General features: G+C 39.1%; 1 protein-coding gene across 3 annotated transcripts; it reads right to left on the reverse strand.

The window, feature by feature from the left end:
• Positions 1–1,539: 1,539 nt before the first annotated feature.
• Positions 1,540–62,155, reverse strand: LOC149775116 (beta-1,3-galactosyl-O-glycosyl-glycoprotein beta-1,6-N-acetylglucosaminyltransferase-like). 3 transcript variants are annotated; one of them, XM_089944513.1, is made up of 3 exons: positions 61,999–62,155; positions 6,487–7,725; positions 1,540–2,198 (listed from the first exon to the last, which is right to left on the reverse strand). In XM_089944513.1, exons 2-3 carry the CDS (start codon positions 7,643–7,645, stop codon positions 1,906–1,908), a joined length of 1,452 nt encoding a protein of 483 aa, XP_089800639.1. In that variant the 5' UTR covers positions 7,646–7,725; positions 61,999–62,155; the 3' UTR covers positions 1,540–1,905. The 3 variants fall into 3 exon arrangements, with proteins under 3 accessions (XP_089800639.1, XP_089800638.1, XP_089800640.1); XM_089944512.1 differs by lacking the exon at positions 61,999–62,155 and adding an exon at positions 51,121–51,496; XM_089944514.1 differs by lacking the exon at positions 61,999–62,155 and adding an exon at positions 24,611–24,734.
• Positions 62,156–143,762: the final 81,607 nt, after the last annotated feature.

Below are 143,762 nucleotides of genomic sequence, written 5' to 3' on the forward strand. Positions count from 1 at the left end.
CAGTATTCCGTCCAATTAGGTTCATAACTATTTTAAGTTACTACCAGTCTGATAAATATTTAAAAAATGCACTGGTGATACATCTTTGTACCTTGTTATGTATATTTGATTTAATTTATATATGATTTAATTGTAAGTTTTAAAATCTTTTTATTTTTAATTTCATTATATGTACAAATTATGTAGTTCTGTTTACTACGAACTCGATACTTTTTCCAGAAATAGTTTGACCTTGACTGTTCAATTTTGTAAACAAATAAAGCTGACCGGGTTCTCGACCTTAATTCAAAATTAGTAACAGTCGCGTGAACAAGTTTTTTTTTTTTTTTTTTTAAATTTATTTTTATTGTGGGAATAATAAGGCTGAGATCGAGGCTGTGTTGGTTACGTGACCCTCGACTTGTAAATAGTTTTTAGTGAAGTAAACAATTTTTTTCCTTGGAGTAAAATGATTGGTTTTTAACAAGGTCATAATGAGGCTACGTGATTTTTTATATGTAAACATGATCACGTGATCCTCTATTTCGCAATTAGGCATTTCCGAAATTGCGCATTACTTAGTTTTAATAGTGATGCTTAGAGAGAGATCAATCATTCGGGCTTCTAAACACTAGGACGTAAAGGTGTTTCTTTTGTTGTGTTATTTTGGTAATTACATTTTAATGTTTATTCAGATTATTTGGATTCTAAAAGATTAATTCGTTTCTCTGGAAATATTTTGAGTGCTCATACAGAATTCTTGAACAAATAAATTTAATTAATTCAAACACCGGATTATTTCTTGTGTTTGTACAAAGAACTTTAGACAACACAATTGAACAGGATACAGCATACGTCATCGCCTTCCATCTTGGATTCTTCGTCGGGACACGAACTTAAATTCATTAAAACATTTTATTATTAGGACTTCAACAATTTTATTCGTGGATTATTCTTGGATTATTTTTGGATTTGATTCTTAAAACAGTAAGTTCTTATTTTTTTCACTTTTTTAAAAGTATTTTTCCAGGGAAATAAATTATTTAAATTTTTCAATGCTCGATGTTTTCACTCTTTCTTGTGTTGCTGTTTATTCGAGCCTAAACACGTAACATAAGATTCGAATTATTTAACTGGTTATTAATCAGTACAGTATACTATATAAGTTTCTTCGATTACTTAACAGATGATTTACTCTTTTTTCATGCTTAAAAATGTTAATTTAAGCCTCTGCACATGCATAATGTGTGCCTTATTTTGCTGGTAAGATAATCACACTAGACTAAGTTACGTCTTTGACATGTGCCTGGTTAAATTCTATCCGAATATTGGATTTAGCAATCCTTTCTCTCAAAACAGAAATAATAAATCTTGTATTCCATTTCACATTTGTGAATAAAAGACTGAGGACCTGTTAAGTGACTTAAATACCAAAAATTTCACGAATGATGGTGAATGCACTGAGAGACATGGTATATAGGTGTAAATGATATACATAGGGCCAGTTTAACCCAAAAGGCGAACTAGGCAGCCACCTAGGACGTCAAGAACGAAGTACACTCTCAGGCCATTCATTTATTATCATATGTAGACTAAATAATGAAATTAATAAATTATCAAGCCGAACTTGCATTAATACTAAAAACAAAACAATTTATAATAAGCGATGCCCCCCCCCCCCGCTTGGGGGACAGGCAAGGTAGAAGGTTTGCCTAGGGCGCCAAATACCCTTGCATCGGTCCTGGATTTACTAGTAATTTGTGTTTGAGAACAGAATGTTGCACATTCAAAACATTTTACTATGGCTTGCATGACACGTGTCCCATCTTAATACTTTTACTTTTTGGTAAACATGAGGATAATTAGCACGGCAATTGTCTTGTCGTACAATGTATTTAATAAATCAACAACCTCGCGAAGAAAATATCACGTCTTGCCCCCAATAAATAGCAGCTTTTTGTACTTATGAATATTAGTAATTTTGGCACGACTTCGAGTCCTGTTGACAATCAGTTCTTCCATACACCTGTACGCAAGCGGGTCATAGGTGATATCGAACTTATTAGCAATGACTTCCATGCGACCTTGAAGAACAGGAAGGTCGGCAATGCTGAAAACGCAAATATTATGAACGTATTTCTGGGCTTTACAACGATCCTTTAGCTTGTCCGTCTTCCAGCCGATGTAACGTGCAATATATGGTTTCTTGTCAGGGTCTCCTGCAAACAAACAGAGAATATTCAGTCAGATATATTATCAGTCTTATGTAAAACTATCTTTATATCTTCATCCAACTACTACTACTGCTACTGTTGATGCTCCCACGACTAATACTACAAACTACTATCCGTCCAGCAGAACTCGATCTACGACTGTAAAACAACTACGAATGCCCTCAACCCCAATCTGATTAAATCAGATCTCAACTGTCCTACGTAAAGAGCTGACAGCGACCGCTTAGGGTCACGTGACCTATAATCACTATTTTTATCAGCCTTGAGATGAAGTATTGTATCTTCTCGTATGGTAGACTTAGTAGTGTGGCTGATGGAATCAGATCACAATTATTAGTTCCGGACGAATGTAGTCCCAGTCTATTTTTAGAGCACTTTATCCTGTCTCCTTTTGGTGATGATACACGAATTAGATTTAGGCATTCTTTTTATGGATTTAAAGGTAATTGTTTATTCTTTAGAATATAAGCTTACGGTGTAGTTGTCTGTGTGTGTTTCGGCGAAGTGCACAGTGAGTAATAAGGTCCAGGTGATGATCCGGAAGTGAAATCTGTGTTCCAATGTACATTGCTTAGTTTAAAGCCTAGCCTCTCAAAGAAATGCCGGTGAACCTATGACAAGAACTTCACCTTGAAGTCATCTTTGAAAGTACTTTAGATTAACATATGATTTGTATTGTTTGGACACAGTGGAAAGTTCCGTACTGATAAACAATTGTAGAAACTATATCGGACAATTAATTGTCCTGATGAGAACCAGTGTATGCCGAAGGATTTGAATCATTTCCGATTGTTGAAAGCTGCATTTCTATTGGCCAGCTCAAAGACAGGCGCGTAGCTTGACCATTTGTTTTTTGTCATACGCAAGTATAGAACGACAAAGGCATTCCCCTTGTCGCGGTGACCAACAAGTAGATATCAGCTTTCTTTTTTTTCCCCTGACATTACTGGTAACGGAGACTAACCGTTCGGGCCGTATTTCATAATTAAGCTTTCACCCTCCAATCAGTTCTGACTATCGGACGCTCGCTAGCAAGTAATAAATTTATTTGGACAGACTTTTGTATTGTATGGGAATGATAAATAAAATCCTTCTTCTTTTGATCCATATTATTAAATCTTTCGGAACACTCACATTTTTTAGTATTAATCCCCAACAGAACACCTGTGTATCTATCATTTACTGACCTTTTTAAATTGCTGACGCATGCGTGGAAAGCAGTATCACCCCAAAGCAAGAGTAACGCCTGAAAACTTTCTGCTGGACATCTGCGATTCACCACTTTATTTACGACCATAAAGACATTGCGATGAATGCGTCTTCAAAGTTTGGTAGTTTATGAGTAGCGATAGCAAACACGTGATAACGGACGCCAGACGAAAGACCACAGCATTAAGTTTTCTGGTCTATGACCAGTCGAGCTCTGCGTGTGTGTGTGTGTGTGTGTTATTTAAAAAACCTGCCTCGCTAATTTTAAAACCAGTGCAATAGGAAACACGCACATAATTCTTTTTACCTTAACATAACATTAACAAATAATGTCTTATTCCTGCAACTGATATTTTTAAATATCATTTTATTGCTTGGATTGGAACTTGGAGTTTGTTTTCATGAACACAAAACAGCCATAAAGGATTAAAATACAGTCATAACATCCTGCGACTTTCTGACATTCGTGCTGCTTTGTCTCTGAGAAAAAACCTTAAATTTCAGGAATTCTTCAACATGTTTTTAAGAATAAAATAACTTCCTGGTGTCCGTTATTAAAAACCATCGAGGTAATATCTCCACTACTCACAAAATTCCAACACAGTCTGAAATGTTTTAAGCATGATAAAACAAAATCTTACTTTCGATAATTAGAATTGAAAGTTTTATGAAACTGGGACCAGAGCAATTTCATAAACAGTGCCCCCCCCCCCCTCGAAAACTCTCACTATGAATATACCCTTCCATTTATCTTTCTGTGTATACAAGCTAAAATGAACTTCCATAACCACAAACCAACGAATGAAAATGCGGTCCTGCATTTCTTTTTCTAAACGTCTTAGTTGTTTTGTTTTTGTTTGGGCTGTAATTTTTTAATATTTCAGCCTCCATTTTTAATCTTCTTCTGTATTAGATATACGTGGCCTTACTTCCTGTGCATCCCTCAAAAGACTGCTAGTTCCGCATGATCAATTTTACCTCCTCAACTTCAAAGGTAAATTAGGGATTTAAAAAAAAAAACAAAAAAAAAAAAAAACGAGCTCTCTGCTTTAGATAGTACATCGTGACCACATGTAAAGAAATTACAGTTACAATGCAATAAAACAGCATTTTTAGAGGTGTGCCAACTTTATCTCCATTATGCTTGTTGCCAAGGCAAACACCTTATACCGGCCCCACTTTCTCAAGTTCATACTAACCGTAGAGCGCTACTTAAAACCGCAAAACACAAAGGTGGCACTCTACATTTGCGTATTTCGCAAAGGGTTACATTTTTAAAGTAAAATAATTTCCCTGGTTCCCCCGCTAGTTATCTTGTCTATTTAAAAAGCCATTGTACATCTTAAACATTGTAATAAGAATTTTTAACTCCCTTTCATTTGGTGTATGATTAACAGGTGTAGTTTGGATTATAGAGTCATACAGTTGGGTCTTATTTCTGATGTGAGTCTATACCCTCCCCCCACCCCCGAAAAAACAAAACACTGCAAGCACAGCCTGGTCACTTTCACTTCCAAGACTTAAGAGGTAAAATTGTACAAAAAAAAGAGTCCATAACTTTTTGACATTTTATGTATTTGGTAATTCATTCATTGCACTTTCACAAGCTAGTATTGTCTGGTCTAGCAACGTTCCTTTTTCCCTATTTTAATGACTGCAGAAAATAGCATACTTTACACTAATGCAGTCTCATTTTTGATCATACGGGAGCAGCCATTTTGGTCAGTCGTGTCCTAAGGTCATGTACTATTTCCAAAAGCACAATGTCCAAAGAAATTTCAGCCACGGTTCATTATAGCAACATAGAATTATGCCATCATTTTCTCTACAAACAACTTCACCTGACACCTGTCACTCTCTTAGAAGTAAGTACCGTCTGTAGAGCGCCCCCCCCCCCATGACGCTTTTTTAGCACTAATACGAGTACCCTTACTTCGTGGACGGGGTACTAATACAAACCTATATGTATCAATGGAGCAGCCGAGTGTGATTTACAAGATTTTCAGGATGGCCACATAGTTGATGTCGCATCAGAACCATTTTAAGTTAGCTCGAACAAAACATTGGAAAAAGTCTTTTAGTGAAAACCCTGGGCTGGTATGACTATTCAGTGAAGAAAAGTAGTGATAAGATTTTGAAGCTGGACAAAGAGGCAGCCGTATCAGACACCAGGCAGATACCATTTTCATAACAGACTAACTAGACATCACAGTCTTAATTTGAAAACTCCTTATCAGTATGACTTTCTATTTACATCAGACATCAGATTGGCACCATTTTCATAACAGACTAACTAGACGTCACAGTCTTAATTTGAAAACTCCTTATCAGTATGACTTTCTATTTACATCAGACATCAGATTGGCACCATTTTCAAAACAGACTAACTAGACGTCACAGTCTTAATTTGAAAACTCCTTATCAGTATGACTTTCTATTTACATCAGACATCAGATTGGCACCATTTCCATAACAGACTAACTAGACATCACAGTCTTAATTTGAAAACTCCTTATCAGTATGACTTTCTATTTACATCAGACATCAGACTGGCACCATTTCCATAACAGACTAACTAGACGTCACAGTCTTAATTTGAAAACTCCTTTATCAGTATGACTTTCTATTTACATCAGACATCAGCTTGGCACCATTTCCATAACAGGCTAACTAGACATAATATAAGTGCCATGTCAACATTACTGTCACTTCTGGAGGAGAAACGATAGCAAGATCTTCAAGAGGGCTGCTGCGGCGGCCATACTGGATGTCCGAGACCAGAGGATCAATGTGTAAGTAAGTAGAAGCAGCCATACAAACTTTTACTAACGGACAGCAGACGCCCGATGACGGACGAAATATCATCGAATCTGGTTTATGACCAGTATAACTAAAGGTCTGGTCTATACAGACTGGAGGGAAGATATCAAAAAGCTTGTACAATTTATCATATGGAGGTAGAAGTATTAGAAATAATTCACAAAACAATATTAATGAAACTTCTGAAAGTTTTAACCGGTGATTTGAAAACGAAACGTGTGTGTGTGTGTGTGTGTTTGTGTACCTTTGTAGCCACCGGGAGTGTCCAGGAAATCATTGCTGTAAAGGTTATTCAAAGTTGCCCAGTAATGTTCATCAGGAGTAAGGGTATCAGCTGACCACCCCAAAAGATCAATTGCGATTTCATCTGTCAGTGCAAACTCCACAAAAGCTCTGCTGAATATGTTGTAGGCGTTACCCTTTGTAATTACAAGGTCAAACGGTGGATCCTCTTTTTTCTTTTCGGTGTGAATCATGTAACCCGTTCTAGTTCTCTCGTTTATAAATGTAAAATGTTTCTTCTCGAATCTTTCGAAAATCCTCAAATTGAGAACTTCGTGTATATCATTCGACCCATTAAAAACTTTTAAAATCTGAACTAATTCGGAATTAGTTTTAAGTGGAAGTTCACTAGAAGCCATATTTAAAAGATATTCCCACGGCTTTCCGTTGTTCACGAGGTCCTTCATACAGTTAATGTCCGCCAAAAGCCGGGTATAACTGGCGTAAATTACTATCTCCAACTTTGAGGCAACGAATACATTTTCAAAGCAGTCTGCCAGCGATCTTACAGCGTTTATGAGACTATCGGGACTTTTTCTATCCACGTGTATGCAATACTGATTTTGTGGTCTGTATATAACCCTCATAAGTCTTTCCAACTGCTCCAAGTTTTCGTGGAATAAAATACTGTAAGCTATTGGAAAATCGACCTCTTCTTGCTGCTGAGAACCTGTTATGTAACCGCGCCGCTGCTTAAATTTCTCGCAATCCTGAAACTCCCTTGCTACTTTTTCATCTTTTCTGTGCGGGAATGTAAAATTTTTCATCCGCAAAAAGTTCATCCCTCTTTGCATCTCGTAAGTGTCCCCGTTTATCAGTTTGGAACAGGACAATTTTTTCAGATAGTTTTCTAAATCATTATCCTCGAATTCTTTGGAATTAACGTTTCCAAAGAAAACAGGATAATCTAGTCCATTTTCAGATAGTTCACGATGTTCGTAACCTAAAGCTTGCCTGGCAAGTTTCCTTTGAAGCTGCAGAGGATGGGGAATATGTGTGCGTTCTATCCACATGAGGAATATGAAAATTGATAAGGTAACGGCAAAAATTACATACACAAAATACCGAATTGCACGTGCCATTTTGGGATCCAGATTTTGCACTAGTACCTTACAAACCATCTATGATGGTGAATCAGGAAATTGAGAGAAAAGTCGACGGACTGAGTCTGAGAAATCCTTGCATGTACGATTCAGGACATCTGCAAGAAGAGACAAGAAGAAATGTAGAAAACAAAGACAGAAACTCATTAGCATGCATTCTGTTGGTCAAGCTGTAAGGAAAAAAACATGCACACAAACATGTTTGAAAAAGATACTAAATAATCGACAATGATTAGACTGCGAAATCTAACGTCGTGTAGAACAACTGTTGTGTATATTTAAGTAAATGCTTTATAGAAATAAAAAAGTAAAAACCACATTTTATTCATCTATAAGCACACGCATCTGACCACAACATATAGACAAAAAAGGAAAGAGCCCACTATGTCGAGTACATCTGTTTTTGCCCATGCGTTCAATGGATCAAAGATAGGCTAGGAGGAAAAATAATGTGAATACATCAAATCATCCGATAAACTCTTACGTATAACGCTTGGCCTCGTCACCAAATCGTGTTTGAATAGAACCAGTAACCAAATTTTTAATGCTGCTGTTATAGATTTAACGACTTTTTTCATCACAAGATAGGCTAGAGATGGCGGCCAGTATATTTGGTTGAAGAACCACCAGGGAAAACTCCGGGAACCACCGACCTAAAGAACGATACTGGCAAGTTTTGTCATATAACCACGTTGACCGAGCTCGAGACTCGAAAGTACGCGGACATTGGTGGATGCCTGTGATCTGTAAAGGCGAGTGCCTTAGACCACCAAGGGTCCCGCAAAATCTTGAACCTGTTTATAATAGTCAGAGCGACGTGTGCTTCTTGAAACTGTAACATATCTCTGCTTCCTTATAAAGCGTCCTAATAACTTAAACATATAATGTTGGGTGGTGTGGGTGCGGACCGAGTATTTTATTGGGGGTGGGGTGAGGGCCGACCTAGTATTTTATTTTTATATTTCTGGCCCCCAGAAAGCTTGAAAAAATTTCTTGTTTTGATTTGTTGACAACAGAATTTGTTGTGTCCATATATCAATTAAAGCATATTTTATCTTGATGTAAAAAAAAATGTTCAATTTCTCGAGGTATTAAAAAATCCCCTTCTCCTTGCCACTCAGCCAATGACTGATCAGTGTCAGTGACAGTTTTGTTTCACTGCATACAACATCCATATTGATTCATCTGTCGAGGAAACGCAATGGGATGGTTTTTTGTTTGTAAGTTATTATTTTACAAACTCTCTGCAAAGTGCGAGAGGATACTTTATAAATAAAATAAGGGATGTATCGAATAAGAAAATTTGTGTCCAAATATACAGACTGAATAATGTATTCACTCGAAACTTGTTGACTAGCTAGATGAATACAAGTGGTGACAACGCTGTTTTAAAACGTTGCCTAACGGTGACAACGTTGTTTTTAAACGTTGCCTAATGGTGACAACGCTGTTTTAAAACGTTGCCTAATGGTGACAACGTTGTTTTAAAACGTTGCCTAATGGTGACAACGATGTTTTAAAACGTTGCCTAATGGTGACAACGTTGTTTTAAATCGTTGCCTAATGGTGATCCTTTATAGAGACTAGATATTTTTTGATCATTTCGCTTCTAGATTCATGATCTGATTCAGACTGATTTCACATCGAAGAAAGTAGGTGACATTTTCCATCATCACTATCTGTATGCGCTCTCATGTCTAATTTTGTTTTAATGTATTACATTCCGCATTCCTTTCGCATTTCCTGTATAGTATAGTGTAGTGTCGCATAATGAAATGCAGTATAGTGTACTGCAGTATAGTAATTGACTCATCGATTGAAGAAAAAAAAAAGAAAATAAGACAACAACAAATGTTTTACGACTTTGTGAACCTACCATCCTTCAAAAGAAGTTTTGTTCTGGCCGGCACTTGATTGTTGGCACAATGTAATTACTATCACGAACGCTAACAAAATCAACAACCTGGTGTTGGGCTTTGGCGTCACAAGAAATTAATAATGAAGTCCGTAGCAGTGAGGGAGTGATTTCATGCACTGATGAATAAGATTGGAAGTACGTGATCCGCCGAGTGTAACAAACTAGAAAATGATAAACTTTTATGTTAGCATTCGAATTACGTTCGTCGCTGGTTATGTCACTGAGGATGGAAAGAAGATCATACAACTTTTAAGAAATACGATCTCGGCTCGATGCTCGAAAAAGGAGCTGGCGTATCGAAATTCTCCGTCAAGATAAATGGTAAATAAAGCTTAACTTGCTTAAGGTACATACATGGTATTAAGGTAATGGTTATATATATATATATATATATATATAGACGAATGCACCGTCATATCAATTCTTACTAAAAAATACTATAAATGTAAAGACTGAAAAACTAAATTAGTTCGGAAGGTAAGCATTCTAAATAAAGGGCAAACATACAGTTCCAAAAGATAAACTGTAAAGATATAAAACTCCCTTTAAATGGTATATAGACAAATATAAACCTAAAAACTAATTTAAGAGGAAAACAACTCCCAAATATTGGGTCAACATTTGTTATATAAACCGCACCGTCTCAAAACGTCCAGATTTTTATTACAGTGGAACAAATCTATAAAGCTTCTTAACTGTGTTCACACACACACACACACACACACACACACACACACACACACCTGCCCCTCTGAGAATGGAAGTTTATACATTCAACAATGTGTTCTACTGTCAGTGGATACTGGCAAAGTACTCACACAGGTTGAGTTTCGCTTTCAAGGAGGCTTGCCTAGTTTAGTTATGCGTGTCCGATACCACGTAATCTCTGCCATGTATTCTGTGTGAGGACTGACATTCTCTAATGATGGGTTTGATGTTCCAAACTTGTTTACTTTGCCAAATGAATCGGGTACGCCAGCTTATATAACGTTTGAATCAGCAAATATGTTAATGCGTTTTTCAGTTAGCTTTAGATCCAGATATTTTTTTTAGAACATTCTCGAATCGTATCAAATCTAAAAGAAAATATAAATATCCCGGTATGTTAGAGCCTGCCTATCCTAAATTTTCTTCCTGTTGGCCTTTTTTTGCAATATTTATTTTCCGTCTTCTTCCCGACGGTTTCTGTCTACTCCCGGATGTTTCCGTCAGAGACTTAAAACTACCGAAAACTTCTAAAAGGACACATACCTTTGTTTCAATGTTCAGGAGAAATTACATAGCTTATAAACAGCGTTCAATTTAATTATTTAAAATAGCATTCAATTAAATTCTCAAAATCTACCTAAACTGACCGTGGAAGGTGTAAAACCTCCACATCTGCCTAAATGCTATATACGTTTGTATATGCGATATCATGATCAAAGAACAGCTCACATTTCCTCTGGCTAAACTCCATACAAAACCGAAAAACTGACCAAACACAACGAAACTTCTTTAGTCTGATGCAAAAATGGATTTTTAAGAAAGCGAATGAAGACTTGAATGATCGAGTTTTCCACCACACAATCAGTTGAGCGGTTCGTAAATTTAAATTCACCAAAGTTTCAAATGAACTTACCTTCTGTATAAGATGGATTCGATAGCTGACTACGATTATTTCATAGATTTTATATAACTGTTCAAGCACTGAGACATCGCTCCCGAGGTGGTATGTATGTCTCAACGCGATTTATTAATAAAGTTGTTGCTGTTTTGCGTTTAACGCCATTTTCAGCGCATGATATGCTGTACATGGCGGCCGGTATATCTGGTGGATGAATAACCCGGGAAAATCCCGGCGATAATCACCGACTCACTGGAAGCTACTAGAGTGGTCATACATGTGTTAGCATGCCTGTCCAGTAATCGCTGCTGATGCGTAACAAGCAAGTTCAAGCACATTACGCCCGTGCACATGCCTTGCAAAAGGTCACCTTTTCTCAGGTGAATTTCTCAGATTATTTCAGTTTATTGGCGCTATGTGTTTTCAGCTTGAGTGTGAAGGCATTGTTTCAGTAGTTCTGCAGGGATTACGGTGTACAAGTCATATATATGTATTCGTCTTACTTTTAAAGAGTCCTCTTCATGACCGAAAAACACCCCCAATCCTCGGCTTTCCCTCGGCTGTTCGGATAAGCAAACTGTACTTCTTACGATTGTAAGAGAACGCTCTGGAAGCAGGACGGGTACCGTATCTATTCCAGGAGTAGAAAAATCTAATTTGGACAACTAACAATGAATGCCAGGCAACCATTTCTATAGCAACGAAAGCAAGGTCCGGCAATATTGTCAAATATTATAATTACTCTTAATGTATTTTCCTGCGGAAAAAAACATTTCGTTGCTAAAATGGTTCCCGGGGTATCCGATTCATCTCCAGATATTTCGAACAACGCTCGAGAATGTTTGCCTATTAACAGCAGAGTAACACACTAGCATTTCTTTTATCTTCGACTTGACACAGATTGTCTATGACCTTAATCGCATACTCTTTATCAGAAAGCCAATGATAAGTGTTGCTGCATACTATATTGACTTGTGGACCAATGATGATTCTTCTTGCATACTATATTGACTTGTGGACCAATGATAATTGTTGTTGCATACTATATTGACCAATGATGGTTGTTGTTGCATACTATATTGACTTGTGGACCAATGATAATTGTTGTTGCATACTATATTGACTCAGATACCGTCACTATATTTTCAAACGAGGCTGGAACTATATTCGCTTCATTCATAAAAACTGAAGTATTTCGTGCTTATAACAGCTGGTGAGAATGTTTTTCCGTTTGTGATTTATGACAAAATTTGTTTTAAAATAGTTTAAATATTTGTTGATTTTAGATACGTATACGGACTTTTTTTAGTTATCTGAAAATTGATAGCTATATAACAAAATATTATTGTCACAGTAACTGGATCTTGACTGCTAGATCAGGTCTTGTTGCCAGCATATGAAAATCTGGATCATGACGGACGCTTGGCGCTTTGGAATGACCCTGATTTTCTCATTCTGGCAACAGTACGTGTTCCAACAACGAGTATCGAATTACTATATATATCTTGTTACAAGCCAGGGGTCTTTACTTGATCGAGCGGTGTCAAACCCTGGCGCGATTCCCGCTAGAAGTAATAAGTTTACCCAAAATTTCTAAAGACTTCCATACAACTTCTGTTGTAAATTAGAAAGCCAGACGTGTCCCTACTGAACATAAATTTTACTCTAATCAATGCAAGACCACAGATCTCACAACCTGCCAAATATATATCAACCGCACATCTGCATGGTTTCTGTTCATCAGGTTTCCGCACCGCCAGCAGTTCTCGCTGTAGAAACTATACAATTATCCACTAACAAAGGGAACTATTTTAACTACGACATCTTAGACCAGTCAATCCACGGTTTCCAGGCACATTTGGCCAGTAAAACTGCATCACATTTGCCACCATGGCCACATAAACTGTATCTGCCGAGTCCCTTCTTATTTATTCCTTTGTGTAATTTACCGGTTTCCTACCGTAAATACTGACACTACAGTCACACCACCAATGTACACCACTAGATTTTAATAGGGACTATGGTATTCCAGGGACTCATTCGGTTTTGATCTGAAATCACTACTACTGAATCATGGCATCATGGAAACTCACTAACACTTCACTCCTTGACGTTTGCTCCTAGTAATTGGCTAATTATTTCGGGCTAAGGAACATTTCCATTGCACCGAATTCCAATAATGAGACAAGTAATCACAAAAATCTAAGAATTCCTTAAAACGGGGCGCTATAACCAAATGCATATACTCCAAATTTATTACATTATATATATATATATATATATATATATATATATATATATATATATATATATATATATATATATATAAATTTATTACATTATATATATATATAAATTTATTAGACGTGTTATTCCTGTTTATTATGATTACACTGAAGCTCTAAAATAAATTACTGCGTAAATTTGCAACACATTTTTCATTTACAAAACTGATGATCGTTTTATAATATACGAAGTTACAATTTTTACTTGTGTTATTCTGAGGTTTTTGTTGACAAGCTGTTGTTGGCCGTTTAAATACGAGTTTTTGACAAGTTGTTAGCCGTTTAAATACGAGTTGTTGACAAGTTGTTGTTGGCCGTTTAAATACGAAATCGGTTTTTATGTATTAGTTATTTTATTTCGTTTACAAAACAAAACTTGAACAGAAATTACGAATGATCGAACTTTTTGTTAATTTCATAACTTCTCTATCAGTCTAACAGTCAATCCAATCTTATAAATAACCGACGTGATCTAAGCGGACTGTATCTTTTGCGGAGAAATCTCTGGCGAATAGAACATATAATTTTTCTGAAAATTTTCAGATACATCTGTGGCATATTTTTGTCTCGCAGAAATAGCCGAGGTCGTTATGTTACAGACGTGATAAACTTAGTCTTACAAACTTTATTCTAAACTACCTAGGCTATTTCTGCGAGACAAAATTCTGCCTCGGATGATTGCCGGCACAGTAATGAACCTAAAAATCATATATCGAAGAGTTTGACAAGATACAAAACTACGCACCGCCGAAACTTATGATTTGACAACGAAGGTACTTCAACTATCACGGACAATCTTACGTTTTGCAAAACCACATATTGACACATTCTGTTTTACTAAGACTCTGACTTTTTATATGAATTAAACTCAAGGCACATATTCGACTGACATTAGCAAGCCATGGGACAAGTGTTTGGAACTATTTTGTTATTCTTCACATACAGGCATTTCCTCCGAGCTGATCGGCTTAGGGACTTTTTCCAAAATTTGATAGTAAATCGCCCAATAGCAGAGCGGCTTGCTTACGGGCGATGGAGCCGAGAGCTGGTCTTGCAGTAAGGGCAGTACATAGACTGTGTCTGTGGTGTGCGAAAATCATTACAACTACCTATACCTTTGCAGTGGTATCCTAATATCGTTGAAATGCTAATTTTTGCTGTTATAACGGTAATTTGTGCCGTTACAACGGTATTTTTTATAACAATGGCGTAGCAACGGTATCCATGTACCGTTAAAAAGTTACTCACCTACCGTTACAATGATATTCAAATACTGGTGCTATGGTATTGTTTGTAATTTATAACAGTTCATTTTATCGCTGCAACGGTATATTTATGGTTGCAACAATTTATTGTACCTTTGTAAGGGTATTTTTGTTGTTGCACCGATTTATTATATTGTTGCAACGATAATATTAACATAGCAACGATAAAATATGATTTACGCGTTGTAACCATATAAATACCGTAAAAAAGTAATATTACCATATCACCGATAAAAAATGCCGTAATTGAACATCTTTGCAAGATTAAACGGATACCTTCGCAATAGTTAGAAATACCGTTTTAAAAACTATCGGTGCAACAGTATATTTTATCGTTGCAAAATTTACAATTACATCAAGACAATCTAGCACTGTAGCATTCATTATATACCGCTGCAGTTATATTTGGATATCTTTCAACGATACTGGTAGTTTTAACCCTTTTCATACACCATATGTTGTCAACAGCAAAGATAATCTCGACGGAAACTTTCACACAAAAATTATGCCTTCTCTATCTTTCATGGTCATTATTTATTGTACTTATGTACATCAATTTATTACAAGATGCTTAGTTCTCTTGTGACCTTTTAATTTAAAACATTTTTTCTATGATAACTATCCTTTCTGTGTTTTTTTTTTAAAAAAAAAAAAACCTAAACGAAATGCAACGTGGCTTTACGTAACATACTGACCCTGGCACAAAGTCACGTGCCTGAAAATATTACGTCATAATTGGCTCCTGAGAGAAGTGAATATGTGAATCTGACCTACTTAAATCGATAATACAAACTACACAGTAAAATAGAGATAAAAAACAAATTAACTTAAAGTTTGTAAATTTACAGTAATAACTTTTAAGATTTGCTAAACATCAGTAGATTTTGATAAAACCTGATATAAAATATTCGCAATCACTGGAATCGAATGGACTATATTTTATTCAGCTCACGACATATATTTATGTCCAGCTCTGCAAAATATACCCATCAGCACAACATAACAACATCGTAGGATTCGGGAACAAGCGCAATGGGCACGTCTAGAAGGCAAGTTAACAAAACAGCGTTACATGAGGCCAGAATAAGAAAATACGTGATTCTGGATACGATGAAAAGAAACGTTAGAGTCGTTAGGTAGGTACAAACCTTTGTAGGTTTTTTTCTGTGTGGGTCCAGACGGATTTAAATGAAGCATAAACTAGAAAATAAGCATCGTTCGCATCTTGAATATAACTTTGTTGTCAGATTCCTTTGTTAATGATTTTTTTCTCCCGAATTTACTTTTTGTTTTCATATTTTACCCCAAATATGTAGGATCGGCAGAAGAAAAAAAAATAGGACGAGTCGAGTAGCCAGAACGACAGACCTTCTTATTTGGCCTTAACAAAGTAGCAGTGTAAAATAATCAAATGCATCGAGCGAAATCCAAATTAACATTAATTTTGAAAACTGGATTGGTGGAAACGTGTAGGTAAGAACAGCTGCCATTAATTTTTTTTTTCAAATATGAAGACACAAAGATGATGTAACAGAAAGAAGTGTGCATACATGTAAATTAGTCTACTGCAGCTGTCCAAAGACAAAGACCAAGAACAAATGTGTACAATAAATAGTTACTGTTATCAACAAGAACAATTGTCACAACTTTCACATGGAATTAAGTTATACACTTTAGAGAAAAAATAGGAAAATTACGATCTTATTCTGAATAAAAAGATAGTAATAAATTATGTTATTATATCATAAAAACATCATAAAAATCACGGACGAGTCATACCAAAGACATAAAAATGGTACTGTCACGTTTGCTAAGCCCCAGCTATAAAGTCATGCATAAACTATAATCTACCGTCTTGGAAATATTACTGCGGCCATGTGTTTGATGTCTAATGATTGCCACAGGGTAGTATTAAACTCTTACGCAACGTTACCGTGAAACGCCAGAGACCGGAAACTTGAGTTGGCGAAGGCGACCGCTCCCATCATTCGACAAAGGCTTGCCGTAGCACACCTATGAGTTACACTTTAGTTCTAACGTCAGAATGAAGCCTGCGGAGTGAACGAGGCGTGTTCTTATCCTTGACAGATAGCGAGAAGGACATTGTCCATTACGTTTGATTGGATTGGTTCATAGCGTTATCCAATTGGAATTGAGATAGAGGGTGTGATTACAATTCCGATCCGAGGAATAACTTTCCGAACTTGTAAAGGAAAAGTTAGTTTCGCATAGGAAGACTGTTAAGCAATAGGGTTACTCCGAGAGAGCCACTCGTAATTTGGTGGCAAAACCTAGAGGTAGATTCTCAGGAAAGGAAAGCTTCGAAAAGGTCAGTAAATTATTTGCTCAGTTTTTGCAGAATATTACGGCATCATAATTGTAATTATTTATAGTATGTATAATTAATTACTAGCATCGTTTACTATGTAGAATTACCTTTGTGGTTTTCATTTACATGCGTATTTGAGAAATGGGCTTGATCCTTCGTAGATAATTATTAAATGCGAGGCGGATTTATGTAGATTGTTAGCTTGTGGTCATAATTAATTTTGTAATTCGCTATTAGGTTACTTCGTATTAAACTAGTGTGTTTATTAATGCGTTATGTTAGAATTTACACATGCTTGAACTGTGAATTTGGAAAATGGATGAAGTATGAAAGATTCGTTACTATGGATGTATGCATATATCAGAGCATGGATATTTGAATATTTGTGTACTTTGTATGAGTTGTAATGTAACGAAATGCATCTGATTATTGTGATATTGTTTCGTATAACAGAATTAAGAACATGTATTGATGTGGCAGAATTTATTGATGTGTGTAATTGATAACGTGCTGTATTATGTTTGTTTTACCGTAAAAGAACATATGGGTATCACGATGTGAATGAATGTGTGACCGAATACATTTAATAGCCGTTATCTGATGATAGGCCGTGTGTAGTGTCAGATGATAGGCCTAAGGAAAAATATTGTACCTTCGTTGTGTTATCACGGGAAGCTTTTTAGGGGACACAGAACTTCAGGTTCGATTGAGTCCCGAGTCTTCAAGAGTTGAAGACGGAAGTGAGACTAGCTGACACAGTCGAAGTCGACGGAAGTCAAATCGGTGGAGAGAAGGTGGATGAGGAGGAAAATGAGTCTGGAGAAGAAAGTGGAGGAGGAGGAGAAGTATAGAGAAGTCGAGGAGGAGGAGAAGGAATCTGGAGAAAGTCGGGGAGGAAGAGGAGAAGGAATTGGGAGAAATCGGAGAGATAATAATACCACAGATGAGTAAAATACAAGGACAGGTGGAAATCGATCCCATATTGCTAATCAAGTGATGCAATAGGCTATTAAAGGGTCGAGCGGAATTAGTGTAATTGGAAATTTGAATCAACTGATTATTGAACTGTTATTAAATTGCTATTCACTGAATTTCAACCCTTTTTGTATATTTAACCATCTAACCGTCTGCATTGCTGACTAGGGACTCGGAGCTTTACGTCTATCTTTCACTAATTTAACTTCCAACCAAATCGAACCTGGGTGGGACCTCTATACAATATTGAGAGCACCCCACCCCAACCATAACAACCCTCACAGAAACGAACAGCTACTTTGCCAGGCGCTCAGCCTTAAAAAGTTAATGTTAGGACTGTTCGGCCTAGTATCAGGATAATGTGACTGGATGGGACATTATGCTACATTCCTGCGGCACGATGTCCCAGTGCTAGATATCTAAACTGCCGCACTGCAGACATCTTAGCGATATGGCTGGCAATTTTTTGTTGTTAAAGCTGTTAGAATCTGAATCACACACACACATCATCATCATCATCATCATCATCATCCAGATAAGGCCTTGCTTGATATATTTTCAAGAGTAATTATGTCAAATTATTTTCTTTGAGAATTAAAACTATAAATTGGAAAAAAATTAGAGGAAAAAACCCCCACAGCATCCTTTCTGAATCGCACCGACCCTAGGTCGCTTGATATCAACAGTTAACACGAGGGGCTCGTACGATTTGTCATTCCGTCCTTTCAAATCAAACGTCATTCCGACAAACTCTGTGCTTCCGGATACATACACTTATGTTATTCTATACACCTGTACACATATGCATGTGCAGCCTTATCCGGGCCAGGGCTAAATTCTCAAAGGATATCCTTGTCTCGGCAAAATGATACATTATTATATGGACCTACAACACTCTAGGTAACAAATGCTAACCTATATGTAATGTTATGACACACACACACACATAATATATATATATATATATATATATATATATATATATATATATATATATATATATATATATATATATATATAGAGTTATTAATAAACCTTAAAGGTATTAAAAATTGTATAAACTGAAATTAGTCAATATTAGTAAGTAGTCATATACAAAATGGTTACAACATCCAGCCAATGTACTTCGATTTTGGATAGGTACTTAAGACTTATAAACAGATAAATTCATGTAAAGAAAATAACTCTTTAGACATAATATATTTATCTGCAGGCAATAATATCCTCTAATCGTGTTATATAATTATTGTATCTAATCATGTTATATAATTATTGTATTAAATTTCTGGTGCGCCTTCACTTAGTTCTGTAATGTTATCCTGACCGTTGCTGTACCGCATATTTCGTATGATTTTTGTTTTTTCCCAATACCCCTGTACACACAATCTCCACCCCACCCCTATCTTTTCCTCCCAGTGAGTACTAATGATCAACTAGTACAGATGACGTGAAATTAATTAAGTATAACATCCATTTGTCTGTATATGAAAACTAAAGTTCAAAATGTTGTTTGAGAAAAGATGGTATTGCCTGTGTCCGGACAAGACAGCTTGTGACATGTTGTCCGGGAAGGATACCTACGACTGTGACCAGATAGGACAGCCAGTGATATGTTGTATGGGGATGATCTCATTGGCTGTGACCGGACAAGACAGCCAATTATATGTTGTCTGGGGAGGATACCAATGGGTGTGACCGGACAAGACAGCCAATTATATGTTGCCTGGGGAGGATACCAATGAATGTGACCGGACAAGACAACCAGTGCTATGTTGTCCGTGGAGGATACCTATGGCTGTGACCGGACAAGGCAGCCAATGCCACGTCGCCCGGGGAGGATACATATACCTAAGTAAAACTATTTTACCGGACTACTTAGCGGCCGGTACTAGCTCAGCGACCAAAGAAAATCTATGAAAACATCACGATATTAAGATTTCAATAACTTTACATTTCTGAGTGCTTGTGATTAAATCAGTAAAGACAAATCTTTGATGCAAGCTTCTTTATAGGGATAACAATATGAGCCACGGTACTGTTTCGATGTATGTATGTTTGAAACGTGTTTTCATTTCCGCATCAAAGAGTCAACTGTTAAATTTCAGTTATGAGTTTCCCAAATCCAAGTCTGAAAAAGGACCGCAAGTCCATCAATAAAACATTGTCCATATTGTGTCACCTTAGGATAAGCCCTCAAAAGATTTTTTTAAAATTAAAATTTTACTTTCATTATCAACCAATCATGGTCAGCCAAATCCATTTTATTTTCACCCATTGCCAGACTGGTTCACATCTCCCCCATATCATTAGTACTGTGAGTTTGAAAGTGGACAAATCAGTGGTTTCGACACACAAAAAATCTGCCCCCCCTCCCACGAAGGCAAGTATCATATATAATGATATCCCAGATAGCTGCTCTCTCTCTCTCTCTCTCCGTCTGATACACACAACAAATCTGCCCCCCCCCCCCCCCGCCCACGAAGGCAAGTATCATATATAATGATATCCCAGATAGTTGCTCTCTCTCTCTCCGTCTGATAACACAAGAGTAAATTTTCATCCAAATATACAACCATTTACTCAAAACACTCCATGAAGCTAGACAGATGCAAGTGAAGAGGGTAATGTGTAAAAGAGTCTCTACGAATGAACCTTGAAACAATCTTGAGATGTTTTTGACTTGTTTTGTTAGCTACAACTTTGCCTTCCGGCGGGATGTGTGACATGATTTATCATATTTATCTATAATATCGCTCTAATTTCCAAGGTTTATTTCAATGTACAGCCTTTTGTGTCATTCCATTCTTATTTCTATAACGTAGTACAATAGTATGCAGTACAGGGCAGTGCACTGACAGCTTGATAAAACGATGACGGACTGCAGCTGCGGTAGTGGAAAAAAAAAATAGCAAGGAGAACATAGGCGCTGAGGCAATGTTGAAACTGAGACTCTGGAAAAATACCCCTAAATGCTGAATACATTAGAAAAACAACAAGAAAAACGTAATTATTATTAAACTTTAAAAATTACCAAAGAATAATCTCTTTTTGCCATAATTACCCACAGCTTTTTTAAACCATCGTCAGCGGAAATGGTACTGTTCTTGATGATTTATTTACAGAAAATGTTCTTGCAAAGAATGCAATAAAAAAAAAAAACAAACTGCTTTTTTCACTTAGTTCTTTCAGTCGTATCAGAGGACTTCCAAACATTAGATTCTGCTATATATTTAGATTGCATAAACATGTATTTCGAGTAGTGTGTCATATCCGACAAGAATACAACAATTTTCTCCTTTTCTCATGGTTAACTCAAATTACCAAGAACGGAAAATCGATGTTCATTTGTGCTGAATTACGTCTGAAGCTGGTTTCTGCAAAGGCTGCATATATGTTTTATAATTAGTCCCGCTGAGAGAAATGGGGATAATTTTATATGCAGCTGTGTATGCAACGTCAATAAAAGGACCATGAACTGAAAATGTGCAATATTCCTAGCTTCCATTTTATAACTGACAACAAAATCCCTTCGTTATGTAGAATTGCCAAGTTGTTCCTCCAACATGTCGTAAATGTATCCCCTCGTGATGTAGAATAGACGCGATGTTCCTCCAGAATGTCGAAAAAGGCAACAAAGCCCCCTTCCCTCCCAAGTGGTTCTGGCTCTACCAGTCGTACCTGTTTTTTGTTCCCGACTTTGCACTTTTTTACCCCGGGATAAAATAAAATCCCCAACTGATTTGTGTATCTAATTGTGCTGGTTTAGTCCAGTATTTGAAGTGCTTATTACATTATATATATATATATATATATATATATATATATATATATATATATATATATATATATATATATATATATATATATATATATATATATATATATACTATTAATTATAATCTATATGATGTTTTAATAAACTACCTACCATAATTTTAAGACCAGTGCAATAGAAAACACATATCTTTTGGACTAATGGAGACAACCTGGTTCCGGTAAGATGCATCCCAGGATGTTTTTCCAGCGGAAAAGTTATTGAACTCATTGGAAAAAAAGTTTGGTTTGTACATACAATTCTGACCTTGTACTTGTTCAGATTTTCCCTTTTGTTTGGCTTTAACTCTTAAATAGCATTACGGCCAGCATTTAGCGCTCATCCTGCATGTCGGAGAGGTTACGGCGGTGGATAACAGGTTAACATGCCTGATTCACGACTGAAATGAAGCGGATTCCAATCCTACCATCGGATCAAACTGGACTAGCTCCCAGTGTTGTGTACATGGCCAAGGAAGTCGGATCAGCCCGGGTCGGATACTGTCGTGTGCCATCGGGCAAGACATTTTACTCCGACTTACAACCCAACCCAACCCAACCTTTAATTTTACTGACAAATGTTTGCTTCTGATGGCATTCTGATTAAAATCAGGTCTCCACTGTCATACATGAAGATCTGACAGCGACCGCTTTGGGTGTGTGTATGTTATGTTCTGGTAAACTATATTATCACCATAATCGCTAATTTCATCAGCCAATCAGATGAAGTCATAGTTTCGCGTTTGGAGACTGAGCAGTGTGGACGAAGAGCCTGAATGTGTACAGAACAATCTGACTCACTTCTAGATTTTTAAAGCTACATTTTCATTGGCTAATTTAAAGGACACCAGAACATAACCCCTTGTCACAAGGATGAAGCCGGGTAAGGATTGGATTAGGGAAGACACCAAAAGCAACTGCGTTTACAAGATGTTTATTTATAAACGCAATTTAAATATAAACAAATCTGACACCATTATAAACAAAAAGATAAGGAAAATTATAAAGTTCCTAACATGGAACTATCAATAACAATTAACTCAACGAGAAAAAAAACTCCAAATTAATTTAACAAATGGAATTTCAAAACAAAACGTAAATTCCTATCACCGACCAACAAAATAAAAGTGACCTAAACCCCAATATGAAGAGTCTTGAATGTATCGTTCAGATAACGATTTATAAAAGAATGTAATTATGAATGTATCGTTCAAATAACGATTTATAAAAGAATGTAATTATGAATGTATCGTTCAAATAACGATTTAGAAAAGCAGGTAAATTTTAACGTATCGTTCATAAAACGATACTGAAAAGCAGTGTAAATTACGAACCTATCGTTCATATAACGATAGGAACGAATGAAATTACGAACCTATCGATCGTTCATATAACGATAGGAATGAATGAAACCACGAACCTATCGATCGTTCACATAACAATATAGCAATAGAGATGAATGAAATTATGAACCTATCGATCGTTCATATAACGACATAACAATAGGAATGAATGACATTATGAACCTATGGATCGTTCATATAACGACATGATAGGAATGAATGAAATGATGAAACTATCGATCGTTCATATAGCGACATAAAAATAGGAATGAATGACATTATGAACCTATCGATCGTTCATATAACGACATAATAGGAATGAATGAAATGATGAACCTATCGATCGTTCATATAACGATATAATAGGAATGAATGAAATGATGAATCTATCGATCGTTCATATAACGACATAACAATAGGAATGAATGAAATTATGAAATGCAGTTGTGGAAATAACATGGAACACTAACTATCGTGAAGCCCAAATGACGACCAAGATGTTAACTCCGGTTCCACGCGCTCTAGTAAATGACCAGAGAAGCACCCACGCATGGTCCGCTCTTCTCAGTTTGCTGATGGATCCCTCACATCACAGACCCGTTGGTCGCGAAGCCCTGGTCCCTCGCACCGAGAAAACCAGTCCACTCTTCCGATCCAACGTCACCAAAACACAGCGTATACGTCACACGAAACCCCACAGAGTTCTGTGACTCCACATCAAACGATGTACAAGGCATGGCAGGCATGTATAAAGCAGTACTACAGCTGATGACTCCACATCAAACTATATACAAGGCATGGCATTTAGGCAGCTCTACAGCTGGAGATTTGCTTCCGTAAAGGGGTAAGCTTTCTGACAAGACTTGGCGTAATGTGATTTGGTTACAGAGAATTTGCTCTATATGTACACTAGCTGTGACAGACATGCGCAGCTAGGTACTTAGTTTCCCCGCTGCAGGCAATTTGTTCGTGCAGCATGGTCTGAGTTTCGCTCAGGATTTCGAAATAACTAAGCCGAAAAAGTATACCACCCTCGGTTGACGCTGTACGCGGCAACGAAACCCGAGTACATTTTTGACAACATATACATATTGATATAACTCCTACACAATTCCGTGACACCCCTAAGCGGTCGTCGTCAGATCTTCACGTGGGACAGCGGAGATCTGATTTTAATCTGATTGCTTCTGAGGGATACATCGTACTGCATTGTATCGCATGTGCGAAATTCCAAGTGACCTCTGATCTGTCGCTAAATGACACCCTGTCATGGTAAGATACTAATTACCGTCAGCAAAAGTTGGTCATAGTAATCGCCTCTGTGTGTGTGTGTGTGTGTGTGTTTGTCTGTGTGTGTGTGTGTGTCATTGACATATAGCACATTTTCGAGACACTGTAGTGTGAATTGCTATGAAACTTGATGTGTGCATTCGCCTTTTATCTACTTACCTTGGCATCCATTTCGAACAAAACATGTGGCTGCAATGACCTATTTGTTTGACTGAAGTGGTATTTGGATTATGTACTGTCGAAGCGACGACACAAAGCACTGAACATAATTTCCTGTTGGTTCATTCTTAGCATAGACTTCAGGTCTGTTATCAAATAAAAGTGAAAGAAGAGAAACATCTGTATTGATTTTAGGACGGGAAATACATTAATAATTATGTTTCATGCAATTTCATTCTTGTCTTTTCGTGCTACTTGTCTAAAGAACCAGTGTTATTCGTGTTTAATAAGAAAAGTCCGCCTTAATACAACGATGTTTTTTTTCTCCGTGTTTTTGGTTGTTAATTGATAGCGGTAATTTTGTGTGTAACAACGTCAGTGACGAAGCAAGCGGATAAATCGTTATCAATTTAGTAAATTATTACTATTATTATTATTATTATTACTCGAGATAGCTCATATCTTTGAGAAAGATGAATTGCTGTTGTTTTGTTGTTGCTTTGGATATCTAAGTTGAGTTTAAATATAGGCCAAGAAAAAAATAATCTTTGCCATGAAGACGACTAGAGTCTCCGCCATGTAGACGACTAGAGTCCAGGACGGTTTGCTACAGACTTGATCTGTCCCGAGCAACGTTCTATTTCACTATGCCATCGGTTACATCAGCAATTTGATATATGCTGCATACGATCTGTATAACTGTGTTTAAATCTCTACAAATCCCACGGTGAATGTCTGCTCTAATTGTATATCTAAAATGTATGTAATGCTATTTATCAACATGTGGCACACACAGACTGTGTATTTTATACTGATTTTCATATCTACCAAATTCATGGTAAACTTCTAGATTCTTCGACAGCTGTTTTCGTGACAGTTAATCAAGGTTGTAACACAGATAGGAAGGGAATAAAATGTCTTATTAAACATTACTGACATAACTCAGATTTTACGCTGCCTTTTATTTTTCGTAAGAAAAAAATGGCAAAATTCCGGGTTGGTCATAGCTAAAACTGCTGGCCGAACATGCCGTCGTTTTATTAAAAAGTAGATGCTGCAGTGTTTTTTGGAAGTTTTCAAAAATCATTTATTCTTACTCCAACACGGTATATGTTACACACACACACACACACACACACACACACACACACACATATATATATATATATATATATATATATGTATATATATATATATATATATATATATATATATATATATATATATATACAAACACACACACACACATCATCATCATCATCGAGAATTACTGGTCCATCGTGGAATCGTCGGACGTACTAAAGTGAATCCTCCGGTACAAACTTATAGTAGCCTACCCAAGACAAAAAAAAAAAAACCTCAAGGACATTCCTGTCAGGGCGAAGATAACGTCAATCACTAATCAAGACCACCCTAGTCAATCTGGCCCTTGTAACGATAAAAGGTGCAAAGCCTGTCAATGTATGATAGAGACCAGGACAATTTCAAGCACAGTGACTAGAGGAAAAGCTAAACATACAACAAAACATGCAAAACAGAATGTAATTTGTCTCATGACATGTAAGATCTGTAGCCTTCAGTATGTCGGAGAAACTGAAAAGCTACACAAAAGGATCAACATTCTTATATCTGACTGAATGACAAACAAACAAAAAATGTACAGAAGCCCGGTCGCAGAACACTAATGATAATAATAATAATAATAATAATAATAATAATAATAAACTATCTTTAACGAGGATAACACATTTGGTCATGACTGACCCATTTGCCATGTGGTCCTCAGTTTTTGTAATAAAATAATAAAAATAGAAGTTCATGCACATAACCATATATCGTCGCACACTCATTTGTACATAATTGACATGAATGACTATGTGTGACTATACTGGGAAACATACAAATATATATAAATTATGGATATGATTTTAAAGTTTTCTAGTCAGAGCTTTTAATATATCATTCCAGCTGGTCTAGAAAGAATTTCTTTAATGATAATTTAAAAGAAGCAAGGGATGTTGAATTACGTATCTTCATTGGTAAGGAATTCCATACAGTAGGTGCTGATACAGAAAATGAGCTTTTGTAATGATTGGTTTTCGACCAAGGAATCTGGAGATCGTTGTTTGTCGTCGATCGGAGATTACGCTCAGCATTTGATGATCTTAGTTCAATTATGTTAGAGATATAATCTGGAGAAAGACCGTTTAAAGACTTGTATGTCGTGATTCCTTTAAAATAAAGAATACGTTTTTGTATAGGTAGACATTTCAGACGTGAAAACAAAACATTTGAGGGAGGCATAACAGGAAGTTTCAGTATTATTCGGGCTGCCCTTTTCTGGAGTCTGTCAATTCTGGACAGATTATAATTTGATGTGTTTCCCCATATGGTACAACCGTAATCTATCAGTGGTAGTATATAACCCGAAAAATAAATTTCAAGTGATTGTGGAGGTAGAAATTTTGAAAGCAATTTTAATAGAGTTATTCTTTTGACTACCATTGCACATAAGTGATCGATATGCGCATTCCAGCTGAGGTGTTGATCAATGTAGATACCAAGAAGTTTTTGATTTTTGACAATAGATACGTCTAAGCCATTTTGAGTTATAAGTAAATCCATGTTAGTGGATAGACGCTGCCTTGTTCCAGTTGTCATACATTTCGTTTTAGAGCTGTTAATATGCATTTTGTTTTGATGACACCAAACTGATATATTGTTGAGGTCAGTTTGAAGTTTATTTTTAATGGTCCTCACCTGGTCACACTTTCAGTGATATAACACTTATTGCAATTGCTCACAACCCCAACTGGAGTTCCGAAACCAGGAAAGAAAAGGAATCTTACTGGATACGCAGCCTTCTTAGAACATTGAAACCAAGCGGTTTAAACCAAGAAGACTAGAAAAAGACAGCCATGCACAAATAAAATTATCTTTTGCAGCCGACACATTTTCTTTTAAATAATTATGTAAATTTGCTTAATAGCTTATAATTACTACTATAACAATGAAATATCTGGGATATAAGTAGTGAATAGGGGCACTTTACGTACAATGGAAATTAACATTACAGAGACCCCTGGGTCAGATTACGTACAATGGAAATTTAACATGGCGAAAAATCGTGGGTCAGAATACGTACAATGGGAATTAACATGGGAATAAATCGTGGGTCACTTTACGTACAAGGGGAATTTAACATGGGATTTTTTTTAATATGGGATTTTTTTTCTTTAAATTTTTTTAAATTTAAATTTAAATTTAAATTTAAAAAAAGGGGTAGGCAATTGAAAAGTCATTCTCTTTTCGAGAAATATGCGTGGCCCTGAAAAGGGCCTTTGGGTTTATGTTAATGTATCCATTAACATAAAGGGCACCGCATTGGTCTTCTTCTTGTCCTTAGGCTGCGTCTCACTGTTGGCCCGTAAATCAGCACTCTTTTGAGGCATCCTTGTCTTTCTACGTAGATCCTACGTATCCACAGACTGGTGTTTGTCCTGTGGACAACGGTCCACTTGGATCGGACATACATGAGCATGTCCGTTCTGAACATCATTGAAGACACAAGGGTGGATGATTCGACTGTGGTCCACATCTTGAAGCGACGAGAACAGGTGAATCAATGCAGTGAACTGCGCTTATTTATAGGTAGAGGAAGGATTGAAACGGATTGAGTTCATTCACCAATCCGAACACGCGTTACAAAATTCAGTCAGCTCGCATCCAATCCGAAGAGAGCAGTCTGTGACGTCACGTGGTCTATATAGATTCGTTAGCGCTTGTGTGCAGTCAATCTATGCGACAGTGATTCAACATGACGGAAACTCAGAAAACGATCCATTGGGGTGCACCAGCAGGGGAGACCGCCCAAGGGAACCCGGACTTACTTTCAGAAGAGGTGAATTGGGATTTTGTGGATTTTCTTACCTCGCAAGAATTTGTTCCGGAACCTTCATTACCGCAAGTGGAGAATTTTAGACAGAGACAGAAAGAAGAATTGGAGAAATTTATGCAACGACAAAAGGAAGCGGAACAAGCTTTTCTCCTACAGCAACAGCAGCAAGAAGAAGAGGTAAGAAAAAAACAACAGCAACAACAGCAAGAATTAGTAGCAGCAAAGAAACAAGAGGGTGAAAATCAAACGGTCACGGTACTGTTGGACATTTTAGCGGAGTTAAGAAGTCTGAAACAAATGTATCAGACTTCTTTATTACGACCGAAGAGAATACGACCTTCCCGAGCTAAACACGTTAACCCTGTGACTAAGCCTACCGTACCACCCTTAGTGATTTCAACCCAATCATCATCATCAACGTTACGCAGTCCAGAAGTAGGCCTTGGCCGTGGCAAAGGCTTAAGGCAGTTAAAGTTGATTGCTTAAACTCACCCCTACACCAAAATAAAAAGGCCCTTTTCAGGGCCAAGCACATTTCTCGAAAAGAGATAGCCTTTCAATTTGCCAATAACTCAGAAAAAAACCACCCATTTTACCCTTATAGTACGTGTCTGTGTGTGAGTGCGTGAGTGTAGCTTCTTATTTTAAAATCAAAACTCAAAGACACTTACCTTATATCATTAATTTATTCTTTTCTCCATTGTTACAATCCAATTCACAATTCACAACATAACACTTTAATTAAAAGTTCATTGACTTCTTCTTTCTCCTTGTTTAGGCTCTCTGTTTTTTGAATTTCTTCACCGTCACACTCTTTTCCTCTTCTTCTTCTTCCTCCTCGCTTTCTTCCCTTCTTCTTTTCTTCTCCTGTTTCTTTTTCTTCACCTGTCTTCTTTCTTCCTCTGAAAAATCCCTCTCTTCTTCCGAAGAATCACTCTCTTCTTCTGAAGAATCCTTCTTTTCTTCTGACTCCTCTTGTTTCTATTTTGGGCAATCTGGAGACCAATGTCCTTTTTCTTTACAATAATAACAGGTATCTTGACTTTTGTCTTTTTTAGTCCGTTTTTTTTTTCTTTTTTGACGGTCTGGACACTCTGAAGACCAATGCCCTTTCTTCTGACAGATATAGCAAGTATCTTGACTTTTATCTCGAAAGGAAGGAGAGTAGTCCGTGGGGTGGTCTGAAGAGAATTTTCTAATGACCCCTCGCAAAGCTCTGACGAAACGTTCGATTTGGTTAGTCTCTTCCATCGTTGTGCTCGGCTTGAGAGTGAAATGAATAGTGAAAGGACAAGATACACACCCTTTTATATACGCTGGTCTGCCATGACTATAAATTAGTCTATGGTGATTAAACTTGAGTCATTTGACGTTTTTCACTCAAGATGAAACGATCCTATTCATTTGAGAAGAAAGAAGAAAGTAAGAGGCAGAAACGTGATCTATCGCCTCGTACCAGAGCTGAAATCTTGGCACAAATTCATGCCAGTGATTTTGAAGAGGACATGAGTGAACCAGAATTTGAAACCTCTAAACCAAGTTCACTGCCATTAGTCAACCCTGAAAAATACTATTCCATTCGAGAGACGGAAAAGCGCTCCTCTAGAAAATTTAGAACCACGGCTTACACCTACACAGTGAAGTTTAAAGATTTCAAGTCCGACGTACCGTTGGAGAAAGCAGAAGGGTTTATCACCGAGATGTGGGATTCTTTGCTCACCACACTTAAGCGACAATGTCAACCCAAAGAAGACGATCGCTTGACACTATCCATAGATCACGACACCTTGAAATCCCCTGTTTGGATCGAGTTTAGCAGACCCGCAGAACTAACCCCTTCCAAAGTCATGGACAAGATTCAACACGTACAACAATCTAATGACCAGTTTGACATCACCGATGGTAAAGCCACACTGAAAATGGCCCACGTCTCTCCTCCTCAAGGGACCGGACGCAAAAAGATGTTATTGGTGGACGACCTTCTCAACACCAAAATGAGTCTCGTCCGAATTAACAACCCTCATGACCAGATGTGTTTAGCCCGTGCCATCGTGGTGGGACGAACCTATGCCAACAAGAACGACACGGTAGAATGGAAAAGAACCTGGAACACTATTCAACGTTCCTATCGAGCCAAACAACGAAACGAAGCAGAACTCCTGTTGCAACAAGCTGGCCTGTCCAAAGACACACCCTGTGGCATTCTTGAGATGCAAAAATTGCAAGATGTCCTAGCTCCACGATACACCTTGAAAGTGCACCCTCAAGAAATGCGCGGACCTCTGTTGTTTCGAGGCCAAGATTTTAAGAACGGAAAATACATTCATGTTTATTATCACGATGACCATTTCGATACCATTACCACCATCACCGGATTCCTGGGATATGCTTATTATTGTGAGAAATGTGATTATGGTTATAACAATCGAGAGCAACACAAGCATTGTGGATTGAAATGCTCAGGATGTTTGGCCTCTCCACCCTGTCTGAGCGAAGAACCAGTGCCTTGTTCAACTTGTCTGCGCACGTTTGTCAGCCCTACCTGTTACCAACAACATTTGAAGACGCAAGGTTCACAGAAGAAATGTGCTTGTCAACTCCTGAGATTGTGCCCTACGTGTGGACAAGGCATATTTATCAATACTGCCAAGGCACACGTATGTCGAGGAAAGAAAAAATGTCACATTTGTCACCACATCGTGGACTTGGAACACCAATGCTACGTGCAAAAATACCAACCCCCACCAGAGAAAAAGGACGGTCACAAGAAGAAAGGCAATTTCATCTTTTTCGATTTCGAATGCATGCAAGAGACCGGCATTCACATTCCTAATTTCTGCGTTGCTCATCGAGCGTGCGAGAAGTGCATTCAAGAACCTATTTTCAGTCATTGCCCTCACTGCAGCAAGATTCCTGGAGGGTGTGAAAAAATCTTTCGGGGACCGAACACGTTAGCCGATTTTGCCCAATGGGTGTTAGACCCCATCGACAAGACGTGGAGCCAAGAGGACATCGAACTTTACGGAGATTGTCATCGTCATGCCACGGTGATGGCTCACAATTTCTCCGGATGCGATGGACAGTTTCTTTTGAGATACTATACGGAACAAGGCACCGAGCGTCCTAAAGTGACTCTGAACGGAGCCAAAATCATTTTCATGCAAGTGGGACAAGTGCAGTTTAAAGATTCGATGAGTTACTTGGCCATGCCTTTGAGTCGAATGCCTAAAACGTTTGGAATGACAGAAATGGCTAAAGGTTATTTTCCTCACTTTTTCAATACGGAAGCCAATCAACACGCCGTTCTACCCCCTTTGCCTGAGGCTCACTATTACGACCCCGACAACATGCGTACCGAACAACGAGAAGCTTTCTACGCTTGGTACCAGGCTCACGCCTCGGACCCTTTCGACTTTCAGGAAGAAATGTTAAAGTATTGTCGTTCCGACGTGGACAGTTTGCGACGTTGCTGTGGAAAATTTTGAGAACTGTTCATGGAACACGGAGGGGTCGATCCTTTGAAAGAAGCTTGCACCATTGCCAAAGCGTGTTCCTTAGTGTATCGACAACGATTCATGCCTGAAAACACCGTGGCTGTCATCAGCCCTCAAACAACCCACTTTGTCAAACGTCAATACTCGGTCAAAGCCCTACGTTGGTTACATTACTTGTGCGACAAGGAAGACAAGTGGATTCAGCATGCCCGCAACGGAGGGGGTGAAAAGACCATCGAAACGTATTCGGTCGATGGCTGGGACTTAGAAAACCCCAAGATCGTGTACGAGTTTAACGGTTGCTTATTTCACGGATGTCCCGTCTGTTACCCTGACCGTAGCACTAAAAATCAGTTTTTACAACGAACCATGGAAGACTTGTACCAGGACACATGTCAGCGGCGTCTAAAGTTGGAACAGGAAGGATACCAAGTGGTGGAAATGTGGGAACACGAGTACGATCACCGTTTGAAAACCGACCCCGAGTTTAAACGCCTCGTGGAAAGTTACCAGTTCATGGACCCGCTGAACGCGAGGGATAGTTTGTACGGAGGAAGGACCAATGCCACCTGTTTGCTGTACCAAGCCGACGAAGAGAAAGGAGAAGAAATCAAATACTTGGACGTGTGTTCGCTGTATCCCTACGTGTGCAAATATTGTCGCTTTCCTGTAGGGCACCCGCAATTGTTAACGGAACACATCGACCTGAAAAACATTCGACAATACGAAGGCTTGATCAAGTGTAAAGTTTTGCCTCCCACGAACCTATACCATCCTTACCTCACCATTGTCAAGGCAAACTGATGTTTCCATTATGTCGTACTTGTGCCGAAACGTGCAACCAAGACCAACCTTGTCAGCACACCCAAGAAGAACGGGCCTTGACGGGAACCTGGGTCAGCGTAGAATTGTTCAAAGCTCTGGACATGGGATACCAACTGTTAGAAGTGTACGAAATTTGCCACTTTCCCAAGACACAACAATACCACAAGGGTGACCCCACTCAGAAAGGCATTTTCGCCGACTACGTGGATGCCTTTTTGAAACTGAAGCAAGAAGCCAGCGGCTATCCGTCCTGGTGTCACACTCCCGAAGACCAAATACAATGCAAAGAGAAATACTATGAACAAGAAGGCATCACTTTAGACCACATCGAGAAAAACGAAGGCAGGCGATCGTTTGCCAAAGTGATGTTAAATTGCTTGTGGGGTAAAATGGCACGACGACCGTGTTTACCCAAGACGGAATATTTGACAGAACCTTCCCGCTACTTCCAGATGATTCACGACAAAACCAAATACATAAAACACGTGGACGTCGTTCGAGAGAATTTGATCTTGGTCAATTACGAAGAAGATTTGGACTTTGTACAAGACGACCCTTTTGGAAATGTCATCATTGCGGTTTACGTGACAGCTCATGCTCGCTTAAAATTGTACGAAGCTTTAGAACTGTTAGGAGAACGCGTCCTGTACTTTGACACGGACAGTTGCATTTACATCCATCACCCGAGTCAACAGCACCCTGACATCGAAGGAGACCGTTTAGGAGCCTGGACAGACGAGCATCCCGACGACAAGATTCTAAGTTTCGTCAGTGGTGGTCCCAAAAATTACGGCTACGAATACCGTGACAAACAAGGAGAAGTGCACACGACGTGCAAAGTGAAAGGACTGACTCTGAATTATCGTACCAGTCGAGTGGTCAACTTTGGGGTATTGAAAGAAGCCTTGCAATCGGGAGAGGATGAACACTTTAAAGTGACCACCTATCAACCGAACAAGATTGTACGTTTACCCACTCACCACATCGTCAGTCGGCCCTTGGAAAAAGTCTATCAAATCGTGTACCAGAAGCGAGTTCGACTTCCCAATCATTTCACCTTACCGTATGGACAAGTCGGTATTGGTCTGTATATAAAAAGGAACCATAAGCAAGACCGATAGTTCATTGTGACTACCAAGACCGAGCGAACAAGATGAATACTTTCAGAGAAACATAAAACAAGTTGTTTAGAAAGGCACAATTCAAGTGTGAGGCTTCTGAAGTGGAATGCGATTGTGAGCCTTGCGATGGGTACGATGCTGTACGTTGTGACCTTAGCGATGCCGTAAAGCATCATGGGAACTTTGTTCTTACGACCCCTATCATGGAAAGTGATGCTGTGCGTGTCAAACCTGAGGGATGCGAAAGTGATGCCGCTCGTCCTCTTGGACATTTTACTGGGTTTCGTTTTAAAGGGGAATGTTCACCTTCACGTCTACCCCCCTACGGATGTCATCCAGCCCTGAGCAAACTCCTGCCCATGTCACTCAACCCTCATCGAAACGAACCTGTGAAAGACGAATATTCGTTTCCTGTGCGTTTGTCGGAATACTGCGACTTTGAAAATCGTCTTCAATCGTTCAAATGAAAATGGCCTAAGTATCTGGGAGGACCGACCCCCGAAGAATTAGCCAGAGCCGGATTTTTCTACTTGGGCGAAGGAGATAAAGTCAAGTGCTTCAGTTGCGGTGTGTCACTTCACCACTGGGAACCGCAAGATTCGGCCTACGTAGAACATGCTCGATGGTCACCGAATTGTCATTACTTACCCTTAGTGGGACCGAGACATTGAAGTAACTTACCATAATCTGTTCATGGATACTTTACAAGAGAACATTCGTGCTTTGCCTGTAGAGTTGAGAGAACGCATTTACCGAGAGCTGGTCAAAATACAAGTGAAACGTAAAGAACAATTGCATCCGTTACGTCACCGGTGTTTGAACCACTGGTACCTGAAGGCTATACAAGGACTGATTGAGTTGAAAGTGTTCCATTGGACAGACATTGATCAACGACCCCTGGTTTTAAAAAGGAATGGTTTGGTATGGACGATTCTATCTACTACATGGTAAATGTACTGCATCGAATTCCAGAGGAAGAGTTAACGAATTACCAACATCTTGTACGCAATGTCAACTTGGTGAAAGAGGAAACTTCTGAACGAATTGTAACGTGTAAATTAGTAACTAAACGATTTAGATTCGACAATGAATTAAAACTATGTCTGTGCAAACAGTACATGTCTTGTGTCAGACCAAAGAGGATTTAGTATGACCTATTCATGGATACTTTGCTAGAGAACATTCGTGCTTTGCCTGTGGAGTTGAGAACTGATCAAAATACAAGTGAAACGCAAACGCAAAGTTATTCAACCGTTTTTAAATTATGCTCTGTTCCAAAGTACAAGAAGACTGATTATGAGTGGATATTACATTAGGCACAAAGTTAAACGAGGCTATTGGCCACCACCCAACGATTCCAAAAACAGTGTATATACTTATGGATACTTTACAAGAGAACATTTTGGGCTTGCCTGACGAGTTGAGAGAAAGGATTTACCGAGAGCTGGTGAAAATACAAGTCAAACGTAAAGAACAATTGCATCCGTTACGTCACCAGATCTTTAACCACTGGTACCTGAATGGTATAAGAAAACTGATTCGTCAGAAATTGTTTCAGTGGTCAGACATTGTTCAAAACGTTGAGGTCGCCAATGATGTACATGTTCATAATTTTGGTTACTTCGACATTCACTTACTGCAACGTATTCAGGAAGACGGGTTAAAGGATTACCAACATTTGCTACGTGGAATCTGCTTAGCGGAAGAGAAACTTCTAAACGAACTCTGACGTTTCGGTTAGAGTATGTAACATTTAAATTCCCTACTGGAGAACGAAGATCTCTGGCTAAAAATGTACGTGTATTGCATCCGAAAAAAAGAGAATATAAAAACAGGCTGCCATGCCACGACTTATGTCACATGTCATTGAACAGATTCCGTGGAAGGAACTCAATGACCATATTCAAACCGTGGATCATTACCATCGATTATTACAAGAACTGTATCCATTCAATTTGGGTCGACAAGTGGTGTGTGTCTTAGTGACTTGTTTTCTGGGATTTCGTTTACCAGCCGATTCTTTGTGGACTCTTTACGATCAGTACTTACCACCTCAATGGCCTTAAATGGTCACGAAAAACTCCTTTTGCTCAAAGCCTTGCGGTTTCATCTGGATACTTCTCGACCTCAACAGGAAAAAAAGATTCGTCAACTTTTAGCTACCCAAGACGTGTATGACGATGTGTGTGTAGCTTGTGACTTACATCCCCATTGGACAGATGTCCGTGCCTGGAAAGAATGGGGTTTTAAGGCTTGGACCCAAGAAGTGGCCCAGTATGCACGAGAGTTGTTCAAGGAAAAAAGTTACTTTTCAATCCGTGTTAGTGACGGTGACAGAAGAACCCGTCACCCAGGACAGGACTGTCGTGGACAGGCCTGAAAGACCCTTTCGGGAGGACACTTGTGTGACCTTACCCCCTACTGTAGAACTGGTTAGAACATTACCCAAAACATGTTGTTGTACCGACACTTGTGTTTATTCCACGTTAATGGTTATCATGTGCCTTTTATTCTTGTACTGAAGCCTTTGGCTTTTATGTATTTTTGTCTTTCGTATTCATGTTTGAAAACATTCAATAAACGTGTTCTGAAAAAGTATATAAACTCTTGTCTTGTTTGGTTTCGTGTCACAAGTGACATTTCTCACACTATGGCTACCTCTACTGTCTCTGCTTCCTCTTCCTCTACTGTCAAAGTCATCGACGAACACTTAGATCGTGCCAGTTGGGAGGCTTTGTATCTTCGCCATCCCTTTAACATGCTCATTGCTGGACCTAGAGGTTCTGGCAAAACCGAATTCGTCAAACGTTTGATCGAACATAAACATCATTTCATCGATCGACCACCTCAGCGGATCGTGTGGTGTTAAAAAGAGTGGCAATCGGCGTACAGCCTCTTGCGAGAAAGTCAAGGCGATTCCATCGTGTTTGTGGAAGGCATTCCTAAAGAAGACGACAGCATCGTCTCTGACTCCCGTCAAACCCATTTGGTCATTTTCGACGACATGTTAGGAGAAGACGAAGAAGAAATTAAACTGTGGTTCACGCGCAAAGAGCATCATCGTAATGCCAGTGTCGTTTACATCACCCAAAATTTGTTTCAACAAAGTAAAGCCCATCGCACCATCAGTCTCAATGCGCATTACGTGGTCTTGTTTAAAAGCCCTCGAGATAAATCGCAAGTGCAAGTCTTAGCCAAACAGTTAGGAACGCCTTGGCTGACTCAGGCGTACGACGATGCCACTCAAACGCCACACGCCTATTTACTCGTCGATTTCAAACCTACGACCCCCGAGGATTTGCGATTTCGTACCCACTTGTTTCACCACTGGTGCCAAGACGGAGGGCCTGTCCTGTACACGTCTCCGTCCTCGACTTAATTTCACTCACCATAAAAAAATCTATAAAAACCTCAGACCCTTTTTAGTCTGTCTCACACAGTTTGAACATGACGTCCCTTCAGTCGCATCTTCCCGTCAAATTGATTCGTGCCTTGTATGGTATCAGTTGAGAAAAAAATCCACAAACACGAGCTCGTGTCTTAGAAGCTAGTCTCAGAGAAGTCTTACGATGGTTCACGGTGACGGCACGTCAATTACTCCAAGGAATCATTCAGATTCCTCATCAAACCAAACGCTTTTTCGATCGAAACAAAGTCGCTTTGGTCCAACTGGCCGATCCCCGCATCGACACTCAAACCAAAAAACAAATCATTTTGAAACCTGGAGGGAGCGGTACTCTAGGAGGGGTCATCATTCGCTCTCTCTTAAGATGGGATCCTAATGCCCCCAAACTTCTCCCCAAGAAAAAAGTCCAACGAAGCCCCAAGAAGAAGAAAAAGACCAGGTCCCAAAGAAGAACTTCTCCAGTGGCGGGACCCTCCTCTGACCAGACACCACCCCGGAAAAAGAAAAGAAGCCCCCAGAAAAAGAAACAGAGAAAAAGTCCCCAGAAAAAGAAAAGTCCACAGAAGAAAACTAGTCGCAAGAGAGGCACTTCGGCCAGGACGCAACCTTACACTCGCAAACCACGACCTGCCACGGCAGTGACTGTGTCTCCGGCAGCCTCACGTTCATCCACTTCTCCGTTGATGACACCAAGAACTGAAGAGTACTTGGAGACGTTGATCACACCAAGAACTTCTCCGTTGATGACCCCCAAAAGAACTTCCCCAGTGGCAGGACCCTCCAATTTAGTGGCAGTGGCTGCTGCTCACAAAGTACCTTCTCCCAAAATCAAAGTTCAAGAAAGATCGGGCATGTTACAAAGTTTACTGGATTTGTCCAAGCAAGAACTGGCTCGACTTAGTCCGTTGCGTACATCTACACGACGTGTCATGCCTGTCCTCAAATTGATACGACGTAAAGACAATCAGTGGCGACGCGTTCCAGTATAAAAAAGGCCTGTGACCAAGTCGGGGGTATCAGTGTTTTTTGGTGCTCCTGAAGACTCAAAGATGTCACCCTCCAGAAAACCCCAAGGAAAGAAAAGGAAAGGACTACCACCACGTTTAGTCAAACATGGGGACATGTTATCTGTCCTGTCCAAAGCTTCTCCACCTCTACGAAAAAAACTCATTCAATCGGCCTCTAAGGAGGTCATCGATACCGTGTGCGAATGTTGTTTGAACGTCTTGAAAGGCACGATCCCTTTGTCCAAACACCAGAAACAATGCTTAGGCAAACATCGTCACGTTCTTCGCCAAATGGTTCAAAAGAAAATTCCAATTCATCAAAAAAAGAAGATGTTGGTCCAACGTGGAGGCATTTTACCTCTCTTGTTAGGCCCCTTACTGAAAGGAGTCTTGGGAACCATGTTGGGAGGACTGGTGGGAGCAAGATAAAAAGGCCCTCGGAAGTCCCAAGATTTCAGAATCGACCCTTGACAACCCCATGGAAGGACGAAAACTAGCTTTAGTGCCTTACAAACAATGGATGGAATACCATCGGTGGCAAGAACAACGCACCCCGCATTAACCTCCCAATCCCCATTTGAGCGAGATGTCCCAGTTACAACACGAATTGCAGTCCTTGATGGATCGCCAAGATTTGTCCGAAACAGAAAAATCGCAAAAGTACGTTCAACTCTTGCAACGACTGCAACTCTTTCACCAGAAAGCTTTAGACGAAACAGCTCTACCCACTCTGAAAGATTTTAAGACCTTGATGAAAAGTCCAGCACCATCACCAGTACCAGCACCAGTACCAGTACCACCACTACCCGTGACCAAGACAGAAAAAGGAGAACACGAAGAAGAAGAAGGGTTTCAAACTCCACCAGAAAAAGTACGCAAGTTAACAACACCACCTACCTCCACAACTGGATGGATTAAAAAGATGATGGCCACCCCTTCTTCATCACAAGAGAAAAAGAAAGTGAAGACAGAAGTGAAGACAGAAGTGAAACAAGAACCGATATCCCCCGCTCAGACATTCTCCTCTTCGACACCTATTGCCGGTCGCACACGCAAAGCATTGCAATCCAAGAAAATACCCCAAGAGAAAAAGAGTAGCATCCTCCAAGAGTGGGTGTCTTATTAACACACCAATCAACACAAAAAATAAAAAATGGAAAAAGTCTTAGCCAGCATTTACTACGATCCCTCCCATCCTGCAGGTTATGCAGGAGTTCAAAAATTGTATCGTGCTGCCAAAACTCAACTGAAAAGTCTCCGTTTACCTCAAGTGCAACGATGGTTACAAGAACAAGCTACCTACACTTTACACAAACCCATTCGACGCAAGTTTGCCAGAAGTCCCACCCGAGTGGAAGGCATCGATCATCAATGGCAAGCCGATTTAGCCGATGTCTCTCATCTGGCCAGCTACAATCGTGGCTACAAATATTTGTTTTGTGTCATCGACGTCTTTTCCAAATTTGCCTGGGTCGTGCCCTTGACTTCCAAATCCAGCAGCGCGTTAGTGCGAGCCCTGCAACGAGTGTTGAAACAAAACGGTCGTCACCCTCTTCGATGGCAAACGGATAAAGGCACCGAATTTCTGAACCAAGCTTTCCAAAAAGAATTAAAGAAACGTGACATTCATTTTTTTACCACCGAGAATCCCGAAACCAAAGCCAGCCTCGTGGAACGTTTTCAACGCACTTTGAAAGAACGCATGTGGAAATATTTTACGCATCACCACACTCTGAAGTACATCGACATCTTACCGCACCTGGTGCAAGTGTACAACCAATCTTACCATCGAAGCATCGGACGTGCCCCGCAAGACGTGACTCCCGACAACGAAGTGTTGGTGTTTGAGCGCCTGTTTGGTACGTCCCCGACGAGGGCTGTCCCCAAGAAAAGTGGAGACTTGGCCGTAGGAGATTGGGTGCGCATTGGCAAAACCAAACGCACTTTCGACAAAGGTTACTTACCTAACTGGACGACCGAATTGTTTCGCGTCACTGGACGAGTGCATGGCCGTCATCCTGCCGTCTATAAATTGGAAGACATAAACGGAGAAGTGCTCAAAGGAACGTTTTATTTGCCCGAGTTACAACGTGTCACCAAAAAAGAAGACGACGTGTACGACATCGAAAGCATTCTCGAACGCAGAACCCGTAAAGTGGGCAAACGACGTGTCAAAGAAGTCAAAGTACGTTGGAAAGGATATCCACCCAGTTTTGATTCTTGGATCGACGCTTCGCAAGTCATCGACTATAAAAAGAAGTGACCATCATGCCCTTTCACACAGCAGACGCAGCTACGTCGAACACTCCTCCTTCACCTAGTTCTTCTGTGCAAGATTTACAAAAACAACCCTTGTGGGTGTGGTGTGGGGAACGTGTGCCTAAAACGCAAATCGTCTTTTTCTGCCAAATCTTCGTGGTGTATTGTGTCATCGGGGCAGCCATTGCCAATTTGAGTCTGCAACAAGGAGACAAACAATTGTGGACCATTTTATTGAGCAGTTGCATCGGTTACCTGCTTCCCAATCCCTCCCTGAAATTCTCCTCAAACGGGAACCTTGTGTCCAGTGCCAGTGTCAGTCACCACTCCAACAACAACCACAACCAGAACCCCATTTTGGGCGGAGACACGCCTCTGACGTCCAGTAACCCCTCGGACAGCCACAGAACTCTGGAATTATGCGTCACGAAAACCAATTTTACTTAACCTTACCCAGCGACAGTTCCATGGAGGTGTTTCCCCACAACACGTTGTGCTGTTACACGGCCAAATTACCTCAGGCCATCCCCTTGGATTACGAAGCCCATTGGGAAGTGGCTTTAGTAGAAATGATTCACCCGACCCAAGTCCTCAATGTCCTTCCCAATCAAAATTTTTTTCATGTGGAAGTTCATGACGAGCAAGTACAACAGAACTTGAATAATGTCAAATATGAGAAGAAAACCTATAATGACAAAACTCGAACGTGGACCTACCACTTGTTTATTCCCCCAGGCTATTATTTTAGTGGTCAACATTTGGTCAGCATCATAGCCACCAGGTTTAATGGCGTGTTTCTGAAAGCTTTGGAGGAAACCAAAAATGGTGTCGTCACCCTGGAGTACCACAAAACAGCTCGTCGCTTCCTGATGAAATTTTCTGAGGGGCGTAAAATCATGTCTTTCTTATTTTGTCCTGAATTGTTTGACATGTTGGGCGGAGACATGGAGATGAGAAAGAAAGTTGAGCAAAAAGGTGAGCTAACAGTGATTTCCGACAACGAGACTTTTAGCAAGTTCTTTCGTACCCCAGTAGAACTGAATCGAGGACTGAATTTGATGTTCGTGTATTCCGATGTGGTGGAATACAACGTGGTGGGACACACCTCCGTACCGTTACTGCGTGTCATTCCTTTCAAAGTGGATTCTGCCACGAACACTGACGAGGAAGGTGGAAACACTTACCACGTCCACCGCGAATTTGTCCATCCTCACTATTTGCCCGTCAGCAAGTCGTATTTGGACACGGTCAACATTACTATAAAAGGAGATTTGGGACAAAATATTCCATTCACCAAAGGAAAAGTCACAGTGAAACTCCATTTTCGAAAACGGTTCTCTCACGACTCGTAAGTCATGTATCCAGTGTACCGAGGGGTTGCACGACAGCGAGGACACGGTTTAGGAGACATGTTAAAATCGGCCTTTCGTTCGGTGGCCCCCGTGTTAAAACCGATGGTGACACGCGGATTGCACGCCTTGAAAGATGCGGCACTGACGCAAGGCAAAGAATTTCTCCAAAATGTCATCATCGACAAACAAAACCCTAAAGAAGCCTTCATGAGGGCAGGCAAAAATGTCTTGCTGCAAACGGGTAAAGACATTTTAGGCCGACGAGACACACCTATAAATGCCCTGCACGCTACCGAGTCAGGCATTCAGCAAGGACAAGGCAGAAAGAGACGACGAAGAAAACACCCTTTCACCAGACTTCAAGCTAGAAAGGCCAAGAAAAGAAGAACCGTTCGAGACTTAGACGTTTTCGATTATTGAGAAAGAGACAAAAAAAAATGATGCACCGAGAGTCTTGCGCTTGTTCCAAGACGGAACTGGATATGTTTGCCATGCTCCCTACCATGATGACCATGCAAGAATCCCAGTGGGTGGAATTTCACCCGGTCTCCTCATTGACCGATTCCGCTCCCATCGAGTTTGAAATCAAAGGACAGCCCGAAGATTACATCGATCTGAATAGCAGTTACCTATACTTAAAAGTGAAAGTGATGGAAGCACCCAACGATAACCTAGCCGATGATGATGCAGTAGCTCCCGTCAACAATTTCATGCATTCCTTGTTTAGCGAAATGGACTTGTACTTGAATAACAAACTAGTCAGCAGCAGCATGGATACTTACCCTTACCGAGCCTACCTGGAAAATCTCTTGACGTACGGAAAAGAAGCCAAGAACACTCATCTGGATGCCTGCGTGGTATGGAAACCTGACCAAACGAATAGGTTCAACGCCGTTACAATTGCCGGGGATGCTCAAAACTTATCGGGATTTGTAGAACGACGAAAGAAAATTGCTGGAAGTCGTAGTTTAGAACTAATGGATCGCTTGCATTTGGACATGTGTTTACAAGAAAAGTATTTGCTGAACGGGGTGAATGTCCGCCTGAGACTGAATCGCAGCAGTGCCGCTTTCCATTTGATGGCTGATGATGGTTCCACTTACAAAACCATCATCCAAGAAGCCAGACTCTACGTGCGTCGCGTAGAAGTGTTACCTAAAGTGGGAAACGGCATCAGTCAGACGTTGAGCAGAACGACCGCCAAGTATCCGATCCGACGCGTGGAAGTGAAAACCTTCACCATTCCTGCTGGACAGCGATCCATGATCGAAGATCATCTGTTCCAAGGACAGTTACCCAAGCGTTTGATTGTTGGTATCGTCAAGAATTCAGCCTTCAACGGGGCCTACCACGAAAATCCTTTCAACTTTCATCATTACAATGTGTCCAAAATTGAAGTCAGTCGCGATGGCAAGACCTTGTGTACCCGACCTTTCGAGCCTAACTTTGGTGCCGCGAAGAATTATTTGAGATCGTACTTGTCCCTGTACGAAGCTACCGGACAGTTAGGAACCAACACCAGTCACGGCATTACGTACGACGATTATGCAGGAGGCTACGCTTTGTGGGCTTTCGATTTCACTCCTGACCAAGGCAGCGACGAGGGACATTTCCACCCTATAAAATCCGGCCAAATTCGTGTGGAAATTCAGTTTGCGAGTCCACTGGATGCAGGGAACACAGTGAACGTCATCCTGTATGCAGAATTTGATAATACCATAGAAATCAACAGTTTGAGAGAAGTCATTCTAGATTACTATAAGTCATGGAAAATTGTTATCCCTCTTTACCTAGTGGAGAAACTTTAGACATGGAATGTGAGGAGACCGTGGAAAAAGAAGAAGTGATCATGATGAAGTCGAGATGGCCAGAACAAGAAGCCCATTTAGTCTGCTGTTTTGCCAAACACTTGGTCGACAAAATGACGGAATTGATCAAGAAAAATTGATATGGATGTCAAAACGATCATCCCAGTCAAATTCAACACGATAAATGCCTGATGCTGAGTCATGAAGAAAAATTGAACGAGTACCTGGACGAAGCTTGGAGTCTCATCTCAAACGAAGTCGTGTTACACCAGTGGTATAAAGACTTGCGTGACCATTCTTGTCCACCATTAACCACTCAAGAGATCTATCGTATCGAAGCTCTCCTGAATCAGAGTGAGGAGACGAAACGAAGAAACGGTTATTTGTCAGACATTTTCAAGCAAAAAGTCAAGATCGAATTGACGACTTATTATTACCTGTGAAGAAAAAAAGAACCACACAGATCAATGGATACCTGGGAACTTTATTATCTTTTGAACCACAGTTCGTATACAGCTTCTTGGAATCCTGTCGTCTGTGCTAAAGATGAACTCCCTCATCGCAAACCTCAAGACCATCAAGCTTACGTGATCAACACGGACGACAGTCATCTCCCAGGAACCCACTGGGTAGCCGTTTACTTTCCTCAAGAAGGATGTGTGGAATATTTCGATTCGTACGGATTGCCCCCTTTGGAAGACGATATCATCGACTTTATGAGAAGAAATGCTCAGACCACCCGATTCAATAATGTGAAATTACAAGGCACACATTCCTTGGTGTGTGGACAATATTGCGTGTATTTTCTGCATCATCGCAGCCTGGGCTATTCCTTAGAACATTTAGTGACTCATTTTGATCCTCGTTCTTCTTCAAGAAACGATGTGAAAGTAGATCGATGGTTTTGTGACCATTATGCTTATCTTTTGTCTCAAGCTAGGAAACGTAGTGTCCATCAATGGCCTAATGATTTCCAACAGTGGAAATCACAACGTTGTCAGCCCTGTTTAAAGTAGAGTGTGAACTGAGAAAAATGTTTGATGTTATCATGTTGGATTATTGTTAAAAATGTTAGAAATGTTGTTGTTTAGTGTTAAGTGATTTTTGAATAAAAAATGTTGTGTTTTGAAAAAAATGCCTTTGTCTTTTGTTTAGCTATAAGAATGTTGGATTGATGCTCTTTCACTTCTTACTATCCCTCTCATGACACCCACTGAACGTTGCGGCTCGAAAACCGTGTGGGGATGTTTTCCTTCACGTCCGCGCTTTGACTTTAAGAACCGGGGTTGTTTCCAGTCTAACCATCCATTGTCGACTCATCCTCCTACGAAGATGTGCTCCAAACTAGCTAAGCTCAACGAAGCCTACGTGAATTTGCATAGGGTCAGACACAGTCTGATACCGAAGCCAGAAGAAATAGAGAATGTGAGAATGCTAAAAGTCACTGAAGACCTGATAGAAGAACTCTTCAGAGAAGAAGTGAACAGGGAGAAAGAAGAATGGACAGAGAAGTACAGACTTCAGAGACAACAGCAGCAGCAGCAACAACAACAGCAGCAGCAACCTGAACCTGACAGAGGCTTTGTCGATTGTCGTATCGACACCAAAGAATTCTTCTTCTCTTTCCGAAGAAGCAGACCTACCGCCAGAAAGTCTATCCTCAGAGGACATCGCATTCTTAGAAACTAAAAAAAGATTGCCATAGCAAACAAAAAACAAAAAACATCCCTTTTCAGGGCTACCCAATACTCTAGAAAAGAAATAACCATCCATTTGCCAATGTGTGTAGGTAGAATAGTGTGAATATAAACACTAACTCTTTTTTAAAAAATGTGAGGGTATGTGTTTGTGTGTTTGTGTATAAGATTTTGTGTTTGTAAGTGCTCAAGTACGTTGGTATGGATCGTAGATTAAAATGATGTCTTTTTGGTGTTTGAGGTGTATATTTGGAGTTAGATTGGATTGCTTTGAGTATGTGAATAGTCTATTGAAGTGATTCATAAAAAAATTTTTAGAATAGGAATGGGTAGCATAAAAAAGTGAGTGAGTGTTTCTTTTAGGTCCGCGCGTTGATTCTTTGGTCATGATCTAGGTAAGATCAATTTTATGTTTTTAGGGGGATGTTTTCCTTCACGTCCGCGCTTTCACTATAAATTGAAACTCGCTGGGCAGTCTAGCTACCCTTGTTGATTGATCAACAGTAAAAAATGAGCAGCAGACTGACTAAATTGATGGAACTTCAGATGCATCTGGAGTATGCCAGATACCTACTGAACGAGCTGACTGCGGAGGCCCTTGTGGAAGAAGTGAGAATAGAACAGGAGGAGGAGGAGAGAAAAATGAAAGAAGAGAATGAAAGAAAGAGAGAGATCAGGTGTCACCCTATGATGAATCGTGTGTGCAAGGTGACACCTGAGGCAAGGACATCTCGCCAGCCTGTAGCTGAACCACAATCACAACGAAGACAAAGACAAAGAAGACAGAGGGAAGAAGAAGTGTTCACTATTCCGCAAACGGAGGAGTGGGATAGTGAAGCCACTCACCCCCCCCCCCGTCTGCTCTTCAAACGAGTCATGTGAATTGGACTAATGATTGGAGTAGACGTTGTGTCTGTGGTGCCAGACCCGGAAGGTGCCACCATTAACAAGGTGCCTCTGAAGTTAAAAACAAACAGCCCTTTTCAGGGCTACCCCAATACTCTAGAAAAGAAATAACTATCCATTTGCCAATGTGTGTAGGTAGAGTAGTGTGAATATAAACACTGACTCTTCTTTTCATAGTGTGAGGGTATGTGTTTGTGTGTTAGTGTTTGTAAGAGCTCAGGTATGTTTGTGTGAATAGTAGATTATGGGTTTCTTAGCGTATGTGGAGAGTATAGTTTCGGTTTTATTATATGAAATGAAATGAAAAAAGTAGGGGGATGTTTTCCTTCACGTCCGCGCGTTGTTTGGTCATGATCTAGGTAAGATCAATTTTATGTTTTTAGGGGGATGTTTTCCTTCACGTCCGCGCTTTTCGTATAAGAACCCACATTATTCGTCGTTCAAACCATTCTACAGAGAAGATGGCTTCGAACCACCTAGATAAATTTCAAACATTACAAGACGTCCTTGACAATTTGGGCATGATAGAACAAATTTTAGTACGACTCAATGAAGACCACTATTCTTATAGTCCGCATAGAGTAAAAATGGAAATTAACAATTTAAGAAAAGCAAAGGATATGATAAGTGGTGTGATGAAGGAAATAAAGGAGGAGAAGGAGGATGAAGAGGAAAGGATAAGAATAAGAAAATGGAATGAAAAATTTGAAAAAGAAGAAGAAAATGAGAAGAGGAAGAAAGAAGAGGAGGAAGAGAAGAAAGAAGAGGAGGAGAAAAAAAGAAGAGAAAGTGTAGGTGAGAAAATAAGAAGTTGGTGGAGAAAAAGAAGAAATTAGAAGCAGAAGAAGAAGAAGAAGAAGAAGAAAAACAAAAGGCCCTTTTCAGGGCCACGCATATTTCTCGAAAAGAGAATGACTTTTCAATTGCCTACCCCTTTTTTTAATTTAAATTTAAATTTAAAAAATTTTTTAAAAAAATCCCATATTAAAAAAAATCCCATGTTAAATTCCCCTTGTACGTAAAGTCACCCACGATTTATTCCCATGTTAATTCCCATTGTACGTAATCTGACCCACGATTTTTCGCCATGTTAAATTTCCAGTGTACGTAATCTGACCCAGGGGTCTCTGTAATGCTAATTTCCATTGTACGTAAAGTGCCCCTGTTCACTACTGATATAATTTGCGCTTACATTAATTTGCATAAAACAACAGATGTCGTTATGACTTATCGATTTCCAGGTCAATAAAATATTTTCCAGCATCCGCAGCAAGTTGTAATGAACTAGTTGAAACATAATGAATTTAAAGATTTAATTCCTGTAAAAACAGCCATGTAAAGGTTTGCAAACACAACGGTTTTTATGTTTTATTAGTTTATCTTATCTATGTTTTGTATTTAACTTTGAAAAAGACCCATTAAGAGTCGAAAGCGTTCAGGCTATAGTCTGACTACAAATACCCGTTTGTTTGTAAACACCCCCCTCCCCCCAACGATTTCAATAATGGAAACGTTTGATGCGATAAAAAGTGCACAGAACTAAGTCAAATGACTCACTGATTTATAATTTCTAAACTGACTATGACCAGAATGGCACTAATACTGGCATCCCCTGCACCTTTTATGCTTAACGGACTTTCCATACCAACACGGCTCCATATTGCGTACACTATGGGTTAGTTTATTTCCATCAGACAACATAATGACGTAGTTCATCCTATTCGGTAACTGCCGGATAATTCCGTAAATTACCATAACCTTGTGAGTTTGGAATTATATCCCTTTGCACACGTGAACATAGAAGTTAAACCGCATGTTAAATCCACGTGAAAGGCAAATTTGTTGATGTCATTCTTTTCCTTTGCTTGTTTCAACATTTTAATTATCGGAAGCAGACGACATATGTATGTCCAGCTGTAGTCTTTCACACACCCCTTTGCTGAAAATGGACTTATCCAGGAACTGGAAATGTATCTCGATCATGTCCGTCTATTGAATTGAAAACTTCCGTTAAGCAAGAAACGCGCAGATGATGACAGGTTAGGGCCTTCTACTCACAGTCAGGTTAGACATTATAAATCGATCAATGAATTGACTAAGTTCGTTGCACTTTTTATCACATTAAAGGTTTCCATTACTGAAATCGGTGGGGGTGGGGTTACAAACAAACGGGGAAGTATAGTCAGACTATAGTCAGATACTACTTCTTCACTGTTTGTTGTCAGTTTATTGCATATATATATATATATATATATATATATATATATATATATATATATATATATATATATATATATATATATATATGAATCGTTTGCATATCGTCTTTTAAATACTATAATTAGTTCCAAGAATATTTTCACTGGCTTAGATGATGCATTTAATTGGAAAATAATGGCGCAAAATAATTTTAAAAATTGTGATATTTGCAAACCTAAAACAATACAATCGCAATAAAGGGAGGTGGGTTTTTTTTTTTTTTTTTTATACCCATGTATGTGTAAAGCTTAATATTAAGCGTGTGTTCTTCATCCACAACAAAGTGATTCTACCTGTTGGAAGTTATTATGGAGATGTCACATAACAAAGTGATTCTACCTGTTGGAAGTTATTATGTAGATGTCACAAAACAAAGTGCATATGAATGTGACGTGTTGTTTAGAAATAGCGTATTTACTCACCTATATATCCAAATCAACTGCAACAAGCACATATTTGCCGTCACATAATGCTCCAAGAAATCGGGGTCTATTCTGTTTCAGTATTAAACAGCAAAACACACAACATAAACCCTGATCACACTCTTTACAGCTGGATGTCTTAAACTCGAGCATAAAGTAGGTTTGTGTTCAACAAGTTGTTCATTGACTTGCAAACGAGTAGGTATTTAAACTTTTTTTTTCACCTTCAAGAACGTGAAGAAAAGAGAACAAAAATAAAAATAAAAACGTTTCGCGTACGGGCTAATAAATTCTTAAATGACATTTACTGCTATTCGTATTTTATAAGTTAATAGTTACTGAGCAATTTGAAGATTTTTTGCACCCAGATTAATGCACGTTTATACGATCTAGACAAGAAAGGAAAGAAATTTACGAAAAATAGGTTAAATAGTAAACTTGAAATATACAAAGCAAGAACATCGTCCCCACGTTTTTCATGAGCTTTCATCCTTTTCTTTCCCCTGCCACAACCACTACGATACGAGCCCCGCCCAAATGGAATGTGCGTCCATTTTTCAAATTCCAATTTACGGTCTTTTCTGGACCTTGCCAGAAGCTGCTCCGCAACAGTGCACAAACACGCATGGAAAAGCGAGATCACATATTGTAAACATTTTGCATCCCAAAAGAGACATACAAGATACAAAATTCATAAAAATTAAATATCAAACGAGCATGCACAATTTTGTGTTCGAAATCTAATATCTTTGCAATTCCGACATGTACTTTCAAGAAACATATTGCCTTTTATTTCTGCACAGATTTTGGGCCTTCTGGAAGATGTTGTTGTTGTAGGGTTTAACGTCATTTTTCAGCACAAGATAGGCTATACATGGCGCCAGTATTAATGGTGGAGGAAGAACCCGGGAAAACCCCGGAAAGAACCACCGACCCACGAGAAGCTACTGGCAAGCTTTCTCACATACCCATATAGGCCGAACCTGAGACTCGAACCCACGGAGACAGAGGTGAGATGGCAGTGATCCGTAACGATGAGCGTTTTGGACCACTCGGCCACTCCCCCCGCCCTTGGGGAAGAAAACAAGCACATGTACTTGAGCACTATCACTGACACTACGTATGAATCTGAATATAAAAATAAAATCCTGGCCTAGTTACTAACTTTTTCAACCAAGTCGATGTGAACCAATAATCTTCTTTTTAATTATTCCTTTTATTCTTTTTTCTGTGTATCCTGTAACTCAACCTTTCAACAATGAATAGGAAAATCACGTCACTGTCTAGGGTTGTCTCGATCCCTTCCCTATCCCGCCCGATCCCCCAATTAATAACCCTTTAACCCACTTGGCTGTTGCCACCACACCTCACAAGAAGAAATGTATATAGTGTAAAGGTGATCTGATATATTGCACAATTGGCATATTAGAAATTACACACTTGAATTTAGACACAGCAAGTTCCTCTCCCTCTCTCTGAAAAATATGTTAAGGTTAACAATGGGGGGGGGGGGGAGGTAGTCCGAGTTTCCTCTGACCCTTGTCACCCCATATTTGATATTTAAACGTTTATGTTGGGGTGGCAAGGGTCAGAGGAAACTCGGACTAGGTGTTCACCCCAACATAAACGTCCAAAAATCAAAACTAGGGTTGCATGTTTTAGAGGAAAAACTCGGATTAGGGGAAAGGCTCCCTACAGAATACATAATACAGCTCTTACATACATCGAATACATGTATATTGGTTACATGTTACGCAGCTTCACATACCGTTCGGTTTATCAACCCACATAACAATTCAATAACATAAACATGGACCTTGTCTGTCTGAAAATGAATTCAGCCTAAAGATCGATATTTCGAAACACGAGTCCATAAAATGACATGTACAATTTTTGTGGGAAATAAACTCTATTAGGCCGCTATAATGCCAGCTGTATATGAGCCCGATACGTATAACACTGATTAAGAGAGGGAGCGGAATATTTACACATAGGCATACAAGCAGTACTTAATCAGCTGATAACGTACGAAACATAGGTATTTTTTCAAACCTACCTTCTATAATGTCCCTAAACAACACATCCGGAGACTGTTGTCCTTTCATTGTGTCTTGTAAGAATAACGGAATTTTGAGATCGGGTCGCGGTGCCAGTCTCATTTCAGTGTGTAGACAAAATAATTATCATATGCACTCAAGTTTCAAACCCAGCCATTAGCTGGTTGTTGAGGATATTCGGTAACAGGAAAAAGCCGGTCTGGCATAGTAGGTTTAGATCAAACTGAGTCGCCATTCATAAAAATACAGTTGGGAAGGCACTATGTTCAAATGCCTCATGTCCTAAAGTAACGACTTACTGAGTCACAGTCGTAACAATAATCTGGTACCGGTCGATACTGACACGTTTTATACCGCCCAAAATAGTAGTACAGGCATATATTGTTACGCTTGTTCACCCCGTTTACAGGCACTGTGGTATGGGAATTCGTGTTCTGTGAACACATCTCTTTAGTTCACTGCGCCACGGGCTGTTTTGGTCAGACAATATTAAAAAGCTGGTCAAGTTTTATTGTGTCTCGCCTGCAGTGGTGTAAGACATAGATCGCTGTCAGCCGAGGTTCGCACGCGTCGCAGCCATACTAGTTTGCATTAACGCTTCATGGCAAAGCATTTATAACGTGTAGGTTTAGCTTTCTCTGTCGAAATAAATAAATTTCTCATTAAACTTATTGGTTGATAGCTGTTATCCGGTTTTATGCGCAGTTATAATTGTTTTAATACGTGGTACGGTTTAGCGCACGTGTACTATAACGAATACAGAAAAAGGTGGTAACAGAATGTTGTATCTTTCTTTTAGTATTTCGTCTCAAGGTCGTAAGGTTCGGGTGCGGTGACCTTTTTATATCTCTAGCTGCTCATAGCAGGATCATCTTTCGTGTCCGTCGGTTGAAATATTCGTTAGTAGGCCATACAACTAAATCGCCTGACAAATACCAGTTAAATCTGGCATGCATATTGGTATGCCTCTGTTAATCTAGTCCCACTTGGACCCAATTTTCTTTTATTGATGCATGTTTGATTGCAGACCTTACATGCAAATGCAAATCTTAGATTTTCATGCAAAAAAGGAATTCTTTTTATTTTTATTTATTTATTTATTGGAAATAAATTTACTAGCTTTCTTACTGGGGGGGGGGGGGTTTGCAGTTGAGGCATGTTTTACAAAAAATTACTTGTGCTGGACTTTTTGCGATTCGTATTGCAATAATTTTTTTATTTTTATTTTTCGTTTTTGCGTCCTTTCTCCATGTGTCGCATATTCTTGAAATTGCTATACAATGGTTTATGGACAGGATCGTCGCCAGTTTCCCCTGGATAAAACCGTCTTCCTGATTAGGCGTCGCCCTAGGCGCGCCTCCCCTCTTCCCCGATAAAAATAGCGCAAACTCTTCGAAATAGCGCCACCGGGGAATGTGTGGATGCGCATGTATTCCTCACGACGGCCCGGTTGATGGAACGCGACTGTTCCCAACACAGTGCCTGAAAACTTACCTAAACACGAAATGTTATTGTTGTAGGGTTTAAAGCCATTTTTCAGCATAAGATAGGCTATACATGGCGGCCAGTATTAATGGTGGAGGAAGAACCCGGGAAAACCCCGAAAAGGACCACCAACCCACGAGAAGCTACTGGCAAGATTTCTCACATACCCACATTGGCTGAATCCGAGACTCGAACCCACGCAGATAGAGGTGAGATGGCAGTGATCCGTAACGGAGAGCGCCTTATACCACTCGGCCCCCACTCGGGGCCCCAACACGAAATGTAACAGCAAGGACAGACGGACAATGATAACGCTATATATCTCTACTACATTCGTGGTGGACATTAAAAAGGTACAAACAGCATCAAGGACTAACAGGGTTTAGACTTGTTTGTCAGCAAATTTGGGAATACCACTTGTTTAAAATCAGATTCATGGACGTCCGCAGGGAGGGGGAACAAAGTAAAAGTCAGTGGGATATATATGGACAGCGTTCTTTTGCATACCATAGCCCAGCAACGTTGAATGAATTGCCCACTGAACTTAGACACAAAGACACAGTGATCACATTCAAGAGGGCTCTCAAAACTCACTTATTTCGACTGCAAGAACAAACTTAAAGACGTAATAATGTTTCCTACCTTAAATATTCTCAGCATGTGTTTTAATGTTTTCTATTGTCATGGTGTTTTTTTTTTGTAATCATATCATTATATGTTTTTTTATCTTATAGGTGTTGTCGAATGTTGTAAAGCGCTTAGAGCTTCTAAAGATTAGGCGCTATACAAAGTCCTCATTATTATTACTATTATTATATATATATATATATATATATATATATATAGAGAGAGAGAGAGAGAGAGAGAGAGAGAGAGAGAGAGAAATTGTACACAATTGATTTTTAAAAGGGGGGAGGTGAACACGCTCACGAACTGTGATCAGATCGAAAGGTCAAATATAAATGTTTCTGTTTACACTTGAAAACACAATCGTTTGGAGGGTTGGGGTGGTTTATACACTTTTGTTTTATCGTTTATGAATAATTACGTTAGAATGTGTGACCCTCGCAAAAGTTGGCGTAGGAAATATCTGCGCCTGATATCTATGCGGACGTGGCATATAAGTTGAAAACAAAACTCTTTGATGTCCAGAATAAGGGGGAAGGCAATCGGCGAATGAAATGAACGGTGATCGTGTAGAGATTTAAAAATAAAACTGAAATGATTCAATTTACAGTTACGAGAAAAAGATAGGAAAGGAAGGTAATTATAATACGATATGACCCTTATTAGATAGACGAAAACACTTTGTAGTCAAACGCAGAGCGTATGGTCGGTGTATTTTCTAATTTTTCTCAGTCAAAAAAATTTGTTTGGTTCTACTTACATTGAAAAAATATTAGGGTGGGTAGGTCGGTATAAACTTTTTTTGTTGTTGTTGGTCAAAACGGATGAAAATGAAGCATAAACTTGAAAAGAAATTAGGTTTTTTTTAATGAAAACTATTTTTTTTTTCTTCGAATTTTGTTCTCCAATACTATTGTAGGGTCGGCAGGATAAAATAGGGTCCGTCGCGTAACCAGAACCATACATACTTGTATGTGGCCTAATTTGAAAGCCTGCAGTTACACTAAGAAACAGATATGACATTTGTTCCTTGCCATTTTTACTTTGCTGTAATCAAAATTTTCGACAATAATTTGTCCAAAAACAAACTGCAGTTTTTCTCAAATCGTGTCTGGAGGACACAGGCACATTGATATGTAACTAATCTAATTTCTGTTATTGCTGTTCTTATTTCTCAGTTGATAAATCAACTACGGTATATTGTATACTTTATTACTGACAGTTTACATGTCGTGTAGGACTGTGGTGATCTATTTTAATCAGACTGAAACATAGCCAAACAAAGACATTGTCTTTGTTTGGCCAGATAACATAACCAGCTCGCCTAGATAACAGTTTAGGTGCGAGGGCGATAAAGAGAAGTAAATAAAAGAAATTTTAGTAACCGAACATTTAATTTTCGGTGGGTGGTGGGTGGCAGATGGGTGGGTGGTGAGTGGGTCTGGGATTTTCTTTACAGGCAGGATTTTTTTGTACGTCATGATAATTTTTATTTCTACAAATAATGTAATGGACATAAAATCTTTTTTTCTATAAATCAGATCAATAATTTTTATTCAAGCTATTTGATGGTAGGATTTTTTTCTCCGTAATTTGTAGCCTTGCCCACCCACCTTCCCCGAAAATTAAGTATTCGGTCCCCATATGGCTATTACTTTTAACACATAAACCGAAACTTAGCTTGTCTTTGCAGACAAATATTGAATAAAATAGGATGAATTCGTTTCTCTCCTCATAGATGAACTTTTTCATCAAATGCCAACAAAACATTAAAAAAAATTACGATTTATGTGCTGCGACCATATGACTGCTACTTCCACTGTTCAGCTGACATGTTGCGTCGACCCCACCCCCCCATCGAATTAGACATGTTTATACTTTGAGTTACATTGCCGATGCGAATGGAGGCGGTAAGTACAAGATAAGATAAGAAATGTTTATACGTCAATTCATATACTGTTCCGTTATCTAAACATTGCCTTCCTCATCAAACAAAAGTACAATTTCATGCATGGAGTTGTTAGTGTTGATAAGCTCTAGTGACCACTGAAGCAGGGAAACGCCATTATTTGGTTAAGAAACATTTGACCACTGACCACAGAAAGTTGGCGACAAATGATTTGATATAGGAACTTTGACGGAGAGGTGGTAAGTATGTCCATTTTGACCAGGTGATCACCGTATAAACGTGACTGTTCGAACAGGTTTATCTGTATTTTAATAAGCATATACGATATTTCATATAATGAACAGGGCCCAGGGTGGTGGAGTGGTGTAAAGCGCACGCCTTTACCAATCACTGTCATCTCACCTTGTCAGCGTGGGTTCGAGTTTTGAGCTCGGATAATGTAAGTATGGGATAAAGCTTGCCATCATCTTCCCATAGGTTGGTGGTTCTTCCATGGTGTTTTCCAGGGTTCTTCCGGCACTATTTATATTTGTCTGCCATTTATAGCAGCCCATCATGCGCTGAAAAATGGCGCCAAACCCAAAACAACAACAACAACAACAATATACAACATATAATGAACATGTTTTGTCCTTTCAAATGTACTCGATATCTTAAACATTGTACGAGATATCTGAAAAAGTTTATGATATATCATATCGTGTATGATATATCAAGTTTATCGAGCAAAAAATAACAATTTGACTTGCCAAGCAAGGGATGTACCATACAATTTCAGGGGCGAGTTGGGTAGCTGCGATTTCGATTGGATATCGTTTTTACTTGGTAATTGTTTTCTTATTAAAACTAATATGATGGATAGTAGGTTATTTTGGTTCTATCTAAAATCATAGCAAAAGTATGTTTTCAAGTTATTCAACTCAACCCCTCACACGAAAATTAAAATGGTCGGTCCCGTACGGTTATGCGCGTCGATCATCTCTGCTATCTGTAACTAAATTGACTCAATAAGTGTTGAAGAAAAAGCTGCTCTCCGTCCTGCGCATGCGTTTGAAACAAATGCCTCTTACATGTATTTGTAATATTTGAATACACCAAGAAGGTTCTTTAGTGACGGAGGGTGTAAACGATGTGTACACCACAACTGTAATACTCTGCCTCAGTCATTTTTAATGCGAGCAAAAGACGTATCCCTTTAAAAAAAAAACTTTACATTTTACTCTTTGAAGAATGCATACAATGTACCGTTACTTAAGGCGAGTAACTCTCGCAAACGTGTAGATATGTTGAAGCCTATTTATACAACAATTGTCCCTGTCAACGGAGTGCTTGTTATAGCAAAGAATTCGTGAGCAAACTGCGTTCCAATAAGGGGACATTGTACTCATTTATATTGACATACAGCCATATATAATTCATCTCAGCTCTGATAGATCACGTATAAGCCTGCTATCCTTAAATGGAATATTGACAAGTGAGCGAAGATTTAATATTCTGAGTGGCAGGAACGGCTCTAGAACAAGGCGAACGAAGCAGCGGCATTGTGCCCGGCGTGTACAGGAAATCAACTCCGCAATGCAATATTTTTGCTTGGGGCCCCGCTCATCACTTGCTGTTTTCGGGCCCTGCATGCTGCCTTGGGCCACGCACATCCTAGGGCCGGGCCTGCTGAGTGGGTGGGGAGAGGGGTATCTTTTGAACGAGACTATATATTTTTTTTCTGTTACTTCACGATAACCTTTGTACTAATATAATGGATTAAATAAGTCATGTTTTTCTTAACAGAGCAACAATATAAAGTTTTAAGGTATCTGGGGCCGGACATTTTCTTCAAACCTAAATTCCCCCTCCCCCTAATTAATGGTTAGTCCCTAAGTCAGGTTTCCGTTTACCTGGAGGACTTTGTATCAATATTTAGTTATGTCTAAAAGCTGATAATGCTATGTTGCATTCCCACCTTCGCCTTTTGAACTCGTTCGGTTTCTTATCACTGCTTTTCCTAAAGTATTCAACGTATTGCCACGAAGCTTTCCCAAACTATTCAACGTAATGCCACGAAGCTTTCCTAAACTATTTAACGTATTGCCACAAAGCTTTACACGCATTCATCCCAAGATTTTGCTGTTCTTTACCAAAAGACTTCCTATGATGCTTAGTTCGTCCCAGATAAAAATAATGCCGATCTTAGATTCGTATTAAAATATCTTAGACCTTGGGTCAGTTATTATCCCTCCAACGATGAATGGACAGTCACGTGGACATGGAATTTTCACCAAAATGACTGTTTATAATGTCTAATTTCTTATAAATGAGAATGGTATCAATCTGTCACCAGGTACGTCCGCCATAAATAAATGAGAATGGAATCGATCTGTCACCAGGTACGTCAGCTATAAATACATGAGAATGGTATTAATCTGTCACCATGTACGTCCGCCATAAATAACTGAGAATGGTATCAATCTGTCACCAGGTACGTCAGCCATAAATACATGAGAATAGTATCAATCTGTCACCAGGTACGTCCGCCATAAATAAATGAGAATGGTATCGATCTGTCACCAGGTACGTCAGCCATAAATACATGAGAATGGTATCAATCTGTCACCAGGTACGTCCGCCATAAATAAATGAGAATGGTATCAATCTGTCACCAGGTACGTCAGCCATAAATAAATGAGAATGGTATCAAACTGTCACCATGTACGTCCGCCATAAATAACTGAGAATGGTATCAATCTGTCACCAGGTACGTCCGCCATAAATAAATGAGAATGGTATAAATCTGTCACCAGGTACGTCCGTCATAAATAAGTCAGAATTGTATCAATCTGTCACCAAGTACGTCCGCCATAAATAAGTGAGAATTGTACAATCTGTCATCAGGTACGTCCGCCTTAAATAAGTGAAAATAGTATCAATCTGTCACCAGGTACGTCAGCCATAAATAAGTGAGAATGGTATCAATCTGTCACCAGGTACGTCCGCCTTAAATAAGTGAGAATGGTATTAATCTGTCATCAGGTACGTCAGCCATAAATACATGAGAATAGTATCAATCTGTCACCAGGTACGTCCGCCATAAATAAATGAGAATGGTATCGATCTGTCACCAGGTACGTCAGCCATAAATACATGAGAATGGTATCAATCTGTCACCAGGTACGTCCGCCATAAATAAATGAGAATTGTATCAATCTGTCACCAAGTACGTCCGCCATAAATAAGTGAGAATTGTACAATCTGTCATCAGGTACGTCTGCCTTAAATAAGTGAAAATAGTATCAATCTGTCACCAGGTCCGTCAGCCATAAATAAGTGAGAATGGTATCAATCTGTCACCAGGTACGTCCGCCTTAAATAAGTGAGAATGGTATCAATCTGTCATCAGGTACGTCCGCCATAGGGGGAGTTGGCGGTTAGGTCGATACTTCTCTATAATAGATGGTTATTGCAGCATGGGGCTCTTGATGAAATCATTGTTAATAAGTTGTTACTAAATAAAAACCGTGTCGATCTTAAAGCCAATGTGTCCGCCATGGTGGCTATCTTGAAAATCTTTAATCAAAACTCATCCTAAAGGAATGGTCGTGTCATAATAAAGTTTTTACTTAAAAACCGCTTACTGTAGCTGGTTCCAAATGAAAAGGAAGCCAACATGACCTCCTACAATTTGAAAAACTCTTACAAGATACTTCAGAAGTCTATAATGCTGTAGGCTCGCACATGACACAGAAACTGACTGAACTCTTCCAGTCAATGCGGACTCAAAGAACTATACCGTAGGAGTACAAGGATGCATCCATCTTTTCCTCAGAGAAGCGAAAAGGTAAAGACAATCCTGCGACTACCATCGGGGGTATCTCCTTGCTGTCAATAGCCGGGAAAATCCTGGCAGAATTCTGGTGAATAGCTCTCTTCGCCACTTCTTCATGTCTCCTGCCTGAGACTCAGATTGGCTTTATGAAAGGACGTAGGATCACATACATGGTGTTTGCAGCTCGTCAACTTCAGAAGAAATGGCAAGAACAGACCTCAAGCCTGTGTACGAAATTCATCGACCTGACAAAAGCCTTTGACACAGTCAGTCTTGGAGGCCTCTGGAATATATGGTTCGGAAATTTCATGCTGGTATACTCGCTCATGTCATGGACGACGGCGTGTCATCTGAACCATTCACAGTCAACAGTTGAGTCAAGCAAGGTTGTGTGTTGGCCCCAACCCCTTTCTGTATGATATTCTCTGCCATGTTAATGATGCTTTCCGCTGTGATCGACATTAAATACCGGTCCGATGACAAGCTCTTCAGTCTGAGGAGAGTGCGAGCGAAGTTGTTAGTGGAGGTATCTGTTCGTGATCTCGTATTTCGAGTCCCCTGAATGTCAAGTCTGCGTTATGGACCATTTCACCTGAGATTGTGACAGTTTCGATCTCACAGTCAGTATAAAGAAGACAGCCTTGATGCGCCAAGCTACACGTGAAAAGCATTACGTAGAGGTTACCATCAAAGTAAACAGTCAAACATTCCTAACAGTAGATAAGTTCTCCTCTCTTAGCTGTACATTGTTGTATGCAGTCCACATCGATGATGAAACCAATACCAGAATCGTTACAACACTGTGTAACCTTTAGCAGGCTACGCGCAAATGCGTGGGATCGCAGATACATCGGTCTACAAAAAACTGAATGTGAACAAGGATATTGCATTGGCGACCCAACTGTATGCATGGAAACTCAGATGCTCTGTAAACACCATGCCAAGAAACTAAACCATTTTCCCCATGTGTTTCTACGTTACCATTTGCATATCTACGTTACCATTTATATATCTACGTTACCATTTACATGTCTACGTTACCATTTATATATCTACGTTACCATTTACATATCTACGTTACCATTTACATATTTACGTTACCATTTACATGTCTACGTTACCATTTACATGTCTACGTTACCATTTACATGTCTACGTTACCATTTACTTATCTACGTTACCATTTACATGTCTACGTTACCATTTACATATCTACGTTACCATTTGCATGTCTACGTTGTTGAGTTTAATTATAGTAGCGTTCGCACAATTGTGCATGTGCCACTTTTTTCTGGCTGCACCGCAGCCTGCTAGTTGTTCCTGGGGAAGGGATGGTGCCACCTCCCCCAGGCTTTTATGGATTCAAGGAACCCTGATAGTTTGGCCTCAATCTGTGGGTCCATAAAGGTCCCTACAGTTGAATGGTTGGCTGTCATTAGTGGGAAGGAGAGCTCGGGACGGTCCTGCTTGCTTTACATCGCTGGTTTCTTGTTGCATTTACCTTTTTTTTTTTTTTTTTCGAGATTTTTTTTTTCCTCTTCAAAATGTTCTAAAAGGAGGGGGGATGTCTACGTTACCATTTGCATGTCTACGTTACCATTTACATGTCTACGTTACCATTTACATATCTACGTTACCATTTACATATCTACGTTACCATTTACATGTCTACGTTACCATTTACATATTTACGTTACCATTTACATGTCTAAGTTACCATTTACATATCTACGTTACCATTTATGTATCTACGTTACCATTTATATATCTACGTTACCATTTATGTATCTACGTTACCATTTACATATCTACGTTACCATTTGCATATCTACGTTACCATTTGCATGTCTACGTTACCATTTGCATATCTACGTTACCATTTGCATGTCTACGTTACCATTTATATATCTACGTTACCATTTACATGTCTACGTTACCATTTATATATCTACGTTACCATTTGCATGTCTACGTTACCATTTGCATATCTACGTTACCATTTACATGTCTACGTTACCATTTACATATCTACGTTACCATTTATGTATCTACGTTACCATTTACATATCTACGTTACCATTTGCATATCTACGTTACCATTTACATGTCTACATTACCATTTACATATCTACGTTACCATTTACATGTCTACGTTACCATTTACATATCTACGTTACCATTCACATATCTACACATGTCTACGTTAACCTTTACATGTCTACATTACGTTTTAAATATCTAAGTTACCATTTGCATGTCTAAGGTTAGATCATGATCTAGTATTTTCTCAAAATTCAACAAAAATGAAATTATTGCACGAGAATCACTCAAGTGAAACAACATTTTGATGCACTCGTGTGCTAGATATAGATATCTGCACATGCATAGATTTGTGGCCGCCTATCTAATTTTGGTGGTTTTACGATTTCGTTTACGTTAAAGACAACCTGCCACCTGGGCCTTTTGATTACTTTCTGCAAGTTGTGAAAATTTTGTGTGCAACTTCGAACCTTTTAGCTCACTTTGACGAATGTAAATTGTATTACAGTAAAATTAACTTTACATATGGTACCTCTATACTATGTACAAAGCATAAGCTAATACAGGTTAATAAGGAATGTCATTACAATGAAATTTGTTAATTAGCAAGTTTAAGATTCAAAGTCGGAGCGAAATAAAGCCTGTTTTCCTGACGGAGCAGATTAGCTGTAAAAGCAATACGAATTTCTGCACCGGGAAATTCAACATTATTTGCTATATCTACTTTTTTTGGGGTGTACACAACTGGTGTATCGATCTTGGTACTATCATTTACCTAGTACAAGCTCTAGATTTGTGTGCATCTTGAAACCTGAAACTCATGACTTGTTCTCGGCATAAATCGCTAGGAGTTGTAACCACAACAACAGCAACAACAACAGCAACAGCAATAAAAACAAAGATAAGCAGCATAGACCTAAAGCATTTTCACATTGAACTTGTATATTTCAAAATTTTAAAATAAATATTTTTCATGCGGATAAAAGTAAATGGATTTACCTGGTAATCCAAGCACCATTCCTTGCTTCGGAATGGAATGAAAATACTTGTGGTAGTTTAAGGACAACGTGTATGAGAACATTTCCAGATGGTTAGTGTGCGGGCTGGCTGGATTCAGTCTGGCGATAAGAAAGTCTATTACTACGCGAATTCATTTCACTATGTTCTGTAAGCTGTGTTTTATCTCGTGCATTTTTATGATTCGGCCAAGGGGAGGATGATATAGCATGCATTTATTTACAGAACCAGAGATTGCTGAAAACACAAGAACAACCATAATTTCGTTGCATACTTAAAACTTATTTTCATTGTGCAGTAGAAAAACCATTCCAACATTAATATATTTTACTATGCAGCTAGTTCAGCCTAGCAATAAATCATTATCAGCTGTTCTATAACGACGACGTCGAACGGTGCACGTGGCAAAGAAAAGTTGAATACAAAAATACCATGGTAAATGCCAAAAGAGGATTAATTAAAACTGAGTCCTAGCGGACTCATTTTATTATACAGTACAACTTGTATTGAGTTGATCATGCTCGGGAATCATACATTATAATTAAGTTTTATCGTTGCTTTTTCAGTGGTATAAGAAGAAAATTACAGCTGTATTGATGGCTTCGTGCATTTTGCACACTTATGCAATTTGTTTTGATTTCTGCTAAAATCGGTCGCTTAAGTAAAGAAGTGTGCTTCAAGTTGATGAATATATAGGTAACATCATAGTGCTTCAAGCTGATGAACGTATATGCAACATCATAGTGCTTCATGTTGATGAATGTATAGGCAACATCATAGTGCTTCATGTTGATGAACGTATAGGCAACATCATAGTGCTTCATGTTGATGAATGTATATGTAACATTATAGTGCTTCAAGTTGATGAACGTATAGGCAACATCATAGTGCTTCAAGTTGATGAACGTATAGGCAACATCATAGTGCTTCAAGTTGATGAACGTATAGGCAACATCATAGTGCTTCAAGTTGATGAACGTATATGCAACATCATAGTGCTTCAAGTTGATGAACGTATAGGCAACATCATAGTGCTTCAAGTTGATGAACATATAGGTAACATCATAGTACTTCAAGTTGATGAACGTATAGGCAACATCATAGTGCTTCAAGTTGATGAACGTATAGGCAACATCATAGTGCTTCAAGTTGATGAACGTATAGGCAACATCATAGTGCTTCAAGTTGATGAATATACAGGTAACATCATAGTGCTTCAAGTTGATGAACGTATAGGTAACATCATAGTGCTTCAAGTTGATGAACGTATAGGCAACATCATAGTGCTTCAAGTTGATGAACGTATATGTAACATCATAGTGCTTCAAGTTGATGAACGTATAGGTAACATCATAGTGCTTCAAGGTGATGAACGTATAGGCAACATCATAGTGCTTCAAGTTGATGAATGTATAGGTAACATCATAGTGCTTCAAGTTGATGAACGTATAGGCAACATCATAGTGCTTCATGCTGATGAACGTATAGGCAACATCATAGTGCTTCAAGTTGATGAACGTATAGGCAACATCATAGTGCTTCAAGTTGATGAATATACAGGTAACATCATAGTGTTTCAAGTTGATGAACGTATAGGCAATATCATAGTGCGTAAGTTGATGAATGTATAGGCAACATCATAGTGCTTCAAGTTGATGAATGTATAAGTAACATCATAGTGCGTAAGTTGATGAATGTATAGGTAACATCATAGTGCTTCAAGTTGATGAACGTATAGGTAACATCATAGTGCTTCAAGTTGATGAACTTATAGGCAACATCATAGTGCTTCAAGTTGATGAACGTATATGCAACATCATAGTGCTTCAAGCTGATGAACGTATATGTAACATCATAGTGCTTTAAGTTGATGAACGTATAGGCAACATCATAGTGCTTCAAGTTGATGAACGTATAGGCAACATCATAGTACTTCAAGTTGATGAATATACAGGTAACATCATAGTGCTTCAAGTTGATGAACGTATAGGTAACATCATAGTGCTTCAAGTTGATGAACGTATAGGCAACATCATAGTGCTTCAAGTTGATGAACGTATAGGTAACATCATAGTGCTTCAAGTTGATGAACGTATAGGCAACATCATAGTGCTTCATGTTGATGAACGTATAGGCAACATCATAGTGCTTCAAGTTGATGAACGTATAGGCAACATCATAGTGCTTCAAGTTGATGAATATACAGGTAACATCATAGTGCTTCAAGTTGATGAACGTATAGGCAATATCATAGTGCGTAAGTTGATGAATGTATAGGCAACATCATAGTGCTTCAAGTTGATGAATGTATAAGTAACATCATAGTGCTTTAAGTTGATGAACGTATAGGCAACATCATAGTGCTTCAAGTTGATGAACCTATAGGCAACATCATAGTGCTTCAAGTTGATGAATATACAGGTAACATCATAGTGCTTCAAGTTGATGAACGTATAGGTAACATCATAGTGCTTCAAGTTGATGAACGTATAGGCAACATCATAGTGCTTCAAGTTGATGAACGTATATGTAACATCATAGTGCTTCAAGTTGATGAACGTATAGGTAACATCATAGTGCTTCAAGTTGATGAACGTATAGGCAACATCATAGTGCTTCATGTTGATGAACGTATAGGCAATATCATAGTGCGTAAGTTGATGAATGTATAGGTAACATCATAGTGCTTCAAGTTGATGAACGTATAGGTAACATCATAGTGCTTCAAGTTGATGAACGTATAGGCAACATCATAGTGCTTCATGTTGATGAACGTATAGGCAACATCATAGTGCTTCAAGTTGATGAACGTATAGGCAACATCATAGTGCTTCATGTTGATGAACGTATAGGCAACATCATAGTGCTTCAAGTTGATGAATATACAGGTAACATCATAGTGCTTCAAGTTGATGAACGTATAGGCAATATCATAGTGCGTAAGTTGATGAATGTATAGGCAACATCATAGTGCTTCAAGTTGATGAATGTATAAGTAACATCATAGTGCGTAAGTTGATGAATGTATAGGTAACATCATAGTGCTTTAAGTTGATGAACGTATAGGCAACATCATAGTGCTTCAAGTTGATGAACCTATAGGCAACATCATAGTGCTTCAAGTTGATGAATATACAGGTAACATCATAGTGCTTCAAGTTGATGAACGTATAGGTAACATCATAGTGCTTCAAGTTGATGAACGTATAGGCAACATCATAGTGCTTCAAGTTGATGAACGTATATGTAACATCATAGTGCTTCAAGTTGATGAACGTATAGGTAACTTCATAGTGCTTCAAGTTGATGAACGTATAGGCAACATCATAGTGCTTCATGTTGATGAACGTATAGGCAACATCATAGTGCTTCAAGTTGATGAACGTATAGGCAACATCATAGTGCTTCAAGTTGATGAATATACAGGTAACATCATAGTGCTTCAAGTTGATGAACGTATAGGCAATATCATAGTGCTTCAAGTTGATGAACGTATAGGCAACATCATAGTGCTTCATGTTGATGAACGTATAGGCAACATCATAGTGCTTCAAGTTGATGAACGTACAGGTAACATCATAGTGCTTCAAGTTGATGAACGTATAGGCAATATCATAGTGCGTAAGTTGATGAATGTATAGGCAACATCATAGTGCTTCAAGTTGATGAATGTATAAGTAACATCATAGTGCGTAAGTTGATGAATGTATAGGCAACATCATAGTGCTTCAAGTTGATGAATGTATAGGTAACATCATAGTGCTTCAAGTTGATGAATGTATAGGTAATATCATAGTGCTTCAAGTTGATGAATGTATAGGTAACTTCAGAAGCCTGGCCTCTGTTCGATCCTCCGCTAACTCCAATAATGTCCAATCTATCTTTTTGTAAAATAGCGAACACGTCTCTTCCACTGGCCATATTTCTTGTGACCCAGTACTTATTCCAACTGCCCACAACTACAATAATCTTACTAGATACACCGCCTTAGTACATTACAAAATGGGGCTTGACTAAGAAGACTTCATAGGGATACACACACTTAAGTTCAATCACGGTCGGATGAGAGCATACATGTTTCAATTAAGTAATTCGTTCAATGATATCATTACTCATACACTGCTTGTATTTTTTTTGTAGGGACTTTTATTCTACTGGAAATATGGGATAAAGAAGAGGTGCCAAAATAGTGGAGGCAGGGCTTCATTATAATGATTTCCAAGAAATGAGACATAAGCGACTACCAGAACTGGAGATATATTAAAATTCTATCCCTACCGAGGAAGATTCTCACAAGGCTGATTTTGGAGAGGACCAGGTTTGCAGTAGATTCCTGAATCAGAGAGGAATAAGCTGGATTCCTGACCAGGGGGACGGGGGTGGGATTAGTTTACAGCTAGATACTAACACGTCGCGTTATCATCAAATAGAGAGGCCCCGAGTGGCCGAGTGGTCTAAAGCGCTCTCCGTTACGGATCACTGGCATCTCACCTCTGTCTACGTGCGTTCGACTCTCGGATTCAGCCAATGTGGGTATGTGAGAAAGCTTACCAGTAGCTTCTCGTGGGTCGGTGGTTCTTTCCTGGGTTTTCCCGGGTTCTTCCTCCACCATTAATACTGGCCGCCATGTATAGTCTATCGTGTGCTGAAAAATGGCGTTAAACCCTACAACAACAACAACAACATCATCATCAAACAGTAGAATAGCGGTCATCCATGTATGTAAATTTGTAGACTTCTGGAAAGCATTTAACAGAGTGGATAGAGGAAATATTTGGAATATCCTACAGTACTGCGCATCCCAGAATAGATTGTCAGGATTATCAAGCGCCTCTACAAAGATACAACCAGCCATATCGTGTACACACAATTCACTTTTTATATTTGGCTGTTGACACTGGTGTCAAGCAAGGCTGCCTGTTGTGACTGATGATCTTCTCACTAGTGATAGATTGGATAATGAAGATGGCAATGGACCCACTACCAAAAAGACAGTGGACTTTGACTAAAAAAAAAAACTGGAAGATCTGGACTTTGGAGATGATTTTGACTAACGTCACACATACTCCAGCAAACATCGTATCCCGAACTACCGGTCTGAAGATCAATGCAGACTATGTCAGCGAGTCTGTACAAACCAGGAAGCACCTATTCTTCTAGAGTGACAGGCGATCGAGGATGTTATGTTCACATGCCTTGGCAGCAGTGTGAGCAATTCAGGAGGAAAAGATGAAGACCCCATGGCCAGGATTTACAAGGCACATTATGCCTTTAGCACTCTATAAAAGTCTTGAGGAATGATTACATCCACCTGAGAACAAAGCGTGGAGTGTACAACTTCAACGTCACATCAGAGCTGCTCTATGGGGCAGATACCTGAGGACACACACATAACTTGGAACATAAGGAGCCGATCTTCGTCAATATACTCATCTTCCACAAATCATGAGCGTTAGATCGCCAGACCGAATCCCTATACAAAGGTTATGGTCGAGTACACAACAGAAAATCCATGTTCGACACCTTGAAGTGTAAGTGGAGATGGATTGGACATACCCTGCGGATAAACTAGTAGAGTATCGCTCACCATGTCTTGGACTGAAATCCTCAAAGCAAAAGCACAAGTATACGACCAGCTATGACACTGAACTTTAAAACCATCTGGATGTCTTAAAGGGAGCTGAAGACCATAAAAAATGGAAAGCTGCAGTGAAGGGCATGTGTTCCAGAGGCAACGAAGATATATTATTATTTTCACTATTATTATTATTATTATTATTATTATTATTATTATTATTATTATTATTATTATCATAATTATTATTATTATTATCATTATTATTATTATTATTAAAGAAGCAATTAATTATCTGGGATATTATATAAGGATACACACCATTTTACTCAGAAAATAGATGTCACTATTGCTTTTCGTAGGTTAATACCAACATTTTCAGTGCCTTTATGTTAGTTAGGGCTTCTAAAAGTCACACACAACCTACCTACATTTGTAAAGACGATGGAAATTCAAAATTATTTTAGATAAACTAAATGTATGAAAGAAATGATGATTGATGGTGTCAACATTGTACATTTTTCATACCGTATTACACTGCAAATGTTATTGACGTAACGAATGCGATAACAAGTTAACATTCTGAATCATTATTTAGGGGTTTTTTTGGTGGTAAATACCACAAAATCCCATTAAAAATATCAATATAAAACGATGGAGGATATTAGGAAGACTACAATTTGGCACTCTACAAATCTTCCATCACAAAAGTAAGTGTACACTTAAATGCTCACGGTATAGAAATACTACAATCTGTATATGAGAGAGAGAGAGAGAGAGAGAGAGAGAGAGAGAGAGAGAGAGAGAGAACTGTTGAAAATTTCCTTCACGATAAAGAAGAGTGTTTGGTAATATATAGTTTTAATCTATTACGACATGACAAATCATTTTTCGGTTGAAGACAGCTGAGACATAGTTAGAAAGTCTAATTCAATAATAATAATAATAATAATAATAACAATAAAAACATTAAAAACAACGAATCAAAAGGGTTCGACCTAACGCGGTGAACGCCACCAGAAAAGTGGCACCTGGTTCAAATAACATTTAAGCTGGAGAGATCTAAAATCGTCTTTTTTAAAATTATATATCAGTCACGTTTTAAAGCTGGGGGGTGTACAAGACCGATGATTCTGTTCCCAAACGATTGTTATTATAACGTTTTATTATAACGACCATTGGAAAATAAAAATGGTTATGGGGATTGCAACGACTATTAGAAAGTAAAAATCGTTATGGGGGACAGATTTATAGGTCTAGAGTTGTTACGTGAAAGGCACGAGAACGTGCTAAATACTAACCCCCACTGCGCGGTGTCTGGTACGGCTGATACAGCCAGGAAAATTAGGCTAATTATACTGAATGTAGGTCAAGTGGAATGGAAAGGATGTGAAGTTGACTGGAGAGAAATAATAAACGCTAATAAATTGAATATGTGCTTAAAGAAATAAAGAATCAATTAAACCACAGTCAGGGCTAATTATAACAAGTAGCTTAGGCCTAATGCTTTCTATTTGTGTGACCTTTGTTTCTGGAAATTTGTTTTAAGTGCGGCACTCCTTCTCCAGGAAGAAGACATTTTTATGTTGAATTTAATCCTATTTGTATTGTACTTTACGACTTTGTCATCTGGAAAAAATTTGTAACAGGACAATTGGTGCCTATCATGTCACGTGACCCTTAGATATAACATTTGTTTTTGTTGATGTTGATAAAATATTACTCTTATCACTGGATTCCAAACAGCATAGATTCTCATTTGGACACATCTACACGGTCTACTCTACTCCTACCATTCAGGCGGTTCTTTCTCTCTCTCTCTCTCTCTCTCTCTCTCTCTCTCTCTCTCTCTCTCTCACACACACACACACACACGTATGTATGTATGTATATGTAGGTACGTACGTATGTATGTGTGTATGTATGTATGTATGTATGTATGTATGTATGTATGTATGTAACAGGTAGGTAGGTGTGTGTATGTGTGTATGTGTGTATGTATGTATGTATGTATGTATGTATGTATGTATGTGTCGATATTAGTTACGACTCTGTCTTACACAAAATTACAGAAATGAGCGCAAAACAAGAAATTTTTTGAAATTCGACAAATAATTTATTTACCTAGAATGCAAAGTGAAAATTTTAAAATAAGCTTACATTATTGTGAATTAAATACCATTTACTCATTAAAGTTCTACTAAAAGTCCAAATATGTGAAGTTCCAATTAAATTCCAGTTGTATCCTAATATATTCCAATATTGAATGTGTTCATATGCCCGTAGTCTCGAATAGGCAAATAGTGCCAGTAACCTAGAACGTGGCGATGGACTTTTTTGATGTATCACAATAATATAATTACAAAAATGTTGTTGTCTGAATTCACCGTAACTCCAGATTAATGTTCCAGTCCAAGAATATTACTGAGGAGCACTTTGTATTTCCAGTGAATAATAATTTGAATAAGTAATTCCATCCAAATAAAATCTGAACACAATAATAAGACTGATTCTGCTTCACGATGTTAAGGCAAGAATTAGCCATTTTTAGATAAACAAGATTGTATACCCCTCTTCCTGAACTAGGTCGCAATTACCATGTTCTGGAAATACTCTGTCACTTAATGGAAGCTTCCATTCTAAAAGAATCTAGGGTTAGATTCAAGACTATCTTTTAACTCAAATTCTGGTAAAATGTTTACATTAATATTGACCTGAATATTTAATCCACACTGTTACAATGTATGTATCAATGTATAAATTACTAGTTGATCACACTGTTACAATGTATGTATCAATGTATAAATTACTAATTAATCACACTGGTACAATGTATGTATCAGTGTATAAATTACTAATTGATCACACTGGTACAATGTATGTATCAGTGTATAAATTACTAATTGATCACACTGTTACAATGTATGTATCAGTGTATAAATTACTAGTTGATCACACTGTTACAATGTATGTATCAGTGTATAAACTACGAAAGTCACATGCACACATGCAGTGTTAAACATGATGCAATAGTTGGGCGACAAGTTCACTGAGTTGCCAGTCCTACTTCGTCCAGCTGCTGAGTGGGAACGTGGGTTTGATCGATGGATCATTTTAACTGTGATATTTATAATGACTGAATTCAGTGGCAGAATGACCTCCAGATGTGCACGTGGTCATTATAAGAGTACATCAAAAGAACAATTTTAGCCTTCATTATTGTGTTTCTAATTAGCGCCCCCAATTTGGAATATGTGTTAGCAGCAGATAGACTGAGTCCACCAACTATTTCGTCAAACAGAACCTTCTATCGAAAACACTCTTGATAGAAGTATTGTCTTCACAAAATAAACCCTTCTGGTCAGAAAACACTGATAAAAAGGCTTTCTCCGCTGACCAGAAGGGTTATCTGATGAAAAATATCTACCTATATAACTACTTCTCGATACAAGGGTCTACTAGACGAAACATTCGGTGTTGTTTCAGTCTCTCTGCTGCTCAAAATGCAAAGTATTTCTAAAAATCCTAGGATTTCTAACTAAAAATTGTATCTAACCCAACTCGATACCGTGTCCGAGAATCATGTAAATTTATCGTTACAAATCCGAGTGGGTTTGCCTGAGCACGACTAAAGAAATTTCTGAATTTATTTATGTCCATGTCACCGCTGCACCAGGTCTGATGAATATTTCGTAACGTGTGTGCGTCAACGCCGTTAAATACCGCGAGAATGTTATAGTTATCTCTGATCACTTTCGGGATTTGTGTATATCGTTGAGTTACATAAATCACATCGGTGTTTTTGTGTCGTCCACGTGAGAATATCCTGGCAGGGTTTGATTGTTTGTCCAACATGATATCGTCATACACAACTAAATTATTAATTCTCCCATCAATATCATCGATACTCGGTGCTTCATCAATATCAGTTATAAGATCAACAACATCTTCTTCACTTATCGATTTTGCACTTTCGTTAAAATCTTTTAACACGCTGTAGCATCGCTGATCGTCCACAGATGGGGCTATCAAATATAATTTATCCCACTTCATCCACTTCATTATTAAATTAAGTAACAACTGCGTCTTACCCGACCCAGATGGGCCTATAATTATCATTCGAATTGAATTTGGTAGCACTGAGTTATGTTTGATTGGCTCTCGTCGTTTTGTAGCAGAAAAGTCAGTAATCTCCATTAGATATATCATAAAAATAATATGGATTTATATTGTGTGAAATGCCGAGCACGTACCCCAACTGCGGATATGACAACAATTACAACAAAAAATAATGGACAAGCGCTTACAGGCAAGTGTGAACGATGTGGCACAAAAAAGTTTAAATTTATTAAAAAAAAGGAGGTGATATTGCAGCCAAGTTAGCCAAGTTACCAGGGACTCCGTGGGCTAAATACCCAGGAGAAAAACATCTTCCTGGATATAATTACTGTGGTCCTGGAACCCGACTTGATATCAGACTTGATGCTCAGGATCAGCCAAATCCAGGTGAGTATCCGATAAACGCTATTGATAAGGCGTGTCATGCTCATGATGTAGCTTACCGAAGCAAGGATTTACAACAGCGCCATCTCGCGGACGTGAAATTAATTCATGCGTTAAATGCCATCACTGATAAATCTTTCAAAGAAAAGTTAGCATCCTGGTTAATAAAATCCGCAATGAAAGGTAAATTAGCGCTAGGTACTGGTATATAATGGAGTCGATTTATTATTCCCCAAGAGGATATTGGAGAGGTAGCGCAGCAATTAGTAAACTCGCTGAAGCAGCAAAAGTTACAAAAGTTGCTGATAAAAATTGGTTATCCCGACAGGCAATATGGCAAATTTATCTACCGCGTCCTAAACAAATTCACTTTGCACATTTCGATGTTAGTGTACCAAATGAGGTTCATCAGGCTGATATATTATTTCTACCACATGATACTATCCGAAGACGTACATATAGGTACGCGTTAACTGTAGTTGATGTTGCAAGTAGATACAAAGATGCTGAACCGTTAACGACTAAAACAGCATCTGAGGTTGCTTCTGCGTTTAAACGAATTTATCAACGTGGTCTACGTTGGCCAAATTTATTACAAGTTGATCCTGGCAAAGAATTTCAGGGTGCAGTATCATCACTGATGAAACAACATAACGTCACCATCAGACGAGGACATACTGAAATTCATCGCGATCAGGCAATTGTTGAGCGATTCCATCGAACACTTGCTGAGCGGTTATTTGGATATCAATACGCGAAGGAATTTATTCAGGATACGAGATCGCGCGAATGGGTTGCAAGATTACCAAGCGTGATAGCTGCGCTAAATAATGAGATTACACGAACAACCAACATGAAACCTGCCATCGCAATCGCAAAAAAAACATACCCGTACGACGTGATTCTTCAGCACAACCAATACTGGGTAAGGTTACAGTTAGATATTTATATGAACCAGGTGAACTTGAAGGTGGTAAACGAAGAGCAACTGATCCTATCTGGAGTGTTACCACACACAAGATATCTAACATAACAAGATCCACTGGTAGACCAGCAATCTACAGGCTGGATTCAACTGCTCCTCAACGTGGATTCACACGTGAACAGCTACAAGTAATTCCCGAGGACACACAATTACCGCCCAGATCACTTAACTAGCACCCCGACGTCGATTACACTCAAGACTGGTCAACATGATATTATCACGTGTATGACCGCGATTGTTATCTTTTCTGTCTACGGTAAATTGTCTTGGATTATTACTCGAATACTGCCATAGCATTATACAATTACAGCTCGCGCAGTGATTATTCTGCTGTTGTTTCAGCGCAACAACGAAGTCAACATCAAGGTCGAAATCGCGATTATTTTTTTTGTCACTCTGTTTGTAACCGGCGAGTTTTTTTCTTATTATGTCGCTGTTGTTTTCATTATTAATTTTATCAGCTATTGAATCTTCCAATACAATCCTTCGCAGTTGAGATATTCTTCTGACTCTGGACACCGCTAGGTAGACCAAGTTTGACCATTCGATTCGATCATCAACAATCCAGACAGTTGTATCACTGATAGTTAGTCCTTGAGATGAATGAATTGTCATTGCGTATCATAGCGTCCACGGGGATTTATTCATTTTTAGTGCATCTTTGACAGCATTAATATCAACTAACACAATATCATTCAGTACTAAATTCTGTTTCTCTGTCCCTGACGCAGTCAGGCGCCCTGGTATATCAACATCTATATTTTGTAACCGCGTATCAGCTGGTCTATAACATAACGGCACTGGCAACATTGGAAACTTTTCTTGTTGTATATGAATAGCTGTTGTTGAAGTGTGTCTCTGACTATCTTTCTACTTGCCGCTATCAGATCGTCTGGTTTCCACGAGCTCCAAAAGTCGCTCATTGAAGTTTCAGGAATCATCTCGCGCATAAAGCAGCAGGGAAGTTCTACAGACCGGACTCCCAGACCAAAATAAAGCCTCCTACGAGAACTTTCTCCGTAGAAGCCTCAGATTTCAAAAATAAGCCTTCCCACGAAAATTAATTTGCGTAAATTCGTCACCGAGTGCAATTTTTGTGTGCAAAATCAATGATTCTGGACAAGTAAAAAACGAAGATTTTAGGGGGGGGGGGGAAATTTATTCTGGTGTCGACGAAGTTTGCAAAGATTTGGCTGCAAATTTATGAATAAATTTGATCAAGACCGATTCGATATCTACTACGCGGATCATGAAGATTAATCGTGATAAAACCATGCGGTGTTGCCTGGGCGCGGCTGAAGAAATTTTTGAATTTGTTTATGTCCATGTCGCCGTTGCACCAGGTCTGATGAATATTTCTCAACGTGTGAGTATCGACGCCATTGAAAACTGATAAGATATTGCAATTGTCCCTAATTACCTTTGGAATTTGCGTATATCGCTGCGTCACGTAAATAACATCGGTGTTCTTGTGTCGGCCACGCGAGAATATCCTAGCCGGATTAGTTTGCTTATCCAGCATAACATCATCGAATACGACAAGATTATTAACATCGCCGTCCAAATTTTCCACAGATGGAGCTTCATTGATGTCTGTGATGAATTCGATTGTGCCTTCGTCAGTATTGTCGCTAAATTCCTTTAGCACTTGATAACAACGCTGATCATCAACTGACGGCGCAACCAAATACAACTTATCCCATTTTAGCCATCGCATTATCAAATTTAGCAACAACTGCGTCTTTCCAGAACCAGACGGGCCAATGATTATCATCCTTATCGAATTTGGTAACACCGCGTTGTGTTTCACCTGCTCGCGTCGCTTCGTGGCTGAAAAATCAATTACATTCATGTTACTAGAATACATGGATCTATATTGTGTTAAGTGTCGCACGCGCACAGCTACGATAAATCCAATCGAAATTGTCACACGCAACAACAGGAACGCAATTGCAGGAGAATGCGAAGTTTGTAGCACGCGAAAGTTTAAATTTGTAAAAAAAAAAATAGAACCGGAGGAGACATTACCGCCTCCATGAAAAATCTACCCGGGTTGCCTTGGGCAAAATATCCCGGAGAAAAGCATCTGCCAGGGTACAATTACTGCGGACCCGGCACAAGGCTCGATATAAGACTCAACGATAATAATCAACCAAATCCCGGCGAAGATCCAGTAAACGCCATCGATAACGCGTGTTACTATCACGATCTTGCGTATCGTAGCGGGGATTTACAACAAAGACATCTCGCTGATATTAGGCTAATTCATGCAATAGACGCGATTCCTGACAAAAGTTTCAAAGAAAAATTGGCAACTTGGTTGATAAAAGGCGCAATGAAAGGTAAATTAGTATTCGGTGCTGGTAAATAATAATGGAGCAAATATATTATTCTCCGCGAGGTTTTTGGCGAGGAAAATCAGCAATTGCCAAACTTGCCAAAGCCGCTAAAGTAAAACAGTCCGTTGTTGAATCGTAGCTATCGAAACAGGCAGTCTGGCAAATATATCTCCCTCCACCTAAAAAAATACCATATGCGAGTTTCTCCGTCAGCGTACCCAACGAAGTCCATCAGGCTGATTTAATGTTTCTTCCTCATGATACCGTAGATGGAGTCACATACAAGTATGTGTTGACGGTTGTTGATATCGCTAGCAGGTATAAAGAAGCCGAGCCGTTATCGAATAAAACAGCAACAGAGATTGCTAAGGCATTTGAGAAAATTTACTCACGATCTCCGTTGACCTGGCCGAAGCTTCTTCAGATTGATCCAGGACGTGAATTCCTCGGCGCGGTTACTGCATTGATGAAGAAGAATAATGTTAAAATCCGACGCGGTATAGTTGGTGTTCATCACAATCAAGCTATCGTCGAAAGATTCAACAAAACTCTTGCAGAACGATTATTCGGATATCAGTACGCGCGAGAATTCATCCAAGATAATCGATCTCATGATTGGGTATCGAGGTTGCCTCATGTGATTAACGCGTTAAATAACGAAGTAACTCGAACAATAGCAATGAAGCCTGCAATTGCAATTACAAAATCGAATATACCCCTAAAGCGAGATTCCACAATTCCGCCTGTGCTAGGTAGCGTCACGGTCAGGTATTTATATGAAGAAGGCGAGGCCGAGGGAGGCAGAAAAAGAGCAACCGATCCAAACTGGAGCGTAACAACACACAAAATATCAGCCGTAACAAGATCATCGGGAAGACCAGCAATTTATTTCCTAGATTCGCTAGCGCCACAACGCGGATTTACCAAAGAAGAATTACAAATAATACCGAAAGATACTCAACTACCGCCAGCGTCATTAATGTGATTTACTCGAATTCTACCTAACTGAGATAATTTTCTTACTCTTGACACGGCTAAATATACCAAATTTGACCAGGAAATTCTATCATCGACGATCCAAACTTTACCATCTACGGTCAATCCCTGTGATGAATGTATCGTTGTTGCGTAGCCTAATTTCCACGGTGATCTTTCTGCATTTATCGCGTCATTAACAAGATTAATATCAACAAGAATAATATCGTTCAGTACCAAGATCTTTTCCTCTCCGCAGGGTAAAGTAACACTGATATTTTGTTTCCTGGTATCAGCGGGCCTGTAACACAACGGCACCTGCAGCGTTGGAAATTTCTCACAATGCAGCTTGAATAACATATCCTGAATAACATCGCGAACAATTTTCCTACTAGCAACGATCAAATGATCTGGACGCCACAAATTTAGAAAAATATCCATCGGAGTCTCGTCGATTATTCTTCTCATCACGTCACATTGAATCTTATTCGGTTGTAATCGAATTATTTTCTTAAATTCAGTCAGTAAAATATCATCGGATCTATAATCGGCGTCGATTTCCTCATAATAGTCAACGAAGTTCCTGAGCCATTCGTGAGGAGATTCACCATCAATAGGATCAGGCTGGCCATGATCTCCGCACATTACCACGGCGGTATTTTTCCCCTCCAGCCAGATCAGGAACGATTTTAGCGTGATTAAATTTACTGTGCAAATTTCATCAAATATTATAATTCTGTTGATATATTTATTTCCCATACGAGCCGAATCCCATAATCCACCGCTGTATTTGAAATAACTGTTATACGTGCAAGAACCAACGCCGCGTTGCCTTATTTCTCGCGCTAATCTGTGAGTTGGAGTCAACACGATCATATCAGATTTCGCAAATAAATTTATCGCTCGCGTTGTTTTACCGCTACCGCCAGGTCCATTTAGGTAAACGAATTTACTACGTGAAATTGGGTCAAACGCAGATGCAGCCGTCGATATTTCCTCAAATTTATCTCGATGAAATTTATCGCAATCTTCGACATCGGCGTCCTCACAGTAATCTAGGATATCCTCGTTTTTTATCCTCCAAGTTCCCCAAGAACCATCGGCGATTAAATTTTCTAGCCTATACTGGTATTTCTTATCGATATAAAACGAGTCCGTTGCGACCCTTACCGCGATATCAGAAAATTTATTTATCATCGATAGCAAATTTATACTCACATAAGCGAGCATCGATGATCTCAAATGCGTATACTGCGCTGATTCTCCATCGAGATAAGTGATTACGGTACCTAATTTTTCTCCGTCAATAATAATATTTTCTCTGTTGCAGAATATTCCTCGCGATACCGTATCGGCAATAATAAAGTCCATTTCGGCATCGTTGATAAACAACCTAGCGTGTCGGTGTTTATGATCAACGGATCCTCCTTGAGTAAATTTGCCAATTATTTTTCTTCCGATATCTTTCGCGTTTTCACAATCCGTCGGCAACCACACTTCAGTTTGTTTCCTGTATGATATAATCGCCTCACTCACCGTCAACGATACTAACATTGACCAATCCAGCATATATCTCAACAACACCGTAGGGACCCATCTGCGTTGAGATAAATGCCGACCGAACCAAATATAACAAATTTTATGTAAATTTTCAGCAAACTCGAATGAAGTAACATAAGCGAATCCTGTCATAACAAAATCAGGCAACGGTCCGTTAATTGCTACCCTTGTCATTTCGTTGGTGGGATGGCCAAATTTAGCAAAATAATCCGCACAATCGCCATATCCGAGGAAACTTCCAGGATAGCACGCGCTCATATCAACGGAGATCATATCTTCGAAATAATACTTGGTATTCCACAATCCGCCATGGCCGTACTCGATACAGCTAAGTTGAATATCAGTGAGGTATTCGTTTCTCGTAGGTTTCCACGAATTTCTTTCTCTGGCAGCGTGAGCAGCAACAGACGGAACAGTAAAGCAGTTCGTTAATAACTGATCAGGATTTGACGAATATTTCACCGCGATATTTTTCATCGATTCATGCAATTTTTCATCACGGTAAATATCTCCTCGCGGCAATATAAACTGATCGTATTTTTCTTCGCTCGAGAATAACCAAACTGATATTGGATCAGATGCGGCTAATATTTTGATATATCTGAACATAGCATCGGAATTGTCCTTCGCGGCATCAACGGGATAAAATTTAACAGAACGATCTCGCGGGAATATCATTACCGACTGCGACCACGCATGTGAATTATGATCAACAATCTCGATTGGTACTCCTCGTGATCTATACGGCGACGAATATAATATTTCTCCCGATAGCGTTTTCACGGTAATAGGAAATTTAAGTTTCTTGCTCAACACAGCAACATCGTCAATCGATGCGCCATCAACAACTGTCTTCGCCCATGAGTTAATTTTATCCAACCTCAACTGGGTCAGACCAGATCCACGACGAGCGTTTTTCATGTGCTCGATAACACGCTCAGCCACGCAGTTTATCATCGGTGATTCTTTCATCGCAGGTAGATTTTTCATGTCGGGATTATTATTTAGCCGATAAATTCCATAAACAACAGCGCTAGAAGGATACGCCCTGGCATAATAAGGACCGTCAATTCCCAATAATAATCCTGGCTTCGAATTTTTATCAAGAACAACATTTTTCTTACTGCCACGCACGGGATCTCGTTTATCGCGAATAATCCAAGTGTAGTCAGGCATTTGTGCAATAAATTTTATTCCGAAGATAAATCGTTCTTCTTTATGTTCGTTTTTTATATGCTCGATTATCTTCTTCGCTCGCTCCAGATTCATCGTAGCATCAACAGAGTTAGTTTTCCATGTCGACCAAGTGTGAACCGCTCCATCATCGAAAAATTCTTTTTTGGCACGATCAACCTCAGGAATGATATATTCTGCCTCATCAAGATCAAATGCATCCATTATTATATTTTAGACAAATGTTTAAATTATAATGAATAAATGTTCGTGGATACCAATCGGATCAACAAAATCATGAGACAAATCCTGCAGAGGCGATTATTGTGGTGCTCACATATATGCGATTCGACGAGGCAGTAAAGGACCACAACGGTGTTTAGTTTGCCAAGTTGGCACTCGAGGAAAGACTCGATTGTGTTTATCCTGTGGAGGGAAAAATTATCGAGAATTGCGCCGATATTATGAAAAAAGATCCTCGTCGATAATAACTTGCGAAGAAGATTATATTAATCGATTCAAGGCAAATTACGATTTAAACAAACAGAATATTGTATATGGAACTGAAATCGACGATTCCTGCAATGAAAATCACGCACGAGTATAGATCTCATCCAACCATTGAGGGTTACGAAGCATCATCGGATGGTATCGTCAGAAATGCAAAAACGAAGAATCGTGTTGGTAAGGTTAATAATTCGGGCTATCTTATATTTACCATCAACAAAAACAAAAAACGAAGATGTGAAGGATATTACTGTCACAGATTTGTGTTCGAATGTCACAAAGGACCTATTAGAGATGGGCTTGTTATCGACCACATTAACGGAAATAAACTTAATAACGAACTTTCCAATCTCCGAGCAGTGACTCCGAGTGATAATAATAAATTTGGTAATACCGGTAAATATCCGAAATATTCCAGAGCGGTAAAATCGGTAAATCGAGAAACAGGCGAGGAACTTGCATTTACATCGATGAGTGTCGCTGCAAAATATTTCGGTATTAATTCACGCTCGGTGAAATTCGCGGCAGAAAAAATAACTAGCGCAGCATTTTCCTACAAATTTGACGAGTGGATTGAGTTTTACTATATCCCAATAATATTCGATTCGGAGAGCGACGAAGATTAATTGAATATTACAAAATTAATATAACATGAACGAACAAACCATAAACAATATCATCGAAGCCATCGATGATCTGAGGAAAAAAATAAATCTTCCCTCGGAGTTGGACGCGAATAAAATCCGATCCGAATTCGAGACGATTGTTCAGGGGAAACTTGAATACAAATACACGCTGCCGTCAGAATACAAATTAATAAAAAAGATCCAGATTGCGATGTACCAATCACTTGCGACAGTCAGCGATGATCAAATCGAGGATTTTGTTAAATTATCTACGCTAGTGGAAAAAGCTAGATTGATTTTATCAGAAGCATATGAATCAAGAAAAATTACAAGTTCACGCGTCAGACAGCTGAAAAAACTTGTCGATGAGAGCAAGGCCAAGGAAATTTCTGATCCTTGAATTTTCCTGAAGATTTCCGCAAACAAAAAAGAAAACAAAAATTAAAAAAATCTTCCAATTTTGAAAATTTCCCCGGTTTTTATTTATTTTTTTGGCCCATTTTTCCCTGGTGTACAGATTCAAAAAATCTGCGATTCTCACGATTTTACCAGCAGATTGATACTTATCTTTTCCCCGCGTATATCAAGCAAATTTCCTTTCTGATCCGTTAGTTTGAAATTTATCCTTGACAACAATCGATTATGACATCTTAGGTAAAACGGATTCACTGGTTCTTTTATTATCAAATAACCAGGAGAGGCGCTAGGTGAAAACGAATACAAGATGAATCCCTGCTGCGCCTGATTTGACTCTGACGAATCAACATTGTAGCTGCCCTCGACAACATCCGCGTGAAGATAAATCGCGATAACTTCCGTTATGTTAACGATACCTGGCGAGATATGCCGCCCCTGCCCGGCGGGATCGTTATTGTGTTTGAGAATCGATTCTGATTGTATTTTTTTAGTCCACGCGGCATGTAACTTCGGAAATAAATCATCGATGGTATCAGTAACAGATTTTCTCATTTTATCAACATCATAATCGGGAAATTTGAAATTTGGTAGCGTTTCCTCGGTTAAACCAAATACTCTCATGAATTTTTGTTTTTCTCCTGAATTTCTGATCAACTCGAATTTGCTAATAGGAAGAACATAATCGGCAATTGATATATCGTCGACTATCGCCTGAATAAACATACCATGATAATATTCAACATCATTCGCGAGTTGATTTAAAATTTTCACGCGTCCGATAATTTCGCTACATGAGCCTGATTTATTTAAGATGCATTCATGAAAGGATTCCCGCAATAAATTTAAATGTAATTTATGTTCTTGATTAAATTCGTTGATGGTTCTTCTTATCGAGATGCCTTCTATGGGGAATATTTTCCTGTTAATGTGGGTAGCGTCGAAGATTTTCACACCGGGGGGAATTTTGGGAAGAACCAACCACGAGAGAATTTTTTCGTCCCTAAAAGTAAAAGCGAACATTAACATGTTAAATTTGTGGATGTTCACGAAGCTGATGGCAGTGTGGATTAGAGGCTTGTGTTTGATATCTCCGTACCATCCTTCGTCGGTGGTAAAATCTGATTTTTTTGGCTCCGGTTGCTCTGGAGGAGCTTCCTCGTACCAACCTGGAATAATAAAATCAGATTTTTCTGGTTTTGCCAGAGGTGCGATTTCAGGCCAACCTAATATGGTCCTAATCGATGATTGGTAAATATCTACCATGTACGGTGATTTCACTTCTATCATCGATGACAGTGTTGGATCGTGCGCAGATATCTTTATTCCCGGAGTAGCATCGCCGGTTATATTTGATATTCTACTGGTAAATTCCTTACCTAGTTGCTCAATTTCATAACTGCCTGTTGGTATGCCAACGACGATCCAATCAGGTGTTCCATCGGGTTTGTTTTTGTTGGCAAAAACAAGCGAATTATTTGATAATAATTTGCCGAATGATTTCGATCTGATATTAGGCCAGCTGTTATAGACACGCAGCTGCGTTAATGCAATTTCTTTGACGCTGATTGGTGTTGGAAAATTAATGCTAAATTCAGGTTTGGTGGAGCTTAACGATATTAGTGTTGTTGTCGGCGGTGTCGTGTTTGTCACGATCTGGGCTAGTTCGGACATTATTAATATTCATTTGTTCAATCTCCGAGTAAATGCTGATCATTGCCGAAAATACTGGATCGGAGATAACGCTATCGTTGAGACTTTCAGAAAGAAGCGATGATAATCTCGAATACGCGTCGTTGACCTGGGATAATTTATTCTTGTACAATGATAACTTTTCACTCGTGCACGAGGAGATTTTTTTCGCTACGATATTGAGAACACCAGCGATTGTCGTTGTTGACGAGATTATTATCGTTGCTACGATCGGCGCTATCGTTGTTACCGCGGATAAAATTATTCCAGCACCAGCGACTACCGCGGATACCGCGTACACGGCGACGTCAATGGTAACTAATCTACGCTGGTATTTCTTTATTTTTATCTGATACTCGTCTAGGAGTTTTTTTAGCGAATCCTGCCATGATCGCGCCTGATTATAACGGTAGTCAGATGCAGTCATTTATTAATCTACGATAACAATTACGGATAATATGGCGTATGTTCGGATAAAAATTCGAAAATTACAGAATAATACACTGATCCCATGGTGGTTCTGTCTGGCGGTTCTAGCGTGAATGTTGTTTTGTTATATTCACTTAACGAAATAATAATAAAAAATCCAGGGCAGAATTCATAAATTTTATAATTCTGTTCCGGTTGTACCTTAAATTTTATATCGGAGATAATATGTACTCGATATGTGCCAGCAATTGGCGCGGTAAAGCTAAATGTGTTATTCTCGGGTGTCCAGATAAAATCATTCATGGTAAACACAAATGTTAGATTGTATCGCATAATTCTGTCTATCAATTTATTTGTCACATAAATTTTCGCCAATCTTGGGATATTCATTGACGATATTTTTGTGTTGATATCGTTAATTTTTGTAGTTGCGTCGAGAAGATCCGAGCTCAATTTTGGTATATCAGTGGCGTAAACGAATCTATCGATCTTTTGGTCAATAGCTCTGTCGTACACTGATGTATCGACCTTTTGACGCGCTAATTCACGTACCGCGTTAATATCCTCGTTGATTTTTTTTATTTTCTCATCTGTCGATTCACGCGCCGCGTTAAACCCCTTGGTAAATTCGGGAACAACAACATCGCTGAGTTTATTAATTTCCTCGCTGATTTTTTTGTTGAGATCGTCGATTGTTGTTCTCTGACCCAACGAGATATTTACTTCGTTAATTTCGGCAAGAATATTAGTAATTTCCTCGTTGATGGATTTTACTCTCTCGATGAGATCGCTGTGTGTAGTTAAGGAGGTATCGATGAACTTTTTTATATCCTCGTCGAGTTTTTTACTGAGATTTTTTGATACCTCCTCGAGTTTTTTAAGATCATTATTTAGCTTGTTAAATCTTTTTGTTATTTTTTCCTGGAAATCATCCTGTGATGCCTTATCGGACTTTAGAAGCATCTCCGCTGATAACTCGCTATTTTTTTGTTTTATATCCACGAGATCGGCCTTTGGTGGGAACTCCGCTATAATATCGGCGATATCAGCGATAGATTTCAACACTAATTCTGATTGACGAGTAAATTGACTGATATGATCATTATATTCGTCTCGCTTGATTATATCAGCTATTTTCACGTTGCTGGTGTGTAATCTTCCCTCGGTATTTTGAAAAACAGCAACTTCGCCAGGATCTACTTCTGACAGCGATAGGAGATTGTTAATATCACTCTTGGTTGCAAATTTTGATGTATCGATGTCGCCTGTTTCTGTTTTTTCCTTCCTGTAGAGGGATCTACCATAAATGTCAACCATGATATTTATCTACGGCGTATTCAAATACAATTTTGTGATACGGACCGGATGATTTTGAAATTGCGTCAAGAACATTAATTGACTCTGGACCGCATATCGGTGGATCCGCTAATGTTTGTGTTGGAAGAGTCGAATACCAAACCGGAAGTCTCAGCGAAGACACGTATTTGATAAATTCGTTTGGTGGTGCTAATCCATATGAGTCAAAGTAAACGACTTCGCGAGGATTAATCGCGTAGGCAACCCAATGCGTGCCAGGGCCGGTATTTTTATCGAGATTTATTATTCCCGTCTCGGTAGGGTTTGGTTTTTCTGGTAGTTGATCCCGCATAAATACGCCTCTGAAAAATTTTATTTTTTTATTCTTTGCTTCGCTAAGTAGATCTAAATTTGATAGGGGCGTGCTAATCTTAGGCCGGATCCGTATGGGGGGCGTCTTAGATAAAGGCCGTTCCCCTTTTTTTTACCGTATCTTCCTCCCATCACTTTTTGTGCTAATTTGGAACCTATACCTCCGAGCGCACCTAATCCTACTGCTTTTGCGGCTGCTGGAAGAATCCCAGCTAGCAGTCCCGGAAGAGCGGCAAACAGAGGAAAAATACCGCCTGTTTTGACCATGTCTCTGATGGCGCCTATAGAAAGGCTCACATGAACACCGGAATTTGCTGATTTGGCCTTGGTAAATCGTTCACGTTGACCTCTAGTTAGTGATAGTTTGTTAGGCCCACCGTGAATCTGATCGTTTTTCAGTGTTAATTTCATACCGCATCGCTTTGATATCGCTGTTTGGAGTTTTTTCATCTGACCTGGGGTCAGAGTTACACTGACGTGTTCGTATGGCATATTAATAATCGCTTAATCTAAATTTGGAATTTGTCACATGTTCTCGACAGGAGCATCGATGACTCTCATTCTGCCGCTGATTCCCTCCAAGTTCATTGTTCTATCGCTGAGAATAACCGCAACTGCTCTATATAAATTATTTCCTGTGCGAATTCTGGCTTTGAAATGAATATCAACAACGGATTGCTTTATCAGGTCGAGATGCTCCAGGGAAAAGTAGTATATAGGATAGCGAGTATTAAAATCTAGCTGTGATATTTGCAATCCGGTATCGATATTTTGATCGCGACCCATAAAACTTAGCAATCGATAATACGCGCGAGCTGTCGAATAGTTGTCAAAATTAATTGATATTTCCTCTGATGGTTCTTGTTGGCCATTTACTCTCAGTGACACGTCTGTTGCGTTGATACTATCGAATATCATATGGCTGTATAATTGATGATATCTTCGCGTGTGCAAAAAAGCGATAAAGATATGCCTAGGTGCAGAGGTACCTTGCTGCGATGCAATACACCAAGTAAAATCACCATCAATATCGGTAGTTATGGAATCTGTTGTTGTTGTTAGCCATGACATGACAGATTTACCGCCTTGGTTCATAAATGACAATAATTTTTCTTCTTCGATTATTGATGGAGTTATCGCTGGCATCCACAAGGTAAATTTAAGTAATTTTACCTGGCCGGCATTTCCCGCATCGAGAGCATTTATCACGTTAGTAGCGTAATCGATATTACCTTCTCGCCAGATAGCATCATCGCTATTTCCTTTTCTGATAAGTGTTATGGTATGTTTCGCCCCGTAGATAATTTTTCTGAAATGCCTGCAAAATCCGAATATATGGGATAACGGAATAGCACAAGAGAATCTTCTGCGAGCTCCTTGCAGCATAGATTTTCTCGTGGCAAATCCAAGATTATAATCATTATTAGTGCCAACAGGGAGATCTTGGAGATTTGCAAAGGGGGCGGCTGGAGGACCGGCGCGATCATTGGGTTGTCTGATGTCAAGCGGCCTACTATCGGGACGATCAGAATTATCTTTGGCAAACATCATACTAGGACCAGCTGATCTAGTAAAATCATCCGAGTATCTAGCTAGGCCTATTATCGTCGTTGCTAAGTCAACATCATTGGTAATTGACTCAATCTCTCTTCCATCAATCATGTAAGTTGCGCTCTTGAATAACGCCATAATACCGTTGTTAACAAATCCGACTCTAAAATCTGCTGCATAGGCGGTATTATCCGCTTTAACAACTTCCCCGGTAACTTCGATATATGCCTCAGATGGAAGAAAATATCTTGTTGTATCGTGAACTTGAATTTCCAAGCGATTAGATGTATTTGGTTCAACTGCATCGTACGAGAAATACTGGAAATCTCGCACGGATGTGTCTCTTCCTACGGGCTCGTCCATGTCGAACACTTCATTTGACACTTGTGCGAACATTTATTATTAAGAATATCATCTAAAACGAAGACCACTGCCTGAAATAAAACTTGTATTAGCAACTTCATTTGCGAGATTTGTCTTAGCAACTTCCTGCGCTATATTTGTCTTAGCAACTTCCTTTGCGAGATCATTTATTTTTTTATTTGCTGCGTCGTTTATGGCTTTACTGACTTCGGGTGGCATTTCTCTGGTGCTAGGTAATTTGACGGGTTGTTTTTTGCGCATTAAATTTAATATTTTACTTTTGACAGTATTGAAGCCTTTACTGGCCAAATTACCGATACCAGAAATGGCAGTCTCGCCGATCTTTCCTATTGCTTTTAACCCGAACTGTTTGATCACGGGTCCGATTTTAGGTATTATTCGCGTAACGAGACTTCCAATGATATCGCCGAATCCATTGCCGTGTATATATTTGTACACGGGCAATCTAGAGTTTACTATGCGGACCTGTTTGGATCTGCGCTGATGTTTGTGAACAATCATGTTATTTCAATTGTGTTGTTTTAATCGATGAGTTCATCGACAAGTTCCTTGTAAATGTGAGAATTAATGATGCCACCGCGGAATAACCGCTGACAAATATCTGAAGCCTCGTTGATTACTTCGCGAGAGTTATTTCCTGCTCGTTTTCCTCCGATTAATACCTCGAGGCGAGATACATCGTTGACAACACTGTCAGGGCAAATGGTATATCCGCTACCTGTTTTTGGTTCTGATTCTGATGACGATGGCCCTGGCGAATCAGACGTCAGTGGTGAATATGGTTCTTGTGGAGGTGAAGGGGAACCCCTAAGTGCCCACCCCTCGGGTTCGATACCCCATCTTAATTTGGGGGAAAGTACGGGACCCTTCCAGTTTGTCAGTTCGGGGTCGAAGGGGGGTGATGGTTTTGAAGGGAGGGGGTGGGTGATGGGTCTGATTAACGTATAAACATCTCTCGTAGATGGTGGACTTTTTGCCGCTACCGCTTTTTCTCTCGTAGATGGTGGACTTTTTGCCGCTGCCGCTTTTGTTGATTTGTATTGATCAACCTTCAATAAAAATTTTGCAAAATTTTCATCATTGTAAACTATCGGTTTTCCTAAACTACCAAAATAAATTATCGCCTGCCAATCAATTTCTCCGACTTTATCAGCAATATTTTTTTTCAAAAATAAATTTTTAGTTTCCGGAGAATCATCCGCAGCAACTACCATTTTTTTAATATCGTCATCGATTAAATCCATATATTCTTTGTTCAAATAACTATCTGCGGGTAATTTAGGATCAATTATTAATGAGCCATTGTACACAGATGGTTTATATTCGCTTGGTTGAGTTACTGGTTCCTGATCACTCTGATCTTTTTTCTTTTTTGATTTTCTCTCCCCTTTCTGAGGTGGAATTTTTTCTTTTGGTCTAGCTCCTAATTCCTGTGGTTGAATATCTTCTTCCTGTGGTTGAATATCTTCCTGTGGTATTACTTTTCTCCTTCGTGTTTTAGCTTTTTCTTCCTTCTCCTGTTGTTTTCTTTCCTTCGCTTGCTGTTTTATATCTTCCGCTAGTTGCTTATTATAATTATATCTATCGTCTGCTGCTTCTAAAAATCTTCTAAAAAATGGATCCCTTTCACTCGCCTGTGTTTTTTCCGCATAAACTTTATATAACATACCATACCAACTATTACGGGTTTTATATTTTCCCTTTCCTATTTCAGTCAAATATTCATTTCGAACACTAAACATATCTTCCGCAAATTGACCAATTCGATCTATGGTATACAGTGTCGAGAGCGGTCGTGATATTATTTCCCATCCCTCATCGGTGAAATTTTCTCTTAAATTCTCGATATTAAACTTCCCTTTTTTTACTCCCGGTTTTCCTACTACGGTTTTTCCCTTACTACCTATTTTATAAGCAATTGCAGGTTGTCGCCCTTGTGCTGCTGCTGCTATTGCTAATCGCTCGGGTAATGTTCGTGATTGTTCCTCAATACCTTTCAACATAGGAAAAATTCCCTTTTTCTTAGTATCCGGATCTTTTTCGTCGCCAAATACAACTTGCTCGATTGTTCCGGTAACTGGCTTCAACCATTTCGATGATACCTCGGCAATTCCATGTTGTACATCTTCGTAACCACGAACATTTCTCTTGAATAATTGTTTTGTCGGGATAAGCTTCTTTAATGCCGCTAATTGCTCTCGCGCTAATCTGGCAGAATGAGGCTCTCCAACTGTGCTAGCTTTCGGACTCATATTATTTTCAACTATATTGTTTTAATGCGAGGTAAAATTAGGATCAGCAGCCAAATCTTTGCAAACTTCGTCGACACCAGAATAAATTCCCCCCCCCCCTAAAATCTTCGTTTTTTACTTGTCCAGAATCATTGATTTTGCACACAAAAATTGCACTCGGTGACGAATTTACGCAAATTAATTTTCGTGGGAAGGCTTATTTTTGAAATCTGAGGCTTCTACGGAGAAAGTTCTCGTAGGAGGCTTTATTTTGGTCTGGGAGTCTGGTCTGTAGAACTTCCCTGCTGCTCGCATAATTTCACATTGAATTTTATTCGGTTGTAATCTGATTAATGTTTTAAATTCTTTCAACGTTGCATCAAGTGCTCTATGATCATCAGACACTTCTTCGTAATAATCAACAAAATCTTTTAACCAATCATGTGGAGATGCGCCGACAAACGGAGGTGGTTGACCGTGATCGCCGCACATAATCACTGCAGTATTTTTCGTTAGCAGCCAATCAAGAAATGTTTTTAATGTTTCCAAGGGCACCGTACATATCTCATCCCAAATTATTTTCTCGGGAATATATTTTGTTCCCATTCGATCTGACGTCCACACACCGCCGCTGTATTTGAAAAAGCTGTGATAAGTACAAGAATTGACTCCTCGCTGTTTCATCTCCCTGGCGAGCCTGTGTTTAGGTGTTAGCACAATCATATCCGATTTTCCAAATAATTCAATCGCTCGAGTTGTCTTACCAGACCCACCCGGCCCGTTTAAATAAACGGTTTTGTGTCTAGTGATTGGATCATACACAGATGGTGCGTTCGACATTTCTGACATTTCTGATTTACAATAATCATCCTTAATTGCAACATCAGCGGATTTACAATATTCGTGTAACATCTCCGCTTTTATTCTCTACGAACTCCATGATTCATCGCAAAAGTCTTCGACTTTCCTTGTAAAAGCCAGTAATTCTGAATATTTTTTATTGATATGAAATGAATCCGTTGCAACTCTAACTGCGGTGTCAGGAAATCGATTTATCATTGATAGCAAATTTATAGAAACATAACCCAGCATTGAAGATCTTAGATGTGTGTACTGAGGCGATTCTCCGTCGATATAACTTACAATTGTGCCCAACTTTTTCCCGTCGGACAAGAACACATCCTCCCGATTGCAAAATATATTTCTCGCAACAGCGTCAGCAATTATAAAATCCAATTCAGCATCATCGATAATCAGTCGAGAGTGATGTAGTTTGTGATCATATGCATCACCTTGAGTAAATTTACCAATTATTCTTTGTCCAAGATCTTTTGCTATTTTTTCACTATTGCTATGTTTGATCTAGAGAACTTTTGGAGCTTCTTTAATAATCACATCCATCGGGGTATTTGGACTCTCTCGTGCATACTCGCTAATAACTTCATCTACACTGACACGCTCCGGTGTTGGCAACCAAACTGAGGTCTGTGGTTGATATGATATGATTGCTTCACTGACAGTCAACGATACCAGTATTCGGCTGTCAAGCATATATCGCAATAACACTATTGGTACCCAGCACTTTTCACTGAAGTGTCTGCCAAACCAAACATAACAGCACGGATGAAGTCCCATGGCGAATTCAAACGAAGTCACACGAGCAAATCGCGTCAGGTCAAAATCGGGTAAAGGACCGTTTATAGCAACTCGTGTCATCGAGTTCGTGGGATGTCCAAATCGCTTAAAGTATTCGCGACACTCGCCCATCCCGAGAAAGCTTCCTGGGTAACAAGCAATCATATCCACGGAAATCATATCCCGGTAGTCATACCGGGTATTCCACAACCCGCCATGCCCATACACGACACAACTTAATTGTATATCCGAAAGAAACTGACTTTTGGTTGGTCTCCACGAATTTCTTTCTCTTGCAGCGTGAGCGGCAACACTTGGAACTGTAAAACAATTAACCAATAACTGATCAATGTTTTCTTTCACATATTTCTCTGCGAGTTTTTTCATTTGTTGTTGTAACGACTCCGTCCGGTATAATTCACCGTTGGGTTTTACAAATTGATCATATTCGCCATCTTCGGAACTCTTAAATAACCACACTGACACAGGGTCGGTTTTACTCAGCGTGTAAATAACATCAAATATGTTTTCCGAGTAAAATTTTACAACACGATCTCGTGGAAATATTGTAAACGCATCAGTCCAGGCATGAGAGTTATGATCAATAATTTCAATCGGTGATCCTGACTTTTTATAATTATATAATATTTCCCCGGTTAGTGTTTTTACTGTTATTGAAAATTTTAATTTACTTAATAGCACAGCAACATCATTTATTGATGCTCCAGTATCCTTGACCTGTTCAGCCCATGCTGTTATTTTTTCACGTCGCAGATCGGTTAAACCGTTTCCTCGTTTTGCGTTTTTAAAATGTTCCATTACTCGCTCGGCTACACAATTTAACGCCAACGACGAAGTCGTCAACGACGAAGTCATTTTCATCGGGGTGAGTTTATCAATTTTTGGGTTTTTTACCAGATAGATTCCATAAACGACTGCGGTTACAGGATACGCTCGAGCGTAATATGGTTTATCAATCCCGGTCAGCATTCCTGGTTTGGAATCTCTACTTAACAGAATGGTCTTTCCGTTAGGAAGAACGGGGTCGAGTTTGTCATGGATAATCCACGTATCGGAATCTGTTTGCACAATAAATTTTATTCTGAAAAAATATTTCTTACCGCGTTGATGTTTATCAAGGGGAAGATAATCAATAATTGTTTTTGCTCGGGCATCAGTCATTGTAGCATCGATGACTTCGTCAACGTCGATGCTGTCATCGATGATTTCGTCAATATCGCGGATAATTTTAAACGACGACCATACATGAGATGCGCCGTCGTCGCGGAATTCTTTTTTGGCATCCCTGATAATATTAAATAGATCAGTTAGATTCCGTCGTCGTGAGTCTCTGTTTAGTCTGTCAAGATCGAATCTCCCGGCGCCAAATAACTCCTTCATGTTATATTTAAGACAAATATTTAAATAAGAAATATTATATATATACAAATGAATAACTGCAAGTGGTTAAAAGTTGGATATGTAACAGTCTGTAATAAGCCCTGCAGGAAGGAATTCTGCGGTGAACACATACAAAGCATCAAACGAGGAAGCACAGGACCCATACCGTGTCTTCGATGTGGCATTGGGGTCAGGAGTAAAACACAGTTATGTGCTGGATGCGGAGGAAAGCGATACCGTGAACTCAAGCGATACTACAATAAAAAAAATAATGGAGATGCGCTGAAATCCGAGAGTGATTATATAACTAAGTTTTCAGACAAATTATAAGTTAGACAAATATATTATTATATAAATGAATCAAGAATTTGTCCCACATCCAACCATTAAGAATTATGAAGCATCTCGCGAGGGAATAGTGAGACATTGCAGAGTGAAAAAGCCAGTTGGTGTTGTTAATAATTCTGGTTATCTAAGATTTAAGGTTGCTGGGGGTAAAAACTATCTTAATCACAGGGTCGTGTACGAGTGTTTCTTTGGAAAGATCAAAGACGGTCTTGTAATTGATCACATTGATGGACAGAAACTTATTAATAATTTATCCAATCTGAGAGTTGTCACACAGCGCGAGAACTGTCAATTCGGAAACACTGGTTGTTATAGTAAATACGCCAAGAAGGTTGTTTCCATAAATTTAAATACAAAAGAACAAAAAACATTTCATTCGATGAATGCAGCTTGCAAGCATTTTGGTATTTGTAGGGCTTCGGTTCAACGTGTTGCAGAAAATATTATCAAATCAACTTTTTCACGTAAGTTTGATAGCTGGATTATATTTTCTTATGTAGATAACTCTACAGCGACTGCGTGAAAGTCAATGATACAATTATTTCCCCCTTGTCACCTTGACAAAGTCAAGGATGACAGCGTCAAGGATGACAGCGCGCTATAACACTTCACAGGTAACAGCAGACGGTTTTCTGCACAAGGAAGTAAATAACTTCCCTTCATTTTATCACCCTTGATTTTATCAAGGTGACAGCGTGAAGAATGATTTTATCCCTGACTTTGTCAGGGACAAACGCGTATTTATCTTTTTTTTACAGACAATATCACTATTTTATTACACTTGTTCGGGTTTATGGTTCATCCGTATTTTTCACACGATCATATTTAAGAAGAAAACGTTTTAAACAAGTCACGCTGAGCTATTTTTGAACTTCCAGGTATCAGTCGGTTTATATACAATATCGTCCGAATAAGATACGGGGTTTCGAAACCCAACTTTCTCCGTTATCGCCCCGTCAGGGGTGGTCTTTTACCACACAACGGGATTGATTTTGGGGATGGGGGTGCAACTTTGTTGGACGTAGAATATAACCCCGCATCTGTCTGTGTTGTCTCTATGTTTGTACCGTCCTAAGATAAGTTATATAATTGTAAATACAACTGCTGTAAATATGCTTCTACTGTAAATATTGTAAATACAACTGCTGTAAATATGCTTCTACTGTAAATGTTGTAAATACTATGTGTTTGTGCCGTCTTAAAATAAGTTAGAATTAAGTTATATGTTTGTACCGTCCCTAGGATAAGTTAGAATTAAGTACTAGGATAAGTTATATGTTATGTGTTGTCCCTATATGAACCTTGCTAGCATATCAAATGGTAAGCTAGGGGTTCACAAATGGGGAATGTCTCGTCGTTCGCAAACACACCCTCTGGGCTTTCTAGACTGTTATTTGACAGCTTAGGAGCTCATTGGGGGTCGTGTTTCCGCTCCTGAGTTTGGTAGCCTATCATATGACAAGCTAGAAGCTCAAGGAGATGTGATGTTTTTTTTTATTTTAAATATATAAAAATATATATAAATATGAATCACGAAAATATCAATAATGTGATTGATGCTATTAAAAAATTAGAAAAACAAGGATTTAATTTATCACTAAATCCTGAAACAATTCTGTCTGATTTTGAATCATTATATGAATCTAAATGCGCAGGGCGTTATATTCTTCCTGCTCAATATCGATTCATAAAGATGATCCAAAATAATTTGTATAAATCGCTGGCCAGCGTAGAAGAAGCACAAATAAATGAATTTGTTCCATTGTCTCGTGCAATTGAAAAGATCAGGCTGGCACTGGCAGCCGAGTATGAAACTAAAAAGATAATAAATAATCGGGTTAGAAAATTAAAGCATTGTATGTCCCTTGACTTCGTCAAGGATGACAAAGTCAGTGACGAGGAAGTAAATACCTCACCTTGACTTCGTCATTGACAAAGTCAAATACTTGGAAGTGAAATCGAAAGTTAAAAAAATATTACTTTTTTTTACCGTCCGATTTACTAGTAAATAAAGTATTTCTGGAAATGACATTTCTAACGCTAGCGAAAATCCTAAAGGATTTGAAAACGCTAGCGTTTTCACTGCAATATCTTATTAAGATGATCCCGTGAAATACACGAGTGAGCATAATTCATGATTTGGTCTGGAAAACACATGATCATTGTGATATGATTCTCTTGTAGTTGTTTCAACTGTGATTCTGTCAGTAAAAAATCATCATTACCGTATTTATCAATAACTATTTTAACTTCACCTATCAACGACGTTCCGCTGAATACTTTTTTGATATATTCTTCAAGTACTTGTTTGTCGTGTATGAAACATTTCACGTGCTGATACATGCTATATCTTTTTTTATCATTTAATATAATTTATTTTAATGGTGATGGCACTGTTATTGTTGCCGACATCACTGTCGGTGTCGTCACTGTCAGTGGAAATGTCAGAGAGATCACTGTCACTAACAATAAAATCACTGTCAGTGGAAATGTCAGAGAGATCACTGTCACTAACAATAAAATCACTGTCGGTGTCACTGTCGGTGCAAATGTCAGAGACATTTTCATCATCATCATGATATTTTTTCGGAAATGCTTTGCATTTCTGGGAAGTATTTGACTTGAAAATCGAAGATTTTTTGGACATTATTATAATATGATATTATTAATTGAAAATCGTTTCACGATTTGAAAATCCTTGGAGTGTAGAACACTCTAGGACTTGAAGATCGTTTCACGACTTTACCAGCAAATTAATACTAATAGTTTCTCAGGTCCAAAAGTCTACCCTGTTGGTCAGTGACTTTAAAATTCATCCTTGTCAGCCTTGGACTTAAACACTGCAGAAATACTGGATTGATTGGCTCTTGTACAATCAAAAACCCAGGTGGTTCTTTAGGAGTAAATGAGTATAGTATGAACCCTTGCTGGGCTTGATTTGATACTGTTGTGTCTATGTTGTAACTGCCATCAATTGTGTCACACACAAGATTGACCGCGACCGCTTCAGTGATATTTACGATTCCCAGAGAAATATGTCTGCCATCACTGGCTGTGGAATTGTCATGTCTGAGGATAGTTGGCGGTGGTAGTATTTTTTTGTGCTGGTCAAGTATGTCATCGAAGTATTCATCGACGATATCAGTAACAAATTTTTTCAAGATGACCGGGGAAACGTATCCTGGAAATTTATAATTCGGTAGCTCAGCTTCTTTCAGCGAGTATTTATCCAAAAATTATTGTTTATCGCTGGGTTTACTGTCAGTTACTACCTGAATCATTCGCTGGTTATAATATTCCATATCCGCGGCAATCTGATTTAATATCTCAATTCGTTTAATAATTTCTTCACGTGAACCTGTTACATCGGAAATATGTTCTTGGAAGCGTTGCCGTAGATGCGCTAGTTGTGCTCTATGCGACACATTAACAATTTTAAAATATTCAGTAATTTCGCTTAGACGAACACGAATTCCAACTGCCTTCCCCTCCCCCTTGAATATCATAAGAGTAAAACTCCACTCAGTGTCGCTGAGCAGCCCATCATCTATAGGGGAGGAAATCCAGCTACCCACCATTGTACCTTTTACTTTATCCAGTCGTTCTTTGTATGACGGTGTAATTCCGTGATATGATTGTTTATCGGTGATATAATCAGACTTTTTTGGTTCTGGTGGTATCGGTGGTGTCGGTGGTGGATTTTCAGGCCATCCTAATACTGTTCTGATTGAACTGTTATAAATGTCTACGGCGTAACCCGGTGAAGCGACTTCGATGATCGTTGACAACGTTGGCTCGTGTGCACTTATTGATATTTTTGCTTCTTTTCCCGTGATACGCTTTATTTGACGCTGTATTTCTTTGCTGATTTCTTCCATCTGATAAGACCCTGTTGGTAAATGAATGACGTCCCAATCTGGAGTACCGTCGGGTTTATTCTTATACGAAAATACAAATGAATTATCTGGCAACTGTCCGTGAAATGATGTCGACCTGATGTTGGGCCAACTGTGATATACTCGTAATTGTGCCAGTGCGATTTCTTTTACTGGAATTGCAGTTGGAAAATTAATATTAAACTCTGGTTGCGTTGAAGATATTGTTATCATTGATGTTTTTACCGGAGCTGTATTTGCGGCTATCTGCTGAAGTAATTCCGTCATTATTTATTTGCTGTCGTTTCAAATCAAAGTTCTTTTTGTAATCGTTATACGCGGCTGCCATCTGCGCGAATTCGGAATCTGATATTGTTGTATCGTCAAGGCTGGATGATATCAACGAGGACAATTTCGAGTAGGTGCTTGTGGTCGCGCTCTTTAACTTTTCATACTCGTGTAATTTTGTTTAGCGCACACGAGGATATTTTTTTCGCAATAATATTAGCAACTCCTGCAATTGTCGTTGATGTTGAAACTGTAATTGTAATCGCGATTGCAGTTGTCACTGGTGTCAGCGCTGATAATAGGACACCCGTGGATGCAACTACCGCGGATACCGAATACACTATTGTGTCTAATACAGTTATACGCCGTTTGTATTTTTCTATCTTTGTTGCGCATTTGTCAATAGTGTTTTTTTAACTCTGATTGCCATTCGCGTACCTGATCATATCTATATTGCTGCGCACTTAATGACTCTGTCATTAGAGTTGTCGTTGATGCCATTTTATTATTTTACGCGGTAACCAACTGAGGCGTTTCAGCTACAAATTCCAAACACCAACAGTAAGATGTTGCGGTTAATTTCTTGTCTGCGGCTTCCAGTATAAAATCCTCTTCGGTTCCCTTGTTTAATATGATAGTCACAACCCCGGAATACTTATCGGTGGAATGTCTCCAGGGATATGTTGTGAAGATTTCAAATTTAGCGGCACTGAATACAGAAATTCTATACACGCCAGTGGCTGTTGCTGTATATTTGATAGTATTATTTTGTTTGGACCATGTTGCGAATCCCGATGATACCGTGTATACGATGTTGGTGATATGCCCGGGGGTAACTCCAGTGGGGACTTTAATCAGACTGGTTTTGTTAACGATCTCAGGAATTCCCGATACGATATCTTGCTGTGTTTGTTTGATCGTGTCAATGCTATTTTGTATCAACGCGATTTGATTTGAAAAACTTCTATTTGTTCTGACTACACCTAACCGGGTATTAATCTTGTTGATATCGTTGGCGTTATTAGTAAGATTTGGTATGATTTCAGAAAGTTTCATGTCGATGACTGGAGGAGTCCCAAAGAACTTATCCACGGCCTCATCAGTTTTTGCGAAGTTTCTTCGAAGTCTTGTAAACGAGTTTACGTGAACATCATACTCTGACCGCAACGTAGTTAGTTTACTGTCAACGGTGTCTACATATTGTTTGTTTGCGGCATCTTCCGGGGATGTTGGATCTCTTAAAACGGTTATTTTGTTACCGTTCATGCTGAGTTCACCTGTCATTATATCACCGGACCTACTTACACGTTCCCCTGCGGATTTTCGTGCATCATCTCGAAGCACCGCGATTGATATCAGAGAATCTCTGATTCTGCCGCTGTCAGTGAATACAACGATGTTGTCCGTGGTAGCTCCAATAACCCTGCGAATTATGTCATTCCACTTAATGTTACTGGTTTTTAGCTTGCCATGTCGATCTTGAAAAATTACAACCTCATCTGGGTCTATCCCGGTCAGATTTAAAAGATTATCAATTTCATCTTTGGTCGCATACTTTGATAAATCGATATCTTTTTTTTCTTCCTTTGTTCTGCTTGATCTTCCGTAAATATCAACCATTATTAGTTATGGGATTGTTTAAATTTGGAAATCACATCTGTGATTTCAACGTGTATTCATGCACGACTTTGTGAGGAGAAATCTTTGATTTCGAGATCGCATCAAGAACATTTAATACTTCACGGCCACATATTGGAGGATCGGTCAGTGTTTGTGTTGGTAACGTTGAATACCAAACTTTCGCCCCTGTCTTTGACCCTGACTTTGACAGGGGGATGTTTTTTGTATATCGAAGAAACTCAACTGGCGGTGCTAGCCCGTACGAATCAAAATAGATAATTCCACGTGGATCGATCGCGTAAGCAACCCAGTGAGTTCCTGGACCATCACTGTTATCAAGATTAATAATTCCGGTTTCTGGATTATTAGGTCGTGCTGGTAATTGATCTCGCATAAAGACACCTCTGAAGGATTTTATACGCAATTGTTTAGCGGCATCAAGTAAATCAAAATTACTCGCTGGACGTGAAATGCTTAAAACCTTTTTGGGTACCATGATGGCGGAGTTCCTGTAAGTCTTAGACCGGATCCCTTCTTTTTTTATGCCTGCGAGTGTATCCAGATCCTGATTGTTGTTGCAATGCTAGATGTGCTCCAACCATGGAAAATACTTTGGGTAATACTTTTTGCATCGCTGCTGAGAAATCTCCTTTTGTTGCGTTAAATTTACCCGTTAGTGCACGATTCATTCCCATGAGTGGCAAGAGAATATTTCCTCCTCGTTTCTTAAATTTTCCACCAGTTACTTTCTCTGCTATTTTTTTACCCGCAAATCCAGCTGCTCCAAGTGCTGCGGCTCCTGCAAGTCTTGCTGCTATCGCTGGTGCCGATGCGGCGAGTGTACCGAGTAATATTGGAATAAGTGGAAATATTCCACCGGATTTAATCATATCATGGACAGCTGCGGCACTAAAATCAAGTCTGATTCTTTTTCCTGCTGCTCTAGCGTTGGAAATTTGATTAAGTTGTGTTTGAGTAACCGATAACTTATTTTGACCACCACTAAGTTGTTCATGTTTAAGTGTTATTGACGTTCCTGACGCTGATGCTTGCTTTGATTTTAATTTCTTGATCTGACCAGGAGTCAGAGTGACATTAACATGACTGTATGACATTTTATTTAATACGAGATTGATCTAATTGTTACATATTTTCCACTGGGGCATCAAGGACTCTCATTCGTCCACCAGCACCTTCAAGCAACATTGCTTTATCGGAAAGTATGATCGCGATTGCTCTGTAATTAGCTATAGCTCCTACGTCTCTATTTACGGTAGCCCGAAAGTGAATATCAACAACATACTGTCTGGTTAAGTCAAGATGCTCTAACGAGAAGTAATAGATTGGATAATGAGATATAAAATCCAATTGTGATATTTGCAAACCAGTATCGATATTTAGATCACGCGCTAGATACTTTCTCAATCGTTGATATGCACGTGCAACATGGTTGTTAGCAAAATTTAGCATTATGTTCTCAGATGGTTCTTGATGTCCGTTTATTCTCAGAGAAACGTCAGTGATACCAAGTTGATCAAATATCATATGTGAACGTGTTTCATTACCCACCCGTGCAGCATCCTGAAGAGCAATGAAAATATGTCGCGGCGCGGAAACTCCCTGCTGTGATGCTATATGCCATGTGAATAAACCGTTATTGGTACTTTGAGCACTATCTGTGGTTGTTGTAAGCCACGATAACAACACTTTACCACCTTGATCCATAAAAGAAAGCAGTCGCTGTTCTTCAGTAATTGCAGGAGTCGTTACCGGCATCCACAGTGATAGTTTTGTTATGTTTACCTGACCAGGGTCGCCTAGAGGTCGCCATATAGCATCATTGTCGCTGGCTTTTCTAACAAGCACGACCGTATGTTTTGCTCCAAAAATCACCTTTCTGACATCTCTGCAAAATCCAAAGATGTGCGACAGCGGAATGGCACATAAAAAATTTCTACGATTACCTTTTAGCATTTGTCTACGTGCAGCGAAACCTAAATTAAATTCTGTATTAGCACCATGAACCACCGGCCACACATCAGCGTCAGCGTTATCGGCATTATTTCTTGGTCGTCTAATATTGTACTGATCACTGTTAGGAAAATTAGAAGTGTCCTTGGCAAACATCATTGATGGACCAGCTTATCTTGTATAATCATCAGAATATCTTGCTAGACCAATTATTGTTGTAGCAACATCGACATCCTTTTGAATTGATTCAATATTTTTTCCATCAATCATGTAGATAGAACTATCAAACAAGGCCATAATTCCGTTATTGACAAAACCGATTTTAACATCAGGTCCGTATTATGTATCATCTGTTTTTATAATTTCTCCTTCTACTTCAATAAATGATTCAGCGGGCAGGAAATATCTACTTGTATCTTGAACCTGAAGTTCAATTCGTCCTCGTTTATTTGGTTCTCGTGCGTCATAAGAATAATACTGATAATCACGCACTGATTCATTTTTAAGAACCGGTTCGTCTATGCCGAATGCTGGGTCGGATTCCCGTTTAAACATTTTATTATAGAAGTTATCGTCTAAAACGAAGGCCACTTCCCGCAATCAAACTTGTGTTTATTTGTTCAGGATTTATCAGCGCCGCTAGTTTTTGATTTGCGGCTTCATTTATTACTTTACTAACATTTGCTGGCATGTCTGCGGTGGCTGGTAATTTTACCGGCGGAGGTTTTCTACGTATCAGTCGTGCTAGTCTATCCTTGATTGCCAGGAATGCTTTACCGGCAGCGCTACCAACAGCGCCAGTAGCTTTATCTTTAATAACATCAATGGCTTTCATCGATAATTGTTTTGCGATCGGTATTGCTTTAGGTGCCATTGTCGCAAATAAACCCTGAACAACATCGCCTAATCCGTTTCCATAAGTCATCCTGTATACGGGTACTCGTGAATTTACCACCCTGACCATGACTGGTCTACGATGAGAATTGTGTACTATCATTTTATTTAATTAATTATTTCTCTAATCGCTGTCCACGAGTTCATCAATAAGTTCTCGATAGATGTGAGTATCCATGATGTCGCCTTGAAATAATCGCTGACAGATATCAGCCGCTTCATTAATTATTTCTGGTGAGTTGTTTCCGCCACGCCTTCCTCCTAAGAGAACTTCTAGCCGTGATACATCATTGATGATATTATCAGGGCAGGGAATAAAATCACCCCCCAAACCTTTACCAGATGTTTTGTTTATTCTAGTTGGTTGTGTTTTTAATGGTGTTCAACTTTTAGGAGGATCAATAAGCCCAAGATCCACGAGAATATCTTGCTCTTGTTTTTCTTGCTCTTTAGCGGGTTTCTCAAGATAATCCTTAATACCGCCAATATAATCAGCCCATCTAGGATTGTCTTGTCTAACCTGAGGAATATCATAATACCCACAAAATATACCCTTATACCATTCATCACGACCCATTTTCTTCACGTGCTCGGGTTTTAAAAATTTATCTCGCTTAGTAAAAAGCACATAAGCCATTGGACCTAACTGATCTTCTGGCATTTTTTTAAAACCATCAACAGCACCCGTTATAAATTTATCAACCAAATCAACCTTAGCCTTAACTGGAACTGTTTCTGGTACTACTTCTGAAGCATCTTCTTCTTCTTCTTTGGGCGGTATTGCCGCAGCGACATCAGTTGGAAGCTCTCGTAAAATCTTTTTTGTTTGTTTAGTTCTCCATGCAATCTTTTCAGTCTGCTCAGCCGTTTGTTTTAGCACTGGAAGAATACCCGGTTTTGTTATATCACCTGGATCTCCCAGTAAAGCTCTTTCAGTGACCACCGCAGCTTTCTCAGTAGCTGTTGTAACGGGTTTAAATAATTCTTCTGCACCTGTTGCAAATTCAACTTGTGCTTGCTGCCGTGCTTGTAATTTTTGTCTTACACGTTCTCGTACAGGAAGAAATTTTTTTATTGCTTCTAGTCGCTCTCGAGCTAGTCTAGCAGAATGTGCTTCTCCAATGTTGGCCATTATTGTTAACTTAAATTTTTAATTCACAGCAGCAGAAACGGCGACGACAATCAAACCCCGCCAGGATATTCTCACGCGGCAGGCATAAAAACACCGATGTGATTTATGTAACTCAACGATATACACAAATCCCGAAAGTGATCAGAGATAACTGTAACCTTCTCGCGGTATTTAACGGCGTTGACGCACACACGTTACGAAATATTCATCAGACCTGGTGCAGCGGTGACATGGACATAAATAAATTCAGAAATTTCTTTAGTCGTGCTCAGGCAAAACCACACGGATTTGTAACGATAAATTTACATAATCCTCGGACACGGTATCGAATAGGATTAGATACAATTTTTAGTTAGAAATCCTTTAGGATTTTTAGAAATACTTTGTATTTTGAGCAGCAGAGAGACTGAAACAACACCGAATGTTTCGTCTAGTAGACCCTTGTATCGAGAAGTAGTTATATAGGTAGATATTTTTCATCAGATAACCCTTCTGGTCAGCGAAGAAAGCCTATTTATCAGTGTTTTCTGACCAGAAGGGTTTATTTTGTGAAGACAATACTTCTATCAAGAGTGTTTTCGATAGAAGGTTCTGTTTGACGAAATAGTTGGTGGGCTCAGTCTCTCTGCTGTGTTCACTAATTAGGGAATATAAGTAGTGAAGTGGGATACCTTGGTCTTGGTCTTTGTGTAACTTGAGAACCCAACAACGTAATTTCTTTTCTATCCTCTTCCTTCCCTCCTTCAGCAGCTACCATAGGCTCTTCTGTGTGCTTTTCTTCTTTCATTTGTGGAGGTTTCTCTGTCATAGTGGTAGCTTCCTTTGTGTCTATGGCCATCTGCGTTTCGGCATCCTTCAATTTTTTCTTTCCCTGCTGACTACTGGTCTGGGTAGATGTTGTTATTGTTGCTGTTCTACTTAACATTTGGGGGGTCTGTATTTTGTCTGGGTTTCTCTGTATACTGCCAGAATGACTAGCGGGCGTATCAGAGTGGTTTTCCGTCCTCGCTTGAGCAGCTTTCCTCCTCTCCCTACGTTTCTTGCTACTATTATTCCGAACTGAATCATAGTATCCCAGTTTTTTGATATTCAAGTCCACTCCCTCTGTGTTGTTATCCCAGGTTAAAAGTAGAGTGGTTCTTTTTGCTCAAGCTCTCAAACTCCAGTTGGTAGCTTGTTTTTTCCCAAAGGCCTTAATGGCCCTTAGGGCCGGTGCAGGAATAACTGCGACAGCGGGCAGCCATCTTGGCGCCACGCCTTGTGTTGCAGTGTTGAGTTCCATCACGAAGTGCACTGATCGCTTGATTCTACGTGAATGAATGGAATGGAATGGAATGAGCGCGAACGACTTACTTACTTACTTACTTACTTATTTTGGATTAAAGTGGTTTTCGCACAGCCGTGCATGTACCACTGTTTCATGCAGGATGTTTAATTACTCCTGGGGAAAGGAATTTGAGCCACTTCCCAGAGACTTTTATGTGCTCAAGGAGCACTGTTTAATTGAAGCCGTCAGACAGTGGGGTTAAGATTAGTCCCTAACTGTCTGAATGTAGGACTTTGAAGAGAGTGGGAATAGACCCAACACACACTCAACTTACCTGTCCGCATCTACTGAATTGCCTAAGGTGTGTATGAGTGGGAATGGACCACTCGCACACTCATACTTATGAAGGCAGCGCAAAGGGCGTGCACTGCACGCTGCTAGATTTTGATGTCTGGCAGCGGCAAGGGACGAGAGGGCGAGATAGTCAAGTCCAAAGTCACAGGTCGGTACGTCTAGACTCCATAGTATTTTTATTCTACATTTACCGTCTTACACAATTTGAAAAAACTCTGTGCTGTTTTTGTTTGAGAGTTAAGACGAAGAGAGGTACCTAGGGTGACAACAATATTGAGATGATTGCCGCCTTGTTCAGCTGGTCCTGATGGTCTTTGGATTTTTAGACAACCTTTACTTTTGGATTAAATTTGGGGTCATATTATCTGGTGTTATCTATTTTGATTGCAGCCTTCTGCTGCCGGACCTGATGGTCTTTGGTGTTTAGACAACCTTATAAGTGCTAATTTAGGGCCTTACCTTCCTAGTCGTGGTAATTGGAGTGCCACTTTGTGTAGCGGGGCTTGATGGACTTGGGTGTTGAACCATCTTATATGATCTAGTTTTTGGGACTTATTCGGGACTTTTTTGATGTTTCTAGGTGTTCGAGTACTCTTAATATTATTATAGCTGTCATCTTGGGTTAGAGTGTTACCGAGACCTCATTAGTTGTTAGTGCACATGCTGGGATGTTGGTGGTTGTTAGAGAAGAAGGGAGTGTTCAGAATAAAGAAAGGAATAGTTAAAGCTAAAGAAATAGGAAAGAATTAAAAAAAACAAAAAAAAACACATTTGGGGAGTTAGGAAGTGCAGCCTGTTATTTCCCTGGCGGTTGGTCTGGGCTATAGGCGATAACCATGTCTGAGGGTCATGCCTTCATGCCTGTCCTCGCCTACCACCAATGGGTTCACACTCTGCTCCCCCAAGTCCTCCCGCGTTTTTTTTTTCGTTTTATCCCTCTTCATTTATATTAAGATATAAGGTCTTGTTGATCCCTTATTATTTGCTGGTCTATATTTATGTTTGGTTAATTTTCCTAGCTTATGGACAAAGCTATTGATATGGTGTTATTGTTTTCTTCAGGTTAAGTATATTTGGTTAAGACAGATATCTTTGCTGAGTACTCGGGTCGCTAAGACGTGTCAAAGACATTTGATCTTATTTGTTCCTTAATTTTAAGTTTGTTAGCCTGTCTCTTAGTTATAATAAGTTGCAAATACTTTATTTTGGTTATTTCCTAGCCTGTGGATAAAGTTATTTCTGTGGGTTATTTTTATATTCAGGCCCTTAACCTTTTGGTTAAGACAGATATCTTTGCCGAGTATTCGGGTCGCTGAGACATGCCAAAGACATCTGATCTTATTGTTCCTTTAATTTAGTTTGTTAGACTGACTCCTAGTTGTAATTAATTGAATGGTATTTATTGGCTGTGGTGCTTGTTGATGGGGCGGTGTCCTCACCATAGGATTGACTTCGCTGGTCTGTCTGATGATGAGGTGACGTAATATAGGTCTTTTCTTTTCCTCCTTCTCTTTCTTTTTCTTATCCTTCTCTTCTTTTTTCAGCTCTGGCACTTTCTTCTATGGCCTCCATGGCCAGCTAATACAGCAGGTGCCGGGCGTACTCCAGGTGCATCTGAAGTTCCAGAAGATTGGTTAGTCTGCTGCTCATTCTTCGTAGTTCACGAATCAACGATGGGTAGCCAGACTATCGATCTATCTATCTATATTGGATTATAAAGCTTGTTCTCCTTCGAGCATGTACCTCTGATTTATACCTACATGGTAGGCTACTTAGATGCTCCTATGGGGAAGGAATTAGAGCCACTTTCCTCAGACATTTATGTGCTCAAGCAGCAAGCACTTTTTAATTGAAACCGTCAGGCAGCGGGACTAGTAGAGGTCCCAACTATCTGAACGGAGGGCTTGAAGGCGATTGGGAATGGATCCATCACACACTCAGTTTAAACAGTCGGTTATAACTGGCAGCATTAGGTGTGTATGTGTGGGAATGGACCCATCACACACTCATATGTATTGTACTGAATTTTCAGGAGCACTAAGGGTGTGCACTGCACGCTAAATGTTTTTGATGTTCGGCCGTGGCGAGGGACGAGTGACTGGAAAGGGCGGATCCAAGTTCACAGGTCGGTGATCCTAGATTTCAGTGTATCGGGTCTAAATTGTCGTCCTACACAATTTGGAATGAAGAACTTTGTGCTGTTTTTAAGTTAGAATTTTGCTAAAGCGAGGTACCTTAGGTGACAGTTTTTAGTAAAGTTTGCCACCTTGTGTGGCTGGTCCTGATGGTCTTGGACTTTTGAGACCACCTTTTTTGTAGGATTCTGTTTTAGGGTCCTACGTGTCTGAATTATTGTGGTTTTATTTTCAGCCTTGTGCTTTTCTTTCTGATGGTCTTTGGTGTTTAGACCACCTTATAGGAACTAATTTGGGGTCTTACTTTCCTTAGGTCATTTATTTGTTTGCCACTTTGTGCGGCGGGCCCTGATGGCTTTGGGTGTTAGTCCACCTTACATGCTCTAATTTAGGGACCGAATAATGCTCTTGCTATAGATATGACTGTCACGATCGGTTAGATTGTCATATTCTAACAGGTATTAATGGTGTTAATGTACATGCGGGGCTGTCAGGTAGGGGTTATAGAAAGAGGGTAAAGGAGGGGTTGAATAGATGGTATAATGGAGAAGTAAGTGTTCCTAGTTGTACATTATTTATAAAGTGTTACTTTAATGTCAGGCTAAATACATTTTGTTAAGACAGATACCTTTGACGAGTATTCGGGTCTCTATGATATGTCAAAGGCATCTGGTCTTATTTGTGTGCTAAATTTTGTTTTGTTAGCCTGACTCCTAGTTATAATGAATTGTGTGGAATTAATTTACTTACTTAGTGATATATTTAATTGTTTTACTTTCCTAGCTTTATTAGTTTGTTAAGACCGACGTCTTTGCCGAATTTTCGGGTCTCTGGTGGAATTTTTTCAAAGGCCTCAGGTCTTATTTGGTTCCCTTGGTATTGCGGATGGTTTAATATTATGATTTGTATTATCCTTTACTCATGTGTGAAGTTGGTGATGAGATATTATTTAAGTGCCTAGTTTAACCTTTGCCGAGCATTCGGATCACTTTTGACTTTTCAAAGATGTCACTGGTTCTATTTGTTTCCCAGTTATCATTCTGTAGTTTTATATTTTATTTTGTAGCTCAGATGCATGTATAAAGTTTATTATATTTATATATGTGAGGTTCAGGTTGGAGTTGATATTCATTAAAAATCCTGCATATGTGATAGAGGATCCAATCTTATTTTGCTCCAATTTTAGTTTGAATCGTTCTTTCTTTAGTTTTTGGCAGGTGTTGAATATATGTTTTAGGTCTTCTGGAACCCGGCAGGTAGCAATATGGTTTGGTAGCCAGACTGACGAGAGCTCCCTTTAAATTTGTCAAGCGCGGACTTTAAGGAAAACATCTTTTGATACCAAAACTTTCAAGACCCATATCATCTCCCCAAAACATGGAACGCTCGGATCTGAAAGAATGACTCACTCATTTTGTACTTAAAAACACTAATTACAAACACAAACACATACGGATTATTTTTTGACAAGCTACGGAAACGAAGTGCTTATATATACACTTCTCACAATGTCAAACAAACGAAGTGCTTATAGACACACTTATATTTTAACTTACTAACATACAATTGGCAATTGAATTGGTAACTCTTTTCTTGAGTATTGGGGAAGCCCTGGAAAGGGCTGTTGTTTGTGGACAGGGATTTATGGACATCGTTTACTGTCTAAGATTGCCTCCCCGTCTGGTGACAGGCTTTCCCACAGGATAGGGTGTGCTTCTTCGGAATGAGAAGGAGAACTCTTTCGTGTCTACACGGCAGTCGAAAAAACCTGTCTGGTTCCTGCTGCTGCTGTTGCTGTCTCTGCTTCTGAAGTCTGTACATCTCCGTCCATTCTTTCTCTTTCTTGATTTCCTCTCTGAAGAGCTCTTCTATCAGGTCTTCGGTCACTTTCAACATTCTGAAATTCTCTCTCATCAGTCTTCTGCATCAGGCTTTGTCTCACGATGTAAATTAATGTAAGCATCGTTCAGCTTGGCTAGTCTTGAACACATCTTCATAAGAGGATGAGTCAACAATGGATGGTCAGACTAGAGACTACCCCACTTTATATGGTTTAAGCCCGTAGGCAATAGAAAATATCCCTACAATGTTTAGAGTCGGAACGCTAGGATAGTTTGATTTGAGTGAGAGGGATAGAGAGAAGGCAAAGAGCACGTATCATCATAAAAATTGTAAGCAAAAAACAGACACATTTTTTTCCAAAACCTAACATTTTTTATTTTATTCAAGCAACGACCAACAAACAATTAAAATCAACAATAAAAAAAAAATAACAATCTATTTTTGACAAAATTGACAACGTTGTGAAGTAAAGCTAGACTTCCACTGATGGAAGTCATTGGACCATTGATGTACATTAGGTTTCCTAGCTAAAGACAATAGATAACCATAATGGTCACAAAACCATCGATCTACTTTGTCATCATTTCTAGAAGAGTGACGATCAAAATAAGTCACTAAATGTTCTAAGGAATGTACAATATTGTCCACACACCACGGAATCTGTGCCTTGTAATTACACATTATTGAATCGGGTCGTCTGGGCATTTCTTCTCATAAAGTCGATGATTTTGTCTTCCAAAGGTGGCAATCCATACGAATCAAAATACTCCACACAACCTTCTTTAGAAAAATAGACGGCTACCCATTGGGTTCCTGGGAGATGACTGTCGTTCGTGCTGATGACATAAGCTTGATGGTCTTGAGGTTTGCGATGAGGCAGTTCATCTTTAGCATACACGAAATGATTCCAAGAAGCAGTGTACGATATATGGTTCAAAATGTAATAAAGTTCTCAGGTATCATTTTTGTTTAGTTTTGTTTTTCTTGTTTTTTTTTTTTTCTTCACAGGTAATGATAAGTTATCAATTCAATCCGAACTTTTTGCCTGAAAATGTCTGACAAGTAAACGTTTCTTCGTTTCGTCTCCGCACTCCGAGCCAAGACAGCTTCGATGTGATGGATCTCTATAGCCATCACTGGAGGAGAGGATTGATCACGCAAGTCTTTATACCACTGATTCAACACGGCGTCTTACGAGATGAGACTCCAAGCTTCGTCCAGATACTTGCCCAGTTTTTCTTCTTGACTCATCATCAGACATTTGTTGTGTTGGATTTGATTAGGATGATCGTTTTGATATCCATAGCAATCTTTCTTGATCAATGCCGTATTTTTTTCTGCTAAGTGTTTGGCAAAATAGGAGGCTAAATGTTGTTCTTGTTCTGGCCATCTGGACTTGATCACTATGCTCTCTTTGTCTTTGTCTTGGGGTTCTACTTCCACGGTATCATCCCATTTCATTTCCATACATTCTCCACTATTCAAAGGGGGATTACAGTTTTCCATTGCTTCTAATAGGCTAGAATGACTTCTCTCAAATTGTTGATTCCTATGGTATTATCAAATTAGCATAGAAGATGACGTTCACCGTCTCATCATCATTTCTTTAAAATGAAGTGCCACACGAATCCGGCCGGATTTTATCGGGTGGAAATGTTCCTCATCGCTGCCTTGGTCTGAGTGAAACAAAAGCCCACAACGCATAACCTCCTGCATAAGCATCGTACGTAATACCGTGACTGGTGTTGGTCCCTAATTGTCCGGTAGCTTCGTACAGGGACAAGTACGATCTCAAGTAATTTTTCTTGGCAAAGTTAGGTTCGAAGGGTCTAGTACACAGGGTCTTGCCATCGCGACTGACTTCGATTTTGGACACGTTGAAGTGCTGAAGCTGAAAGGACTTTCATCGGAGGATCCTTTGAAGGCTGAATTCTTGACCATACCAAGGATTAAACGCTTGGGTAACTGCTCTTCGAACAAATGCTCTTCAGTCATGGAATTATGGTTCTCGAGAATGATGAATGTTTTCACTTCAACGCGTATCGGATACTTGGAGGTCGTTCTGCTCAAAGTGTGACTGATGTCGTTACCAACTTTAGGTAACACTTCCACGCGTCATACGTAGAGCCTGGCTTCCTCGATGCAGGTTTTGCAATTGGAAGTAGTAGCAACACTATTCAACAAGTGGAAAGTGGCACTGCTGATATTCAGTCTCAGGCTGACATCCACAACGTTCAGCAAATACTTCTCTTGCAACCACTTGTCCAAATGCAAACTATCCATCAGTTCTAAACCACGGCTGGAAGCAATTTTTTCTTTACGGTCTTAAACCCCGTTTTGCTGTTATCTATGGTTTTAAACTTGCCTGATTTGTCAGGTTTCCATACCACGCAGGCATCCAGATGAGTGGTCTTGGCCTCTATTCCGTACGTCATGAGATTTTCCAGGTATGCTCGATATTGGTAAGTATCCATGCTACTGCTGATCAGTTTGTTATTTAAGTACAAATCCACTGAGCTGATCAAGGAATGCATGAAATTGTTGACGGGAGCTAGTTCTTCATCGCCATCTAGATCCGAATTGTCCAAGTCTACAACTTTCAATTTCAAGTACAAGTAACTGCTATTCAGATCGATGTAATCTTCGGGCAGTCCTTTGATTTGAAATTCGATGGCGGCTGAGTCCTTGACAGAGGAAACGGGATGAAATTCGATCTATTGGGAGTCTTGCATCGTCATCATGGTGGGTGGCATGGCACATATATTGCGTTCCGACTTTGATCAGGCGCAAAGTTCTCGGTGCATCAATTTTTTTTGTCTCTATGATATTTTTTAATAATCAAAAACGTTTAAGTCTCGGACGGTTCTTCCTTTCTTAATCTTTCTAATAGTATGAAGGCATTTGAAGGGGTGTTTTCTTCGTCATCTCTTTCTGCCTTGTCCTTGCTGTGGCACGAGGGAAGCAGGTATTCCTGACTAGGTAGCGTCCAGGGCATTTATAGGTGTTTGTCCTCGGCCCAAAATGTCTTTGCATGTTTTCAGCAAGACATTTTTGCCTGCTCTCAAGAAAGCTTCTTTAGGATTTTGTTTGTCGATGGTGACATTTTGGAGAAATTCTTTGCCGTGCGTCGATGTGGCACCTTTCATGGCGTGCAATCCTCGCGTCACCATCGGTTTCAACACCGGCGCCACGGAACAAAAGGTCGATTTCAACATATCTCCTAAACCATGTCCTCGCTGTCGAGCGACTCCTCGGTACACAGGGTACATGACTTTCGACTCGTTAGAGAATCGTTTTCGAAAATGGATTTTCACCGTGACTTGTCCTTTGGAGAATGGAATATTTTCTGCCAGATCTCCTTTTATAGTAATGTTGACAGTGTCGAAAAACGACTTACTGACGGGTAAATAGTTCGCGGTGAACGTGATAGGTATTACCAGCTTCCTAGTCATTGGCCGTGGTAGAATCCACTTTGAAAGGAATGAACCGCAGTAACGGTACGGAGGTGTGTCCCACTACGTTGTACTCCACCACATCGGAGTATACAACGATTAAATTGAGTCCTTGGTTTAGTTCTACCGGGAAACGAACATAATTGTAAAATTCCATGTTGCAGTTGATCTTAGGCTTGAAATTAGGAGTCACTTTTGTATCTCTACCTATAATTTCAAGCAAGTCGCGCTTAAAACTGATGGAAAACGTGTCGGAATCTCATCAGTAGGCGAGCCACTTTATGGTAATCGAGGGTGACACTTTTGTTGACTCTGTTCAGGGCTTTGCCAAATGCTGCCTCAAACCTGGAAACAACTGTGTCCACCAAATGATGACCGCTAAAATAATAGCCGAATGGAATGTTCAACGTGTTCATGACTTGTTGCAACTGTTCGTTCACGATTTCGTCCTCAAAAGCGTTTTGAGTTTCAGTGATGTTTTGAATTTGGGTAGGGTGAATCATTTCCACCAAAGCCACTTCCCAATGGGCTTCGTGATCCAAATGGATGGGCTGGGGTAATTTGACCGTGTAACAATACAAATTATTGTTGGGAAATACCTCCATGGAACTGTCACTGGGTAAAATTAAGTAACATTGGTTATTGTCATTCATAATTTCAGAGTTCTGCTGCTGTCCGAGGGGTCACTGGAAGTCAGAGGAGTGTCTCCGCCGAAAACGTTGTTGTTGTTGTTGTTAGGGTGGTGACTGGCGATGGGCACAAGACTCTCGTTGTTTCCGTTCGAGGAATATTTCAGGGAAGGATTGGGAAGAAGGTAACCGATACAACTGTTCAATAAAATGGTCCAAAATTGTCTGTCTCCTTGTTGCAAACTCAAATTGGCAATGGCTGCCCCGATGACACAATACACCACGAAAAAGACGATTTGCGCTTTAGGCACAAGTTCTCCACACCACACCCACAAGGGTTGTTTTTGTGAATCTTGCAAAGAAGAACTCAGTGAAGGAGTGGTCACTGCAGTGGAAGCGGTTGCTGAGGCTGTGTGGAAGGGAATGATGGTCACTTCTTTTTATAATCTATGACTGGCGAAGCGTCGATCCAAGATTCAAAACTGGGAGGATATCCTTTCCAACGCACTTTGGCTTCTTTCACACTTCGTTTTCCCACTTTGCGGTTTCTTCGTTCGAGAATGCTTTTGATGTCGTACACTTCGTCTCCTTTTTTGGTTAGGCGTTATAATTCAGGCAAGTAAAACGTTCCTATTAACACTTTTCCGCTCATGTCTTCCAATTTATAGACGGCAGGATGACAACAACGCACTCGTCCAGTGTTACGAAAGAATCCGGTGGTCCATTTGGGTAAGTAACCTTTTTCGAAAGTGCATTTGGCTTTGCCAATGCGCACCCAATCTCCTGCTGTCAACACTCCACTTTTTTGGGGGACAGCCACTATCTGGGACGAACCAAACAGACGCTCAGAAACGGTCACTTCGTTGTCGAGAGTCATTTCTTGGGCGGCACGTCCAATGCTTCGATGGTAAGATTCGTTGTACGCTTGGAACAGGTTCGGTAAGACGTCGATGTACTTGAGAGTGTGTTGATGCGTAAAATATTTACACATGCGTTCTTTCAAGGTGCGTTGAAAACGTTCCACGATGCTGGCTTTGATTTCGGGATTATCGGTGCTGAAAAAATGAATGTCACGTTTCGTTAATTCTTTTTGGAAAGCTTGGTTGAGAAATTCGGTGCCTTTGTCGGTTTGTCATCGAAGAAGGTGACGACCGCTTTGTTTCATCACCGGTGTGTGGGCTGCTAACTTACTGCTCGATTTGGAAGTCAATAGCACAACCCAAGCTAATTTGGAAAAGACGTCGATGACACAAAACAAATATTTATAGCCACGATTGTAGGTGGCCAAATGAGAGACATCGGATAAATCAGATTGCCATTGGTGATCGATGCCGTCCACTCGGGTGCGACTTGTGGAAAATTTTCGTCGAATGGGTTTATGTAAAGTGTACGTGGCTTGTTCTTGTAACCGTCGTTGCACTTGAGGCAAACGGAGGCTTCTCAGACGGGTTTTGGCAGCACGATACAATTTCTAAACTCCTCCTAACCTGCAGGATGGTATGGTTCGTAGCAAATGCGGGCTAACACGTTCTCAATTTTTGTATTAAGTCACCCAGTTTTCGCTGATGTTACTTTGGATGGGGTGAAATGGTGATTTGGAAACTGCTTTACGTGTCCGATGTGCCTCGGGAGTAGAAGTCGAAGGTAGTGGTGGTGTTGGAGGTGGTAATGGGATGGCTTTGGTCTTCTTTTCTTTTTTCTTCTGGTCTCTCTAATTTCTTTTTCACTTCTGTCGAATGAAGTGTGAACATCATCTTTTTAACCCATGCTTTCAGTTCTTCTCGTTGGGTAGTGGGGGAAGGGGTCAACAAAGACGCTGCAATATTACTAGGAACTGGAGCTGCTGACGCTGTTTGAAAGACTTCTCGTACCTCTTCTTTCTCAAGCATTCGTGGTGCTGCGTCTATCTTGACCGCTGGGGATAGTCGTGGTGGTGATGGTGATGGACTTTTCATCAAGAGCTTAAAATCTTTCAGAGTGGGCAGAGCTGTTTCATCTAAATCTTTCTTATCAAAGGGTTGTAGTCGTTGCAAATGTAGACCGTACGTTTGCGATTTTTTTGTTTAGGACAAATCGTTGCGATCCATCAACGATTGCAATTAGTGTTGTAACTGGGACATCTCCATTCGTGTTGCAACTGGGACATCTCTGTCAACTGAGGATTGGGAGGCAAATGCGGTGTCCGTTGTTCTCGCCAACGATGGTAAAGCCAGTTTTCGTTCTTCCTTCGGATTTCTATGGTCAAATCTGAGATGTTTGGACTCCAGAGGTCCCTTTTATCTTCTTGTTTTTTTATACCTTGCTTCCATGAGTCATTCCAGCATTGTTCCCAACAGTCCTTGCAGCAAGGGTCCTGACAACAGAGGCAAAATTCCTTTGCGTTGTACCAACATTTTTTTTTGACGGATGGGTATCTTCTTTTGGCCCATTTGGCGAAGAACGTGACGACGTTTGGCTAAGCATTTTGTCTGGTGTTTAGACAAAGGGATCGTGCCTTTAAATACATTCTAACAACATTCGCACATGGTATCGATGAAGTCTTTGAAGGATGTTTGAATGAGTTTTTATTCGCAAGGGTGGAAAAGCTTTGGACAGGACGAACAACATGTCCCTATGTTTGACTAAACAAGGAGGTAATCCTTTCTTTTTCTTTTTTAGGGTGTTAGAAGAGGGATGATTTCTGGGGGTGACATCTTTGGTTGCTCAGGAGCACAAAACACTGATTCCCATTCTTTGCCTCAAGTCTTTTTTATACTGGAACGCGTCGCCACTGATGACGGGCATCACGCGTCGTTGAGGGGTTCGCAACGGACTAGATCGGGACTGTTCTTGCTTGTACAAATCCAGTAAACTCAGTAACATTCCCGATCTCACATGGACTTTGATTTTGGGAGCAGGTACTTTGTGAGCAGCTGAAACTTTAGTTAAAGAGGAGGAGGTTGTTACCGCTGGAGGATGAAGTTCTTTGAGCCGTAGGTTTCCATTACTGCATCAGCTGAGGAAGAATGGGTGTCAAATTGGGTTTTGCAGGCATCACCAAAACAGAGAAATTAACAACCTGAGATTAATGGAGACGTGGTCACCGTTTCTGCAGCTCGTGGTTTGCGAGTGCAAGACTGCGTCCTGGCCAAAGTGTCTCTCTTGCGGATAGAAACTGTTTTCTGATGGCTTTTCGTTTTTGGGAACTTTTCTTTTTCTTTTTCTGTGGGCTTATCTTTTTATGGGTTTGTGACCTGGTCTTGACACCATTGCTCTTTTTCTTCTGTGTGGTTCATTTGTCTTTTTTGCGTGTGACTTTTTCCTTGGCGAGATCTTTGGGGGGTATTAGGCTCCCATTTTAAGAGGGTGCGAATGATAACACATCCTAGAGAATCGCTACCTCCAGGTTTCAAAATAATTTACTTTTTGGTTTGTGTGTCGATGCGGGAATTGGCCAGTTGCATCAAGGCTACTTTGTTACTCTCAGAAAAGTGTTTGGTTTGATGAGGAATGTAAATGATACCTTGCTGTAATTAACGTGCTGTCACCGTAAACCATCGTAAGACTTCTTTGAGACTGGCTTCTAAGACACAAGCACGTGTTTGTGGATTTTTTTTCGCGACAGATCAATTTGACGGAAATATGAGACTGAACGGACGTCATCTTGACTCTGTGTGAGACAGGACCAAAGTGTCTGAGGTTTTTATATAATTTTTTGTCAAGTCGACGACGAAGACGTGTACACGACAGGCCCTCTGTCTTGGCACCAGTGGTGAAACAGATGGGTACGAAATCGGAAATAATCGAGGGTGGTGGGTTTTAAATCCACGAGTAAATAGGCGTGTGGGGTTTGAGTGGCATCGTCAGACGCGTGTGTCAGTCACGGCGTTCCTAACTGTTTGGCTACGACTTGCACTTGCGATTTATCTCTAGGACTTTTAAACAAAACCACGTAATGAGCATTGAAACTGATGGCGCGATGGACTTTACTTTGTTGAAACAAATTTTGGGTAATGAAAATGACATTGGCATTACGTTGATGCCATTTGCGCCTAAACCACAGATCTTCTCCTAACATGCCGAAATTGACCAGGTGGGTTTGACTGGGGTCAGACACGATCCCGTTGTCTTCGCTAGGAATGCCTTCCACAAACACGATCGAATCACCTTGACTTTCTCGCAGGAGGCTGTACGCCGAATGCCACTCTTTGTAACACCACACGATCCGTTGAGGTGGACGATCAATCAAAAGATATGTATGTTCGATCAAACGTTTGACAAATTCGGTTTTGCCTGAACCGCTAGGTCCGGCAATTATCATGTTAAAGGGATATCAAAGACCCAAAGCCTCCCAAATGGCACGATCTAAGTGTTCGTCGATGACTTTGAAAGTGAAGAAAGAGGGAGTAGAGACAGCAGAAGTAGCCATAGTAGTTTCTCGTGCTCATTTAAAGGGAAACTTTCATGCTTCATTTGGTGGCAAGAACTGTTCGTGAAGAGTCCACAAAGAATCGGCTGGTAAAGGAAATCCTAGAAAGCAAGTCACTAACACAAACACCACACTTTGACCCCAATCTAATGGAGACAGTCCTCGCAATAAGTGTTGGTAATCCTCCACCGTCTGAATACTCATTGATTTTCTTCCACCGAGTCTGTTGTATCACTTCTGATAAAGGCCGTGGCATGGTAGACTGTTTTTATACGTCTTTTTGTCTGAGGCAGTAAGTGTACTTTCAGTGTACTTTCAGTACAGTACTTCAGCGGTGAATCTAAATGATTTAGTCACTAACTTGCACGTCACAAGGCACCGTTCAGAACGGGGTTTGAATACCTGTCTAGGTGTTGTCCAACGTTTGGCTCCTAGCCAAGCTGGTTTCTTAAACGACATGGTTTGGCACTTCAATGACTAGGTCTCACTAAAGGTAAGTAGTGACAATCCGGCGCACTGGTGCATCGTCACACCGCAACTGAAGCACTTGACTTTATCCACTTCGCCTAAGTAGAAAACTAATTCTGGCTAATTCTCCTGGGGCAGATCCTCCTATATATTTATGCCATCTTCCCTGGAACGTTTGGAATCGACTTTCAAGGTTGTAGTATTCAGGCAAACACACAGGAAACGAATATTCGTCTTTGACAGGTTTATTTCGATGCGGATAGGGTGAAATCCGCAGGAGTTTGTTCAGTTTTGGATGACATCCGTAGGGTGGTTGCAGCATGGTCTCGCGTGGAGAATGACGTCCACCATGAAAACCAGTATAGAGTCAACGATAGCGAGTGGCATGCTTTCGCATCCATTAGGGTTGATACGCACAGCATCACTTTCCATGGTAGGTATGGTAATAGTAGTAGTAGCAGTTATAGCAAAGTTCATATGAGGCTTTACTGCATCGCTAAGGTCACAGCGTACGGCATCGCGTTCATCACAAGGCACAGCATCGCACTCCTCTTGAGAATCACCGAACTTGAATGATGTCTGTTTAAAAGTATTCATCTTTCTCGCTTGGTCTTGGTAGTTACAATGAACTGTCTTGGACGTTGTCCCTTTTTATATGCTGACCAATATCAAATTGTCCGTACGGCACAGTGAAGTGATTGGGAAGCCGCACTCGCTTCTGGTACACGATTTGATACATTTTTTCCAAAGGCAGACTGACGATTTGGTGAGTTGGTAAACGTACAGTCTTGTTTGTATGTGGACACTTTAAAGTTTCCATCCTCTCCAGAGTGCAAAACTTTTTTCAGTACGTCAAAGTTAATCACTCGACTGGTGCGATAATTGAGAGTCAGTCCTTACACCTTACACTCAGTTTGCACTACTGATTGTTTGTCCAGGTATTTGTAGCCGTGATATTTAGGTCCGCCACTAGCAAAACTTAAACTCGTTTCGTCGGGATGCTCGTCCGTCCAGGCTCCTAAACGGTCTCCTTCGATTTTAGGGTAACTGTGACCCAGGTGATCAATTTAGATGCAACTGTCCGTGTCAAAGTACATGACGCGATCTCCTAACAATTCTAAAACTTCGTACTCTTTTAAGCGAGCATAGGCTGTCATGTAAGTCGCAAGGATGACATTTCCAAATTCGTCGGCTTCTACAAAGTCCAGTTCGTCTTCGTAATCGACCAGGATCAAATCCTCACGAAAGACGTCCACATGTTTCATGTATTTGGTTTTATCGTTAATCATCTGGAAGTCGCGGGAGGTTCTGTCAAATACTCCGTCTTGGGTAAACACGGTCGTCTTGCCATTTTACCCCACAAGCAATTTAACATCACTTTGGCAAACGATCGCCTTCCTTCGTTTTTCTCCACGTGGTCTAAAGTGATGCCTTCCTGCTCCCTGTATTTCTCTTTGAATTTATTTTGGTCTATGGGATTCTGGCACCAGGAAGGATATCCGCTGGCTTGTTGTTTCAGTTTCAAAAAAGCATCCACGTTGTCTGAGAAAATGTCTTTCTTAGTTTGGTTACCTTTGTGGTATTTTTATATCTTGGGAAAGTGGTAAATTTCGTACACTTCTAACAATTGGTATCCCCGGTCCCGAACTTTGAACAATTCCACGCTGACCCATGTTCCCGTCAAGGTGCGTTCTTCCTGGGTGTGCTGACATGGTCGGTCTTGGTTGCACGTTTAGGCACAAGTACGGCACAAAGGAAACATCAGTTTTCATTGGCAATGGTGAGGTAAAATGGGATGGTACAAGTCCGTGGGAAGCAAGAATTTACATTTCATCAAACCTTCGTATTGTCGAATATTGTCCAGGTCAATGTGTTCCGTCAGCAATAGGAGGTGCCCTGCGGGAAAGCGACAATATTTACACACGTATGGATACAGCGAACACATGTCCAAGTATTTGATTTATTCTCCTTTCTCCTAGTTGGTGTGGTAAAGGAAACAGGTGGTCTTCGTTCGTCCTCCATACAAACTGTCCCGTGGGTTTAAAGGGTCCACCAACTTGTAACTTTCCACGACGCGTTTAAACTCGAATAGGTTTTCAAACGGTAATAGTACTCGTGTTCTCAAATTTCCACCCCTTGGTATCATTGATGTTCTAACTTCAACCGACGCTGACAAGTGGCTTCGTACAAATCTTCCATGATCCGTTGTAAAAACTGATTTTTGGTGCCACGTTGGTGGTAGCAAAGAGGACATCAGTGAACTAATCATCCGTTAAACTCGTACACGCTCTGAGGGTTTCTAAGTCTCAGCCATCCATCAAATACGCTCCGATGGTCTTTTCGCCCCCTCCGTTGCGGACTTTTTGGATCCATTTGTCTTCCTTGTCGCACAAGTAATGTAACAAGCGTAGGGCTTTGACCGGGTATTGACGTTTGACAAAGCTGGTGGTTTGAGGGCTGATGACAGCTAGGGTGTTTTCGGGCATGAATCGTTGACGGTACACTAAGGAACACGCTTTGGCAATGGTGCAGACTTCCTTCAAAGGAACGATCCCCTCTGTGCTCCATGAATACATCTCGAAATTTTCCACAGCAACGCCGTAAAATGTCCACGTCAGAACGACAATACTTTAGCATTTCTTCCTGAAAGTCAAAGGGTCCGAGGCGTGAGCCTGTTACCAAGAGCAGAAAGATTCTCGTTGTTCAGAATGCATGTTATCTTAGTCGTAATAGTGAGCCTAATACAAATGGGGTAGAACTGCGTGTTGATTGGCTTCGGTATTGAAAAAGTGCGGAAATAGCCTTTGACCATTTCCGTCATTCCAAACGTTTTAGGCATTCGAATCAAAGGCATGGCCAAGTTACTCAGTAACTCATCGAATCTTTAAACTGTACTTGTCCCACTTGCATGGAAATGATTTTGGCTCCCTTCAAAGTCACTTTAGGACGTTGGGTACTTTGTTCCGTATAATATCTCAAAAGACACTGTCCATCGGATCCCGAGAAATTGTGAGGCTTTACCGTGGCGTGGCCATGACAATCTCGGTAACGTTCAATGTCATCTTGGTTGCACGTCTCGTCGATGGGGTCTAAGATCCATTGGGCGAAATCGGATAGCGTATTGGTTTCCCAAAAGATTTTTTCACGTCCTCCAGGATTATTGCTACAGTGAGGGCAATGACTAAAGATAGACTCTTGGATGCACTTCTCGCATGCTCGGTGATCCACGCAGAAATTAGGAATGTGAATGTCGGTCTTTTGCGTGCGTTCGAAATCGAAAAAGATGAAATACATTTCTTCTGGTCATCTTCCTTTTGATGTTTGGAATGGTATTTTTGAATGTAACATTCGTGTTCCAAGTCCACGATTTGGTGACAAATGTGACATCGTTTCTTTCCTGAACATACGCGAGCCTTGGCTTTATTGCTACGTATGACTTTTCCACAAGTAGGGGACAATTTCAGCAGTTGACAAGCACTTCTCTGCTGTGAACCTTGCGTCTTTAGATGTTGTTGGTAGCAGGCAGGGCTAACAAAAGTACGCTGACAAGCAGGACAATGCAATCGTTCTTGTCCTTCGTCGAGACAGGGTTGAGAGGCCAAACATCCCTCACATTTTGATCGACAATACTTGTGTTGCTCTCGATTTTATAGCCATAGTCACATTTCTCGCAATAATAACCGTATCCCAGGAATGCAGTGATAATGGTAATGGCATCGAAATGTTCATCGTGACGATAGACTTGAATGTATTTTCCGTCTTTGAAATCTTTGCATCGAAACACTCCTTGAGGGTGTACTTTCAAGGTGTAGCGTGGATACAAAGCGTCATGCAATTTTTGCATTTCAGGAATACCGCAGGGTGTGTTTGATTTTTGAATTGTTTGCCAAGCCCTTTTCCATATAACGCGTCGTTCTTGTCGGCATACGTTCGTCCCACCACGATGGCTCGGGCTAAACACATCTTGTCTTGAGGGTTGTGAATTCGAACGACACTTTCGTTTTGGTGCCGTGAAGATCGTCCACCAATAGCACCTTTTTGCATCGTGTCCCTTGGGGAAGAGAAACGTGGGTCATGAACAGTGTGGCTTTGTTGCACGTGTTGAATCTTGTCGATGGCTTTGGAAGGTGACGGTTCTGCCGGGTTGCTAGATTCGATCCAACACGGAGGACTTCATACTGTCGTGATGAAAGGAAAGTCTCAAGCGATCTTCTTTGGCTTCACGTTGTCGCTTCAATGTGGTTAACAAAGAATCCCACACCTCCGTCATGACTCCCTCTGCTTTCTCTAATGGTACGTCGGACTTGAAATCTTTAAACTTTACCGCGTACGTGTATAAGCCGTAGCTCTAAATTTTCTAGAAGAGCGCTTTTCCGTCTCTCAACAGTGGTATTATGTTTTGGTATTATTTTTCAGGGTTTACTAATGGTGGTGAACTGTGGTCGGGTGTAGACTCTCTGTATCTGGAATCTGGCTCACTCATGTCATCTTAAAAATCACTGACATGAATTTGTGTCAAGACTTCAGCTACTGTACGAGGCGATAAACCACGCTTCTGCCTCTTGCTTTCTTATTCCTTCTCCACGACTGAAAAATTCAAATGACTACATTTTAAACGCCATGGGTCCCTTTATATCCATGTCAGACCAGTGTATATAAAGGGTTAGTGTCCTCCCTTCCACTATTCATTTCACTCTCAAGCCGAGCAGAACGATGGAAGAGCCCACATATATCGAACTTCTGATCAGAGCTTTGCAAGGTGTCATACTAAAGTTTTCTTCAGACAAGCCGACTGACTACTCCCATTCATAAAAGTCAAGATACTTGCTATATCTGTAAGAAGAAAGGACATTGGGCTACAGAATGTCAAGACCATGGAAAAAGCAAAACATGTGTCAGAAGAGACAAAAGTCAAGATATCTGCTATCATTGTAAAGAGAAAGGTCATTGGTCTTCAGACTGCCCTAAGAAACAACAGGAGCAAGAGGAAGAGAGGGTTTCTGAACAGAAAGAAGAGCTACCCTCCCCAAAGGAAGAACCTAGACACGTCCAAAAAGAGAAGAATAAAAAAAAGAAAACAAAAAAAAAAACAGGAGAAATTGAGGAAGAAGAGGAGGAAAACCTCTTAATGTCACGAGATTTATATAAAAAAAACAGAGTGAACAAAGACACAGAAGAAGTCTATGAATTTTTTAAAGTGTTGTGTTGTAAATTGGATTGTAAAATTTGTACCTGAATAGATAAGACAGAAAATATAAGTGTCTCTTGGTTTTGATTTTTTAGAATATGGATCTATCATCACGCACTCACTCTCACACACACGTACATCTTGAGTAAAAAAGGGATTTTGAGTTTCAATTGATTTTAGCAAAATGAATGACATCTCGTTTCGAGAGAGGTGTGTGGATCTGAAAAGGACCGTTGGATATTTGTTTTTTATTTAAAAACTCAGGAACGGGACATAATCCGCTTTAGCTGTCTTAAGCGTTTTCCACGGCCAGTGCGTACTTCTGGATTGCTCCAGCCAATGATGATTTCGTAAAAATCACTACGGGTGGTAGAGCATACGTAGTAACAGGGCTGGGTTGTTTGGCTCGGGAAGGTCTTTTTCTCTTGGGTCGTATTGAAGAAGTGTGATAATTTGTTTCAGACTCCTCAACTCTGTCAAAATGTCTAAGAGTACCGTTACCGTTTGACTTTCAATCTCCTCCTTCTCTCTTAGGCTTTGTTTCTTCTCTGCTGCTGATTCTTCATCCTGTCGTTTCCTTTTAGCTTCTTCTTCTCGCTGATGCTGTTGAAGGAGAAAAGCTTGTTCTGCTTCTTTCTGCTGTTGTAAAAATTTCTCCAATTCTTCTTTCTGTCTCTGTTTAAAATCCTCGACGTGTGGTAAAGAAGGAGAAGGTGGCGGTACTGGAACAAATTCTTGAGAAGACGAGAGAAAATCCACTAAATCCTAATTAAAATCAGTCTTCTGGAAGTAGGAGTGTGTTGACTTTGGTAGCCGCTGCTATACCATCGCTTCTCGTCTCCACGGCCGTTGCACCCCATTCAGCCTCTTCTTAGTTTCCGTCATGTTTGAAAACTCTGTCGCATTGATTCACGGCGCACAAACGCTAGCGCACTTATATAGGGAATGTGACGTCACAGACCGCTCTCTTCGGATTGGAAGAGAGACTCCACACTGCGACTGAATTTTGTAACGCGTGTTAGGATTGGTGAACAAACTCAATCGGTTTCTATACGCGCTTCCACTATAAATAACCGCAGTTCATTTCATTCATTTCACCTGTTCTCGTCACAAGATGTGGACAAACATAGAATCATCGTCGATGCTGTTCCATACGGTCTTGCCCATGTATGTAAAATCATCATGGGCAATTATTCGGATCACCGATACGAGCGTTTGGAAAAGAAGAATTTATGTGGAGAGACAATGCTGTTTGAAGCAAATTCTCATCTACGGTCCAGAAGTCAGAAGTTTGAGGAAGAGAAGAAGACCTATGCGTTGCCCTTTATGTTAACGGAATGATGTTAACATAAACCCAAAAGCCCTTTTCAGGGCCACTCATATGCCTCGAAAAGATTTGCTTTCTTACCTAAAATTTTTTCTCAGTCGGTTGTATAGTTGTTTGTGTTTGTGTTTGTATGTTGTATGTGTTATATATGTGTATGTCCCTCCAAAACGTTCTAGGTTTTTACCCCCCGCTTTTTGGTGCCGATTGAGGTCAGCCCCTTGCTACATTGTTACTAATCTTCAGTACTGTCACGTCACCTTACCTGTTCCATTCATATTGTCCCTATGCAACAACCCCACTTTCCCTTGTCCGTTTACAGTCCCAATATTCCCAATGTTAACTTCCCATTGTCAGTAGAGTGTCCCAGGGGTGTCTGTAATGTATTTTCCCATTGTCTGTAGGGTATCTCCCTTCACTACTAATATACCGGATATACATTTTGAATTGATCATCAACCTATTGGAACTGATTATCAAATAAATTTATTTTCAATAGGTGTATTAACATTATTCATGTTCTTTTGAATAATCCCGTCGCTCTCGGTGCCTTTTACTTTGTTTTTATTTTTAATATTTAAATCTCGTAAAATATTCTGTGATCAGGTCAACCACTCAGTGGACGTATTCATTCAAATCAATATAAATTCTCTTCCTGAAGCAAATTTACTGGTATCTAATTCTAAAACGCCCGCACTATCCGTTAGCATTCCAAATTTTGTATAGCTCACTATAATCGAGTGCGTTAATAATAATAATAATAAAAATAATAATAATAATAATAATAAAAATAATCAACGGCACTTTGCAGCATCCGAGACTAACACGTCTACAGATTTCCCAACCCTTAATATCATGTGTGCATCCAGCTTTCGAGTCGGGGAGCCACATGCTGAGTCACCGTGGGCAGCACAACTAGCGTCAGCATCGGACACGATGGGCATCTGAATAATAACAACAACAACAACAATAATAACAATAATAATATAAACAACAACAACAATAATAATAATAATAATAATAATAATTACAACAATAACAACAACAATAATAATAATAATAATAATAATAATAATAACAATAATAATAATAGTAATAATAACAATAACAACAACAGCAAATAAAAAATGACTGACGCAATGCGTTAAACGCCGCCAGAAAAGTAGGACTTATGTGAAGTCATATTAAGCAGGATATTTATGTATTTATCTAAAAATATTTTATTTTTTATTTTTATGAAGAAGATAATTTTAAACAGTATGAAATGAAACGAAATTACCTTTTTTTTAATCAATACTGATTTTGAAACATTGAAATTATAACACGGTGCAGCAGCACATATGCTAAATGTAAATAATATGACACTCTGATGCATATATTGCTTGTAATAAAGGGTCAATTATATTGATTCGGGAGCGGTTTTCTAACCTAGCGTCATCATCGGACACTATGGACAACCGAAGAAAATGATAATAATAAACCTTAATAATAATAATAATAATAATAATAATAATAATAATAATAATAATAATACTAACAACAACAACAACAACAGCAACTAAAAAAGGATAGGCGCAGCGCGTTTTCTCGTCATTTATCTATACATCTTGCAGTACAAATCATTTTCGGAATAAAGCAAAATGTGTCTATGAAAAGAAATATTTGTAAAAAGATAACCTGGTAAGATTTCGGATTTACAACAGAACACTTTTGATGGTGATACAAATACAATTTTTAATAACGAACGAGCAATTAATTATGATTAATATGTGCGTGTATATGATCCAAAATATTGGATCAATTAACATAAAACGCACGGACTTTATAATGAAAATACAAATAAATGACCTTACACAGTACAAGGACAAGGGGTGAATGACTCATAGTGATTTCACAAAGAAAGAAAGACATGTTTTACTCAAATAGTAAAACAAATGTATTTTACTTATATAGTAAAATGTATTCACTCAAATAGTGAAATTATGTAAACAAAAGGGACAGATATACAAATTATCTTTACGCTCCCAAAATCACACTGGGTTTTACAAACCCCAAAAATTAGCCCACGGCTAAAAGATTACATGTATGGAGTTACACACTCCGTCACCAGCACACTCGTCTACCAGTCATACTGGCCAGTCAAGCAGTCAGTATTCTAGGTTGGTCAATGAAGCAATCAGCGCCCACCAATCTCTGTCATCAACGTCCGATCACCTGCTACTCGACCAGCAACACCGTTTATTCAGCTCTACGGCTGCTATGGTTCAGCTTCACAGGTTGCTACGGTCAACTTCTGTGGTTAGCTCTGCAGCTGGCACCACGTCGATTCCGATCACTTCGATAACTCAGATCGCTCCGGTCGCTCGGGTCACTCTGGTCATTCTGTGATCGCTCGGGTCACTCTGGTCAGCTGAAAATATATCTAACACCGTGTACTATGCATGACACGGGCATATACGATAAAACGTAATGACGTTATATACGGTAAGTTATACAGACAACATTATCGGAACAATAATTACAAAACAACAAACAGGTTCAGAAGAAAACATAACCGTGCCCGACAAGAATCCTACGGTACTAAATGTTTCTTAAAAATGCAGCTTTATATTGCTAATATAAATTCCTTGCTAAGTCACAAACCAGAATAGAAAATATTTGCATTAAACTACGTAAACCGAAGCTACATAGCAAACATACAAAAATAAACGTGGTAGTACAATAGTCATAACTTATACACAATAAATTAATAATTCACACACCTCTACAGCTAAAGATGCACAAGTTCTTAAAGTAGACCGCTCACTGACAAGACGTTCCGTAATGTGAAGATTTAATCTTACGGTGAGGCATTTACAGACAGACGAATTCGTCATACATTGTCTGTGCGCTGGAAGCATTCGGCTTTTCCCACTGAAAGCACTTCGCACGTGCGGCATAGGATGAACAGAACTCACTATTTCGAAATATTGTACAACATACACAAGTCGCCCTCGGGTATCGTTGTACTATAAAAAACGAAACCCCAGTACATGCATTTAATAAATAAAAGGATTTATACAATTCTGTGACAATATTATTTAACAAATATTATCTGGCAATGTCCAGAAATGCACATATGATTCCGAGTGCATATCCAAGTATAAAATTATCTTAGCACGTAAAGGTTTCGTGTTGTCAAGTTCACTGCTTCATTAAAAGATATTACTAAATTTGAAAATCTGAACAATAAATTAGCTATCGATATTTATTGATGGGATCACATATTATACCAATTAGGAATTAACAATGTCAATAAGAGAAAGGATTACTGACTTGATATTACTATCAGAACAAGAGAAAAGCCATTATGTATGAATTATGTATGAATTACGTATAAATTACGTATGAATTATGCATGAATTACGTATGAATTATGTATGAATCAAGAATATTTTCTAGTTGGTATATGGCAGCAGCAAACATAAAAAACATTACGTACAAAATGCCTTCGCGTTTTTAGCCCCCCGAAAATAAAAGCAAATTCGTATTATTTATTGCAGAGGCATAAAATCGAAGTGCCAGCGGATTGTGCTACCACAAAAGGGAGATAATATTTAAAAATTATCAGGTCAAAAATGAAAGTACTATTTGTTATTTATGTTGATTGTAAAACATTGAAAGGTAATTAACAGGATATTGTACCGCGGAAAAAGTGCTGTTAAAACATTTCTTAGTAATTTGGACGGTGAATTGAATAAGAAAAAAAAGGCTTATAAATATCATTTGCCAATGAAATTGACTTAAAATGATGCAAACGTATTCTGAAAATGTCTGGCACATCTGCTGAAAAGAAACTGATGTTGGTAAAACTAAGATTAAAATCAGATCACAAACTCTCCTATGTTAAGGTCTGATAGCTTGGAAAGACTGAGCAGTGTGGCTGAAGAGAAGAGCATCAATGTGTGTCGAACGATTTGATTCACTTTCAGATTTCTGAAAGCTGCATCTAAATTGGCTAATTCAAAGGTCACCAGAACATGACCCGAAACCGGTCGCCGTCGAATCTTCACATAGGACTGTGCAGATGTCAGAGGGACTCTAAAAAGAATACAAATCATATGGCGAATAACAATCTTTTCAAGTGCACTGGATCCAGCAAGGGATCACGTGTGTCAGGAATTGATTAAGATAAATGCAATAAACTGACAACGAACAGCGCGAAAGTAGTATCTACCAAGCATGAGCGCTTTCGACTCCTTAATGAGTCTTTATATATATAAGGACTAAATGGCTAGATTCCCCAAAAAGGGAGAATTTATTCTATTCTTTTTAAAACTTTTTCATCTTTCCACATAATTAAGTTAGTAACCCGTAAAAATGTAATTCTTCCATATTGATATGAAAACATCATGATGGTCAACACCCATGTATTATTTGTGTGTAAATATTTATACTACTAAGTACGATAGTAACATTTAATAGTTCTATTTTTCAGTTGAATTTAACTGGACATTCAAATTAATAAATAACATCTGGGACTCCAATATCTATTGTGGAAGAAAAAAAAATCACCAATTATATCAAACTCCATTTCCACATTAGCTTTAAAACATGTTCACAATCTGACTACAAGTCACGGACATCATAATTATATTCCATTTTGAGACTGAGATTTGCTGGTTATGTGTCTATAATTTATTAAACTTTTAAACATGGACGTGTAAATACATTGTAATAAATATTAACTTCATCACATTGATTGTTCTAAAGTGCTTTTTACCCACTAATTTCCAACCCTAACATATTGTTTTGTATATGTGATTTAATTTATATATAATTCAATTTAATTGTTTGTTTGTTAGATTACAATTTTTATATATTTCATTACATGCTATTGTAATGTAATTTTTTTAAAACTGGAATTTGACATTTTCCAGAAATTAGTTTGATCTGTTTTCTCGTAAACACCTAATAATAGAACTGTGCATCTAAAAGTTGGCCTAGTTCCTGACCTTGATTCAGAATCAGTAACAGCTGGAGTAAACAACTTCTTTTTTATAATTTTTTATTCATTCTTAGTGTGGGATTTATTAGTGAAATCGAGGCTGTACTAGTAGTACGTGGCGTTAAGTATGTACAGTTTATATTTTGTTCTAGAAAGTGATCACGTGACCCTCATACTGTAATCTGTTTTGCGTCTTAAATTAGTGTATAACCTTTTCTACAGGGAATTTAGTCAGCTGGTCTTTTAAACACTTGGACGTAAGGTTTTGTTTTTTTGTTGTTGACCAGTATGAGTTGAAATTCAATTTTATGGAATTATTAATTCTTTCCCCTGAGAATATTTAAGTGATCATACAGAATTCTTGGACAAAGACATTTATTGAAATTTTATTCAGAATTCGACCACTCCCGTGGCTTAGTGGTTAGAGCGTCCGCCTCGGATGCGGGAGCTCGTGGGTTCGATCCACGGCCGAGTCATATCAAAGACTTACAAAAATGGTACTAACAGCTGCCTCGCTTGGCGCTCAGCATTAAGAGGTTAGTGTTAAGACTGGTCTGCCTGGTGTCAGGATAATGTGACTGGGTGGGACATCATACTACATGTCTGCGGCATGATGACCCAGTGCTAGACATCACAATAAACTGCCACACTGCAGACATCGTAGCGATATGACTGAACAATTGTGAAAGCTACGTTAAAAATCCAAATCACATCACATCACATATTCAGAATTCAAAACTGGAATATTATTTTATGTGGTTCAACAAAGAACTGAAGACACATCAGTGCTACACTGACTATAGCATACGTCATCGCCTTCCATTTTGGATTTCGTCAGGACTCGAACTTAGATTCATTAGGACATTTTATTACTAGGACTTCTAATTTTTATTTCTTGGATTATTCTTGGATTATTTTTCGATTTAGTTCTTCAAACCAAAGTTCTTTTCCTAATTTTTACCTTTTTTACAAAGGAAATAAATTATTTGTTAAATTTTACAAAACTTGGTGTCTTCACTTTTTTCTTGTTACTGTTTATGAGAGCCTAAGCACGTAACAATATATTTTGCATCAAAAATTTCCTAATGTTCATTAAATAGCGATTTATTTTTATGCAAAAGTATTAAAGTACTAAAATGTATGTTAAAAGATTAAAAATAACCCCATACATTTCAATACATTGTGGGCGCCCAGGGGCAACTGATTCACTTGCTCCACCTTTGGTCTGGCTTTGGGTATCATATTATGCTATTGACCTTCTGTTATTTTCCTTCAGATTATTTGAACCAAGAAGTTACCCATGAGTTGACTGCTCAAAACGAACTGCGCCTAAGGAACCTCTGATACGATCTGAGAATACACTAGACACCATATCATAGATATGTATCTCGGCAGAACAATTAATTTGTATTTCAGTGACGTGTGCAAAACAAATTGGCAAGGATCCTTTTTCTCGCTGACATATCAATATAAGATATTTTGCTTAGTACATTATTGAATCATATCAGATTTGTTTAAAAATTGGATATATTCGGGTAAATTTCAATCTGCCAATTTGCATTTACTTCCCGTTGACCTCTTTTAGCAATAGTTGTTTCTGTCTGCGTCCCGATGGGTCACATCGGTCACACGGAATACCTCCCTGACATGCTGTGTTTGTGTGTGTGTGGGGGGGTGGGTGGGTGGGTGGGTGGGTTTAAGAAGGGTGACTTGCACGAAATACAAGAAAATCCATTTTTGCGTGGTAAATTGAAGAATAACGAAATAACTGTTATTATGTCAAATATGCAACCAAAACAGTACAGTGATCTCTGTCTGTCTGTCTTTCTCTCTCTCTACATATATATATATATATATATATATATATATATATATCTATCTATCTATATATATATATATATATATATATATATATATATATATATATATATATATATATATATATATATATATATATATATATATATATATGACAGACTGTGCACGATAGCAAGGACCAGTTTCGGGAGTGGGGTTTGTCGGTGGGAGGGGAAATGGGAGAAGAGAAAGCCCTGGGATTTCTTAAACAGCGAAATCTCTATGGTGAAGATGTTGATATTCAAAATTAAGAAACTTAAGTGTCCTAGCCGTTAAATAAACAATTTTAAAAAATAAGATAGAGTGATAAATATCCTGTATTCTTTCTAAAATGATAAATTTATGACTTCTAATTGGTTAAATACGGTAATAGTGTTTATAAAATTGTGGAGGAGTGAGAGGAAAAGTTTTTTGGATCGAATAAATTTGTATTAATATGTCAATCTGTATCGCTTACCTTCATTTTGGAGAATCATTTGATCTAAAATAGGAAAGGATCCATAAGTTAAATATGCCAAAAGGTGGCTGACAGGAAGGGTTTTGTGGGTTTAACACCATTTTTCAGCACATGATAGGCTATAAGAACACTGGGAAAACCTAGTGAAGAACCACCCACCTACATGGGGCTACAGGCAAGATGTCTCACATACAAACGTTGGCCGTGCCGAGACTCAACTTCGCCAGCCAAGCTTCCAATATTTTAACCCTATTTTCACCTTGGCGGATCGAGCATATATATCTGCGCTTCGGGTCTGTGAATTTCATTGGATGCGGCTGCAAACCACCGCATCCAATCAAAGTTAAGTTGTTCAAAATTTGAACACTGTTCCTACATGATCGAGACAAGGTGAACACACAACTTGAATGGACTCAGAAATAAGCAAGTTTCCACTGCCGGTCCGTGTTTGTACAAATTTCACCCAAATGCAACTGTAATGGCTTGTCTCTCCTTCTTAGTCATGCTTTCGATGTTAAAATCACAAAGTATCCTTTCGAAGTAAATAACTCCACCACTTTCGGCCGATGTACAATGAACCGCTGTTAAACGCTGTTGGTTAGTTGGCATAACATACAGAGGGAGGCAACTCATTAAATCCAATAGATCTCTCTAGGACAAAGCACTAAAATAAACATCTGCTCTATCCGACAAGGTGTAGATAGGGTTAACATATCTGAACCTTGGCTAGCGAAGATGGTCGAGACTCGGAATCATGCGGATAGAGGTGAAATGTGTATGATCTGGAAAGGCAAGTGCCTTAGACCACTGGGGCCGCGGACACGAAGTGAATTTAGGTTTAGTTGGGTGCAATCTGCCGGATTATGTCACATTTCGTTTTTGAACACGTGATACGATTTGTGAATATACTGGACATAATACCATGCATCTGTATGCAGACAGGAAAATTCACTGACATTTCAATTACGTGAATATGAAGGTAGGGACCATATTTCCAGATGGCACACCGATCAAGGACATTTTGTTTAGTACTTAAAGTGTAAATTTACGAATACAAGAATATATTGTGGACAAATATTGAGTTAAAGAGAGTACATGAAGTCACTGAGAGTCCAGCATGAAGTCAAATAGAGCTTATAAAGTCAAAGACAGTGCACGATGTCAAAGGTAGAGCATCAAGTCCAAGATAGTGCATGAGATCAGGGAGAGTGCAGCATGAAGTCAAAGAGATTGTGTGAAGTCAAACATAGTGTACGAAGTCTATATCACTGAGAGTGTAGCACGACGTCAATGAGAGTGCATGAAGTCAAAGACAGTGCATGAAGTCTGTGTCAAAGAGAGTGCAGCATGAAGTCAAAGAGAGTGCATTAAGACTATGTCATTGAGAATGCAGCATGAAGTCAAAGACAGTGCATGAAGTCAAAGACAGTGCATGAAGTCTATGCGAAGGAGAGTGCAGAATTAAGTCAAAGATAGTGCATGAAGTCTATGTGAAGGAGAGTGCAGCATGAAGTCAAAGACAGTGCATTAAGTCAAAGATCGTGCATGAAGTTAAAGACAGTGCATGAAGTCTATGTGAAGGAGAGTGCAGCATGAAGACGAAGATAGTGCATGAAGTTAAAGAGAGTGCATGAAGTCTATGTCAAGGAGATTGCAGCATGAAGTCAAAGATAGTGCATTAAGTCAAAGATCGTGCATGAAGTTAAAGACAGTGCATGAAGTCTTTGTCAAGGAGAGTGCAGCATGAAGACGAAGATAGTGCATGAAGTTAAAGAGAGTGCATTAGGTCTAAGTCACTGAGAATGCAGCATGAAGTCAAAGATAGTGCATGAAGTCAAAGATCGTGCATGAAGTCTATGTGAAGGAGAGTGCAGAATTAAGTCAAAGACAGTGCATGAAGTCTATGTGAAGGAGAGTGCAGCATGAAGTCAAAGACAGTGCATGAAGTCTATGTGAAGGAGAGTGCAGCATGAAGTCAAAGACAGTGCATGAAGTCAAAGACAGTGCATGAAGTTAAAGATAGTGCATGAAGCCTATGTCAAGGAGATTGCAGCATGAAGTCAAAGACAGTGCATGAAGTCTGTGTCAAGGAGATTGCAGCATGAAGTCAAAGAGAGTGCATGAAGTCAAAGATAGTGCATGAAGTCAAAGATAGTGTGTGACATCTATGTCAAAGAGAAAACAGCATAAAGTCAAAGACAGTTCATGACATCTAAGAGTGCATGAAGTCAAGAGAGAGAGCATTAAGTCAAAGAATAAAAATAAAGTAAAATAAATTGCCTAACTCTTCCCCTAAAATAATTACAGTGCTAAATCTTTGCTTTATTTATGGGTGTGAACAATACGTAAACAAACACATAAAAAGAAATACACTACTCACATTCTATTCTTATTAGGAACCATTTCTAGTTACGATTCCCAAAAGGCAAATAATTTGATTTTAACTTCGATCTGTGTTGTCTCAGCGTGGAATCACTATTAGAACATGTCTGAAGAGCATTAACCAAAATTGCCATGTAAATGTGTTTATTTAAAAAGCAGATCAGGATCCATTGTGTTCACATTGCCTTGCACAGAGAAGCATGTGCAGAATTTGTAAATGTGCAACAGAAGATACGAGGGAAAATAAGCATGTTCCATTCTTGTATTACATGTCATAGATGCGTAAATGAATCTAATTTATAAATTATTAATGAATTAATTAAGCAATAAATTATGCATAGCAATTGTATTGATTCAATAGTAAAATTAACTTATCTTTGACCAAATCCACCTGTCTGCCTACATTTGGGCAGCCACGGATGCAAGTTGCGGTGTACGCATATGGCTCTACAGCTAAGCCCACTGTGACCAAGTGTCATAATACCAACCCGATGAATGGGAACACTGTGTACACATGTGACCCTACAGCTAAGCACACTGACCAAGTGTCATAATACCAGCCCAATGAATGGGAACACTGTGTACACATGTGACCTACAGCTAAGCACACTGTGATCAAGTGTCATAATACCAGCCTGATGAATGAGAACACTGTGTACACATAATAAGAATACCAGCCCAATGAATGGGAACACTGTGTACACATGTGACCCTACAGTTAGGCCCACTGTTTCCAACTGTCATAATACCAGCCCAATGAATGGGAACACTGTGTACACATGTGGCCCTACAGCTAAACACACTGTGACCAAGTTTCATAATACCAACCCAATGAATGGGAACACTGTGTACACATATGGCCTTGCAGCTAAGCACACTGTGACCAAGTGTCATAATACCAACCCAATGGATGGGAATAATGTGTACTCATGTGACCCTACAGCTAAGCAAATTGTGACCAAGTGTCATAATACCAGCCCAATGAATGGGAACACTGTGTACATATGTGACCCTACAGCTAAGCACACTGTGACCAACTGTCATAATACCAGCCCAATGAATGTGAACACTGTGCACACATAATAATAATTCCAGCCCAATGAATGGGAACACTGTGTACACCTATATCCCTACAGCTAAGTACACTGTGACCAAGTGTCATAATAACAGCCCAATGAATGGGAACACTGTGTACACATGTGACCCTACAGTTAAGCACAGTGTGACCAAGTGTCATAATACCAGCCCAATGAATGGGAACACTGTGTTCACAGACTAATAATACCAGCCCAATCAATGGGAACACTTCTTACACATGTGACCCTACATCTAAGCACACTCTGATTGTGTCATAATACCAGCCCAAGAATGGGAACACTGTGTACACATAATAAGAATACCAGCCTTATCAATGGGAACACTGTGTCCACATGTGACCCTACAGCTAAGCCCACTGTGACCAAGTGTCATAATAACAGTCTTATGAATGGGAACACTGTGTACACATGTGACCCTACAGATAAGCCCACTGTGACCAAGTGTCATAATACCAGCCCAAGAATGGGAACACTGTGTACACATAATAATAATACCAGCCCAATGAATGGGAACACTGTGTACACATGTGACCCTACAGCTAAGCCCACTGTGACCAAGTGTCATAATACTAGCCCAAGAATGGGAACACAGTGTATACATAATAATACCAGTCCAATGAATGGGAACACTGTGTACACATAATAATAATACCAGCCCAATGAATGGGAACACTGTGTACACATGTGACCTCACAGCTAAGCCCACTGTGACCAAGTGTCATAATAACAGCCCAATAAATGGGAACACTGTATACACATGTGGCCCTACACCTAAACACACTGTGACCAAGTGTCATAATAACAGCCCAATGAATGGGAACACTGTGTACACATATGGCCCTGCAGCTAAGCACACTGTGACCAAGTGTCATAATACCAGCCCAATGAATAGGAACACTGTGTACACATAATAATAATTCCAGCCCAATGAAAGGGAACACTGTGTATACATAATAATAATACCAGCCCAACCTATATCCCTACAGCTAAGCACACTGTGACCATGTGTCATAATACCAACCTAATCAATAGGAACACGGTGTACACATGTGACCCTACAGCTAAGCACATTGTGACCAAGTGTCATAATACCAGCCCAATGAATGTGAACACTGTGTACACATAATAATAATTCCAGCCCAATGAATGTGAACACTCTGTACACATGTGACCTACAGCTAAGCATACTGTGATCAAGAGTCACAATACCAGTCCAATGAATGGGAATACTGTGTAAACATAATAATAATACCAGCTCAATGAATGGGAACACTGTGTACACGTAATTATAATTCCAGCCCAATGAATGGGAACACAGTGTGTACATAATAATAATACCAGCCCAATGAATAGGAACACTTTGCACACATAGTTGTTGTTGTTGTTGTTGTAGGGTTTAATGCCATTTTTCAGCACACGATAGGCAATACATGGCGGCCAGTATTAATGGTGGAGGAAGAACCCGGGAAATCCTCGGAAAGAACTACCAACCCTCGAGAAGCTACTGGCAAGCTTTCTCACATATCCACATTGGCCGAATCCGAGACTCGAACCCATGCAGACAGAGGTGAGATGGCAGTGATCCGTAACGGAGAGCGCTTTAGACCACCCGGCCACTCGCGGCCCCTGTACACATAGTAACAATACCAGTGCAATGAATGGGAACACTTCTTACACAGTGACCAAGTGTCATAATAACAGCCCAATGAATGGGAACACTGTGTACACGTGACCCTACAGCTAAGCACACTGTGACCTAGTGTCATAATACCAGCCCAATGAATGGGAACACTGTGTACACATGACCCTACAGCTAAGCACACTGTGACCTAGTGTCATAATACCAAACCCAATGAATGTGAACTCTGTGCACACATAATAATAATACCAGTGCAATGAATGGGAACACTGTGTACACATGTGACCCTACAGCTAAGCCCACTGTGACCAAGTGTCATAATACCAACCCAATGAATGGGAACACTGTGTACACATAATAATAATAATACCAGCCCAATGGATGGGGACACTGTGTACACATGTGACCGTACAGCTAAGCACACTGTGATCATGCCATAATACCAGCCCAATGAATGGGAACACTGTGTACACATTATAATAATACCAGCCCAATGAATGGGAACAATGTGTACACATAATAATAATACTAGCGCAAGCACACTGTGACCAAGTATCATAAAACCAGCCCACTGAATGGGAACACCGTGTACATATATGGCCCTACAACTAAGCACGCTGTGACCTAGTGTCATAATACCAACCCAATGAATGGGAACACTGTGTACACATGTGGCCCTACAGCTAAGCACACTGTGATCAAGTGTCATAATACCAACCCAATGAATGGGAACACTGTGCAACATAATAATAATACCAGCCCAATGAATCAGAACACTGTGTACACATAATAATAATACCAGCCCAAAGATTGGGAACACTGTGTACACATGTGGCCCTAAAGCTAAGCACACTGTGACCAAGTGTCATAAAACCAGCCCACTGAATGGGAACACTGTGTACATATATGGCCCTACAGCTAAGCACACTGTGACCTAGTGTCATAATACCAACTCAATGAATGGGAACACCGTGTACACATGATAATAATACCAGTCCAATGAATGGGAACACTGTGTATACATAATAATAATACCAGTCCAATGAATGGGAACACTGTGTACACATAATAATAATACCAGTCCAATTAATGGAAACACTGTGTACACATAATAATAATAATACCAGCCAAATGAATGAGAACACTGTGTACACATAATAATAATAATACCAGTCCAATGAATGGGAAATATGTGTATACATAATAATAATACCAGTCCAATGAATGGGAACACTGTGTACACATAATAATAATAATACCAGTCCAATGAATGGGAACACTGTGTACACATAATAATAATACCAGTCCAATGAATGGAAACACTGTGTACACATAATAATAATAATACCAGCCAAATGAATGAGAACACTGTGTACACATAATAATAATAATACCAGTCCAATAAATGGGAACACTGTGTACACATAATAATAATACCAGTCCAATGAATGGAAACACTGTGTACACATAATAATAATAATACCAGCCAAATGAATGGGAACACTGTGTACACATAATAATAATAATACCAGTCCAATGAATGGGAACACTGTGTACACATAATAATAATACCACTCCAATGAATGGAGACACTGTACACATAATAATAATACCAGTCCAATGAATGGGAACACTGTGTACACATAATAATAATACCAGTCCAATTAATGGGAACACTGTGTACACATAATAATAATACCAGTCCAATGAATGGGAACACAGTGTATACATAACAATAATACCAGTCCAATGAATCGGAACACTGTGTACACATAATAATAATACCAGTTCAATGAATGGGAACACTGTGTACACATAATAATAATACCAGTTCAATGAATGGAAACACTGTGTACACATAATAATAATAATACCAGCCAAATGAATGGGAACACTGTGTACACATAATAATAATAATACCAGTCCAATGAATGGGAACACTGTGTACACATAATAATAATACCACTCCAATGAATGGAAACACTGTACACATAATAATAATACCAGTCCAATGAATGGGAACACTGTGTACACATAATAATAATACCAGTCCAATTAATGGGAACACTGTGTACACATAATAATAATACCAGTCCAATGAATGGAAACACTGTGTACAATTATGGCTGGCTCTACATCTCAGCACATTGTGGCCTAATGTGACTATTCATATGGTTTGGCATGTGTGACTGGCATGACAGTGATTTAATTATCAAACTATCCCCATCTTCTATTGGGTTTCTTGGAAATGATGATTTTTTTTTCAAAGACAAAACTAAATTCTCTTTATTCCAATTGTCATGGCATAGCCTACTTGTGTTGCTCTGCCATAAAACACCAAATCAACAACAAATCAACACCAAATCAACAACAAATCCAAACTGTATTTGTGATCTGTGATACTTTCAATAACCAATAGAATGCTGCATTATTTCTTTGAAATTTTATTATACACAATGCAAATAAATTGTATTATTTGTATTATAATAATCATCAATTTTATTAGGGAAAAAATAACATGATTAGCCTGTATTCAGTTTTATCTCATATAATACATATAATTGAAAAACAAGACAACGGTATTGAGATAACTCATAGCAATTTAAAATCTTTAAAAATGAGGAAAATGTCAGAAACTTTTAGGCCAAGAATTTTCTTGGGGCAATTCTTTTGGTAAATGGATCACTACGTCAGTGTTTTATGAAGCTATCCAGTAGCCATTGTAAACATTAATTATCACACATTAAACAAATCCTGACTAACAAGAACAATAAAATGAATTTTTGGCCCCTGTGAAAGGATATATATAGCATGCCTGATATCGCCCATCTGGTTCATATAACATAACTGGTAACAACTGATCATCTCACCAAGCAGGGTTACTTAGTTTTGTCGTCAGAACACAACCTAAGTTAACTAACTCTGAAAAGCTTTATTTTTTGATAATTTTACAAATTTTAAAATGTTCTGATAAAAATCTGTTGTAAAGCTCATGACATTTAATATGCAGTTTCCAGCTCATTAGCGAGTCGTTTAAAATCTTGATATAAACCCACTTTCCAAGGATTCTAAAAAATAAAGAAATACAGTCTCTAGATCCAGAAGGGTAACAAGCTCCGAGTGTCGTCTATCTTATGCAAGGCATCTCATTAAATGAGTCTATATCTTAAATTTGATAAAAATCAGTTAAAAAATATGGCTCCCAAAGTGGTAACAATCCAAGCCAATCAAATGCAAGATAACCTCATTAATATGCATGGATTCTGTTCTCTTTGAATACTGTCCAAGATCTTAATAATATACACCCTCGATAATATACACCCTTATTCCAATTTTTATCAAAATCAGATCCAAATTATAGCATGAAGAGTTGTAACAAGCTCAGCTAATGAGATGCAAGATTGCCTCATTAATATGCATAGATCTTGCCCTATTAATTATTAATTATTATTATTATTATTATTATTATTATTCAGTCACAAATCAATCAAACTGGGGTCTAAACCTTCAACACATAAATTAACATATACCAGCAATGCTTACAAAAAACATATACCAGCAATGCTTACAAAAAAACATATACCAGCAATGCTTACAAAAAACATACACCAGCAATGCTTACAAAAAACATATACCAGCAATGCTTACAAAAAACATATACCAGCAATGCTTACAAAAAACATATACCAGCAATGCTTACAAAAAAACATATACCAGCGATGCTTACAAAAAACATACACCAGCAATGCTTACAAAAAACATATACCAGCAATGCTTACAAAAAACATATACCAGCGATGCTTACAAAAAAACATATACCAGCGATGCTTACAAAAAACATACACCAGCAATGCTTACAAAAAACATATACCAGCAATGCTCACAAAAAACATATACCAGCGATGCTCACAAAAAACATATACCAGCAATGCTCACAAAAAACATATACCAGCGATGCTCACAAAAAACATATACCAGCGATGCTTACAAAAAACATATACCAGCGATGCTTACAAAAAACATATACCAGCGATGCTTACAAAAAACATATACCAGCGATGCTTACAAAAAACATATACCAGCGATGCTTACAAAAAACATATACCAGCAATGCTTACAAAAAACATATACCAGCAATGCTTACAAAAAACATATACCAGCAATGCTTACAAAAAAACATATACCAGCGATGCTTACAAAAAACATACACCAGCAATGCTTACAAAAAACATATACCAGCAATGCTCACAAAAAACATATACCAGCGATGCTCACAAAAAACATATACCAGCAATGCTCACAAAAAACATATACCAGCGATGCTCACAAAAAACATATACCAGCGATGCTTACAAAAAACATATACCAGCGATGCTTACAAAAAACATATACCAGCGATGCTTACAAAAAACATATACCAGCGATGCTTACAAAAAACATATACCAGCGATGCTTACAAAAAACATATACCAGCAATGCTTACAAAAAACATATACCAGCAATGCTTACAAAAAACATATACCAGCAATGCTTACAAAAAAACATATACCAGCGATGCTTACAAAAAACATACACCAGCAATGCTTACAAAAAACATATACCAGCAATGCTCACAAAAAACATATACCAGCGATGCTCACAAAAAACATATACCAGCGATGCTCACAAAAAACATATACCAGCGATGCTCACAAAAAACATATACCAGCAATGCTTACAAAAAACATATACCAGCGATGCTTACAAAAAACATATACCAGCGATGCTTACAAAAAACATATACCAGCGATGCTTACAAAAAACATATACCAGCGATGCTTACAAAAAACATATACCAGCGATGCTTACAAAAAACATATACCAGCAATGCTTACAAAAAACATATACCAGCAATGCTTACATAAAACATATACCAGCAATGCTTACAAAAAACATATACCAGCAATGCTTATAAAAAACATATACCAGCAATGCTTACAAAAAACATATACCAGCAATGCTTACAAAAAACATATACCAGCAATGCTTACAAAAAACATATACCAGCAATGCTTACAAAAAACATATACCAGCGATGCTTACAAAAAACATATACCAGCGATGCTTACAAAATACATATACCAGCAATGCTTACAAAAAACATATACCAGCGATGCTTACAAAAAACATATACCAGCGATGCTAACATAAAACAACTTTCAATATCAGTTAATATTGAATGGGTCTGTATATAAATCGTCATCCCAACTCATTTTCCAGCAGAGTGACTTTTGCTCCAAGTCTCAACAGGGTGAAGTTATGATTGGTTGGTTGTTATGGGTTTCAGTGAATGATAGGCTATATATGTGGCCAGTATATCTGGTGGAGGAAGAATCTGGTCCCGCCCTCCACCTGAGAACTACAAACCCATTGGAAGCTACAAACTTTCTCTCATACCCCTTTTGGCCAAGCCCAAGATTTGAACCCACATGGCAAAATTAGTTTATCAACAACTGGTACTGTCCTACCTGTGCAAGTTATTGGAAGAAAACAAATATTGTTTATCATTATGTTAGTCACTTAGTAGAACTATGTATCTATCTAAGATGTAAAGATCAAAGACTAAATCTTGCGTACTATCATTACTAAAAAATTAAGAGAGCTAATTACAAAAGTTTCTTACCTAGCTAGGATGAATTCTTTACCCTTGTAAACATAGTTTTTTGCCAGTGTTCAAAACATTTTCATTAACAACAATTACTGAGAAAAACTACTACAGTCTTACCTAGCTAGGATGAATTCTTTACCCTTGTAAACATAGTTTTTTGCCAATGTTCAAAACATTTTCATTAACAACAATTATTGAGAAAAACTACGAGTCTTCTTTTAAGGCTATCATGACAATTGTGATACATTTACCAAACTTTCAAAAAAAATCGTAGCGAAAATGTTTTATTGCAGTTTGACAAAACATGCAGACAGCTGTGCCTTAATATGATTGTTTCCATGATTTATATTCATACATGGAATTTTCAAGTTTTCCAAACTATCCATGCTTTGTCCAACTGTTTTCCATTTTTTTACCATACAGAAGATGGCAATTAACTACTTTTTAAAAGCGATATTCTGCTTTTTTTGGGTTAATTGTTTTTATGCCGCTCACCATCTATCTTTATTTTAAATTGATTGTTAAATGTTTTTTATTTATTTATATGATTTGTTTACATTTCATTCCCAGGGATTAACATTAAAAGTCCAAAGGTTGGCTAGAATTTCATGCTGTCCTTTGCATTCAGAGAGCTATCAAAAAGTCGTTGTTTTCTTTAGAAACAAAAATGAAACCGATTCATTCTTGATTTTTGTTCTGTATGACTTCCTTACATCACTCGAATGAAAGTGTGCATGCCAAGTGCATTTGGGATGAAATGCACACGGCTAGTGCACTCTTAAAGTTTTACAGTTTTATTCTATTTTTTAAAATAAAAAAGACGGTAGAATAAATTTTCTAAACCAGGTAGAAAGATCTTAGTACTTAAAATTGGAGAATTTCCATTTTCTGTGGCTATAATAACACGCTGAGAATTTGAGCGGTAGAATTGGGCATAGAATGTAAACTGCTTTTATTGCCAAAACCATCCATGATTCCTATAATAGACCCTCTCCATTACAGTCACTACTATTTACAAACCATTATATCAATGAATTTCCCAGAAAACAGACACCACATGTACACATCCCTCCAGTATTGTAAAATATTACAATTATTTTGAATTTCAATAGTTTGTTTGTGTTTACATCGATATTGCAAGAATCGATTTTGGTAAATCGAAAAATTAATCTCTGTTGACTGGATTTGAAGCCCAGTAGGGTGACTGTTTATATTCATTCCTTGTCTCTATTCATTATACAGTATTCATGTTCTTGGTATCATTTTAAGATTGTTTATTTTAATTTCTAATATTTGCATGTATTTCTGGTAATCAAACATCAAGGTTCTTTGCTCTCTACTTCTATGACCTAGAAGCAGTCGGTGACTGATACACTGCCTAACATATGGACAGATAACTTTGTTGCAGACTGTGCCTATTAACAGGCAACTTTGAAAATGGGTAACTGTACTGCAAATAACTGATTAACATACACTGAAGGAAACTCATCTCAATCCATTAAGTTCTCTGGTTATCTATTGGATAAATTCTTAAATCCCTATATATTTTTTAGTTTCAAAACTTTATTAAAGATACACCATTTGGTTTTGGTGTTGAAAAACTTGAGATTCACATGGTTGGTGGTAAAATCATAACTGTGTGCAAATATGATGACAGCAGAAGCAACTAAATTTGCACAAAAGTTATTTTTAAGGCAAGTGTTAATTGTTTTATTATAAACATGGATTTTATAACTAACACCCGTGAAAGATTAAATGCTTGTGAAATAGAAGTGTGGGGAGGGGGAGATAGGTGCCAATTCCTGGTATGGCAAAGTCAACTTGCTTTCCAGTTGTACCAAAGTGAAATTTCACAGGTAAGGGAGACTATTTAGCACTCTTCACTCACTTATTATGGTCCACATTTAGAAATACACGAGTTCATGTTAATGAGGCAACCAGTTTGTGTTAGATCAACAAGATAAAGGTTCAGTTCTGTACAAGTACTATACTGTCAGCACACAAATGTAATATCTTTGTAGAGCATGTTTTCCTGGAGCATACCATCAAAGGAATAACCAAGCCTAAAGCAAGTCCATTTTGAGACTCTCATTTCAAGCAGACTGTTCAATGTGAGATTCCTGCATAGTAATCTATGCTTATAATGCCATCTAACAGCATATAAATAAAATATCAAGCAAAATTGTAGTCCTTTAATATAAACTACAAAGTCTATTTACAGATGTTTGAAAAACAATGGTCAAACATGCTGATTAATATTAAGTTATAAAAACTAAATTATGCAGTTTCCTTGCATACTGGGATATTATGAAGAATGGAGTGGTGCTACATGGTCAAAAATGAAAAAATATTTGCACTAAAAACCAGAAATCCAAAAGACTGCATAATTTAAAAAAAAGAAAACATTCTTTAAGGCTTTAACTTCAAAAACATGGGCTTCAATGAAGATTTAGTGTATGATATGAAAACAAGTGTTTCATTGTTTAATGTGTCACAGCTGTAACTTTGTTTGTCAGTATATTCCCAGTATCTTGCAAAAACTTTAACATTATTAACACACAAAACCTTTAAGATTACTAACACACAAAAACTTTAACATTACTAACACACAAAAACTTTAACATTACTAACACACAAAACCTTTAACATTACTAACACACAAAACCTTTAACATTACTAACACACAAAACCTTTAACATTACTAACACATAAGAACTTTAACATTATTAACACACAAAAACTTTAACATTACTAACACATAAGAACTTTAACATTATTAACACACAAAAACTTTAACATTATTAACACACAAAAACTTTAACATTACTAACACATAAG

Source organism: Sinohyriopsis cumingii, chromosome 19 (genome assembly GCF_028554795.1).
Source record: "Sinohyriopsis cumingii isolate HCF-2022 chromosome 19, ASM2855479v2, whole genome shotgun sequence".
NCBI classification, from domain to species: Eukaryota; Metazoa; Mollusca; class Bivalvia; order Unionida; family Unionidae; genus Sinohyriopsis; species Sinohyriopsis cumingii.

Bases quoted from the DNA above. Each gene is read 5' to 3' on its own strand.
- LOC149775116 (XM_089944513.1), bottom strand. From the start codon at position 7,645: ATGGTTTGTAAGGTACTAGTGCAAAATCTGGATCCCAAAATGGCACGT. The intron at 2,199-6,486 runs GTACACAAACAC...GTTTGTTTGCAG, and splicing joins CACTCCCGGTGGCTACAAAG to GAGACCCTGACAAGAAACCA.